At 41.1% G+C, this 142864-nt stretch overlaps 6 protein-coding genes across 25 annotated transcripts; 5 read left to right on the forward strand and 1 right to left on the reverse strand.

Annotated features, from left to right (window-relative positions):
* Positions 1 to 3468: 3468 nt before the first annotated feature.
* On the forward strand, positions 3469 to 29664 carry larp1b (La ribonucleoprotein 1B). Of its 6 annotated transcripts, none has more exons than XM_026151099.1 (20): positions 3469 to 4275; positions 6582 to 6643; positions 8048 to 8104; positions 8925 to 9150; positions 11011 to 11184; positions 11891 to 12016; positions 12172 to 12340; positions 14145 to 14289; positions 14603 to 14780; positions 15539 to 15729; positions 16019 to 16093; positions 16570 to 16929; positions 20835 to 20949; positions 21185 to 21354; positions 21774 to 21880; positions 22812 to 22972; positions 23128 to 23272; positions 24001 to 24110; positions 25861 to 25988; positions 26297 to 29664. In XM_026151099.1, the coding sequence occupies exons 1-20, from the start codon at positions 3915 to 3917 to the stop codon at positions 26567 to 26569; spliced, it is 3333 nt and encodes a 1110-aa protein (XP_026006884.1). In that variant the 5' UTR covers positions 3469 to 3914; the 3' UTR covers positions 26570 to 29664. The 6 variants fall into 6 exon arrangements, with proteins under 6 accessions (XP_026006884.1, XP_026006888.1, XP_026006885.1 ...); XM_026151103.1 differs by having other exon boundaries at positions 22815 to 22972; XM_026151100.1 differs by having other exon boundaries at positions 21188 to 21354.
* Positions 29665 to 30743: 1079 nt separating this feature from the next.
* On the forward strand, positions 30744 to 36561 carry pgrmc2 (progesterone receptor membrane component 2). The gene is made up of 3 exons (XM_026151106.1): positions 30744 to 31250; positions 33704 to 33859; positions 35691 to 36561. The coding sequence occupies exons 1-3, from the start codon at positions 30908 to 30910 to the stop codon at positions 35786 to 35788; spliced, it is 597 nt and encodes a 198-aa protein (XP_026006891.1). The 5' UTR covers positions 30744 to 30907; the 3' UTR covers positions 35789 to 36561.
* A 2449-nt stretch (positions 36562 to 39010) lies between these two features.
* asmt2 (acetylserotonin O-methyltransferase 2) lies at positions 39011 to 46327 on the forward strand. The gene is made up of 9 exons (XM_026152647.1): positions 39011 to 39795; positions 39890 to 39980; positions 40179 to 40353; positions 40743 to 40872; positions 41039 to 41107; positions 41188 to 41306; positions 42031 to 42168; positions 42618 to 42740; positions 43653 to 46327. The coding sequence occupies exons 1-9, from the start codon at positions 39560 to 39562 to the stop codon at positions 43862 to 43864; spliced, it is 1293 nt and encodes a 430-aa protein (XP_026008432.1). The 5' UTR covers positions 39011 to 39559; the 3' UTR covers positions 43865 to 46327.
* Positions 46328 to 47136: 809 nt separating this feature from the next.
* Positions 47137 to 59853, forward strand: jade1 (jade family PHD finger 1). 7 transcript variants are annotated; one of them, XM_026152287.1, is made up of 12 exons: positions 47137 to 47382; positions 49012 to 49094; positions 49373 to 49510; positions 50109 to 50176; positions 50858 to 51015; positions 52308 to 52492; positions 53388 to 53599; positions 54080 to 54247; positions 54527 to 54643; positions 55683 to 56276; positions 57878 to 57995; positions 58687 to 59853. In XM_026152287.1, exons 2-12 carry the CDS (start codon positions 49019 to 49021, stop codon positions 59730 to 59732), a joined length of 2880 nt encoding a protein of 959 aa, XP_026008072.1. In that variant the 5' UTR covers positions 47137 to 47382; positions 49012 to 49018; the 3' UTR covers positions 59733 to 59853. The 7 variants fall into 7 exon arrangements, with proteins under 7 accessions (XP_026008072.1, XP_026008075.1, XP_026008076.1 ...); XM_026152290.1 differs by lacking the exon at positions 47137 to 47382 and adding an exon at positions 47415 to 47570; XM_026152291.1 differs by lacking the exon at positions 47137 to 47382 and adding an exon at positions 47589 to 47739.
* Positions 59854 to 64525: 4672 nt separating this feature from the next.
* nsd2 (nuclear receptor binding SET domain protein 2) lies at positions 64526 to 78707 on the reverse strand. Of its 4 annotated transcripts, XM_026152431.1 has the most exons (23): positions 77507 to 78131; positions 77218 to 77344; positions 76402 to 77042; positions 76020 to 76188; positions 75763 to 75926; positions 75139 to 75372; positions 74677 to 74896; positions 74177 to 74283; positions 73871 to 73985; positions 73619 to 73734; positions 73297 to 73386; positions 73074 to 73200; positions 72763 to 72963; positions 72040 to 72219; positions 70663 to 70819; positions 70357 to 70559; positions 69872 to 69975; positions 69185 to 69454; positions 68844 to 68960; positions 68375 to 68516; positions 68169 to 68275; positions 67866 to 68064; positions 64526 to 67417 (listed from the first exon to the last, which is right to left on the reverse strand). In XM_026152431.1, exons 3-23 carry the CDS (start codon positions 77011 to 77013, stop codon positions 67113 to 67115), a joined length of 3939 nt encoding a protein of 1312 aa, XP_026008216.1. In that variant the 5' UTR covers positions 77014 to 77042; positions 77218 to 77344; positions 77507 to 78131; the 3' UTR covers positions 64526 to 67112. The 4 variants fall into 4 exon arrangements, with proteins under 4 accessions (XP_026008216.1, XP_026008214.1, XP_026008217.1 ...); XM_026152429.1 differs by lacking the exons at positions 77218 to 77344; positions 77507 to 78131 and adding an exon at positions 78522 to 78707; XM_026152432.1 differs by lacking the exon at positions 77218 to 77344.
* Positions 78708 to 81032: 2325 nt separating this feature from the next.
* On the forward strand, positions 81033 to 112810 carry letm1 (leucine zipper-EF-hand containing transmembrane protein 1). Of its 6 annotated transcripts, none has more exons than XM_026151650.1 (15): positions 81034 to 81389; positions 86290 to 86347; positions 86578 to 87067; positions 91073 to 91216; positions 91973 to 92110; positions 92414 to 92617; positions 92745 to 92864; positions 93037 to 93168; positions 93287 to 93445; positions 93882 to 94010; positions 94323 to 94355; positions 95258 to 95392; positions 95582 to 95775; positions 98525 to 98681; positions 102334 to 112810. In XM_026151650.1, exons 1-15 carry the CDS (start codon positions 81305 to 81307, stop codon positions 102484 to 102486), a joined length of 2331 nt encoding a protein of 776 aa, XP_026007435.1. In that variant the 5' UTR covers positions 81034 to 81304; the 3' UTR covers positions 102487 to 112810. The 6 variants fall into 6 exon arrangements, with proteins under 6 accessions (XP_026007439.1, XP_026007440.1, XP_026007435.1 ...); XM_026151651.1 differs by having other exon boundaries at positions 98543 to 98681; XM_026151654.1 differs by lacking the exons at positions 98525 to 98681; positions 102334 to 112810 and adding an exon at positions 97913 to 98132 and having other exon boundaries at positions 81033 to 81389.
* The last annotated feature ends 30054 nt before the right edge of the window (positions 112811 to 142864 follow it).

The raw sequence follows: 142864 nt of genomic DNA on the forward strand, positions 1-142864 counted from the left end.
CCTGACATAGATTATATAAGAAAAAGTGCAATTTCAGCTGTAAATCTAAGTGCTATCGAAATGACAAAGAAATGCTGCTGAAGTAAATGAAAGAAATTACACAACTCTTTTGCAAAATTACAGAAACTTCATGGTAGCTCATTGCCCAGAAAGATTTTTTTAATGTAAACTCATTGTAAATAAGAAAAAAGAAAAGAAAAAAGAATTGTAGGTATTGAAAAAACAGGAATGTTGTTTATTTATTACTTTGGTATATTATGAATTGCCATGTGTGAGATCTTTATCAGAGAAAAGTTGTAAAAGGTATGAAAATACAGTTAAAAGTCCAAAGTTTATGCCCTCCTTTACAGTTTTTGACTCTATCCAATGGGCCAGATTCCTGAGCCAATTCTGGCCCCCGGGCCTTATGTTTCACACCCCTGGTTTAGGCCGTCTGCAGTCAAACAAATAAATCCAATTTTCTGCTGATGTGACTGCCTCGCCATTAATGAGTGAACTAAAAAAAACTTAAAATAATATTCACTGCATCTTGATGCATTCTCAATCATCCAGGTAAGTAAATCTCCAAAAGCTGATTCTGTTCATCTGGACGTAGCGTGCAGATAACGCTACGTCCAGATGAACAGAATCAACTTTTGGAGAATATTCATTGCATTCTTATAAAATAACATTGCCCCTCAGCCCATAAAATGCCCTACAACCTGGCATGTTGCAGACCTGGGATTGATTTTCTGCTGAGACGTGCAGATAAATATCTCAACCCTAATTCAGGAAGTGTGGCCTAACAACATTAAAATCAGTTACACTGCCTGATAAAGGTGCATGGCATTGAATATTTATGTGTGGTGGTTGTGGGGAGAGCAAACAAAACAGCCTCCAGTGTGTTTGAGGGGGAGTTTTGAACTTAAGAATCTTGCAGGTGGGGATCTGAGTTTTTGTTTCCCCTCAAGGAATCAACTCGAGTCTTTCCACAGAGAGGAATTTACAGCCACTGTAACTGTAACACTGACTATACAAGAGAGGGAAAAGAAGAGAAATAAACCCAGCCCTGCCAGGACCATGACAAATAGTAATATCTGGCATATTTAGCCAGCTTAGAGTGCTGAGTTCATTATACATTCATAGCACATCATAACAGAATGGAAAAAGTAGTGTTATGTAACGCCACCTGGTGGACAGCTTTTGTGTAGAATAAAGACTCGACAGAGGGATTGGAATCCCACAACTCTGAGTTTTGTTCACTTGAAAAGTTGTAGTACTCGAGACACAAACGAGAGAAATAAAAAAAAAAAGCCTTCTGTGTTGGTTTGCAGGTCCCTGACACGTGGAGCTCAGTCAGTGCATCTTGGAGCATCAGGCCAGTCTACCCGGCCCATTCAGAGGTGGCTATCTTAGTCCTTTCACATTTCTCAGATTGCACATACTGGATTCCTCTCCTTGACTCCTATCCTTAACCCCCTTTGTACTTCCCACCAGTGATGCAGGCAGAGGAGAGAGGGGTGGAGTCAGCAGGCCTTTGACAAAATAAGAGCACCTCTCTTCAACGCTTCATTTTAAAGCAATTTCAGGTAAATATGATCTTTGGCTCAACTGCATTATAACTTATTGTCGTTGTTTTTATTTTATTAGCCCAACTACATCTGCATTTTATGATGTAGCAATGTTAATAGGGTGTTATATTTTCTGGGCAACTTTCAATTCAATTCACAGCACAGTGCAATTAGAAAAGACATGACACTTTTTATTAATGCACACAGAAACAGTGAAGGGCAGACAGATTGGTCATGCTACATAATTGAAACAACATCTGTGTGCTAGACTTCGTTCATACACTGAAGGTGAAAACGCTTCTGAAGAGAGTGCATTCATACGTCCTGTGTTACAGCTCCTCCTGCATCGTCTTTTTCCTCTTTCCAGGTGATGAGTATGCAAAAATCAGGAAATGTGAACGCAAGGCCTTAACTTTTGCTCACTTTCAATCCACCAAGATCCGTGTTAGCAGTTCAGTTGGTTTCTAACTTATTAATTTAGTTTTATATCATCTAGCCACTAGAAGCAAAGCTAGAAGTGTCTTACCTGGGCTAAGGAGAAAAAGAACTGGAATTCATTTCAAGGCTGTGGAAAGTGTGGAGAGGCTGAAAATGCAACCTGTTTGAAGTCCAGTGTAAAGTTTCCACACTCTGTGATGATTTGGGGTACTGTGTCAATTGCTTGATGCTGGTGATGGTTGGTCCATTGTGTTTTATAAAGTCCAAACTCAAAACTGCCGTCAACCAGAAGATCTTAGAACACTTTGCAGCTGCCCACAGAGCCAAAACTAAATAGCCAAACGGTTTGCCGATGATGCTGTTACTGCCAATAGAGAAACTGTTGTGCACTGAGAGGAATATGAGAAATGCCCAACCAATAATACAACTGAGCTGAGGGCCACTATCAACTGTCCCCATGTCACACCACACTGATGTAGTAATGCATAGTAAAGCAGCCCCAACCAAAGATTATGTGTATGCAGAAGAGCATCTCTGAATGTACAACATGTAAAACCTTGAAGCAGATGGCCTACAGCAGCAGAAGACCACACCGGAAACCACTCCTGTCACACAAGAACAAGTTTTGACTTCTGCTGCAATATTCACATGGTAGGCTCAGAAATTAGGCATTTACAGCATTTCATCCTGCAGCAGTGGTTCTGACTGATGGTGATATGGTGGTGTGTGCATTTTTGAGCTCCTTAATACCAACTGGACATTGCTTAAGTGCCACAGCCCAAGTTTTGCTGCTGAGCATTTCCGTCCCTTTATGACCACAGTGTCTCATCTTCTGATGCCTGCTTCCAGCATGTTAATATGCCATATCACAAAGCCCAGATGATTTCAAAGGGGTTTCTTGATCATGACAATGAGTTTACTGTAATCAAATGGCCTCCACAGTCACCTGATCAATAGAAAACAATCACCCAAACTTTATTTATGAAGCACATTTCATACAAGTTGGAACATGGACAGGAAGTTTAATGCCCACCGAGCTACAGAAATGATCCAATAATTAAAAATTTATGAGTTGTTGTAAAATGATTGGCAAAAAATAAAGACACCAAATCACTCAAAATAAAGAGATTGAACAAAACCTGCTATACAGTTTATGTCAGAACAGTAAAGTACGGGAATGCCGGTGAGAGAAAGAAAGAAATTATAGTTTTCCTAAAGATATAATACCTACTTTCATTTTACCTTCATGTTCTTTTTGATAAATATTTGAACAAGGGTGTCAAGTGTAGATTGTTTTCACTGAAAAAAAACCCAACTAAATCCATCACTGCTATTTTGTGACATAGTTGCCCTTGATGGTTTGATTTAATAGATCAAACCAACAACATTTCACATTTATTCCATATTATATAGTTTTTAAAGTGACATAAATTAATGATAAAAAAACATGCTGCATTACCAGTACGTAGCCGCTGGGGGCACCAGAGTCACTGTTTACAGCGTAGCTCCACGAGCTCCTGGCTGGTAGCGTGGAGTTGGAACCAGAGAGGAGGTCGCTGTAGTAGTTTTGTTTTAAAGAAAGTTACAGAAACTCGTTGGAGACAGAATAGAGTGTGAGTGGTTTACATGGTGACAAACTACAAACTCAGAGGTAATTATTTGTTCATACGAAACAGTCAATTAGAGTGAAAAACAACAACGTTTAGTTCGGGCTCGCTGACTTCTGCATGGTCGCTAGCTAGCTAGGACTTAGCTCCAAGAGCTACTTGGCTAGCTGGCTAGCGAGGTCCAGCCCAGAAGTTGTTTACTTCAACTTGTGGATGTGGTCACCCCTTGAGCTTTTCACGACTTTTCTTGGGGATAAGAGAGCAAGGACTAACAATTCACACTGGATTTAACACTGTGCGCTGTTAGGAAACTAGCAGGATGTCCACAGAGGTTGAGTGTGCTCAGGTTGACTCGGGTTTGACAGCGGCCAGCCCGAGCGGAGTGGTGGAGAAGAACCAAAACACGTCCCAGGGTGCTCACTTGGACAAAGGACAAGATCAGGGGCAGAAAGTCTTAGAAAAACAACTAGCGGACAGCCACGACTCCGGGGCTCCCAAGAGCCCAGCGGATATAGAAAAGGAAAGCAAAGAAAACGACCAAAGTAGTAACGCTGACTCGGCTGTTGAGACGGTGAAGAAGAAAGTTGTTGAAGCGCCTCCGCCGAAAGTCAACCCGTGGACTAAAAGGACCACGGGCAGAGTGCCGGTCAGCAGCACCAACTCTAGCTCTCAAGACAAAGGTGAGACGGATTTGAAAAAAATCATGTATTAAGACAGATTCAATATTGCAATATGGTAACAGCTGGCCACACAGCTCCCTCTGCAGCCGCAGCTATTAAACACGTTTTTTGCTTTGCAGCATTTTAGCAGCTTCACTGCAGAGAAATCAACATTAATCTTTGCTGCACATCCCTGACATATCTCATTTAGGCTCGTTTAGAGTTGAATGGAGTGCATAACTTAAATGTCAGAGCGGTCGAGAGATGTTGATGGGAGCATACTGCCCCATCCCCCTCTGTGCTCGGATTGCTCCGTAGCACCACGTGTTGATTGCTGACAACTGCTACTTCTTTTAGCCACCACCAGCTAACTCTCGTGCTGCTTTCTCCCTCTTGATCGAGGGTCAGAGCTGGTGTCTGTGAAGTGAAAGCACACGAAAACCTGAATGTGGGACGTAATCATTCTTAATGTCGCGCATACATGCTTGACACTGTAAAAACAAATAAGTAAGTAAGCAAGCGCCAAGACAGCCTGGCTAACTGTTCCTGCTGCTGTACAGCACGTTTTGCATGTCCAATGGCCTGGCTGTCTGCAGTTCCTCCCACCGGCCAGCCAGCTCCTCACTGTCACTAGTAAAAGTATCAGAATAAAGTGGCTGAACAGGTGATAAGATAAAACGGGACAGGGTTGTAATCTAATGATTGTATTTATTTTTGAAAGAATCGAACAATTATGAGTGATACCAGTATCACTGGTATTGTTTTAGTAAAAAAGAAATTGACTTAATAAGTCACTTGAGCCAAGTCTGGAAAACATTGATAAGCTTCAAGTATTTTTGATATTAAAAAATAATAGATAAAAAAAGTGAGGTTTGCAAATGGAGCTACATTTAATTTCTCAATTGATTAAAAAAATCTAAACATTCCTTCATTCCTATTCATTTCAAAGTGACACAAATGGGTCATTTTTTGTGTCATGAATGCTTTTGCCTGATTGCTGATCATTTCTTAAAATCTGTTTCGTATTTATTATTTAATTTACTCATGTAATGTGGCAACCATAACAAGTACACATAACTGTACACAGTACAGGGCACACAAAAACAATGAGAAGAAAGAAAACCCATACTCAGGCAAAATACAGAATCAAATAACACCCTAAAAATGCACAGAAGAGTTTAAGCTTTATAAGAGAGTGATCTTTTTGTGCATTTAAAGCTACAGCTAAAAGGCATTTAGTTGACGAATAACAATATTGAAGTAGCAGGCCACTGATAAGGTTTAACTGATTCCTCTTAGTGTTAGTAATAAATTAACCTGAAGACATCAACTTTGATGCTGAAAGCTTGTATTAAAAATGGGTGTGGGTGGGGGTAGTAAAGCTTAAGATATTTGGAGGTTTAGAAGGTAGGAAAAGTTTAGTTGAAAGAAGCCATCAAGGCGTTGTGGGATGTGTAGGATGTAGGGTTCATGGCCGGCAATGAGGAGTAAAATTAAACACAAGTCTGTCTGTAATCTGTTTTCTAGCTCTGCTTCTGTTAATCAGATATCACAACTGAATGCATTACCTTTCTATCTATAACATACAATCAGTTGATCATTTCAGTATCAACAGTTCATTTGATTGACTCATGAGGCTGCTGATTGGTCACTGAGTGATTGCATTTATTTTATCGTACTCGTGACAGTCGACTCTGAAATACAGCTTTCTTGAGTTCAGACCGTTCAGCTAAATTTGAGTTGTGAATGTGTGTCAGAGCGCAGAGCAACCAGGAGGGAGCTATATTTTAAGCGCACGACTCTTGCAAGACCACAGGCATCGTTTTACAGCGTCACTGTACAACCAGTCTCGTGGGTGGATGTCTGAAGGCTCATTCAGGCATACACCCATTCATATGGAAGCCTCGTCCCTGTTTCTCTTATCAATCTGACCATCCACTGTCGAGCTGATAGGAGCTGTCAGGCTGCAGTGGGCCACTCCCAGGACACAGCAGCCTGCAGAGACGCAGCCACATACCGCTGGTGCTGCCTGTGCACAAAACACCCTCAACAAGTCGTGTCACTTAGTCCGTTGGGGGGAGCACATTTATTCTTTCTGTACTGACAGAAATATCCGATGGTGTTCAAACACAGCAGAGCAGCGCATGCAAGAGTAGATAACTTGACTTTTTAACTGCAGTGTTGAGCAACCTTTCTCAATCGGAAACTTCCTCAAAGCTCTTCTTAAATTCAGAGAGTTGAAAAGGACTGAACCCCTTTGGATCTAGTCCTGTCCTGTCTCTCAAACATAATGACCTCACTCTCGGTTATTGATTGTGTATCCGCAGATCAGCAAAATGCTCCGAAAGTCGTCCGCGCCACCAAGCCCAGAACGAGAAAAATCAGCAAGGTAATCCTTTTTTTTACGTTTCTATCCTTTTCTTTAATGTCCATAGTTGCTCACATCTTACTAATTATTTCCACAGCAAAGTAACCACAAAGTGTTGTTGAATGTCTCGGCTAATATAAAGAGTGATGTTTTTGCTTGTAGTCTTTTCTTCCTGGCAAATAAACCACTATAAAATGATCACATGTTCACATTGCGTTGCCTGTGGATTTTCGTAGGTACTGACATTTAGAATGGGAAATAACCATCTGCTGATAGCCTGACTGTTAGCCGGTTTAAGCTGCTGACCTGTGGTTTTTGTTTGCTTTTCCAACCAGTTTTTCCACTGCAGTTACTTGAAGTTCACATTTAGAAGGGATTTAGATTATATGAAGATAATATCATATATAAAATGGTCATGTTTATTGACCAAAAAAATACATATTATGATTGTTAAGCAGGGGAAGCGTTTAGTAGTGCATCCGCCCAGTGGATCTTTAATTCCACTGAGGATTGATACACTGTGTTTTTAATACCCAGTTTATGTGCTTAAAGTGTGACATACTATCTTATCTAGTCATGCTTTTGCCACATATTGTGGGCTTTTATGTAACCTGGGGAATTATAATGCAACCTGCAGACCTTTCCTCATCAGGGTCATAGTCACAGTTCTACAGGACCCCATATTATCATTACTACACAGTTACTGAATGTTGTCTGGTAGTCATGCACATAATAAGCAAACTGATGTTAAATACATCAAATCACCAAGCCTGGTCCCTTCATATGTGTTTAGAAAAATGTAACAAGTAGTTTCATAACTTTAAATAGTATTTCTCGCACGCTCGGTTTCTGTGTTCACCACTCTTTACATATGAATAGAGTTCTGTGTTTTGTTTTTGCTCTGCTTATGATCTGTTACCTCTAATGACTGCTACTCCTTTTGTCGTATCGTGTCTGAAAAACAATAATTTGGGATGAACTGGAACAGAAGCTTTTTCGGTCAGTACTCATGCATTAGAGCAGGGGTTGTTTAAAAGCCTGAATCCCTTTAGGATAAAGTTAGTTGACTTTCTGTTTGATGCGCTTCATATCGTAGAATGGATATGGTTAGAGAAATCAGCATTTGAGTTTGTGTTTATTTTTTCTGCCCACCATACTCATCACTTCTGGAGTGTGTACCCTTTGTCTGCCTAACCTTGATCCCATATCAGTTTCCCCAAATTTATGGAATTTTCAGCAGTGGAAATTGACTCACTGTGTTTATCACGGTTGTTTGCAGTTTTCCCCGCACACACAGAGCACTGACCTCCTTTTTCTCTATGCTGGGCACTTCAGTGCTACCTGCTCACCCAAAAAGCAAATGAAAAGATTCCTGATCATTATATCATCCTTTGAAACCTGACAGTCTTTCTTCCTCTTTCACAGTCAAGTGACTTCAGTGACATCACTAACTGGCCTACGCCTGGAGAACTGGCCAAAGAGGTATGATATGTGTGAATGCAACTTCTTTTACAAGCAATGAGAGCTTGTTTTCTGGTGCTTCTACTAGCTGCGTCAAAGATGGATTTATTTTTCTAATTTCTGCTCACTAGGTGGAGCGCTAGAAGCATTCTGAAGTGTTCAGGGTGTAGCTTTGCAGAGGGTTGGTGCAGGTTTTTAAAAAGGGGCTGTCTTATAAAATGTAAAAAGGTATTCTGGTTTTGATCTCACATGGTCAGATGTGTGATGGGGGGGATTATTCAGAACCCGATAAAGCTGAAACAGGTCTTCAGTTGACTGTGAAAATTTTTAAACTCACCTCAGGTTCTTCTAACAACTACTTCAGGTTTTGTAAGGTACAGGCGACAGCGGTGAAAATATAACTAACTAAAGGGACTCTAGATTTTTCCTTTTCCTCAATCTCTGCTGATTCTCCAGCACTTAATCTTCAGTATAGTTCAAGATCTGATGAATTCAGAAAAGTTAAAAATATCAGGAAACATTTAAAAATCTTCAAATGTAAAGTTTGATTAACTGGAGAAGCACCTGATGTGTTTTTCATCACGAAGAATATTTAAGTTATTAAAAATGTTGTCATTGTCACAGTGTTGGAAATGAGGTGCTTGTTTCTGTCAGTGTAGTTTTTTTAAGCCCCAAGATTAAACTTGATCTGCATCTAAAAGAATGCATTGTATATTTTCTTACTTGTGCAAAGAATTCAAGTCCACCGAGCAGGAAACATATTAGTAAAAGCCCGCAAAATTGAAATTGTTCTATAAAGGTGTGACTAACAGCTGGTATTTTCCCCCCTTTAAAATTTTAGCAACAACAAAATGTCCTCAACAACAATGGAAAGAAGCCTCCGTCTTTGCGCAGAGATAAGGAGAAGAAAAGAGAGCGACCGGAGAGAAAATCTGAGAGCAGCCATGATGGAGGTGAGAGCAAAGAGAACCAGGAGGCTCAGGTGGAGCCGATGGGAGAGCTGACCAAAGATGAAGAGTCAAAAGCAGGACAGGACGCCAAGAGTGCCAACCTGAGGAAGAGAGGAGGTATGGGAGAGCAAGTCGTTGATGAGATGAAGCTTTGTCTCTCTCTCTTTCTCTCTCTCTTAAATGGTTTGGATAAGGCTAATGACAGCGGCTACAATCCTGATTGATTCTGATTCACACACATTTCATCACCGTCTTGTGAAGTTATTCATCTCCAGAATGTGGTTTTTTTTCATACAGATGTTTCTTGAGTTCCAAATTTGGAGATGCATATTTTTCACTCGACTGTGATGATTTGTATTTTTTAGCATGTCTGTAACTGTATTAACTCTGTAATTGCTGGCTGGTGAAGACTGGTGCATGCTCTGCTGTGATTATCTTACGTGTTTCTCTTCCAATGATCCACTCCTACATTGTAAACATCACAGGCACCAATCTTTGTGGAAGCCATTCAGAGATAAGCACCTTCATTAACTCCTCGATGTCTAAACTAGAAGCGAAAAGTTTTGTTTCTAAATAAAAGAAAAGACATTTTTAAACTATGTTTTGACCTAATATAGCGTTTAAATCAGCTGCCAAACTTTAATAATTTAAAATTTGAAGTGTAGTGTAGGAGTGAACATTAAACAAAATGCCTGAATCACATTGTTAATAAGAACTTTACAAGACTATGTAGAAGTAATTGACACAAATGTTCTATAGAGATGCAAAAAGCTGCTAAATGAAGCAACAAAATCTCTGACCTAGAGACAAACCAGTGACTGTGTGGCAACCACCAGTTGCAAGGGAAACAGTTTTCCCCCATCCAGTTGACTAGAGCTTGCTGGAGATTGATGGCAGTTGCCATTGTTGTGAAATCGATTTGCTAAAGCACCAGTCACACAGGCCTAGAGACCAAATACCTACTCCATGAACAGCTATAGTTGAAATTTCTCTAAAATCCTAACCTTTTCTTGCATGCACATAATCTGCAAGAGTTGTTCATCATATTGGATGATTGATAACCACCGGTCACAAGGGAATAATGTGGATTCTCCGATCCAATGGTGAGTGGTCCTTGGAGTTTCCTGGCAGTCACTAGGTGAAATCGGTTAACACCCTAATAACACCCAAAACCTAACTCTGATTACTTTGATCAGTAGTCCATAGTTTGCATGCTGGTCTGTAAAAACTCGCCAACCCATCAGTAGTAAAATTTGAAAAAGTGCAACGCAAATCAGAAACAGAAAACCTCGTAGAAGCTGTGCCTTTTGAACCCTGTTGGTTGAAGCACTGAGGCGCAACTTAAACTCTGAAGGCAAACGCTCTCTGTTCCCGGTTTGTGTTGCACTTTTGTGTTCCACAGTTAGAAAGTAATTGGCAGGTGGGGATCATACTTTCTGCGTCTGCGCGTCCGCTACAGTTTCCTTGAGTCCCAGTAACCTAAATGTCATTATCAGGCAGTCAGTGTGACGGTCTGTGTGGATGGGCTATGCCTGCCTGGTTTTTTGGGGGGGGGTTTTGCAACCACACGTACTTGGAGAATTGACATTACAGCCACAACGTCACAACTGGACACCGACTAGTCTCTAGGCCTGTGTGACTGAGGCATTAGATACTGAAGCTACAGCGTCTCACATCCAAAATGGCAAACAAGTTAATGTCACATGGTTTGCAGTTATGTGGCTACAAAACCTGAATACAGAGCATTAGTACAAAAACCCTAGAAGCTATGGGTACATGAGAATAAAGACTTTTAAGTCCTTTATTTGCTAAACAAACCTGGAATATGATTAAGTAGTCATTCATTGCTATGGTGAAAGGTTTACGCTGCAGTTTTAGTCACCATGCAGCTTTATTTCTGGATTTGATCTTTTTTATTCCCCCCCCTTTTGGACCAAAACTCTACAAGCTTTGTTTTCGGTGTGCAATCATCGTTAGGTAACAAACGTAAGTGGGTTTCTCTGCCGCTGGAGGAAGTGTCCCGGGATGATGATGCCAAGACGCCCGGCAGGGGCCCAGCACGCTCAGACACAGAGCCCATCGATGACTCGTCTGACCTCACGTCGCCTAATCAAACGCTCCATAATAACAGGGCGCATGATAGCACCAGGAGTAAGTGGCCTCGAGCTCACTGTTTACTGTTCACGTCTTCAGTCTTTTTCTTTCTTCCTCACTTCGCTGGGCTGGCTTTGCTTTTTATTTCTCTGGTATCTTTTTAACATTTGCTCAGCAAGCTGCCATCTGTCTTTAGTGTCCACATGGCTTTTTTCCTACTGCATGGCTCAATGAAAGCATGACTTTTTTTTTTTTAATTTGGCGAATATCTTGCATCAGATGGATGATTTAAAGCTTCTTTGACATTTATTCTCATACAAATTGCCAACAAAACCAAATGTTTGTAATTTTTCCTGCAAATAAAAACAAATATTAAAAGGTTTCAGATCTCTGCAACGAGAACAGGCTGCTGCTGCTTGTCATAAAGCTGTTGAGCTAACTGGATGTTGGTGGACATTTTTATGTTTTTATCATCTGTGCTGACAGTAGTCCTTCTAGTTTAGATGATCTGGCTGTTATTAGGGTTTATTTACAACTTGTTTTTATATTGAAGCTTTAGACGGTTACAAAATATTGATTACAATCCTTTAAATTTACTTAAAGACGAGTACTATTTAAATAAAAAAGCAGTTTACTTACATTGAGTTTCTTGTTCAACTCAACTTCTTAGTAGTTTTAAATCTAAAAGTTTAATAATGCCCTTCAGCGGTACATGGAAGAAGTTGTAGGCTTTGATCATGAGTGTATGTTTTCCTGTTCATAGGTTGGCGAAGAGAGCCGCGGGACTATGGCGACGATGCTGCAAGCATTCGGAGCGACGGTGGGAGTGTTCGTGGAGGAATACGAGGAAGAGGGAAGGGACGTGGACGCGGAAGAGGTCGTGGGCGAGGTGCAGACTAGTGTTTTTCATTCATTGCCACACATAAATTGGAAGCAGAATCATCAGCAATGCAATTTCTGTCAAAGACAAGAAAATCCAGCTTTTTGAAGTGTTCTCTCTCCTTCATATGCCATTATTTGTTCCTTCTGTTCTTTTGTTTTTAGGACGATATGAATACCCGCTCAACTTTGGAGACTCTCAGTCATCTGATGGTTCTGCTCAGGCCCCTGCAGAGTTTGGCACCAACATGGTTTACTACTACAATGATGGCAACAAATTCCAGATGTACACGGTGGATGAAAAGCTTCTTAAGGAATACATCAAACGGCAAATGTAAGAATTTAATACCTGGAAAAAATATTGTCCTATCTTATGGAGGCTCTTATTACTTTTTACTATTAATAGCTCGATGTTCCAGCTTCATGAAGCATACTTCAAATTTAAAAAAAAAATTGGTTATTTTAAGCAATGACATATTTTTTTCTGGATTAAGTAGAAGGTTGTAAAAATCAGGTCATTTTGTAGTTTGCATTTCTCAAACAAATACCAGAGCAGGTCCAAATATGCAGCGCAATCCATTCGCCAATTTTAGCACCCCAACCTGAGACATGTTAGTTGAACTAATAGTATTGCTTCAAGATGGGAATGCAACATGGAGTGTGGCAAAAGATGTTTGCCGCCTCTAAAATTTGGAACAGCTACAAACAAAATGGGTAGGTTACATGAGGAACACGCATGGATAGATCATAGTGAAATCCAAAGCATCAGGACGGAAAACGCAGAAAATTGCACAACAACAAAAAAAATGGACAGAAATACGAGGCAGTGTTTGTGGCAGAACTGAAAGGAATGTGCTGAACGAAACGGAAAAGCCAAAAAGAAAACCAGTGCAAACACCTAAACGGAAGAAAACAATATGACAGGAGGTTTAACGAGAATGAACTGTGGACGATGGGACGAAAGTGATGATCTGCTGCTGAGATGATGCTAAACTTCTGTCTGCTGCTGTTCCAGTGAAACGCATCCAGATGATTGAAGAAAATATTCCATACAGATACATTTTCCTTTTCAGTTTGTCTCTCTTTTTATGAATAATCACATTTTCATAGTCAGTAATGACATTTAGGCACCATTAAAGCTAAATTTCCTGTTCTTCCTTCCCTTGTGTAACATAGTAAGTGAAGTGTTTTCGGATTTTTGTTGTTCTCTTATTTCCTCAAAACATTTCCTCGAGTATCCTTTTAAAAGTCACTCAGTTTAAGACCATAAATTCATTAAGGTCTGTCTTTATTTCTGTAGTGCATTTTTCATACCAGTGTGATCAAAAATAACGTCTGAAAGAGATGAGATAGAAACGTCTATAGAAGAGGGGTGAGGATGTCTCAGTACATGTATGATAGGCAGTGATCTGGGTTCAGGGTGGCCTGCAGGGGGCAGTGTCCACTGCTTGTCTGCCTGACACTTTTGGGCCTCATTGCTGTTCAGACTGGAGGGTGAGGTGAAATGCTAAATATAGTCTGAGTAATTTGAAGGGGACAGGAGATGAATTATACCCAGGAGTGACTGGGGAAAAAACTGTTAGAGGGTGAGGAGGGGAGGAAGAAGGGGTGAGGGAGGATAGAGAGGCCACTCTTGTCTTCTCCTTTCTCATCTCACTCAGCGTTATTCAGGCTGCTCACTCAGCCGACGTTACTCTGGCTGCTTGCCGCCCGCAGGGTGGGCACTAAAGTGTGTCATGGTGATTTCAAATAGTGTGACAGGCAGTCAGCAGGGAGCTCTTCCAGTCTAGATATGGTGCTAAAGTCAGACTGTCTTTTTTTTGGTAAGGATTATAAAAGAAAATATGATTTCTTAATATATATTTTTTATAATTCTTTGTATTGGTGACTTACAGGTTTCTACCTCAATACTAGACTGAAATGTTTCTGTAACACAGAGTATTGTAAATTATTTGGGAATAGTTCCTGATTCCTGAAATCAATGGAGCCTCAGGGACACAGGCACAAATTTGCCAGCTTCACTATAATACTTCAAAATGGGTAATCTGCTCCTTTACGGATCTCCTTTATGGACTGTTAAACAACTTTGTTTTGTTTGTGCTGGTGATTAAATGTATTATGTTGTCTTTCCTTTTCAGTGAGTACTACTTTAGCCTCCACAATCTGGAGCGAGACTTCTTCCTGAGGAGAAAAATGGACACGCAGGGTTTCCTCCCCATCTCCCTCATCGCCAGCTTCCACAGAGTGCAGGCCCTCACCACTGACGTCAGCCTCATCATTGAGGTAGCATCACATCACCAGTGTAAATGCTGCGTGTGCTCAGGCTGTAAAGCTTGTTTCTTGTCACATCAGTGTTTGTTTTGTCGGTTAGTTTTTAACTTCTAATCGTGCTAAGTTTGACATTTGTAGAGATGGTAGCAGTGAAAGACTTTGAGAAGTCATGGAGTGCTACTTTTCATGACAAATGAAATGTTTTAAAAATAAGTGTGTGTGTAATTATTTATTTTTTATCAATGCTAAACTAAAAGTTCTTATATTCTTAACTACATGCCTTGACTTTAATGCTTGGCTCTGGTATCTATCTCGCATTTTGAAGGCTCTGAAGAGCAGCACAGAGGTGGAGCTGGTTGATGAAAGGATCCGCTGTAAAACAGACCCTGAGCGTTGGCCGATTCCCACCCCTACCACCGTTGGTTCCCCTCGCACCGACTTCTCCCAGCTCATTAACTGTCCTGAGTTTGTTCCTCGACAGACCCTCAATGCCACAAACTCCGGTCAGTATCCTAATGATATCCTCTCAGCAAATCTCATGATGTAGATGCATAGTGTGTATCCAAAACCCCATATATATAGAATGTTAGCACTTTGGGGTGTCGTGTCCCTTTGCTATACAAAAATTAAGTTCTATTTAAAGAGCACCGCTAAGCGGCCCCTTTGACACTGGGTGAACTATGAACACAGTTTATTTTGACTCGGTTTTCACCAACCTACTGCCCCAAATATTCAGTTGAGCAGCAAATGTGGATTAAACGCAGCTGGAAGGCACCACAAACATGACATTGCTGGAACATTTTACTAAATGAGCCTACATATTTGGGAGCAATGGCTGCAGAAGCACAAAATCACAGTGGATAGAGAGACAGTAGACAGACTGGCTTTGAAATCATGAGATTTATTGACGCTGTAAAAAAGCATCATCTTTATGCTTGAATGATTAATTCAGTCTAATTATTTTTATTTTTATTTTTCCATGCTAAATTAAACATCCATATTTATGATTTCTTTTTTTAAAATTTAATAATTAAGATGACGCTGTCTGGAAGTCATAAAAACAGGTTTTGATGGACACTTTGTAAACAAGCTGACAAAGCTGCCATTAGTCATCAAAAACAGTTCAGTTTCTCTAATATCAGGTATTGTTGAGTTGTTGGTATTGAGATTAAACACACAGTTTTATGTTGCTTTGAGCTTTTTGTTTTTTTACTCTGTACAAGGTTGACTGAGTGTCTGTGTTACGTGTCGGGGTTTTCAGCTTCATCACCTGTGAAGGCAGCGACTCCTCCTGATCCCGTGCAGCCTCAGGACTCCCCTGACCCTGGCTCCTCCAGCCAGGAATCTCTACCGGCCACAGATGACTCCAAAGATGCCCTCGCCCCCAAGCCCGACCCTGACGCCTGGATCCAGGTTGAGAAACGTCATAGGCAGCCCTCTGCAAAAGCAAAGGTAGTGAGTGCAAAAAGGTGAAACGGGCCACTCCCCTCATGCCTAGGGTTGCTTTAATTTTGAGTATGTTATTATGGTAACTGGTAGAAATTATGGCCATAACAATCAGAACTAGAAGGGCACACGCATGCTTCACTCCTTCACCAGGTTTCATTAAATTAAAAGTTTTCCATCTTTCATCCCTTCCATTGTCTCTCATTTGTTACTACGTCATAATGCTTGTCTTCTCCTTTCCTCTGTGTTTACTGTCAACACCTTTCGCCCATCTCCTCCATCTTTTTCCTGGCAGTATGTCAGTGATGAAGTGTGCATTGCCGGCTCTTCTCTCTCCACATCGCTCCAGCCTCACTGCCTTTCCTCTGCAGTTGAGTATTTCCTCCAGCACTCACTCATCCAAGCTTGTCCTCTGCCATTTCTTCCATGTGCTTCTTTTTTTTACTTAAATATTGCATGTCTGTTTCTTTACTTCACAAATGAACTCGATAGGGGATTAGTTATACCGTGTTACAGCTAAGTCCTTCACAAAGTTATAATTCTGATTTTATGCTTTAGAGAGACGGTGGCGATGAACCTTGTGGTTGTTTTTGGAGTGTGCAGTGGGTGATGCTGATGAACTGAATTGGATTATTCACAGATGTATTTCTGTTATTTAATATAACATTAATAATAGAAATGCGTGTAAGAAACATTGTATTAATGATGGATCAGTATAACTCTGGACTGTTTGTTTGCCTAATATAATTGGATGGCTTAATCACATTTATTATGTGTTTACACCTCGTTTCCAGCAGGTCTTGTCTGTTCCTTTGTTAATGGCTGTGTATTCCCTGTGTTGTCTAGGGGGATAGTAAAACGCCTCCTCCCAGCCAGCAGCCTCCTCCACAGGCAGAGCCCGACCAGGAGGAGCTGGACTTCATGTTCGATGAGGAAATGGAGCAGATGGCGGCCAGGAAGAACAAGTTCACAGACTGTTTAGATGAGGACGACTCGGACTATGAGCTGGATGACCAGGATGTGAACAAGATCCTCATCGTCACCCAGACTCCACCCTACATCCGTAAGCATCCCGGTGGGGATCGGACAGGTAACCATGAGTCCCGAGCTAAAATTACCGCCGACCTGGCCAAAGCCATCAACGACGGGCTGTACTACTACGAACAGGACCTGTGGAAGGGGGAGGAGCCAATCGAGTGCATCAAGGTAAGACGAACGTGAAAATCATACTGTACGCGTTACGTTAATGGTGGATTTTAAAGTCTTAAAGGCTAGACTGTAATACACTCGTATAGCATCAGTGAACGCTGTATATTTTATCTATTTTAAAAGTTTATAGATGACTGAAATACCACACCAAATACTCAAACTCCCTTTTTTTAAAAAAAAATCAAAATAAAGTCATTATCTTCTAGAAGATGATGTATGGATCAAATATAGGGAAAATTATTTTTACCTGCTGGACATACAGACGACCTGCATTTTTAGATCAGTACGCAGCATTTTCTGCTTGGAACTGACAGCTAATAAAAAAGTCTTACAGTCATCATGTAGCGTGTTGGAGCAGGTCTGCCAGAGAGCGGTTTAAAAAAAAAAACTGCACTGACACTAGAAAAGAAACACCCAGTACAGACATGCACGTACAGCACACAGCGTAGCAAATCATGCCTGAACAAACCAGCCTTTGCATCTCGCTGCTATTCACAGAATATTGCTCAAGTTTCGTATGTGTTTGCATATGTCAGTTCTAACGTAACATCCATGGAAACATTGACTCTAACTTGATTTTAGACGTTGAAACTGCTTTGCAGTTATTAGGCAATACTCTGGATCATGCTAAGTTAGCTGTCTCATTAGCATTCCAGGATTTGTGCTAAGCTTGTTTTGGTGTTGCATGGATGAATTCTTCTGAATTTCTCTGGTGTAGTGGGCTTTATATGGTGATCACATTTAAACTTTATAGTCTGAAATTATTTAGACTTAACACTTGAGTCCAAAAGGTCTAATTGGACTTTGTAATGAGGTTGTTACCAAAACTGAGAATTAATTAAATAAGAACTTTAATTGTAATATTTACAAATTTTAAAGGGTAAGAAAACCTGGTGTGCATCAAGCCATCACCATCCCATCCAGTTATTCAGTCACCATCGCTGTCACAATGTTTGATGGCTTGGAATTCGACATATTTATGCATTATTGAAGGCTATCTAAGTGCGCCCACCCGGCTCTGTGGAATAGGAGGGTCTTTGAGAAGTTAATACAGATCAGGCTATACTACGTATGCACAGCCAGTGGGTAGAAGCGATAGACTCAGCAAACCTGGAGCCCAGACTTCTTTGATATAAACTGTTAGGTAGTTGGAGCAAAAATACCCCGAAAGGCACAAACAACTGTGTCAGCATCCTTCTGTTAACTTCCAGCCTTTATATTTTTTAAATAGGTGAGGAGTTGTCAAAGAAGAAATAAGTGTTTTTATTGGTCCAAAGTGCTGACTTAGAAAGTCACCATAAACGTTTGTATTATCAGCGAATCCTCCGTTTCCGCCAGATTTGATTTTGAAGAATTTATCCAGGAGAGTTTTCTTGTGTTTCCACAGCTCACAAGTCCTGCTTTAACTTTTGCGTTTTATGCATTGTGTTCTAATTCTAGCAGTTATAACAGTGTTACAGCCACACCTGACATTTAGCACAATATACATGTACCATATTGTTCTTTTAAATTGTGTTTTAAATTGTATTGTTATCAGATCACTGATATGGAAATCACTAACAAATTAACTAGATGACACAGCAGACTGCCACATGATGGATCAGAAATCTAATGCTGGGCTGAAAAATGAGTCTGTGTATGTTTGTATTGTAACCAAAGCACTCTGCTATGGTTGCATTAGGGCTCATATCTCATAACCATTACTGTCTGCACCACCTCTTCAGTGATGATCATTGTGAAGTTGCATTGTCTTACATTTCTTTCTTATACAGCAGGAAACACAATTGCACATACTAGAGTGGATATATAGACGGTATATGATTGAATGATGCTGCGGAGCATTGGGGTAGCCCTTGGTTGCTTTCAACTGTAGGTTTCCTTTAAAGCGTAAGCACTACTGGCACTCATGCCACTTTGACATGAAGACATTGTGACAGAGCTGTTAAACCTCACACCGTGCAGGGGAGGGACAAAAATAAATGCACCATTTACTGTCCACTATACAAGCCTCCAGACTACAGTTGCTTCCAGAGCTCAGCGACCTCCTTTTGAAAGCTGCCTCTTCTGTGGATACAGTGCATGTACAAACTCTGACTATAGGTCACACAGCATTATGCAAGCCTTACATTAGAACAGAACTATAGCACAGCACCAGTGTATATTCAGGTTTTACAACACTACAGCATCGTATAATGTTGATGGCCAAACGTCAGTAGCAGGTCACCATAAATCACATCATCAGTTTAAAACACTTTGGTCCCATTCATCAGCATAGATGATGTAACCTTCAGTTACATGGAAGTGGATCAGTAGGTGAAAAGAGACTTTTATGGATTCAGAACAGAACAGAAATGTCTGCTTGTTTTTTACCAGCATATGAAGGGTGTTCTCGTAGTGGAAGAAAAAACAGAAGCAGACTTAAATCATTTGAAGATGTTTAACGTGGAAACACATTAAAAAATCTTAATTAATAGCTTAGAAGTGCGATTGTTTTCTTAAATCCATATAAAATGCATGCTGGCCAAAGTAATTTAGTTTGTAATTTGCAAGAAGTAGGCTTGTTAATATTATTTTGGTGAACTGATACATTTCTTGATAGCATGTTTTGCCTATTAAGAGACACGGCCACTTTCCTAGAGCGTAAGGGGGGTTTGAAAGGCTTATTTTATCAGGTCAGCTGTTCCAAATAAATTTGAGATGCATGTTAGAAAGTGGGTCTATGATTTGCGTGCATGCGTATGTAAAATTTGAATTAAATGAGCATTAAATTATCATTGACTTTTCTGTAATCACTTACAAGAAAAACTGATGTCAACATGTCTATTAGTGGAGAAAAGTCTCTGTAGTATTAGTAACAGGACAAAAAGAGCACGATGAGGAGTTGATGCACGGGCTGTGGAGAAGTGTTGGGTCAGAAGGTCTACAAAGGGGAACTGAAAGGAGAAAGTAGGAGTCATTAGTTGACCTTTAATACCAAACAGTTAGAGCAGCAGGTTAAACATCAAGAACTCTCACACACTGCCACCTCATCACTGGCAGCGTCAGAGCCGTCCACAACTCACAAAGACAAAAACATATCTGTTACACTCAGCAAGAATCATTTAATCCTGCATCTGTCAACAAACTGGGGCTGTAAAATCAGAGCAGAAATGAAAGCTTGCTGGTATAACGGTGACCAAAATGACAAATGAAGCCAACCACAAAAGCAGAATCAACTATAAGAATCTTTATTCAAGCTGCTCTGTGAAGACGTTTTCAACGGGGTCAGCTCATTCATGGGCTCAAGGGTTGGTCAATAAATAAAGCATGTGGGAAATGTTTTGCCTGAGCACACATGCACCAAGGCCACCTGCATATTTTTCTTCCCCCTCTGTCTGGTGCTGACGTGTAAAGTACAAAGTCTGCGACACATGTGCTGTGTGTCACACAGGCCTGCATGGCTGCAGCTGCTGGCGTGTGAGTGTTTTTTACCACCATAGTGAAGTGTTATCAGTTTAAACAGCCTGTAACGGCCAAATGTAGTATCTGAGGGGAAGTGCAGAAATCCTTTTATTGATTAATTTGACTTAAAATTGAGATTTGTCACTAGGAAATCAACTAAATAAGAAGATTGTTTTCAGGGCTGCAGTGAATTGCTTCGTGTTGGATCAGTAATTATATTACTTTGTTTAAGAGCTTAAAAAATATCAGCCTCCAGCTCATCTCTTTTTGTTACCTTATCAACAGGATCATTTGTTTTATCTGTGTTCGGTTCAAAGTGCAGCATTTATTGTTGTTTTTCTGCTTGGATAAAAGATGATCTCAAGGCCGTGTTAAAGGAGTGCAAATGGTGATGATCAGTGGTCATCTAACTCTTCTTTTTTTCCTTTTCCCCCCCCTTTTGTCACATTTCTGCTCCCCAGCAGGAAGTGGAGAACTTCAAGAAGCTGAACGTCATCAGTAAAGATGAGTTCGACACTCTCACCCCCAAAGCGCCCGTTGACCCAAACCAGGAAGTCCCATCTCTTCCCATGCCAGGTGGGGTTTGTAGAGTTGTGGTGAAGCAGGTTTCATATGAGCGAGCATCCTGTGTGCTACCTTCTGCAGTTTAAACCACACCCCTCTCACACTGCGGTGCTAGTGTAGGATGTGATTTTGTTTGTATTATGGGCTTTTTTTGTGCATTGTAGACATAAAGATGGTAGATATTCAGATAATTACCTGACAGTAAATATAAATTAATAACTTTTTGGGGCAATGATGGGCTTCTCAGCAGACAGTGGAGCAGAGTTGGCTCGTTCTGTGCCCACAACGGTCCCACAGTCGCCCAGAGCTCACCAACCCCGGACCCCCAGAACCCCTCGCACCCCCGGACGCCAGGACCCCAGCAAGACACCACGTTTCTACCCTGTGATGAAGGAGACCGGCACCATCGATGGACAGGTAAGCTCTCGGTGTCCTTACATACAAGGAGTAGCAAAGCTCCTCTTTATCTGCCAGACTACAGATCAACAGATGGATTGATGTCTGTCAGCAGGCCTGCTGGTGAAACTTTTCCTTTCCCTTGTTTGTTTGTTTGTTTGTTTGTTTGTTTGTTTGTTTGTCCTAACTCTTTTTTTCACATGTGCATAACAGTAAGAGTGTGGCCACTCCTACAAATACAAACAGTGGCTGCCGGTTTTCTATTTGTGGTATCACATTGGTTTAAAAGATCAAATATGTAAATACTGAATAAATATATCATTCCTCACTCCTTAAACTAAAATAAAACCATGAAACATACAAAGTAAACTAAAAATGTCAGGCAGCACAGCCGCCCTGTGCCTCATTTAACCAGTGTCCTGTCCTGGTGTTTGTTCCAGACGCCCAGGAAGAAGAAGACGAGCCACAGTTCGAACCCTCCCCAGGAGGCTCACATAGGCTGGGTGATGGACTCTCGCGAACACCGACCGCGCTCTGCGTCCATCAGGTCTGACTTTTTCATTTGAGTGTAATTTGGTTTTTTGCACATTTGGCCGACGGACCAGTTAGCATCCCAATACAAGGATCGCTGCTCCTCCTACGGTCAGAGTTGAGTCAAACGTGGGGTGGCTGTGGCTCAGGTGGTAGAGCAGATCAGCTACTGATCGGAAGGTCGGTGGTTCGATCCTTGGCTTCCCCAGTCTGCATGCCAAATATCCTTGGGCAAGATACTAACCCCAGGTTGCCCTCCGATGCGTTCATCGGAGTATGAATGTAGTTTAGTTTGCACTTGTGTTTAGAAGTGCTTGTATGAGTGGGTGTGAATAGGTGAATGTGGCATGTTGTATAGAGCGCTTTGAGTACTCCGGGAGAGTAGAAAAGCGCTATATAAGAATCAGTCAATTTACCATTTACAATCGCCACCTGATGGGTCTCCAGGTCAAAGTCACGTTTGTTGTTTTGTGGGAACTAAATAGAGAAGTGTTTCATGAGCCGGATGAGCTGCCATGTCAGTGACATTTTCTTTTTTTATGGCTGCATTGATGGTGTCTCACAGGTGACGAGCAAAAAGTAGAACCCACAAGGAGCGCTTCCTCATTTCGCCCTGCCAGTCATTCTCCATTATATGTCAAGCAGTTGTTCTGCTTGACGTATAATCCTTTTTATGAAAAGAAGTTGGTGCTAATGTGATTTACACAAAGTTTTTTTTTTTAAATCAACTTTTGGTGGGGAACGTTCGAGCCTAATTCCACACTTTGTTTTGGGGGTTTTGTTGTCATTGGCTCATTATCACTTCAAACAGAAATGAGACAAAAATCCTGCTTTTTGTTTTGTTAGTCTAGATTTGTTTTTGTAAGGTTTATCTAATAAACTGGCAACTAAATGTTTCCCCGTTGCCTCTCAAACATCTTTTTTTTTTTTCCTCCATCCTTGCACAGCAGCTCCAATGCCTCTCCATCAGAAGGAGCCCCGCTATCAGGAAGTTACGGCTGTACCCCTCAGTCATTGCCCAAATTTTGGCATCCATCCCATGAGCTGCTGAGGGACAATGGCTTCACTCAACAGGGATACCACAAGTACCGCCGACGGTGCCTTAATGGTACAGAGACCTCTAAAAACCTCCACAAATGCTGCTTCTAAGTACTCCTCAGCTCTAGTACACCATCACGTACTCCAAGCTTTGAGAAAGAAGTACCGAAAACAAGATGAAATGGTCACCTTCTCTGTTTCCTGTTCTTGAATTTTTCCCTTCAGAGCGAAAACGGTTGGGGATCGGGCAATCTCAGGAGATGAACACTCTGTTCAGGTTCTGGTCCTTCTTCCTCAGGGACAACTTCAACAGGAAGATGTATGAGGAGTTCAAACAGTATGCTGTAGAAGATGCCAAAGACAACTACAGGTGAGGCGGACATTTAAATCCTGAGCTCTGCGTCTGTGCCCTAGGGATAAGAAGTAAATGTCATTCATTAATGAAGCAAACAGCAAACACAGACTGCTTTGTTTGTGTCACTTATCCACAATTACAACCACACCCTAAAAAACGCCCTGAAGTGTTTTTTGTGTTTGTGTCTCACATAGTGGTGATAGTGACTCTGGAATAACAAGCCACTTCCACAGATTGAAAGACTTATTGATGTTATTCAAGAATTGGAGCGCCTGCAGGTTTAAGCAGTGTCATTGTTCGATAGCATGAGGTTAAAGGTGAACACTGCTTCTGTTGTGACTCTAAAGGGCTTCTCAGTCAAACCTAAATTCTTGTTTAAAGACGTGGGTAGCACAGCCCTGCCTGTTGAAGTGAAAGTGCCTGTAGTGTAAGAGTGTAGCAGCCTCAATGTCTCTTCCTGCTGGAGCTCACCCTGTCTGAACCAGAAACCAGTATACTTGTCTGTCTGGTTCCTCTGACAGCTTCATTACAGCTGTAAATAATCCACGAGAGAATGGAATCCATTGTTGTGAAATGTTGGAGATGCAACTGCTTCGCTGTCAGCGCTGCATTTTCACCCAGCCATTTTCTCACAGTGCATCATTATGTGCACACACTAACGTCTATAAGCAAGGTTTGAAGCTCGGTGATATTTGTTTGCATGTAACTCAGAGTGAAAGGAAGTGTTTGTTGTGTCCCTGCAGGTATGGATTGGAGTGTCTGTTCAGATACTACAGCTACGGTTTGGAGAAGAGATTCAGATTAGATCTGTTCAAAGACTTTCAAGAAGAGACCCTCAGAGACTTTGAGAAAGGTAATAAACATGAAATGTAAACAGGCTCTCCCAAATGTCAGCTGCTGCTTTCACTAATGTAGCAGATTCTTCTGAATAAATCCCATATTCAGTGATCGAGTGTACGAGTGTGGGAAGTTATGTTTTCATTTTGGCATACTATATTAGCACAATTGATCTAAATTCAGACAAAAAATTCAAAATCCGAGTAGAAAAAAGTTATTTTTTACTGTAAAACCCACAAACATGTTTAACGAATCATTTTCATAACTTGAAATGCAAATAGAAATTGTACATTTCTAAAAAATTATGCACAAGTTTTGCAAACAACAAAGTTATATGGTACTATTTACCTAAAAATGCAGCCAAGGCCTCAGGCGTTTTTTATATAACCATTTAAAACTATTTACAGAACAATCAGGTGTTCTACAACAAATAAGAAGACACACAAATTATTTGTGCCAGTCCAAAAAATAGTTTTTGTTAAGCATAAGACAGAGGAGAACACCACAGGCCTAAACCCTGCAGGTCTGTCAGCAGGAGGTGCATCAGTCCAGTTTTCTATGTGGGAACAGCGCTTACACTAGAATTTGCCTTTAGTGGCTTTTTTGGAGCAAATGTGACATTCAGCAGTATAACTGACACACAATACAAAACAATAACTACACAACACACTAACTCTTCTCCCCTTCTCCCTAAACAACCAAGTGCCACATGTTGCTATATCATTTTTTTTGATTGGCTGACATTATAAACTTCAACACCAATAGGGAAGGGGTGTTTTTTCTTTTTCTTTTTTCACTCGCAAGTAGAGAGCGTTTGCTAGCGCTGTCCGTAGAAAACGCCGTTTTTGCCGTTCTTCCCGCGGTAAACCCCCAGCTGGTTAATAAATGCTTCATAAAAACACCAAAATTCTAAACATTCTATTAATATATTCAGTATTTACATATAATTAAATATAAAAATGCTAAAGAAGGCCAACATGTGACTTAGCTTTGGTTCACTTGACCCTCTCAGTTTAATGTGGAAGTGTGTAAAGAGAAGAGGGCGTTAATGTAGTTCTCTCAGTCCATTTCAACACTGACTCAGTGAAGCAAACAAACTGTGGTTGTTTTTGTTTAGACTCAACCAATCTTTATAAAACATTCTGCTACAGTACATGTGGCGTGTATTCCCTCTTACCTAACCACTAATAGTATTTGTTATATTAATTTTATGAAAATGCAAGTATCCGGTATTAGCAGACTAAATTAAAAGAGCTGGCTTTCAGATCAAAGTAGATCTGAGCTGTTTAAATCGGCTAGTTTGGATTAGTACCTGCTCAGCCAAGCGATCCAAGCAGGAGGACTGCATGTTAACAATTGGCTGGTCAGTGGCATCATGAGAGCGCCTCGTTCATGAAACTCAAAACCGCCATTTTTCCAGCGTGGTCCTCGATTCTGATGAAAAGCCACAGACACAGAGTATATATACAGATACATCCTTGCCTCGACGTCCACTTTTATTGTAGCACTTACATTGCATTTAATTATGTCACAGGACACTCGGACGCATTGCTATGACAATGACCATGCACATTAGGAGGTACAAAATTGGAATGGAAAAGCAGTTAATCCAGTGGTTCCCAAACTTTTTTTTTGCTAGGCCCTCCTTTGTTTTTCTTCTTTTGATAAAAGTTGACTAGAAAAATGTCCCCTACATTTAGGCATTTGAATTTTACCTAGAATTCAACACTGAATGAAACTGCTCTTCCTTGCATTTCCCTTTCCAGGTCAGCTGTATGGACTAGAGAAGTTCTGGGCCTTTTTGAAATATTCAAAGATAAAGAACCAGCCTATTGATCCGAAGCTGCAGGAACACCTCTCGCAGTTCAAGAACTTGGAGGACTTCAGGGTGGTGGTGAGTGTCTGCTGGCTACAAGTTTGAAAGGATGCTTCATGTTATCTCCACACTAGAGTGCTCTTTACCTGCAAGTTTTATTGGGCTAAATGAATTATTAACGAAAAGAGAAGCTAGCATATCCTCATATAAAATTATTCTAACATCATTATTTCATACTGAAACACTAACAGCCTCGGAGCTGCTCAGTCTGCGCCTGCAGTCATAGAACTGTATCATCTGGTCTCAGCAAAAATGAACAATTCTCGTGAGTGATCTATTGTCCCACGCGTAGTTACGCTTTGTTTTCCTGTGATGACTCTCTGCAGCCCCCGATAGGAGACGATGGCAGCAGGAGGAGGCGTACCTCGTCCTCGGCTGGGGATGAAGGGAGGCGTCGGAGACATCCTTCCAACACTACCTCAAAGCCCGCGCAGGCCTCCAAATCCTCCAGCACTTCAGCTGAGTCTGCCTCAGCCTCTGCCGCTGCACAGACCACACCCAAAGACAAAGCCCAGAAAGCAGCAGCGACAACATCTGCACAGGGCAAGAAGACAGAAGCCAGAGCCGGGAAGAAGGAAAGTGGTGCACCAAATAAATGAAGCTCCCCTCCCGTAAGCGTGGGTTTGAAAAGAAGCAAAGTGGGGCGGCTGCAGCGCTCATTCATTTCAGAGGCAAACTGCTTGGGTGTGAAGAGAGACTGAGCGTGGTTGATCCAATTTGATTGTTTTTATCAGTGCATTTCATTTAAAAGCAAGCATAGGCAGCGAGCTTGAATGTGTTCACCTGACAGCTCATAACGTTTACAAAAATAAATGCATTCCCTGCATTTTGCCTTTTCAGATGCCAAACTATTCAACAAATACTTTGATTTCAACAATATGTAAGCCGCGCTGGTCTATATAGGGCTGTTAAACTGTGATTCTAAGTTGCCAAGATAACAGACACTGCACACAGTGTGACTAATCTGATACAGCAGGATGTTGGGCGTTTTCTCATTAAGTAAAATAGTCCGCATTCTGCTTTTTTAAAAGTCTTCCTAATTGATTATTTGGGATTCAGATGTGTTTAAAATTGAAAACAGTTGCAGGTTTGTTTGTTTCTTTTCTTTTCTGAGGATATAAACTTCTGTTTTTATCATGACAATCAAAGTTGAGTCTTAAAGTGCCCATATTATCATTTTATTTTGGGGGGTCTGCTAGATTAGGTTTACATGTTTTACCCCATTCTGTCCATTATTGCAGCACCGTCTGTCTGTAAGGCTCTGCTTTTAGCTCCTTTCTGTCCAGAAAAGCACAGTCTCTGGGAATTTGGCTCCATTAATGCAGTACATGTGATCATGGAGAGTTAAAGAAACAAGCGTGATCGTAACATACACCATGCTAACACTAAACCATAGACAGTATAAGAGAATGATGCAACTTTTTAGCTCTAAAGAGTGAAGCCAGTGTGGAAGTGTTTTATCTCTTTACCCCTTTAAAGCCTACTAGAAGTAACCCTTGATGCTCTTGTCGGAGCCGAGTGGTTCCTATCATATTTCATGCCTGCTTATAGAACAAGATGACTGGGTGAGCAATAGACGGTAGTGAGGTTGGTCTCTACCTATTCAGCTACCCTCGGAGAAACCCGCAAACTATTGTAATGTTCGTCAAACCACGTCTTTATTGATATGTACTGAGGTATCAGACCTCGTCATTAAGGATACAATGAAAGTAGATAAATGTTGTCTTTATGAGGAAAAGAGCTAAAACTATTTGTTTTAAATAGCCACCAGGGGGCGATACCTGTGGCTGCAAAAACATATGGTCCTATAGAAGTCTAATGGAAAAGAGCCCTTGGATTTGACCAGTGAAAACACTTTCCTCAATCACCCAGTTAAAGAAATCCCAGAAGGTTGAATGTGTTCATCTGGAGGTAGCATTTTTTTCTGTGGGAAAAATGTCTCATCCCTCATCCAGGACTGAGAAAGTCACTTGGATGAATGAAGATAATCAACTTTCTAGGACTTTCCTGACGAGCTCACAGTGTCAGTTGTTTATTTTGGGTCATGTTGAATACAAAATTAGGTGATAAAGTTACTCACTCATTCACAAGGTGTCACCACAGCGGGTCGTTCCACATGTTTGATTTGACAGATTTTTACACCGGGTGCCGTTCCTGAAGCGACCGCAAAGAGATTTGTGTCTCTTCTCAGAATTGAAACTGAGATCTTCCACTTATTAGTTAAATGAGGTAAACCACTGTTGTACATTTTGCTCGGGCTACGTTTCAGAAAGGAGGATTATCCAGGGTTTGCTCACTTGTAGGTGACATCACAGTGCACACATTGCTTGCTTCATCAGGCTGTTAGTCATTCACACTCAGGTCCCCTTAGAATTCTTTTCTTCTGGCTTCCTTCATACTCTTCCACAACAATGACAAAAGAGCCACATTAAACCTGCTAAAAAGAACTGTTGCTTTTCTGGGGAGATGTTTAGCAAAGTGTAACCATACTTGTGAATGTTCAGCTCTGTCTTTCATTGGCATCAGTCTGTGTTTGTGCTGCATGGTGCTGCTGAGAGAGCTCGTACCGCTCCCACACAGGCTCTGATAGCAAAAATTCATCATGGAGAAATGTTTATTGTTATTGCAATTTAGAAAGGGAGTGGCTGAGATCAAATGTTGTTGTGTTCATGCTATTGCCGTTTAGGGCATTGACTGTGAGCTCAGTGACTCACAAAGATGCACTAACGCCGTGCACAGTCATAACCTGTGCGTGCCTGTCCGTTAAAAGTGACCGCTACTCATGTGTGGTCACATTACGCCTGTAAGATTTTAGTCTGAGATTTTACTGAAAAGTGAAAAGGTGCTCTTTCACACATGAAGCTAACATGTTCAGATACTGTCAGATTAATGGAAACTGGGGGGGGGGGATGGTTGACTGACTACAGCTACAAGGTGGACATTGTTACAAGTCATGGAAAAAAGCCTAGACTGTAAAAGAGGCATTTCAAGTTGTTCATCAGGAGTGAGGACTATTACAGACTAAAGGATAGAGGACAAACCAAAAAAAAACAAACCATAATAGGGGCACTTAAAATTAGTGAAGGACTCGCACCAAAGCTGCTGCTCCATAACAATGTTTTTACTCTCTGACAGACATTGCAGCTAAACTACAATGTTTTAGTTTTTGTTTAATTTACAGCCTGCAAAAATTCATTTGGGACACTTGACGTCCCATTTTACAACCAGAAGTAGTATAATTTATTTTTATTTTTCCATGTATTTGATGGATGGAATAGTCTTAGGTAAGCATTGCAGTTCTTAATTGCTTTTTGCTATTGAATAAAATAAAAATGTTTAAAAAATAAATGTAAAAAAATAAATAAGTTTCTGCTGGAATAATGGGTGTGAGCTAGCATCATAAAACTACAGTATATTTTAGCTTGAAGTTTATATTTTGTTTGAGGCTTGGTGCTCTAGAGCACTTTAATGATTAACTTTCCTTTTATTTCACCAATGAACTTAAAATGTGTTTTAGAGCTGACTTTAACGGGAAAAAAATGTAAATACTATAAAAAATCATTTTGCCATTATTCATTTGATTTTTGAGAAGTGATTTGTTTTATTGGTAGTGTGGTGTTGAGTGTGTTTTTAGGGTAAAGCAGTGCATGTTGATGAATTGTAAAATGCAAAAAAATATAAAATACTGATTGTACAAAATTGTGTTTGTGTGATCTGTCCTACTTTATCTCTCTGACTCCCCTACCTCTATTGGGTTTGTGCATTTTTTTTATTATTTTTTTTCACTGCCAAGTCGCCTATCCTGATAAGCTAGTTTTTGTTGTCAAATCACAGCTCGCACCTTTTAACAGCCTAAAGAAGCAATTCATACTGAAAAGTGTGTGCATGGGTTCGGGAAAAAGCAAAAACAGAACAGCTCCCAAGGAATCCAAAGACACCCTGTGACTTAACGTCAGAAAGTCCAATATTGAGGAATTGTCAGAAATCATTTCCCATGCAGTTTTGACTGCTAACAGTCATGGATTGGCCTCCCCACAGTCTGGATCTCTAGCTTATTGACATACAGCATTTAAATGAGCTTTGAATGTTCTTCAAGAAGCCAGGAGAACTATTCCTGAAGACTACTTAAAGAAATGACAAGAAAGCTGCCTAAGAGAGAACTGACCTCACAGCCCATTGTTCATTCAGTGGGCTGGTTTCAATCATTGTGCAAAGGTACTGTTTAAAAGGTTGGGGAGACCTGCAGTTGGCTGGGACTGAAGAAGTCACTTAGAAGAGTGATAAGACGTTTTTCCCACTGAAAACGCTACATCCAGATGAACAGAATCAACTTTTTGGGGGTGCCTAAGAGAGTTCAGGCTATACTGAAAAATAAAGGTGATTATAACAAATATTCACTTTCAAGCTCATTAAAATTGTACAAACTCTGCTGTTGCCTTATAATTTGTGTGTGTATGTATATATATATATATATATATATATATATATATATATATATATATATATATATATATATATTTGTTGTTGTCTTTTTTTTGTTATACACACATACACACATATATATATATATATATATATATATATAGTTGTTTTTGTCTTTTTTTTGTTATACACACACACATATATATATATATATATATATATATATATATATATATATATATATAGTTGTTTTTGTCTTTTTTTTGTTATACACACATACACATATATATATAGATAATTTTTGTACTATTTTCAAACATATTTTCTATCAGTGTAAGGCGAATCCGCTGACACAAGGAGACTGAAGATCTTGGGGCTCCTGTGGAGCAGTCGCTTTCATTTTTGCCTAGCCGTAGCAGCAGCAGCAACAACGCTGAACCCTCGCTCAACTAGTGGTTCCCGACAGGACGTGAACGCGGCATTGGCCAGGGGCGGGTAGGCGCTAACCGTGCAGTATGGCGGACGATGGAGACAGTTCGAGCGGACCAGTTGACACAAGCGGTGGGCAGGGGGCAGCGGAGGAGTCGGACGGGCTTGGCCTCGGAGGGATGTTGCTGAATATCAGTATTTTAGTTCTAGTAGCGGTGGTCTGTCTGGTGGTCTACCGACGGTGGGGCAAACGGCTATACTCATACGCGGCCCAGGGCGACGAGGCCTCGGCGCTTCCCAAGATGAGGAGACGGGACTTCACTCTGGAGCAGCTGCGGGAGTACGACGGTATCCAGAACCCCCGCATCCTGATGGCCGTCAACATGAAAGTTTTCGACGTGACCAGCGGGAAAAAGTTTTACGGTAAAGGTGAGTGAGCTGTGGGAAAACGACAATCTTTACGATTGCGTGAGGAAGCTGAGGTGTCCCTTCTTGGGGTGAGTTGTCCCGAACCAAAATTTGGGCGCAAACCGTCGGGGTTAGCCTAGCTCTTCGGCTTTGTCTATGTTTTTGAATGGAGTGCTAGCTGTTAGCTAGCCGCTAGCACGACTTTTCTTTTGGGGTTGTGACTACAACTAAAGTTGCAGACGTTTGTACCTTATATATATATATATATTAATGTACCGTAAACCTGCGACACTTTCTGTTTAAAGTTATGCAGCCGGGAGATGATTATTACGTTTTAGCATGCTAGTCTGCTAACGCTAGCCTGTTAGCTTGTCGACGTGCACAATGTGCGAGTGTCTGGACTGGACCCGTCGCTTGTTTACAGTGATGGGACTCACAATGCATCAATTCTGTACAGTTTGCATGAATATTTTCACCTCAAATGACCTCAGCACTACTGTACTCGTACTGTATGTTTATTTGCGATTGGGAAAAGCAAGTTTGGGTGCCACTGTGTGAAGTTAAATGGAGTTATAGGGACGAGACTGGCAAAACACGAAAAGAAGATATGACACGTCTTTCACTTAGACAAAACGAATGTGACGGGCCCACAGCCGTCTAACGTGCTACTCTGCATTTTCTCTGGCTAGGCTGAGTCAGCCGTCAACTCTGCAATAAACTATAATTATTCAAACAGCAGTCTCATGTGTCAGTCTGCTACTTCACACTGAGAGGACCGAGCCAAGCAGGCCCTGAATCTGTCCACCTCACCAACTTATGACACACTACCAGAGGCTCAGTGGAGCTGGCAGGACCGTGACATAAACTGTAGTGTATATTAGTCACACTGGATTTAATGCTGGAGAAACAGTTGATAGAAAAGTAAAACAAGGCATAAACTAAATAAATTAAAATGAATAAAGATGTGCAACTTGGTAATGGTGGTGTTTTCTGCTGTTCCATCACCACCTTCCTTGTCAGATCTGATGCATTTGTCATTCATTGTGGCATTAAATAGATCCACCCTTTAATCAGAAATTATATTAAGTCACTTGTATCCCTGCAGTTGTAGCTGTCACTCACAGCTGTTGCTCTGTCTTTCAGGCCTTATTCTGGCACTAATGTGGTCCAGTGAGCGTTTCTTTTTTGTTACACATCAAGTCAACATGAAAAAAAACCAGCATGATTCAAATTTAGTAAATGTCTATGTTGCACACTGAAGTTTCGTGTGAAGTGCACGCTGGAGTTTTATCTCTAATTCTCGTGGTTGGTTGTGAAAGGTAAAGAGTACTCCTTATCTTTGAGTTGATTAGCTCTGCTTCATAAACTCTTAAGCAGTGCCAGAGTGAGCATTGATCTGTGTTGGGTTGCACCGTTATATGAGCCTGCAGAGTTTTCACATGCAAGTCAGATGATTGTCCTCTTGGAAGATGATGAAGGATTCAAAACGTGGAGAAAAACTTCAGGAGTTTTATGAGACTGTATATCACTGGTCCCTTTCGAGTGATAATAAAGTCAGATATCAGAAGCAGAAGTCCCTTAGTGTAACACATGTCCTTATAAAAATTAATCTTGCTGGCAGATGTTACAAGACTGGGCTGTAACAAAGGCAGGAAAATACTGGATGTGATCTGATTAGATTACAATGTTTGTTTGACTAAAGCCCTCAGTGCTAATAATGTGGTGAGTTTTGTTGCAGGTCTGGTTTAGAGTAACAAATTGTCATAGGTGACAACAGAGACCTGTCATTTCTGTGACATTTCTACAGGACAAAAAAATTTGTTCTTTTTCTAACAACTGCCTATTCATTGCATCTCTGAAGATTTGCATGATTGATTTTTCTTTCTAATCAGAAGAGTTTGAAGGACTCATTCCTTTTGAGTGGTGTGAACGAGTGAATGTTTGGCATTTCTGCTTGAAAAGTGCCTGTTGACATGATTAAATTTCTGCTTGAGTAACTGTTTAATTGACAGAGTGTTGCAGCCCCAGTTAAACTCTTGTGCAACTCAGGAAATGTACTCCTTAGGTTGCTGATATTGAGTTTCAGATTACAATATGATCATACTAATCTATCTCCAGACTCTAATAAAAACATCAGTAGTGCTCATTCAGCATCTACAAAAACAAACTATTTTTAATGTATTTATTTAGCAGCTTAATGAACACGTTCATGCGTATTTACTGTTCTTGAAAACGTTTAATGTGAAGCAGCTGCTATCGTCACAAGATGCAAGTCTGAGTTAATCATAAAAGGTTAACTTGTTGCTTTACTCCAACTTCATCTGTATACTTTCCCTTATTCTCAGTAAAACCATGTGATGCTTTTGCGCTGCACACACAGTGGAGTGCAAACACTTTGTTGGTTATTTGATTAGTTAAAGGAGATATGAAAGTACTTTAACTCTTACTCATTCTTGCTGTTGTTTGTTTCTCAGATGGTCCTTATGGCATTTTCGCTGGCCGGGATGCTTCGAGAGGCCTGGCCACCTTCTGCCTGGAGAAAGACATCCTGAGGGACGAGTACGACGACTTGTCAGATCTCAGTGCTGTACAGATGGAGAGTGTTAGAGAGTGGGAGATGCAATTTATGGGTACGCTTATGAAGAGAAAATACACTCGTATTGATTTTGCTCAGATTTCACAACAGCACCCATCATATTAAGTGAGGATCCAAATAGCTAGACAGCACTGACTGAGTTTTAATCTTCTGTTTGTATTGATTTCAAGTTTACTTCACTGTCCAAAAAAGCAAGTTTTTTTTTTTTTTTTGCTTTGTTTGTTTTTCCTCGACTGGACCCTCAGGCCTGTCATTTTGGGGGGGGAAAACACTACTTGCAGTCATTATGTAAGTAGACCCTCACTAAATACTCGTTAGTGACTTATTAGGCTTTTAAAGGTGAGTCAGTGGTGGAAAAACCATCAGTGGACCAAATGGGTCAGCAGCTTCAGTTTGCCCCTTCTTGTAGAAAATATGAAGAAGCAGCTGTAGCTAAGAGCTCTTTTCATAACTCATTAATCTGCTAATGAAGTGACCTGCTGTTTATGCCATATGGGCATTTTTTTGCTTTTTGCCGTACACCTACGGTGATGCCATAAAGTGTCTCATTTACTCTGGAAACAGACAAATTACTGTGTGTGATATAAAGATCAGAAGTAGCACACTGTCAAATTATATCAGCAGTTATTTTCACTATGGACTATTTGCAGTCTGTAGTTAAAAACCTGCAGTTAATTAAAATCTTTTTTAAGAAAGGGAGGTGTTGAAGGATTTGAAGCTACAAAATTATTTATACTATTGTTATTCATTGATTATCCATAGACTTGAAGTCATTTCAGCTCTGAATGTTTGTTGGTTGTCTGGAGTTGAAAGAAACTTTGGAGTGAACTTGAAAGAGACATGCAAAAAAACAAAAACATAAAAAACCCTGAAAATATCTCCCGCCACCACATCTTCAGCAGAGCAGTTAACAACAGGAAGCACTAAAACTGGAAGGAAACAAAGGCCTTCATTTTCTGACATGTCATAATCCAAGGATTATTCTGTGCTCGCTGTACATGCAGCACAGTGTTGGATCCTGTTACAGTCTGTCATTTTAAAACTTTCCTCGTGTGATTTACCTCAGATCTACTGTATTAGTGTCTAATTTTGGACTGGAACTCGTCTGAAGTACTGCCGGGCTTCTGCTTGCTTAAATAACACTTTAAAGCAGGACTGAGCAGCTTTGGCTGAGTTGGTGAATCCCAAACTGCAGTTGATTGACGCTTATAAGAGGATGACAGCATGTCATTTACGCTCAGCGCTGTTCCAGCCCAAAGTTGTATCTTGACATCGAGGGCAAATGTATTCGCTTAAGTATTGAGAGAGGTTTGGGAGCTTAAATCACGAGTTGATTAATTTACTGACATAAAACAAATTATAATGTAATAATTTTGGTTCCAGCCTCAAACACTTAAGCCTTCCCAAACTAAGCCTAAAAACTAAGCATCTTTGATTTTTGGACTGTTGCTGATTGTGTCACACATGGGTCAGATGTCTTGTTTTTACCAGCCAAAACCAGTCTGCTGATTCAGCCTCGGGGGTTCAACGGTCACTTTTTGTGTGTGTGGCTTTTAGGGCAGCCAGCAGACATGCAGGTCCAGATTTCTGTTTCTGCCCTACAGTCATTTATAAATCCAGAGAAAATTAGCGAAGCAAATCAAAGCCAAATCTTTATCAGACATGCAATCCCTTATCTCCAAAATGTATTGACCATGTAAGGCAATTGAATGTACCCTGACCAGCTGTCTGACATTTTACTTGGAAACCCAGCCAAACAATTTTTCCATTGTCCGGTTACTTGTAGGTTAGCCGTCTGTCAGGTGATTTTATTGATCACTCAGCCCTTTGTTTGAGCTTTAAATCTGTTCTGCACTTTCTTCCAGAAAAGTATGACTACGTCGGAAGGTTACTGAAGCCGGGCGACGAGCCGTCAGAGTACACAGACGAGGAGGACATCAAGGACCACCTGAAACACGACTGAGAGGTTCCATCACTCCGACCAAAGCCAGGAGCCCCAAACAGCTGTGACAGGGCCCCCCCAGGCCCCCCTAGACCACTTCCTCCATTTCCTCCTGCCCTATTGGCCTATCTGCCACTCCCTTCTCCTGCCCCACTGGCCAAAATCTTCACTCCTGATTCTGCCCGGTGACATGGCTGCTCTGGAAGGGCAGAATTCAAGTGTAAACACCCAGACCTCCCTCTTCTCTCCATCCCACAGAGATCACCACCAACAGAAAGCGATTGACCGCAAAAACCTTCGAGGAGCTTTTTTTTATCGACAGCAAACACATCTGGGGGCGGCGAGAGGCCTCGTGACATTAGATGTATCTGAAACAAAAACCCTAAAATATTTTAATCATTTGTCTGGGGGAGGGGGAAAGTGTGGTCGTCATGGTCGCCGCAGGGCACGGGTGGAGGCTGGTCCGAGGTAGTCAGAGAAACACATTGGTCTGAGATGATCAGTGGACTGGGATGGGGAAGCGGATTTCTCTCTCTTTTTATCTTTGGTTTAGTCACATTGCAACTGAAACTGCTTCAGCTTCGGACAGCTTATCAATCAATCATTTGATTTATTTTTTTTCTTTTGTTTTTTGTGTTTAAGTCATTGTCTCCCCTTGTTCAGAGGGCAGTGCTGTGGCCTAACCAAAGGCAATTGGCAGGGCGTCGCATTTTCCTGTTGTTTGTAGTGTATGCACTACTAGTTTTCTTTGTTTGTCACCATGTGATTGTATTTGTTGAGTAGCATAGAGGGAGGGCAGGGCGGGAGGGCAAATTTTTGTTTTGTTTTCTCTTTTTTTTTTGTTTCCTTTTTATTTTGGATGGGAGGGGGTGGAGGGGTCAGAGGTCCTCGCCATATGAAACTTGTTTTGAATCACATCAGATGGACTGAATCAGTGATCGGGAATACAAAGGGAAGATGACAGGGCAGTCCTAATCAATCGACTCAATTGTTTACATGCCTCACAAGCCAGCTGCAAGTCTGTAGATTCCCCTGAAAATGGTCCAAGTATTAATTGTGCCTTATTTTGTTTGTTGTGTCAGTCCTGACCGGTCTAACAGAGGAGGCAAGCAGAAGGATGGAGGTGTAGGCTTTTCCTAGACTCGGTCCCCCAGACTTTTAAGAAGGCATATGTTCTATCAGTCGTCCATGCACAGACTGTAATATTTCCCCACTTCACAAACTTTGTAAATAGTCCGTATGAATTACTCAGTGTTACTGCCATATTTATGTAGTTGATGAACTCCATATACGTATAATGCTATGTCGTATTGGCCAAACCCCCCCTCCATTGTTTGTTTTTTTTTTTGTTTGTTTTTTTGTATTTCCTTCTTTGCGTTCTAAACTTCTTTTTAAATGTGGATGAATTTCCAAAGGGGGGGAAAACAAAATACAAGGAGCGTTGCAGTGTGCTGCAGGGTGGGACCGGGAGCTGTTATTGCAGAAAATTTTTTTCAGAGCCGTTGCTTATCCTGTAAATATATCTATCATTTTATTAAAGCATGTGCAACAACAAAGTGAGCTATGCTGAATTCCCACCACATGTATTTAAATGTTGGGCGTGTGTGTGTGCGTGTCTGCGTGACAGAAGCAGGAAGGGATTTGTTCATGCATAATAAATCAATTTGGTTAATAATTGAAGATGTCTGGAATTTATTTGAGATGCGTGATTGGATCGCTAGCAGGAACACAGTTTTCCCGTGTTTTATCACCGTCTTTCCATCAGTCCTGTTTGCTTTCTTCTGACAGCGATGGTGGGGGAACAGTCATGCTGGGTGGCACATGCATGCAGTAATTAGAAGTTCTGTAATATAACTAAGAAGAAAAAAAAAAAGTGCTAAGAGTTTCACAAAATGTGAAGCTGCCTCTAGTAAAGTAAAAACCTTTGTGTTTAACTAGGAACTAAACTTACTGTTTGATACTGCAATAATTTTAAAAAATCTATATGTTGAAGGAAATACTTAGGGTGATGTTAATAATGAGCAAATAACAGAATATTTTTTTACTTCATAGGATTTGAATGAATCACTCAGCCTCATCAGGACAGGTTTGATTTGCTTGCGTAAGACAACCCATACATAAGATATCCTAAGTAGTTAAAACGTGTTTGCATAAAACTGAAACATGACTTGGGTCAACAACACTAATATTTGGATACCGTAGCTCGCTGGTACATTAGCATCAACATTTATAACATGCAAATCTTTGCAAAAGCTGAAATTCGGCCTCCCATTGCTGCACCCTCTGCACATACTGGAAATCTACGCATATATAAACATACTGGATTAATAGTCTTGTGTATGCAAACATTTGCAGTACTGAGCAAAAGTTTTGAAACATCCTTTGGATCCTGTATGGAAGGAAAAACAGTTTGTACAGTTCTAATGAGCTTTGAAAGTCTGTTTTGCATGAGGACCTTTTTTCTTCAACAGAGGCTGAAATCTCTTAGACAAGCTTTCTTGTGATTTCATTAAGCACGAATAGGAATAGTCAGGAATAATTCTCCAGGCTTTTTGAAGGACTTTCAAAGCTCTTCTTTGGATGTTGGATGCATATCGTTCTGATCTCTATCAAGCTGATCCCACACTGCTTCAATAATGTTGAGGTCCAGGCTCTGGGGAGGCCAGTCCATGAATGAGTGTTTTTAGTGATTTTTACTCCACTTCTTGTATAATTTCCCTATTTCAGCCTTTTCTTCCTATTTCCCTTCTCTAAAAACGCCTTCCTGACATTAACCCCTCCATAGAGAATATTTCTGATTGTCTTTAGCAAGCAGCTGATTGATCATCTAACGGTCCAGATGCACGTATCATGATTTTTCCAGTTTCTTACAGACTTTAAGATACTGTCCGTTTGTCAAAGATCATTTTTAGGTCTGCCACGTCTTTTCTCCTCCACTTCTTTATTTTAATTTATTTCTTAAGGACACATTGCACGTCATGCTGAGACATGCCAAGGTTACAGCTGATAGCTCTTTTGGAATCACCTTGTTTTTACCAAAAACCTGTCAAACTGAATTTTTTATTCAACATTCAAGAAGTTTATTGTCATATACACCACAAAACACAAGTGGATACGCAGAGCAATTAAATTCTTACTCTGCAGGTTCCCTTCACATTAAATAAACAAATAACTAAAATAAAGAATAGACTTAACTCTGAGCACAGAAAATAATAAAGTAAACAAGTGCTTATGTAGCTTATGTGTGGGTGTAGTAAGAATTTAAGGTGCAAGTAGTTGCAACACTGTCACAGTGGTAATATATACAGAATATGTAACATTAAAATTGTTTATATTGTATGACGTTGTATTATGTTGTATATAAATGTACAAAATTGCAAATTTACAGGTCAAAGAATTCGACAGCTCGACAATTAGTGAGTTTTCATAGGTTCAAGACAAGAAATCGGAACAAGTGTTGTGTTTTTGTGACAGCCTGGTTGTAACAAGGTAACACTTTGTCCCCCCTCTTGTCCTTCATAGCCACAAAGAATGAGTAAATATTATTTGTGCTTGCTAAGTAATTTCTCCCGGGTTCGCTGTCATATCCAGAGACACTGGAACATTTTTGGTACATGTAACACCAATAATAAACATTAATCCATATTTCAGAGCTGCATTTATTCATTCACGTGGAGCGTAAATCTCTGATATCAACTACTCAACTGCGCCTCCCTCCGCCGCTGATTGATTCGGGAACTTCATCACAACGTGTGTGAGTGAGTGTGAGTTTGGTGTTGGCTGTTGTGGCTCATGCACTGTCGCCGTTGTGTAAAGCCAAAGCGGGTTTCTCCTAATGCTTTCAGCAAGATCACGGATCACGGATGTATCTTAGCTGATTCTCTGCCGAACATTTCCCAGCAGCAGCTCCATCACACACCGCCGACATTTTGGCTGTTTTATCTAAAACCCAAACTAACCGTGCTGCACTTACACCCTCTAAAACCAACCTTCACCAGACTCGGATCCTTCTGGCTGCTTTCCGGACGGTAAGTGGTGATCCCGTGGAGAGTGTTTGTCCACGTTAAGCGCGAGTTTTTCCTCCGGCTGTGAGGGCGTTGTGTCGGTATGTTTCCCCACCAGGAGCGCAGTAATGGCAGAGCATATGTCCCAGAGTGAGCTGGATTACCCGTTCAAACTTCTGGAGTATTTTAACGGCTTCAGAGTGTCCAAGGTAAACATTTCACGGTTTATCTTCGGGAAGTGTCAGTCTGATTTAATGTGTGTCGATTCAGATTTTCTCCACTATATGCAGGAACTGTTGAAATATTACAAACTGGACTGAGGTGGTGGATCTGCCTATAGTCATAGTTTTTTAACTAAAAGTCTGCCTACCAGTGCAAAGTTGTTAACTTGACAGGTCTTTCCGCAGGTGATATTTTCAGCCTGTGAGCTTGGAGTATTTGACCTGCTGCTCAGGTCCCAGGAGCCTTTGAGTGCTCAGCATGTTGCTCAGGAGCTGGGCACCAGCTTGGATGGGATGGAGAGGCTGCTGGACGCGCTGGTGGGCATTGAGATCCTGGAGGTTGAGAAGACAGATGGAACAGGTGAGGAATAGGAGGAGGCGGGTATAGTGTAGCAAGCAAAAGATCCCTGATTTGTTTCTGGGAGGAGATGCAAACCCCTCGGGGTTGTGTCAGGAAGGGCACAAGGGGTGGAAATCTGTAGAGCTACCCGCTGTGGTGACCGAAAGTAGTTTTTGATGTACAGAGAGAAGGAAACTACAAAAATATGATGGTTTCTCCCTGGGCATGAAAATGATCTCCAGTGTGATCATTCCAAAAAGCCAACATGTCAAATTTAAGCTACATCAGGTAATAATATTATAATTAAAAAATGGTATAATTAAATTGTATGTAATTGTGTAACAGTTACATTTAGCTGCTCTTTAAGGCTTTCATTTTAATTTATTGCTCTTTCTCTTCTATTAAAACAGCTTTGTACAGCAGCACCGACGTGGCAAATCTTTATCTGGCCAAAGGCAGCGCCAAATCTCTCCATGACATGATCGTCTACCAATCCCAAACCATCTACCCACTGTGGAACAACTTGGTGGATGCTGTCAGGTCTGTGTATTCACATGGGACCACATCAGGCTAAAATACCACACAAAACGAGCTGATTTAACAGGGCTTTTAGAAATGTTTGCAGATGTAAAGCAACCATTCTCTTTCGCTTTGTGTTGTTTTCATGAGCACAAAGAATTGTTCCTTATCCTCTGTCATCATGCAGGGAGGGGAAGAATCAGAATGAAAAGACATTCAGCCTTCCAGCAGAGGAGGTCTTCCAAGCCATTTACAGGTTGGTGTTGATCCCGCTGCTTCAAGTGTGGCTTTGAGCTTGTTAGGATTCAGTATATGAACCTAAACTGTACCGCACAGATCAGAAGAGGACATGCTGAAATTCATGGGTCTCATGAACTCGTCATGGGTTCTGGATGGACATGACGTTGTGACAGCGTTCAATCTCTCCGGCTTCCAGAACGTAGTAGATCTTGGAGGTAAGATGCTCTGACATCTGAGAGGGGCTATTATTCTTCCCAAGAAGGCAAATAGATATACACACACCTATCAGACATAACATTATGTCCACCTTTAAGTCGTTTAAGTTGCGAGGTGCGGCCTCCATGAATCGGGGCTGTTTGTCCAGTACATCCCATACATGCTCAATTGGATTGAGCTCTGGGGAAACCGGAGACAAGTTAACATCTCAGTCTCGTTGTTGTGCTCCTTGAACCATTTTTGCTTTGTGGCAGGGCACATTATCCAGCCTTCACTCCCCCACATGCATCAGTGTCTCTTGGTGACTCATCATCCTGTCGCTGGCTCACCACTGCTCCTTCGTTCGACCACTTTTGACAGATACCGACCTTTGCAGACTGGGAACACCCCACAAGAGCTGCAGTTTTGGAGATGCTCTGACCCAGTCGTCTAGCTATCACAATTTGGTCCTCGTCAGACTCGTTCATCTCCTTAAACTCACCCATTTTTCCTGCTTCTAACACATCAACTTTGAGGACAAATGTCCACTTGGTCCCAGATATATCTCGCCCAAATAGGTGCCATGAAGAGGAGATAATCAGTGTTATTCACTTCACCTGTCAGTGCTCGTAACGTTATACCTGATTGGTGTAGATACCTCAAATTCATGTATACCAAAAATGAACATTTTGAAGGATTGTTCCCTCTGATAAATGTTGATCGCTGTTTATGAACGATTGCTAGGTTGCACTGGTGCTTTGGCCCGCGAGATGGCAAAGGCGTATCCCTCATCCACCGTCACAGTGTTTGATCTCCAGCAGGTCGTGGAAGTGGCTCAGAAGCATTTCTCTCAGGAGAATGATGCTATTGTATTTCAGTCCGGTAAGTCTGCTATGGATGATTTAAAACACCTTAAATGTTTAAGAAAAAACATACATGGGGGTGGCTGTATGTCACCTACTAATCAGAAGGTTGGTAGGTTCATGATCCTCTGCTACTAACCCCAGGTTGCTCTCCAATGCTTGCGTCTGAGTATGAATGTGTGTGAATGTTAGATAGAAAGTACTTCCCTAGAAAGGGCATAGAAAAATGTTCAAAACCTCCTGTTTGCAAGGTGCAGCCAATCAGAAAAAAGCTGGGTTAAAAAAGAGGAGGAAAGGAGCTTAAACATCTTGTTTTGGTTATTTTGAAATCTGAATCATGCATAGAAGCATGGAAGTAGATATAATAGGTCCCCTATGAGATTAGTTAGGAAAAAAGCATTTTTTTCTTCACTGTAACCAATAAACTGGTAAATACGTCTTTATTAATGCTGCGCCCTCTACGTGCAGGAGATTTCTTCACTGGTGAAATCCCCACTGCAGACTTGTACGTTCTGGCCAGAATCATTCATGACTGGCCTGAAGAGAAGTGCCTGACGCTGCTGAAGAAGATCTATGACATGTGTGCACCAGGTCAGTACACCAGGTACATGTGGGGGTTTGTTGTTTTAGCGACAAACCACTGAATGTGAGATCTGTCAAGTCTGGGAAAGTAGAGAAGTAACAGCTTCAAAAGCGGACAAGTTATGTTCAGTTTGTGTCAAAATGAGACATTTTCTTACCAGAGTTAGTGGCCAGCTTGAAAATAGCCACTGTTATTACATTTCATATTGCTAATGAGCTTCATCAAAAGAGTAAGAATAATATGAGTATATTATTGAGCGATCAAGTTTGAAGTTGACATTTCTGAGCTCCCAGTTGGAATTTTCATCTGGAACGTCTCCTCAACTCAGAGTCAGAGCAACCCCACCAATCCTGAGGTAATCACAATCACAGCCATAGATGGTGGCTGTGATGTAAACAGTAGTAAAACTGAAAAACTTGTCATCTGTACTGCCATTGTTGTGTATTTGTAACTCAGCCCACTCATCAGGCTCTATCTTTGAATGCCCTGCAGCAGAAAACAAGTATTACATTGTTTTTCTTGTGACACGTGAATAGCTCGACCTTGGTAATAATGAAAACAAATCCCATTTTTCTTCGTTTTTGCAACTTTACTGCCGACACTCCCAAGTTCCGACTTCCGTGGTATCTGGAGCACAGCATAAATAACAGTTTTAGTAATTGTTTCCATTTGTTAATGATTTGACCTGTATTTTATCTGCTGCACTGTAAGATGTTCACAAACCTGCTGGCCAACACTAGTTTACTCCACCAAGTACTAAATCATGTGTTTCGAGGGGATCAAACACTTATTTCACTCAGTAGAGTACACATTGTTGCTATATTTTCTCAATTTTTCATTTGATTATTATACTTATAGCAGTTTTTGTTTCTATTTGAAACAAAAACTGCTTTCAGTATCTTTGTTTGTCCTCCTGCCAGGCGGCGGCGTCCTGCTGGTAGAAGCGATGCTGTTTGAGAACAGACGAGGGCCCATCATGACTCAGCTTTTCTCCCTCAACATGCTGGTGCAGACGAAGGGCAGGGAGCGCCCACCGTCCGAGTACACACACATGTTCAACAAGACCGGCTTCAAGAACATTCAGGTCTGCCGCACGGGCAAATCTTATGATGCCATATTGGCCATCAGATGAGCTCAGACAGAGAGCGGGATGCTTAGAAAGCATCTGTCAAAAGTCTGGGAAATTAGAGAAAGGTTAAGTGGAAACTTCAAGGCCTCGATAAGGAACAGATGTCAACATCAAACTGTAAACTGTGGGGAGAAAAAAAAAGTTGTCCACATGGATCTCCAGTTTATGTTATCGTCAGCACCAATTATTTAATATTTTGAAATTTTTCTTACAGTTCACCTTGTCTTTCGACCACACCTCTGGTTAGAGGTTGCTGCTGTGATAGATAATATCTTTTAGTCATACTTGCGTCTATAAGTAATGTTCTCACCTTTCACCAAGCAAAATAAGATTCAAGAATGGGTTCAGATTTTAAAAAAAATTTAACATTTGATGAAGATTTTCTCTCTTGATACCACTCTTATGGTTGTATGCTAAATATGAAGCTACTACTACCACCAGAAGCTTGTTAACTTAACATTAAGCTAAGCTAAGCTAAGCTAACAAGTAACTGTTTAGCATAGTTAGCATAAAGACAAAAGTAGGTTAACCTGCAGATATGTTTAATTTACCTTAACTAAATAAATACACTAAGCTAATAAGCAACTGGTTAGCTCAGTGTCGAGGCTCTGACATGAATTCATTGCTCAAGAGTTGTTCACCATATTGAAGATGACACAACAAGTGTTTGCATGGGAAATGTGTGTTCCCCAATGGGTTGGCTCTCGCTGGGTGAAAATGGTTGCAAAATATGTGCAGGACCAAAATCATCCTAGTGATTGCTTTGGTTGCTAGCACATTGCTTGTAGTTTTTCGTGGTTGTCTGCAAATACTCATCTAGCTGAGAACTAGTACATTTTTACAATTTGTAAAAATTTGTACAATTTGTAAAAATGTTACGCAAAGTGGAAATGGAGAAGCCGTGCCTCACCACTGGAGGCAAGCATGTTTCACAAGTTGCAACTTTTACTTTGAAGGTGACGAATCTTTATTTCTAGCTTGTGTTGGACTTTTTGCAGTTTCACTAAAGTTCGGAGAGTGGCTGGGAAGTGTTTGTAGTCAACTCTGTCACTTCCAGTCAAACTAGGACAGCAGCAACATGCTAGCAACCAAAGCAATGACAGAGAGTTTTTCACCAGTTGGTTGAACTGGTACCTATGGCATTTAGAAGCTCCTTGTCTACGTCCCAGCGACTACTATCAACTTCAAGAAACTGGTTGGGGTATACTCACTTCCCTCAGAGTCAGTGGTTGCCAAATGATCACAGGCCATTTGACTGGCTTGTGTGACTGGGGCTTTATTTACTTGATCCTACATTATCACTGTGATCATCACACATCCAAATTGGTGGACGAGTTAATGTCAACACTGACGCTCGCTTCTCTTCTCTTTTATGACTATTTTTTATGCCTATTCAACCAGAATATTAGACCAGTATATCATAGTGGGCACTGCATATGCACCCCAAAACCTTTTTAAACATTTTTGCACAAAGTTAGTTTTATAATTTTGAATTACATCCAGACTTCAGATATAATCTGATCATAAACAGTTTTTAACCAGATAAAGAAAAAAGTCATTTTCACACTGTTGGGAAAACTGACCCTATAATATTTGTTCATGCAAAAATCAGACTGTAAACCTGCTGCCATCATTGCTTTCATTGTTCTACACAATATTTTCTCAGTTGTGTCTATCTTGCAATGTGTCATTTCTCAGTCTCTGTAGAAAAGTCAGTTTTGTCTGTCTTGTAGATCTTACCAAGTCTGTGCTAGATGTGTGTGTCTTCATGTATTTAATGATTCTGTTTCACTCACAGGAAGACACATCAGACTAATAAAGTTCAAATAGGAAAAATACTGACCTTTAAACTTAAAAAAAGTGATGTGATGTGTGTGAACGTGCGCGTGTTCCCAGCTTTCCTGTTCACTGTGACGAGTGGAAGATGAGACTCAACTGTATTTAACCCTTTATGATCACCTCTGTTTACCTTCATCATTCCTCTGCTGCTATTATGAAGTTCTCACTGTGTTGGCTGGTTGAAGAAAAAAGAATCACTCGGGTGCTGTTTAAAAAACCCTCTTTGTCGATGTCTGGTGCATTTTGTCGTTTTATGTTTTATTTTTTTATGATGTCAGTTAGCGAGGCTTCAGGAACTGAAGCTCTTGTTCACACCAGAAGCCGACTCGCATCAAATCGGCTCCTCATAGCTGCTGATAAGTTCACACGTGAATTAAAACATGTGTTAATGGAGCTGTGAGATTATGTTTTATTAGCATGTGTGTCACTGATGACATGTAAATGTAGAATAACAACATGTGCAATAGAAATGGAGCATTTGAGTCACCGGACCCTCCTCCTCCTGCTCATTCCTGTAAGCATGCATCCTTCAGACACACATCTTGGATATTCTGTACAAAAAGTTCATTTGAACAAAAAATATTATGTTTATAATTTTTTGTATTAAAAGTATTGCATGTAAACACAGCCACAGGGTGTTGGGAGTTTGTCCTTGTAGCTGATACTGTGATAGTTCTTTAGTCTTAAATATTTATTAGTTAATGTTTTTACAGCCTCCCTGAATTTTTGCCTGGACTTTACACAGTTTACACATTAGTTATTGAATTACTATTATGTTAAATTGTTCTTTGTTACCAAAGCAGCAATTTTAAGAAGTCATATCCAATATGTAATGTGATCATTTGTCTCGGTTTCTCCTGGCAAAAATTACGAGGATCCAAGAATTATAGATAATGAGTCTTACAGTTTTTTTTTTATTTATAATATGGTGTATCCATGAGCAAACTATGCAAAGTATAATAAAATACTTCATTTCACTGAGATATTTTCTTTTGCCTTTTATTCAGCTATTCTGCGTTAACGGGACTATTTTATTAAAGGCTATTTTCAGTGTTTTGCTTGCTGTAACTTGCAAGTTTCCTAGCTTCTGGGATAAATATTCAGATATTATCAAACTGCTTTCATAAATGAGCTGATACAGTATGTTGTAAATAATATCGAAGAGCACAGAAAGAAACACAAAAAGGGGCGTATCAGTAAAGAAAGTGATTATATTGATCTAGGAAACCTTTACGAAGGGAAGAAAATGTGTCCTTTTCTCACTAAATGTTTGTTTTTATGTTGCTGATGGTCTGTCCCTGTAGTGTGTGGTGTCCTTGACAGAAAGCAGAGACTTTGTTGTCAGTAGAAACCCTCCGTCGTACACACTTGGGAAAGAATTATGCACACATTATTATGGTTTGTTGACACTCAAACTGGCAACCGGGTAACGTGGGTTGTTACCGAGGCTGTGGAAACTTCTTGTTTTTTCCTGCAGTGATCTGTTGTCGGATTACTGCTACCAGTTTCGGTTTTGCTGCCCTCTAGCGGCCGATGCACATAGCTGCGTGTGTGCAGAGTAATCTCCTCCCCAGCCGCCACTGTGTTTGTGTATGTGGAATGCGGGTCAAGCGGAACTCAAGGCAAAAACTGCGCTTCGCTTCAAACTCAAAACAGCGGCTCGCATCGGCCTGACGTGCTCTGTACGTACTATGCAATTTATTTAAACTCTACGCTGTTTTAATTCAGGTGCATATGTACCAGAATTATTTTATCTAGACATTTGAGCGAGTTTATATTTCTAGTATGGACGTACTAGCAGTCCGCTAGGAAAACGCGACATCGTCATTTAAAATGGCGCCAAAGATTAACCTCAACCAGTGGACCGCTGGTAAACCTACCACACTGTGCCCTGCTGGTTAGCTGCATAGTAGCGAAAAGGCAGTGTTGTATTAACGATGAGTTTAAATTCACGTGTTGTTTTTGATTTGGTGTAGTTTGTTTTGCACAAGAATTGACCCTTAACCTTTGACAGCGCGCTGTCTGTGCCGTGGGATTTAGTGAGTGGCACCGTAGAACCCTGTGTTATGTTAGCAACATCGGCTAATAATGCTAAACACAATCTACATTACGTGTAGCCTCCAGCTAACTAGTTAGCCGGTGTGCTAACCAACAACGTCAGCGAAACATAAGGTGTACAATGACTTTAGACAACAAAATTAAATATTCGTGATACGAATTAGTATCCATATGTTCTGTTTATTAAGTTAACTTATTTGTATATAGCGAATGTTGTTGCTAACTTAAAAAAATATAAACATGCCAATTTGAGGCGCCGGTTAGGGATGGGCCTTATGTTACATAACGGAAATAGGAGATTAGCAACCAGGCTAACATTAGCCATGTAGAGTTGCAATGTGACTTAAAAAAATGCAACGCTCCGTGGTCTGCTTAGAACTTGCATCCGTATCCTTATAACACAAGGCTGCCAGAATAGCACCGGGGAGCATTTGTTTTGATCAGCTGGTGGCTTGAGCTAGTTTCTCGTAATTTAGCTCGTACTTTCTGCAGCCTGCTTGCTGGAAGGAGGGGCGTCGCACAGACCCTGGCTAGCCTGCATTTAGCCTAGCCAGCTAAATTAGGGTTAGCACCTTTCTCCCTATGCGGGTTGGCGGCGGATTCTGAGAAATTTCCTCCTGTGCTCTTGGGAGTTGAGACTCCGTGCACGGGCAGCCTGATCTTATAACAGTGTTGCTTCCTGTCAGTGCAGCATGCGGTAACTTCTTCTCGAGCAGTGCCTGGTGCGTGCGTGCGTGTGTGTTTATACAGCCATGCTGGCTGATCAGGACGGAAACCGGTGGGATAGTGACAAGTTCTTGGACTGTTGTTGTGCTTCGTTCTCATATGGCAGAAGTGATAATTTAGCACTAGCATGGCAGTGATTTAAATATTGATTGATCCACTTTTGCCCCCCCCCCTACTGTTGGGAACATATTTCACCACAACATGATCGTTTTCTCAGATTTTGCATAATCAATACATCATACCACCGTGTTTAGCTGCAGTGAATTGCAGCTAATTGATAATACCCAGAAGAATATTTTTGGTCAACATGTTTGCTTTTGGTAATGGTGTAACTGAGCATGATTTGGTTACAGCATTGTGCAAAGCCACTCACCAAAAGTAGCATTTACTAACTGACTCGACTTTCTTTGTGTGAGGGGTTTTAAGGCAGCCTATTAACCTTACTACCAAATCTTTTCCACAGTTGTTTATCGTGTACCTTTTCATCCTCCCATTCTGTATCTCCACCTCATTTCTTGTTTGTGAAGTGCCCTTATGCCGGAGCTCCGCAGACAGGTGACAATGAAGAGAAGCAGACACCCCAGCAGCAGCGATGACTCGGACAATGGAAGTAAGCAAAAATATTGTCTCTGCTGACTCATTCATACCAAGTCCACATATAGATGGGAATGAGGGTTGGCACAACCCTGCCAGCACAAGTGCCAAGCACCGAGATAAGTTCAGACAAAGCGAATGACTTCATGAAGTCTGGCTATTTTTAGAAGTAAAAGTAAAGTCTTTTGACAGCTTCCTTGATAACCATGACACTTTTGCTTTGCAGTTAGACTTGAAAATGTATCTCTAATGTTATTGGTGTCAGTGTGAGTAAGTCTGTACTTCCATGTTCAGGAAAGAAGAAAAGAAAGAGAAACAAGTGCAGTAGATGGACAAACATAAAGGAAAAGCAAAAGAAGTCATGTAGTCCGAGAAACAGGAGACAGAGTAGGGACAGGAGGAATGTTTGGACCTTTAAAGACATCCTGGCAGGTCAGGCAGATGGTCTCAAATCTGGGAACAGCTTGCAGTTGTTGGTTTCCCTCAGAGGTTGGACTTTTACCACATTGTTTAAAATGCTGCCCGGAGCTGTAAATTACAGAAAGCAAAGTACATGCTTCATTATGACTGAGCATTCGTATCATTTTGCCATCTGTTATAAAAACAAACCCCAAGCGCTTACTGGAAATTGCTTTTAGCCTGGTCTGTTTTAGGGTTTTATTAGACAGACAAGTTAAAATATTTAATGCCATAAAGCACATCACAATGATCAAGCACTTTTTATTGTGGTTCTTGCAGTTGATTAAAAAATCAGAACAAAAAAACCCCATTTTGATCATCAATTTCATACCTGGCCCAAAGTCAAATTGGCGACTCTAGCTGATAAAATGAAATTGAAAACAGAAAATGTCAGTTGCCCCAGTTTGACTATCCAAATGAGCCAGGCGTTTCTCTCAAGTTTCCCCTCATTGGGGGAAATCCAGACGTATTTAATGGTGTGAAGTTGTTTATTAGAAAATCAGCAGACTTAGGCTGATGCTCAAAGAAGAAATGTGGGTCTGTACAACAGTTTGTGGTGTTTCTGTTTCAGGTAATTCCACCTGCTGGTCCCAGCATTCATCGCAGCACAGGAGGTGGACTGGGCAGAAACCCTCTGAGGTACGCATTTGGTCTCAAACTATTTATTGTGGTTTTTAAAAGGTTGCTGTAAAACTTGAAATGTGTAGATTATAATTAATGGCCCTTCTTTTTTGTCAGTCTTGTACTCTGGGATCGTACTTTAGATTTTAACTAAAGACGTGTATATGTGGCTGACAAATGAATGTGAAAATGAAAGGACCAGCTGGCAGCACATCTGTAAAATAAATGTTTATGTGGTTGTTTATACGTGTAAGAAAAGACGTGCTATCTTGGACCCACACTCCAAGTGTGTCCTTGAGATGAAAGCACGTTTGCTGTTATCTACTGTACAGTCTGTGGACTTGGTCCCTGCAGTCCACTGTGTCCTCCCTTTCACTAGAGAGCCAATCAAATTAAAGCAAAACAATGACTTGAGCCAATGCAGGATCCTAATTTGCTGTCTTTAGCTGTGAGGGTCAATGTGGTCGATTATTTTTCCCTTTCTTTTTTTTTTAACCTGTTCAAACAGTGATATACGTTTTCATACATTCTATATTTATTTATCAGTTGCTTTGCAAAAATGTAATTTAGCGAACCTTCAGCTTTCTTCTTTAAGCTGATTGAAGTTCTTGACGCTGTTGCAGAGACAAGCTTTGTTTTGCAGCAGTTTTCTCTGAAATCTCATTATACACTTAGCAATGTTCATGTTATGTGCTGCAGGTTTTCAGGACGGACCTGATCACGGCCATGAAAGTGCACGACTCGTATCAGCTGAACACCGAGGACTACTACGTCCTAGCTGACCCATGGAGGCAGGAGTGGGAGAAGGGCGTCCAGGTCCCCGTCAGCCCCCACTCCATCCCACAGCCTGTTGTGAGGTAGGAAATAAAAGTAACACATTCAATCTCACTCATAGTTCACTTCAGTGAATAAGAGGCAGCGTAGCTGATGGAGACTTTGACACTTCTAGCCCTTTCCCACTTGTACCCACTTGGGTTGGCTCGACTGGCCTTGGTTTTTATGGTTTTCGATTAGGTGGTAGAACCTGAAACTGTGTACTTAAAAAAAAAAAAAAATGTTTTAAATACCTACTCGACTGGGCTTCTGAGCAGTGCAAAAACGTGATGTCAATTGGCTAGTCAGTGGTGTAACTCGATGAGTCATGAGAGCACGCCTTTACGAAAATCAAAACTGCCATTTTTGAAACCGAGCAACAAATGAAATGGCTACACAAAAAACCCACAGTGGTCCCAGAGTGACAAAAAGCTATACACCGAGCAGCAGGTATGCCATCGCCTTGACGTTCTCCATTGCTTTGGTGTTTGTGTGATGTACAATGAAGTCACGAGACCACGTTGCTATAACAACCCAGCATTAGGTGATACTCGGCTGTAACGGAAAACGTCTGAAACAGAGTCGAGTCAAGCTGAGGCTCCAAGTGATTTAGCACAGCCTGTGTAGAGGTAGATCAAAATATCAAGCTGATGGTGCTAAAATATCACCTTGGAAACCTGTATTGTTTTATCTGTCGACCACTGAGTGCTGAAGGGTTTTCGTGGTTCAGAATTTGCCTTTAGGGGATGTCAGTGAGCAAACACAGTCCGTGTATGATAAAGGCAGCGAGTCTGTATCATCCTGCCTAACAGACATTGATGCATTTCAAGAAAATATGAGTAAACGAAACCCTTATTAACAAAACATTTTTAGAATGCTGGTGAGTTTCTGGTTAAAGCCTCTTTGAGGGGACACCAGAAATCCCGCCGTGCAGGAAATACCCTTCTAATAAAATTACAGCAGAGAAATGTTACAGTGTTACTAATTTAGTAACAGTGTTTCCATTCATTTGTATGACCATGAAAGATAATCTTTTACCATCCTGTCTACTGTTCATCAGTATCAGAATTGTAAATATTACATGTTTTATAAATTTGAGGGCTGTTTAATTGCAAACCAGGAAATCGCATCCTTTTTGAAAGTGTCATTGAAAAGAAAAGTCCTTGAATGCCTTAAAAAGTCCAGAGGTGCTTTTGGGTCGGCTAGGAGCTACTGTAAAGCCTGCCGTACATGTTAGACCACCAGTTGTTGGTTAATAATGTATAGTTCGATTAAACATGCTACCATAGTGTACTGCATGTGCACGATAGTGAATGTGAAGGTCTCGGTTGTGCAGGGTGCTGTCCGAGAAAGGAAAGGAGACGATGTTTGGTAGGCCAAAGAAGTTGATCCGGACATCAGGCACAGAAGTGCTCGGCTACGTGGACATCCGCACGCTGGCGGAGGGGATGTGTCGCTACGACCTGAACGAGGAAGATGTGGCCTGGCTGCAGGTCATAAATGAAGAGTTTACAGAGATGGGTGAGTCACTGAGTACATATTTGTTCTGTAGCTGCTTGTTTGATGGTTAAATCTGTAAGTTATTTTTAGGCTCAGGAACTGAATATAGTTGTTTCTTTTGTTTTTTGTTGTATCAAATGTATCAAATGAAATGAAACAGAGCAGATGAAAGCGTTTTAAAGCTGTGTCCACAGCTGCAAGGTCTGAGATGTTGACATCAAGCTTTACACTCTGTCAGCCTGCTTGTTTGCCATCAGTATTCAGTGAAGTTCATTGAAAGATTAGTATTATTATCTATGTATTTATTATAGATCCTTGTTGTATAAACAGACGTGCAGTACAGGTTTGCAGTCACAAAGCTATTTTCTTCAGAAGGAGCGTGAGCTGAGAGACGCAGAGAGCCAGCGAAATCTGTCCTGTTCATCTTTCTTGTCCTTGACACCCTCATAACCTCTCCTGTGCTCCTTCAGCTGCAAGCTGTGTTTATATACAGACTTGGTTTTTGGGTCCAGTTTCTATTTTGAGTAAAGAGTCCGGCTTTTTTTTAGGCTTCTTGTGTTACTGCACTGCTGTTTCCAGTTTCTTTTTGATAACTCTCAGTGTTGTATGTGTTACTGAGCATTTTGTGTCTTCTGTCTGCTTTTAGATGGATGGAAAATGTAGGTGTAATTACAAATTAAAAGCCAAACAAAAAGGGCATTTACTCAGCCTACAGAGAAATATTGATGCTTAAATTGTAGTGAAATTGAAGATGATAAAACCCAGACTCTCCTGCAGGAGGCAGATTTATTTTTTTTTCATCACTGCAGTCTGATCATATTGTCTAACCAAAAGTGTAAGAGAGCATCAACAAATAAGGTAACTTTATAATACCGGTAGATCAGGACATCTTTATTCATGTATATTTTTTCCCCAGCTATTCCGCCACTGGATGAAATCACCATGGAGCGTGTGATGGAAGAGTTTGAGCGCTGCTGCCACGAAAACATGACGCACGCCATGGAGACCGAGGAGGGGTTAGGCATCGAGTATGACGAGGATGTGGTGTGCGATGTTTGCCAGTCACCTGACGGGGAGGACAACAACGAGATGGTGTTCTGTGACAAGTGCAACATCTGCGTTCACCAGGTCAGCCGTCATCTCCCTTTAAAATGAGAAAAAAACACAGCAGACAGAGGACAAATCTGTCATAATTCCCACAGAATATTGTTCTAAATCTGTTAATGTGCGATATGAAGTCAAATCTGTTTTCTTTTGTCAGTTTTAAACTTTTCCCTGTCTAGTAAAAATATATGAAGTCACTCCCATTGAATAAACTGGCTGCGTATTGCTAACGTCAACAGTTATTTAACTTTTTGTACATGAAAGGACTCAAAATAAAATTCTTCCCGTTTTAATGTTTCCTGTAGGGGAAAAAGATGGATTTTGTTAACTTGTTCAAAGAAAAAAGAAAGTTGCAAGATTTTAGAGATTCGTCTCACTGAGGCAAAAAAAGCGACTTGTCTTACATTTTCGGTTTGCTTTTCATGTGACACACCTACTTCCTGTCTGCGCCGTCATTTCTGCTTGCTTTCTGGAAACTGAGCCACTGTTTGGGTTTCTTTTCAGGCGTGTTACGGCATCCAGAAAGTCCCTAAGGGCAGCTGGTTGTGTCGGATCTGTGCCCTCGGCATCCTGCCAAAGTGCCAGTTGTGTCCCAAAAAGGGCGGAGCCATGAAGCCCACCCGAAGTGGAACTAAGTGGGTCCACGTCAGCTGTGCCTTGTGGATTCCAGAGGTGAAGATCAGTCATAATTTCTGTTTTTTAATCAAATGGTCATTGTGGGACTCTAGTAGCCTCTACTCTTCTTCTGATTGGCTGCTCCTGACAGCTGCTTGTCTTGATAAGAGTCGTAGGTTTTGATCCCACTTGTTTAAAATGTTGGTAACCATTTTGACACACATGGCAGTGACACTGTGTCTAAGACCACTCTGCATGTACTTGCATTTGTCAACACCATGTGCGCTGACATTTGAGCAACTCGTGTCCTCTTTGTGTGTTAAACCCTCTGTGCAGGTGAGCATTGGGAATCCAGAGAAGATGGAGCCGATCACCAATGTGTCCCATATTCCCAGCAACAGATGGGCTCTGATCTGCTGCCTCTGCAAAGAGAAGACTGGCGCATGCATTCAGGTTATTAACAATCCACGGTTCATTTAATGTGAAAAGCTCATCCAGCACGTGTCAGTAACTCAGACTACGGGAGGAGATTTCCACAGTGTGGGCATTATTGATCCACACCAGGTGAAAGGATGCATCAGTGTTCTTCAGTTTACATGTACTGGAAATCAAGGCAGTGACTTCACACCTCAGCAGGGTGGAGGCTTAAAGGCACAGCAGATCACCCAGCAGTGAAATGTTTTAGTGTGTGGTTTTAGATTTTGTGTTAAACATGTTAAATTCACAATAGTAACAACATAAAAGTAAGGCAGGAAGACAATTTGACACACAGCAGATCTGGACTGAGTGATATGGAGAAAGAAATGATCTCTGTGTATATTTAGGCTGAATGTTGGTGCATGATATATGTGTTGGTAGTGTGAGATATCAGCGCTGTGTGGATGGGCATCCGCCCTAAAAACTGTGCCAAATCAAATATGCGGATCCACCCGCTGCGGCAACCCTGTAGGAAATACGAGGGCAGCTGAAAGTACATCACACTGAGATGGCACAATCATCAAAATTCTTTCTGATACAATTTTCAGAAACCTTAGTGATGTCATTCATAACATTTTGATATATTTGACTGTTTTCACTTCTTATTAAGCTGAAGGTACTTCTGTTTGTTTGAAGTGGGTTTGTATGAGAGCCTGAGTCACAGCAAGTAGAGGGCTGGAGTGTTACTTTGGTATTTGATTGGTTTATTTTGATCAATTAAATACCTGTATGTTGTTTTTGCTGCCCCCAAATGGCAAAACACAGAATTGCAGGTTTAAAGAATAACTAGAGAAGAAATTTGATGTTTCTGATGCTAGAGATTCTTTTTGGTTTGTGTCTCAGGCTGTGCTTTGGTGAATTTGACATCTTTGACAGCATTTCAGTTTTGGCATTTTTAAGTAATAAGTTTTTTTTGTTGTTGTTGTTGTTTTATTTAATTATATATTATATTTCCTGTAGGAATGGGGGACAAAAAAACTAATTTTAGTAAACATTTTTCTGTTTGTTTCTTTAGTGTTCAGCAAAAAATTGCCGGACTTCCTTCCACGTGACGTGCGGCCTCCACGCCAACCTTGAAATGAACACTATCCTCACAGATGACGATGAGGTCAAGTTCAAGTCTTACTGCCCCAAACATTCTGGGCTTGAGGGTGACGAGTCCAGGGACCGCGACTCGGGTGACGAGGAGAAGGAGAGTGCCAGAGACAAGAAGGGCAGGAGGAGAGTGAAGGTGTTAGAGGAGGAAGATGCTGCCTCCCCCTCTTCATCTTCCTGTGTGGCCCCTCAGCTCATCGATAGAGCACTGACCAACCCAGAGGCACTCAGCAAGGAAGAGAAGAGAGTCAACCTCCGCAAACTGAAGCTGCAAGAGATGGAGGAAGAGTTCTACCAGTTTGTAGACGTGGAGGAGGTAACTAGTAACTTGAAGCTGGTGCCTGAGGTGGTGGACTTTCTCTATCAGTACTGGAAACTGAAACGCAAAGCCAACTTCAACCAGCCGCTTCTCACGCCCAAAAAAGACGAAGAGGAGAGCCTGGCACGGCGCGAGCAAGAGGTGCTGCTGCGCCGCCTGCAGCTCTTCACACACCTCCGACAAGATCTGGAGCGGGTAGGTTTTGACTCCACCTGCAGCAGGACTCACAGGCGCAAAGACAACAGCGGAGGCAAGAAGAGAAATGTTATGAAGAGCAGGGGATGACGAGAGAAACGCTTAAATGCAGTTCAATAAATTCTCAGTGCAACATAAAAGTCTGCTGCTTATAGAGGAGAGGAGGGCTGCTGGTCATTTATTTATTTAAAAACCAAAACAAACAGGCTTGATAAAGTCCACAGAGGGCCTTTCATTAGTACAGCAGACATAACTGCTTGTATAGGTACATTTATTCTACCATAACCATCTTTTAAAAGCTGGACAAAACTCTTCTAAGATGACTGATGTTATATAGAATGGACCTTTGGCACTGTGAGCCAGCTCTGTGGTAAAAAACATGGAACAACAATCTTTACCATGCGCTGCATGAAACTACACGATCACTAGCGGTTTATAATGCTTCTTCAATATCTAATCAGCAGGTTTGCCTACTGACTGTGATCCACAGTATTGCTGTATGAGGCTTTAAATGAAAAAATGTGCTCTCGGTGCTGAGTTTGGTTGTGAGAGCTGCCATCTTTACCACATTTGGTGGTGAAATATTCCAGCCCTAAATCGACCTTCTGCAGGTCTCCAAACATTGAAGCATTAATTTTTAGAAAACCAAATACAATCACTAAGCTGATGGATGTAATTATCCTGCTGTATTTCAAATCCAGCCTGACAGAGTAAGTCACACTAAAGAGTAAAAACAAACAGTTCAAGTGTCATGACTTAAAATAGTTTATCTTCAGTTGCTCTGCTGATATCTGTCCTCTTATATTTTCTGAACACAGCAGGCTAAATCCTTCTCACCCTCTTGCCCTCTGCTGTTGAGACGTTTGGACTGGCTAGTGTTACATTAGCCCAGCCAGTAGTGCTGAGCCTAAAAACTGTCCTGGTAGACACACACAAGCTAGTTGCTGTTTGACCTTGAAACAAAGACAAGTTTAAGTGAGACATTCAAGAAGTTTATGCTCTCTGTGGGCCAGGTGAGGCCCAGGTGAGACATTAGTACTTTTCTGCAGGGGTACTCAGTTGTGTCAGGGAAAGGAAAGCTGGTTATGGCTCCAGTGTTTATATTGACAGTCTGTCTGGTTAGTTAGCTGTGTGCTGTGAGGTTGATCCCAGATTACATTATCACAAACACAAAACATCTGGTTCAACACATCTTAGGTTACGTTACAAATACCAGAGTCTCTGTTACAGAGTGCTGTGGATGAGTCACTCTGTCGGGAAACCTGTTTACACAAACGACCAGGTTGACGTCTCCATAAAGTATATTTAACTGGTTAATCCCATCATTCTAAAACGGATTAAAAATATATTTTGTGTTACTATCACATAACTTGACTGAACTTGGTCAAGTTTCCTGTTTTTGTTTTCCTCTTCTTCTGTAATTGTGAAATCTTATCCAGGTTTCTGAAATTGGGATATCAGGTTTGTTTGTAGAAATGCAGAAATGAGGCACTTGCTCACGACAATTAAGTCAGCAGAAGTGAAAAGACAGCACGAGCCGTAGTTGTTGTAGGATGCAATCTGATAAAAGCGTGACTAAAGAAGCTGCTAATGCTCCACAGGTTCGTAACCTGACCTACATGGTGACTCGGAGAGAGAAGATGAAGCGGTCGTTGTGGAAAGTCCAGGAGCAGATCTTCCAGCACCAGGTCCGATTGCTTGACCACGAGCTGCTCAGCGGTGAGTCCATGAGATGAACAAACTGTTAACAGGTTTGCATGTGGTAGCTTCCACATGAACTTTGCATTCATGTTAGTAAACCTAGCTAGTAGACTGTGTGTCCCATCAGCTTTCTCAGGTCTGCAGGTGAGAAAGCTGCACGTTACAAACTGCAACCGCCTGCAGTTTGTAACGTGTTGAGATATTTTGTATTGAATTATAAAAGTGTGTTTCTGCACACACGACTTCTGATGTGGGGTTTGGTCATTTCTGTATATTTGCACCCAGCAACTATTTGCTGAGCTGATTGAAAGGCCATCAGTAGGCGACGTGTTACAGGCTACGTCAAGTAGATCTTTCTGGATTTCCTTGATGGCGTCGCTGATCGCACGTGGAAACTTTGGCGAGAGAAGAGCAGAAATTAGGATGTGACTTGCACACAGGTCATGTTCCTCATCCTATTCCCAGGTCTGATTCGTGCTCAGTAATAAGTCAGCACAATGTTAAAGCTACTTCCTGTATCAAAAGACTACAAATGTTTGCTACATACTAAAAAAATTGAACTGGTGCTCACAGCAAAGCCCTGCGTTCTGCTGTTGGCCTTTACCTGAGGATAGAAATATTAGAAAAAGCAACTAATTTGGCTGGTTGATAATTACAGATAGTTACCTCTCATGTTTTAATAAACCTGTATGTTTTTTGTGTGTTTCAGGCGATCCTTCAGCAAAGGATCTGGAAAAGCTGTTCTCTCTGGGCTGGTTATCGTCTCAGGGCTCCCAGTCTAGCTCCTCCTGGAGCCCCTCTGGACTGAAGACCAAACGAAAGGAAAAAAGGAAAAGCAGCGAGAGAAAAAGCCTGCCCAACTCACCGCACACTCAAAAGAAAGACAATCTGAGCAAGGCATCGGAGACGAGAGATAGCAAAAGTTCCCAGATCAAAGAGGCCGCAGCCATGGAGGCCAGAATCCAACACATCAGCCAGGAGACACCGTTTAAAAAACTCCCAAAGCCAGAGGTCATTCAGGAACCAGCCGTCAGCAAACTGCCCAAGCATGAGAGCCGGAAAGGCCCGAGAAGGGAGGCTGCGGAGCCCGAACTGGAAGCGAGACGAAAACGGGATATTGAGCATGAGCAGGAGGAGAGGAGGAGGAAAAAGGGGAATGATTCCACAGAAAGCTTCACCAGTCAGGGGAAGAACAGGTTTGGGTTAAAGCATCTGGAGAAAACGGTGTCCATCAGACTGGTAGACATCAGAAACTCTGACTCAGACAACTACTTCATAGATGAAGGGATCAAAAGAAGCCCGGTCTCTCCGGATGTGACGAGCAACACTAAATGTAACAAAGCCAGCACGGTGTCAGACACCGCTCCCAGCGCCAAGACCAACGGCTGGCTGAGGAGAGCCTCGGCCGACAGCTCCCACGCATCTAACGGTCCCGAGGCTGCACAGCTGAGAAGCTGGGGGAAGTTCAGGATCCCAAAGAGGAGCGAGAAACCCGCAAGTATAACGGAGCAAAAGCAGGCGGAGCTACACAAGCCCCTGCTCAGGCCACTGACCAACACGCCCAAGCCGTCGTACCCCAGGACCCGACTGCGCACGGGGACGGAAAACGAGGACTACACGTCTGACTCCAAGGCGGGCGACGGCGAGCTGGAGCCCTGCCTGAAACGATGCCACTCACACCAGCTGAGAGGCGACTCGTCACTCAGCCGCCGCTACGTCTCTGACATCATTCGCCGGGGCGTCCTGGCGTCCTGATGACGGAACAACTCTTAGAAATTAAGCTGCACTGTGTTGTTCGGAGAAGAACGACAGCCGCTCTTTGTACCTTTATTTTTCTCTAAATCCTAAACAAAACAAATAAGGCTAGAGTAAAAACAGAGCTGATATTTATTTTTTATTTGTAACATATGTAAAACTGGGAAATATTTTATTTTATTTTGTGCTAGTTCTTTTTTTTTTCCTTTCCTCAGAATAGAAAGATGTCAAGTTGCCACTTAATCGCTCGCTCAGATATAAACAAGCAATAGCATCAAAGTTGGGATTGTTGCTTGGGACCATAAGCTTGCTATGTCTTTTCTTTTCGTCTCTAGTATTAAACTCGGCCATGAGTCAGTTGCACTTAGTGGAAGAATCAGAAGCAGGTAATCCTCAGTCATACTGTCAGTGATCAGGACTGCATAGGCCTTCTTTTTAATTAATCAGGCTTCATCGGACCTCGACCGCTTCAAAGAGGAGGTCAAACTGCCCTTTTAACGCTGTTTAAACGGAGTACTTCTTCAGTCTGTGGTTGTCCTACGCGATGACGCCGGGTGGGGGTGGGTGGGTTGGCAAACTGAAACAGGAATTCAGAATGTTTTACTCGTCATCAGCACTTAAGTGTAATTTGAACTGCGATCGTATCCATCATGTGCCTAACTTTTATTTGAAGCGTTTGCACTACGAGAGGACGGCACAGGTGTGAGTAGAGTTATTTTTACACTGAATAATTAAAACAAACAAAAAAAGAAAGCGTTTTGTACCCTTGGCCGCTGCTGTACTACTGTTATGCAAAATATTATTTTTTTGTTGTTGTCTTAAAGAGGAATAAAAACTCTGCTGGACTGAAAAATGGTTTCTGTGTCTCATTGATGAGTTGTAGAGATACAGTAACTCAGTCATTCAAGGTATATGTTAAAATGCTCTCATCTTGAAGATCTCCTTATAAAAAAAATACATAAACTTTTTTCCTGGTGTGAGTAGTTGGTTCATGTGTGAGGACCTGCGTGCATGTCTGACTCCATGAGGGCCTGTTGCCCTGCAGAGGGACTTCTACTCGCTTTGCAGCTTGACTGAGAACATCAGGAGTGCCAGGTCCACCTATGGGTGCCCTGAATGCAGGTTACAGGTGTGGAAGAGTCTGTAGACACTGGCAAATGTTAGGCCGCCTTCAAACGTCCTCCAGTGTGACTGGTCAGAGCTGGTTTTAGGAGGATGTCCTTGTAGGAGGATGTCCTTGTAGGGTCACACAGAACCCTGTGTGGTACAGCTCAGACTCTACAGGTCTCAGCATGTTAAATGTTAAAGCTTATGACAATACCATTAAAAACTGAGGGCTGCTGAGCTTTATGTTTGCAAAGCTGCATCTAACACACCACGAGACTTCTGGAACAACGTCCCCTGAACAGGTGACCAAAGAGATGTTCGGTAATGAGTCAGCGCCACGTTTGGTGAAAACCAATCACATCCACATCAGCACAAACACGTCATGATGGCTGTTGAGGGAGAGGTGACGATTAGGATCTTAGAGCTGTGCGTAACCTCAGTGAACTGAAGCAAGAAGAGTGGGACAAAAATTCCCCCACAATGATGTAAGAAACTGACAAAGTCACTGAAAAACATTATGTCAAGTTATCGCTGCTAAAGGTGCTTCATAAGTTTCAAAGTGACAAACAGCTGATTTCAAAGAGAGGCATCAAAGGCATCTCATCTTCATTTTGGTGGAGGGAGAAAACTAAGCCAGTAATCAGATTACTTCTCATCTCTTGGTCCACAGACTACAGTGGAGTTCAGTGTGGTTCTGTGAATGAAGGTCAACATGGTCCATGTAAGGCAAGGCAAATTTATTTGTATAGCACAATTCAACAACAAGGTGATTCAAAGTGCTTTACAGAGACATTAGAAACAAAAACAAATAAAAAGCATGATTTAAAATTGATTAAAACAAGCAAACAAACAAACTAACTAAACACGCACATTTCACACCTGTTCGCGTGATCTGAACCCTTATCGTAAGGGGAGCTACCAGTCCTTCTGTGGACGAGCTACTTTCTATTTTAAATTCCCTGAATTTAAAATACTCTCTAGACCCAGTCTAGACCCAGCTGGGGAGCTACCCAGAGCTCTAAACCCACTTAACAAACAAACAAACAAACAAACAAAACAGTATATAAAATCAAAACAGATAAAATCAGAAATAGATAAGATCAGTAGTTAGTGTAAGTTTTGAAATTTAAGCTTAAAAGTGTGGATTTGGTGCTTTATTCAAATGCAGCTGAGAACAGGTGAGTCTTCAACCTGGATTTAAATAAACTGAGTGTTTCAGCTGATCTGAGGCTTTCTGGGAGTTTGTTCCAGATATAAGGAGCATAAAAGCTGAATGCAGCTTCTCCGTGTCTGGTTCTGACTCTGGGAACTGATAAAAGACCGGATCCAGATGACCTGAGGGATCTGGAAGGTTCATACTGGGTCAGGAGGTCATTGATGTATTTTGGTCCTAAACCATTCAGAGCTTTATAGACCAGCATCAGAACTTTAAAGTCTATCCTCTGACGGACAGGCAGCCAGTGTAAGGACCTCAGAGCTGGACTGATGTGGTCCACTTTTTTGGTCTTAGTGAGGACTCGAGCAGCAGAGCTCTGAATGAGCTGTAGTTGTCTGACTGATTTTTTAGGTAGACCTGTAAAGATGCTGTTACAGTAATCAAGCCTACTAAAAATGAATGCATGGACTAGTTTTTCCAGGTCCTGTTGAGACATCAGATCTTTTATCCTTGAAATATTCTTGAGGTGATAGTAAGCTGATTTTGTTATTGTCTTAATGTGTTTTTCTAAGTTTAGGTCTGCATCCATCACTACACCCAAATTTCTCGCCTGGTTTGTGGTTTTTAGATGTATAGATTGAAGTTCTCTGGTGACCTGTAATCGTTTTTCTTTGGCGCCAAAGACTATTACTTCAGTTTTGTTTTTGTTTAGCTGGAGAAAATTGTGGCACAACCAGTCATTAATTTCCTCGATGCATTTACCAAGAGCCTGTACAGGGCCTCGGTCTCCTGGTGACATTGTGATATATATTTGTGTGTCATCTGCATAGCTGTGATAGTTTATTTTGTTGTTGTTTATAATCTGTGCCAGTGGGAGCATGTAGATGTTAAACAGAGGGGGTCCCAAGATGGAACCTTGGGGAACTCCACATGTGATACTTGTCTGCTCAGATGTGAAGTTACCTATTGATACAAAGTATTTCCTGTTTTCTACGTATGTTTTGAACCAGTTTAGTACAGTTCCTGAAAGACCTGCCCAGTTCTCCAGTCGTTTGAGTAATATGTTGTGGTCAACTGTATCAAATGCTGCACTGAGATCCAGTAAAACTAGGACTGACATTTTTCCACTGTCTGTATTCAGACATATGTCATTAAACACTTTGGTCAGAGCAGTTTCAGTGCTGTGGTTCTGTCTAAAACCTGACTGGAAGGCATCGTAGCAGTTATTCTGTTTTAAGAAGTAACTGAGCTGTTGAGAAACTGCTTTTTCAATGATCTTACTTAAAAACGGGAGATTTGAGATCGGCCTGTAGTTTTTCATTTGTGTCTTGTCAAGATTGTCCTTTTTCAGTATAGGTTTGATTACAGCAGTTTTTAGTGATTCTGGAAACACACCTGATAATAAAGAAAAGTTGACGATCTGTAACAGGTCTGACTCTAAAGTCTTTGAGACCTTTTTGAAAAAACGTGTTGGCAGGACATCTAAACAGCAAGAGGAGGAGTTCAGTTGACCTAAGATGTCCTCCAGGTCATTGCTGTTAATCGGGTGAAACTGTTTGATGGTGTTTAAACAGTTTTTCGGTGGACACAGTACATATCCTGGATCTGCTGTTGATGTACCAACTGCTTGTCTAATCTTTTGGATTTTGTCTGTGAAGAATTTGGCAAAGTCATTGCAGGCCATGGTCGAATGAAGTTCAGCTGCCACTGACACAGGAGGGTTTGTTAGCCTGTCAACTGTAGAAAATAAGACCCGAGCATTATGGCTGTTTTTAGTGATGATGTCAGAGAAGTAGGACCTCCTTGCACTCCTCAGTTGTAAATTATAATTGTGAAGTTTCTCTTTATAGATGTCATAATGAACCTGGAGGTTTGTTTTTCTCCATCTGCGCTCAGCTTTCCTACACTCTCTTTTTTCATTAGAGTCATCAGAGGCTTGTTAATGCAAATCATCTTGCAGCACTGGGATGTAGCATTGTAGTACCTGGATGTTGTAAAGATTCTTTTCTCCTCCTTGATTCACCTCGTTTCCTTTTCTCACCTTTGATTGGCTTTGGAGTTTGCCCTTAATCGCATTCACCTGTCACATGTTACATAAGGACTGCACTTACTCTTTTTACTCCCACATAGGGCGGCAGCTGAGAGTTAGCAGCCCACATGTGTCCTTTACAGCAACAGATAGATGACTGTTCATTCACATTCTGACTGGATGAGCCCATGATGACCTCAAGATTCCTTTGAACCTCCTCGTTAACACTGGACACTGAGGAAATTTGACTCATCGTCTCGTTGGCAGCTTAAAAAAAAAAAAAAAAATTCCATCACAACTAGAAAATTCCAAAGATGATTTGTGATTTGAACGTCTTTATTAAAAACAAAACCACAACTGACTTTATGCTGTATAAAGCAAATCTTCTGGCTCCTGACTGAATTATGCAGAGGCGTGCCATCTCACACTGGTGTCTCGGTGAAAACAGACGTACATTTATTTCTCTCAGTTACACAGAAAAAAAAAAAAGCAGACGGTGGATACATGTTCAACCACTTTTTATTGCACGATTCAGCTGACGTGAGATCCTGCACAAAAGTGTTTCAGCACTGCATCAAGGGGAGGATGAAAAAAAACAAACCCAAAAAGGACAAAACTTGTATATTTACAATAAATGCATCACTATTACCACTTATACATTATGTACATATTAGTCTGGTTTACTATGACAGTAGTTACAGAATGAAACCCCTACACGCATTACACTTCAGCTCTACAGGGAATTACAGTGCTTTCAAAAGAAAAAAGGGACTGGTTGGACTACATTCACTCAACAGAACAATAAATCAAGGTTAGGATGAAGATAATTAACATAGGAAGTCAAAAATACTCGCTGAACATTTGGACACGTCCCAGTCACATGCCCTGGGGAAAAACTTTACAAAAAAAAAAGTGCAGTTATTAAAAAACAAAAAACAAGAGAACAGCCTCCTGATGGATGTATACAAGTAAAATCTGCTTCTGAGTCTTTTTTAACAGATTAAAAAAAATAATAAAAAGTTGCTGAAACAAGCGACCTGTTTGGAAGAGAGAATTTAAACAGTCAGACAAATGTGAAGTTAAAGGCACAAGCAAATGTCTGCAGCCTCGTGACCGACTCAAAGAGAGCAGCAGCAGCGAGACCTAAAAATGTCAAATCCGCTCAGGAAGCATAATCAGCACTTTTCAGGCAAAAACTGGCAAAAGTGTGGAGGTGTCACATGATTACAGCAACCTGATTGTGCTCTTCCCTCGACAGGTGTGTGTGCTTTTCAGAAGCAGTGGTTTCAGAGCTCTATATTGTCAGACTTGGCTCAGCTCAGCACTTTAAATAAAAGAAAATCATTACATACATGAAGATACACCTGTGGGAACGCTGTTTTAACACCTTCAGGGGAAAAAAAAATTAAAATTGGGTGGGGTGAGGGTGTTGGTGGCTTGGCTGATGCTTTCTGGTGCAGAAGGTAAATGCAGAGACTCCCCCCTGCACAAATATCAGGACTTGCTTTTAGGCATTCTAGTGAAATGCTGCACGATCGAACAGAAGCACTGAGCTCCCTCACTCAATGTTGATGTTCTTGTATCGGAACCCCTCAGCTTCAGGCCTCGTTTTGGGACTAGGGGGACATGGTGGCTGTGCCCATTCTTACACCGTCTGCAGGGTGAGGTTATGAAACTTGCATCAGCCAAACACGGGCCAAGTATTTTAGCAGTTTTATGCTCAGCCAAGCGTCTGACACGTAGCCCTCGGGGCTCATCGTTAAATGCGACAAAAGTACACGTCAAATATTAAGATGCATTACGTTAGCCAGTGTGCTGTCGTCTGCCAGCGCGTGAGTGTTAAATAATAACCGGACTGCAGTTCTGAGACAAAAACCTCCAGAGGATTTAAAAAAAGAAAGATTTTTTTTAAATCTCAGATTACGTCGATAAAAAGCCCGGCTTTCAGACAGTATTATTATATCTCGAGCCTAAAATCTGCGGAGATCAGATATCAGACACTACAGTGGATATTTTAAAAAAAAGACAGAGAGAGAGAGCACCTTAAGGACTCTGAACTGACCCGAAAAGTCACCGTCATTCCTTCGAGAATGTGGCTCATCATCGAACAGAGTATTTAAGACCTGGAAATCCTCCAAGTAGTGTTTTTTTGTTGTTGTTTTTTTTTTCAAGTCACAGGGCAGTTTTCAGACTGCTCTCGTTTTTAATACCTTCTGTAATCCCTCGTTTACTGGACATGCTTCACACTGTTCAACATCTTTGTTTCACAAATAAACTCAAATTAAAAAAAGAAATCATAAAATTATTCAAAAAAAAAAAAAAAAGAAGTTCAAACTGAGCTACAACAAAAACAACAGCACACGTCTACAGTTACAGGTCATCTATGGCTACAAAAACAAAAGAGGTCATCTGACGCCTATCCATAGTGTCTTGGTGTTCCATATTACATCTGGCATATATATATACTATATATAAAAATAAAAACAATCCATTTGGCAACCTGTGTGATGTCTTACACTACTCCAGTAATTATACTTTTGGTCTTCGATATACACATATAGATATAAGCTATAAAACTCTGCTGTTCAAGATAATCCGTGTTGAGTGAGAGGAGGCGGCCCGACTGAGGTTCAAGTTAGACGGTGACACTGGCACTTGGTTTCAGTCCTGGCTGGATCAGCGTTAATGCAGACGCCAGCTCATTTCTTCTGTTATATACACGAGGAAAAACGAACCAACAAGCTGACAGTAAGATGAGAGGCTGTTTGGTTTCTGGAGGAATGAGTGTCCGGACCTGTGCTTGCTCTGCTGATTTGTGCTTCACCACAGATGGTTCGCCTCAATGCAGACGAGACGGGGGGAGAGGGGAACAAAAAACAAACAAAACAAAAAAAGCCTGAAAATTTCAAAGGTAAAAAAACAAAAAGACTCTTGAGCGATGAGCCATTGCTGAGCATGTGAGAGATCAGCAGCTTTCCCTGATAACAACGATGTACAGTGCCTTGGTTCCTGTGAAAACACTATATGTGGATGGGGAAGAAGGGGGCCCGAGTCTGGTTTGGTGTTTTTGGCTCTGTGAAAGGTCACTTCAGGTGTCTGCGGCTTTTCTCTTGGAGCCCTTTGTTTTGCCCTCTGCTCCCTCCGCCTTCTTGGAGCTTTTAGAGGAACGACTGACGGCGGCGGCCGTTTTCGTCTCCGAGTCGATATCCTGGGTGTGGCTGTCGCCTCCCTCCAGCTCTTCGTGCTCCATACAACACAGCTGTCCTGTGGGGGGCCAGGGACGCAGCGCCCCCTCCTGGTGAGCCTTGCAGAAAGAGTTGGGGCAGAGTTGGCAGAAGGCTTCAGAGTTTTTCCCACAGACGTCACAGTGATGCCAGGGGCAGTCCCAGCGGCCTGTGGAGAGCCACGACACTTTCACTAGAGCTCAGTCAGTTACATCTCATCAAAGAACAGCCTCATGGTGCCCATGTGGGGCCTTAACATTGCGAGAGGCATCAATTTTGATTTAAAAAAAAAAAACACATTATTGTAAAAACAGCTAAAAACAAATGAAAAAGAAGGATTAAAGAAATAGGCAGCCGAAGCCCATTTCTCCTTTTATGCTGGAAGCAGTGAAGCTCTCCATTTCCATCTCCACTGCAAACTTAGTGATTAGTCACCAGGTGCAGCAACTTTCCTGGGGGTAAACAGACTCCCTCCTCTCTGAAAGCCTGGTTTTGACTCATTTAGTTCAGACTCGTTTGATGTGAAGTTTGCTTGCTGCCATGTAATTTGTGAGTAATAATAACAGGGAGTTAACATAGCATAAACAGATGCATTCAGACTGTCTGTGGAGTCTTACCGAACGGTCTCTTGGTGAGGTTCAGGCAGGACAGGTGATAAGCTTTGGTGCAGGTCTTCTTGTCGCAGAGCACCAGCTGCCCTCCGTCTCCACAGCGGAAACACTCGTCCTCAGATTTTTTCTTTCCCTCCGATTTCCTCTTTTTATACTTTCTCTTCAACCTCTTTCCTTTTGGCTCAGCTGTTTGGCCATTTGAGTTCTACAGAGGAAATGCAGAGGTGAGCAAACTTATGGAACTTCACCAAAGCAGTTTAGTTCTCCTCAATCGATTTGTACTGAATTTGTTTGGATTTGGAAGCTCACCTTCGGTCGGTCACCAAGAAATCCGCTGCAGTTGGGCGCGCCGCAGCGGCACACGGTCTTCTCGTTGCCGAGACAATCAAGGTTGTAGTTAAAAGTCAACTCGGTGCCTGTGATAGAGAAAAAACAAAAACAGATTAAAGAATATACTATAAGAGCATATTTATTGCTTAAATTTAAGACTAAACTTGCAGTCAAATGTCTCTCACCTGCTGGGATGTCGCAGACGGCGAACAGGCCGACACGCGTGTCACCATTCACCGTCCACTTCTGTGTCTCACAGTTGGGCTGACAGCTGTGGTTCATGAAGCGAGAGTAGTTTCCTTTCGGGCCAGCGTCGATGATTCGGTCCTTACCGTCACAAACAGATGGCCACAGTCAGTCATTTGCAGCACCTGAACAGTTTATATCTGATGCACATCCACAACCCAGCTACACTTGCATTTCCCATTTAACAAATTTTGCAGTCGAATTGCATTTGTAGTATTTGTAGTATTGACTACTGTAATGTTACAGCTGTCTGTCATGCAACATTCCCAATGCAATACCAATCTGTTGATCTAGCTCCCCGTGGAAATGGCACCGCTACCGAGAAGTCGGCACCCTAACACTGTGAGGAGCGCAAACAGCCCACCCGCAGGGCGTGCTGGGCTTTCTCGATAAGCGGTCGGTACCAACCTTGTCGATGGTGAGCATGTAGAAGTCGGTTATGTTGTTTTCATGGGCGTATTTGATTCTCGCCCTGCACTCCTCCTCGTCGATCAGCTCTCCAATGTACTCGTTCACAAACTCACCCTGTTCGAGAAACGATCAGAAACCAATCAGACCAGAAACCAGAGATATCGTGTTACTTGTGTAATCTGGGCGGGTCTGCAGAGCTACGGCGTGAGTATTTTTGGGCAACGTCATGATGAATACAGGCCCTTAGCTTTCACGGGCAGCATCTTTAAGCAGTTTTAATGAAATGAACAAATAAGATACTTCAAGCAAGAACACGTCAATGCAAGAAAGCTTCTCACCTTCTTGATGTCGCGCAGGCAGATCAGGCCCCAACCTTTGCCGGGGGTCTTGATAATCTTGGTCTCTGGATACAGACGTTTGGTGAAGTCCTGGTTACAGCAGCGCTCCCCACTGGGACACACCTGAGGGTGGCACTCGTATTGCAGCATGCGGTTCAAGCACTCCGACTCAAACCCACACGGCCGCTCGCCAGATGGCTTGCAGTTACATTTGGGGATCTCAGAAATGTCTGCGGTGTACACCTGAACCTTGCCGACAGGTTTGTTGACCTAAAGGGGGGGGGGGAGAATAACATTTTTTTTATAACAAAATAAAATGTGAAAGAACATGCTTCATACCCCATTATGGAAAGGAAAAGCAAAGTTCATCATTCACTCATTTTTAAGATGCAGCACACCTTACACGCACAGGTGCATTTAAGCTACATCAACTCATAAACAGCCATTCTTTTGGTTTTTAAATGGAGAAATTTTCTGCTTTTATTTTGAAAGATCTCAAACAACATGAAAATGTAAAACTGACACCAATCAGCAGTCTACAAACAAAATCAAACGCGGCAAGACGAACGTTTGAATTTTCCTTGTCCACATAAAAACACACAAACTGCTTATGAAAATCCTAAAATTCCATTCATGTAACTCTGTACTTGTGGACCGGTGCTTAGACATAACAAAGACATTTCACACCTTGATAAATTTATATGGGGGAGGTTTACGGCTGTTCTCCTGCGCTTCCTTAGCCTCTCGCTTTATCTTTATCTCCTTAAATCGAGTTTCGGCCTCCAGCAGAGCTGAGGAAGACAAAACAGAACAGAGTATGAGCACATCGAGCTAAAAATACACATTGTGTTTGTTGTAATTATGACAGCATCTGTTACATTACAAAAATCCAGAAAATGGCTTTCATGTCCAGTTGAGCTTGTCTGTGTTTTTATAAAGCATTAAAACCTGAAGACGTTAATGTGGAAGCTGCAGCTTTTGGCAAAAACCACCTTTTAATTACTTCTGTTAACACAAAGCTTGAAAAGAGAAGCTTTTTATAATGATGAGTGGCTTGAAACCAAATCTGATTGTTATGATGGCCTTTAAGTTGTTTTTTTTTTTTAAAAACTGAGTAATTACTTAATTAGGGAAAACGTTTAAAGCATGCAGACAGTAGAGGAGATCTTCACCATTCTTGAAGACTTTGCCAATTCCATTCCTCTGATGTTTGCTTCCCCTGTCGCCTTCCATGTATGGAAATACTCTGCCCTGGTGAGTCCAGAAATAATCCTTGGAGCCAAAGAAGAAGACTGGGAACTCTCCGATCTCGTGTCGAAGATGCTGGATGTTGGTGGGAATGTTTCTTGGGTGGTGGATCTCTGCTGGCCACCATCTCAGGAGGACAAGAGAAAGATAGAAGCAACAAATGTATAACTTACCGATTTAGCTCAAAGATATGAAAGGTAAAAAGATACCCTTGCATCCAGTTCCCTTACCGGTATGTTCCCAGTTTGACCCAGATGATGTCCCTGTACTTGGGTTTCTTTCCGGCTCGGCAGTCGTTGCAGAACCAGCTCCCATCCGGCATAGCGATATTCAGGCAGTCAGGGTGAAAAGCTGCCGGGCAGGACTCACAGCACAACAGCTGTCCCCCTGCAACACAAGGACACCTTTAGATGGGCGACCAGTCCTTTAGATGCTTACTTACAAATTCAATTACATTTTATTTATGTACTGCCAGTTCACAGCAGTGGCCTCAAGGTGCAATAAATTGTAGGATGACAAGCCCAACCTTACTGCAGCATATTTAAAGGATGGTTTAGAGTCACCTGATCAAGAAGGAAAGTTTGAATCCATAAAGTTGAGAAGGTTTCTGTCCCCTGAATCCAAACTGGGAGCTGGTTCCACAGAAGAGGGAACCAAAGCTGAAGCCGGCGCCCCCCATTCTAGTTTTAAATTATTCAAGACCTTTTACGTGAGGTGAAGGAGCCAATGAAGAGCAGCCAGCTCTCGCTTTCTAGTCAGTACTCTCGCTGCAGCATTTTGAACTGAAGTCGTTTTTCACCATCGCTTTGAGAAAGCATGTTTCCAACTGCACAAATACTTTTCCCACATATCTGTTTAATGAGCATGGGGAAGGACACATCCTGACCAACAATTATTTCAATTATGCAGGCTTAAGTGATTAAGTATCTGGTTAGACAGTAATTCTAAGGATTTTTAAGGCTGGGTACAAATAACCTGTTTTATCTGAATTTAGAAGCAGGAAAGTAGAAATCATCCAGGTCTTTAACACTGTAAAAAAAGTCTCAAAGTATAATCTGTACTGTGCTGATTTATAAAAAACGCACATTAAAACCAATGTTTAGCTTGACTCTCAGCTAAAGAAAGCTCCTACGTACACACTTGTTAATATAGCCTAAACAAGGGCATATAGCTTCATTTCTGTTTGGGTTGTGAAACTGAGATATGTGAAAATAGCTAGTGAGACTTTTCTGCAGGATATAATATTGTAGCTAATAAAGACAAACTTTCTTTCTGTTTCAGTCCGCTCATCTCACACACTCCCACACAACAACACGTCAAAACTGGCTGAGGGAAAGGGAAGGGAAAAAACACTTGAGCTGCTGCAGTTCAACATTTTCTGATTTTCAGTAATAGCAGCCTGGGAGATTAATGGCGCCACATTTGACATTTGAAGTTTAAGAGAGGTTTAGTGAGCTATAAATATGTCATTCAGTACTGAAAAGTAGCTTTATATAAAACTGACTAGTACGATGTTTAATTTTAAGTGCATACAAGTCTCTTAAAACCAATCAGTCTGGAGCTTTTAGTAACAGCCGTGTGTGAAGAGGTGAGCAGCTGCTTCGAACCTTTGGAGCAGACGAAGCACCAGCTGACATTGACATGGCTGTGGTGGCTGTAGCCCTTCTTGGCGTTGAAGTGGTTGGTGCAGATGATGGCAGTGTTGGTGATCATCTCACTTCCTGCAGCCACACACTGATCGCCGATGTGGTACGCTACTGGGCATCGAAGGCATCGCATCAACCTGCCTGCAGCGCAGAGAGCGGGACCAGGTTACACAAACATACGGCGAAGTCAGTGAACTCGGTGACCCAAAGCGCCAGAAGGGCACAAACGAAACCCTGAATGGATACCTTTGTAAACACGGACAAGGGCTCTACTGATAACCGATGACCTCAAACAGAAGTGGCAGGTATTCACTTACTTGTTTATTCCTGTGAAAGGTTAGTCATAAACCATTTGACATGAAACTGCAATTTTAAATAAAGTGATAACTGTTACATACTGGAGATAACTGGGCTTCTACAAATAAGCAAGGCAAAGTCTTACATTTAAGACTTTCTTAATGACACTGTTATAACACTTTAATTCAAATAAGACCAAACCTGCAACAGAAATCAATCAATTGTACTAATATCAACTTTCCAAGTAACACAGTAATACTAGTTAATTAACTGGTACAAGGTTCAGAATCAAGGAAACCAACATTTTATAACTGCCTTCCTGTACAAATTTTACAAAATACACCAAGCTCCGCCTCCGTGAGCTAAAATGTCCTGATGAGAGCATACCTTTGTTGGACTTGTGCTTTGTGCGGCAGCCGTAGTGGCAGCTCAGGCAGGTGTGTAGCGGGCACCGGAAGCCCTTGTTGTCAAACACCGTGAGGGTGTTGAGGCGGACACACGCTTCGTGGTAAAATTTGCCGCAGTGTGGGACGTGGCAGCGCCGGACCTCACCCTCCAACTTCTTACAAATGAAACACGAGTGAATTCCTAAAGAGAAGAAACAGAGAAGAAAGAATCGGCAACGGGAACAGAATTATTGTGTTACCATAAACGGTCTCCTTCTGCTCCACTATTAACGCCGCCTCTGTTCTGCTCACCTGTGCTACACTCCTGACACAACAGCTTGTCGTCAGGTTTGAGAGTCTGATCGAGACAGTGGAGGTGGAACATCCCGCAGCACTGACCCTCACAGGGCACCAGGTCCTCACCAGCCTGCTCACACATCTAGAGGAAAAACACACGCACACAGATTTAAACTACAGCTGAGTGAATTGAGTGAGCTTTAATACCGACTCGTTTCGAAACAAACAGCAGATGTACCTGACAGACAAACTCTTTTTTGCGTTCACCCTTCTTTGTCCCGTCTAAGCTGTCACTCGGAGATTCAGGGCGTCCTTCACTCCCAGAACCCTGCAGCAAACAACGTGTGATGAACTCTGAATAAGACAATGCCAGTTAGCTACAGTTGTACCATTCACACTGAAGCCTCTAAATTTGCTTCTCATCTGACTAACGAGCTAAACTAATTGCCAACATGGCTGACCTCTCTATAAAGACAAAAAGAAACGTCAATCATGAAAACAACTTGAATTGCTGGAGAAACCTTTTCACATTAGTACCACCAGCTGTTACATCCCCTCACCTCGGGATCAGGACACGGGGAGGAACGCCTCTTCTTTGCCTTGGAGGGTGTGGCCTGATTCATTCCATCCTGTTTCCTTTTTCTCTTGCGCTTTGGTTTCTCTGCCTCTTGGTCATCTGTGTACCATCAAATGATCTGGACTTTAACTTTAAGACTCAAAGCAGCTAAGACGCCACAAATCCACAAAGATGTGAATTTAAAAGAGCAGTCAAACAAATATAGAGTACCGGTAATATAATTTTTTTTTTTTACCAGTCAGGGGACTTTTTGACTTCTTCAGATGTTTCCTGGGTTCTTTTGCATCCTTTACGTCGGTTTTCTTTGTCCACCTTCTCCGCTTTTTCACCGGTCCTTCTGAAGTTGAAGCCTGAAAAAAGGCAAACGTTTGCTCAGTATGTTGTTTATCACAAATCGCTTGATGTCCATGTTAGATACAAAACATGTTGCGTTTTCAGCATTCAAACATGCCAAGAGAATAATTCAGTTTCTCCAGGGAAAAGTTTCTTCTGAACAAAGAGTTAAAAAATTCTTAGACTTGGGACTGACAAAGAAACCCACCTGTTTTTGAGCATCTTTGCTTGGTTTGGATCTCTTGTTAGACTGCTGATCCTCTTCTGCCACAGCATCTGTTAACAGCCTTTTCTTCTTCTTTCGCTCCTTTTTCACTAAAAAGAAAATGAATGTCAGCTTGGTTGGCTTCCTTCCAATGACTCGTTTTACATTTTATTAATTTAAAATGAATTTAGGAATAATACAGAAGCTGCCTTGACCTTTGCTACATGCACGACTGTTGTGGTCATTTTAGCGCTAGCATACTTTCAGTCCCTGTAACATCAGTGGCTCCTGCTAAAAACTTTGCAGCGTTTTTAAGCTTCAGCCTCCTGATGATAAACGGGTTGCCATAAACCAGCCACTCTGCTTTTCTATTAGTCACAAGAAGCAGTTTAAAGCATGACACTCCACAGCTTTGGTAATTATACGCCAGCTAAGGTCAAATTCGGCCAAAACTCAATTAGTGGTCAGTTAATCTGCTGCGAGGTCTTCAACTTTCAACCAACCTGGAACTGAAACTGGAAGTGAGGCCACTTCTGAAACATCATTTGTTGAAGAGACCTCCTTTGTTTTCCCCTTCTTCACGGGCTCAGAAGTGTTGTCCGCTGCAGACGTTTTCTTTCTCCTCGCTGTCTTGGTGGGAGAGTGACCCTGTTTGGATATTCTCTTTTTCTTCTGAGGTACAACTGGTTTACCTTGTTTACCTGATACAGATTTTGAGGAATTCTGCAGAAAACAAATGTTGTTTAATGCATGATTACAGTATTACACATCTTAAGAACATGCGCTTAAAACAGCATTTCTAAGAACTTACAGTTAAAATACTGACTAATCACAGATCAGCACAGCTCTCTGTTTTAGGTTTCAACAATCTGATGATTCAGGTTTATCATTTCTTTTACACCAGCATAAAAATCGAGCTTTTGTATTGTTTGTGGAACAAATTGTGACAGAGTGGCAGTACCCACCGGTTGGAGGGGGAGATCTGGGCTAAGCCTATTCTCTGCTTTCTGGTTCAGCTTGTTGCTTTGTTCTGGCTTTAACTTCTCCAAGATGTGGAGGTTCAGATGAGGCCCGTCGTCATCATACAGAAATCCAAAGTTGGCCATGCGAGCATCCAGGGACATGTCGAGTGCCTCCTTGGCCTGAATGATGCCCATGTTCCACTGAGCCTGGAGTTTACGCGGCACAGAGGGAGTTGTCTGTGGGACAAGTAGAGGAATGAGCCAAGTTACAGGTGACACATTACAGCAGTGATATTCAACCTTACAACTCTGAGGAGAAAAAAAAAAGCCTCTTCCCACAAACTTATGAGATGCAGACATAATTTCTTTGTTAGCATTTTGTTTGTGAGTAAAAGAGCTCTAAGTGGAATTAAGACTGGTTTTGTAATGAAGTGATAAAAGATTTTATAAACCCCAAACCTGAATAAAGTGAAACTAACAAAACAGTTTGAGGAAATTCAGGGTTTCAAAATTGCGTCAAAGTAACATGTTTCTCATAACGGCACACCACATTTGCTACACAGCCAACACACAGAGACGGCACATAGAGGGGAAAAGACCAAAAGACGGCGGCAGCAGCAGACATACCTTTTTATGGTTGATACGCGAGGCCGGCTGTTTGTTGCTCCGACTAAGCTCTTGGTATTGATCCTCACCAGTGAAGGACACCATGTTCTTCTCAAAGATGTAGCCTCTCTCTGGGGCATCTCCAAAATACTGCACGTGGTAAAGGAGACCTGACCTCCCATTGGCTGTTGAAAAACAATAAATGGACAAATCAATAAAACCATAAATCAATTTTCCAGGACATGTTAAAATCGTGCAGGTGGCCGTGAGTTTCTCACTTTTCTGTTTCTGTTTAAAGTGATGGTTCAGTTCTGGGTCTGTGGTCACCATGCAGGGCCACCAGGGGTATCCTGACACCTTTGTCCAAACCAGATCCCCAACGGAGAAGCGGCTCAGCAAAGGAGCCTGTTCCTTTACTTCCTCTTTCAACTCTGACCTGTTCTCAGGCTGCACAAGAGAAAGAAAGACAGTTACTCAATAAATACAAACTTTTGTAAGAAATGATCATTTTCCCAACACATCGTTAATAGCTGAAAATGTTCTACTTTTAATGTAATACAGTCTGTTAAATTAACTGTACCATCTCTCAGCATATTGCAGTATACTACACTGCACAAAGGGGTTAAGTAGCACTTAAAAAGGTAAGAATAAAAGTAAAACCTCATCTGTCTCTTCAGTTCCCTCCACAATGTTTGTGTGGCCAGGAGGCTCCACTTGGATGTCAGAGGGATTTAAGTTTGTTTGAGGATTTGGTTTGACAGTTCGCCCCCTCCTTTTCTTTATATCCTGCCTCTCATCGGTTCCAGATATAGTACCTTCAGCGGCTGTGGCCAAACTGGTCCCATTGGCACAACATGGCTCAAATAACGGCTGCGTGACTACTTGGGGTATCGTTACTGTTAGTTCAGCTTCAGTGTGAGGAGTACAGTTGTGCTGATGGGTGCCATTTGTGGCAGGCGCTTCGGCACCCCTGAACATAGGTGGCTCAGGGGTACAAAGCTCGGGCAGTGAGTCTTGGTCACCGTTGAGCATGCGGGAGGTGAGGTCTTTGAGCCTGTCGTGACTGTGGTTGTTATGGCCAGCCATCTTCTGAAGAACGCTGTCTTGTAGTGTGGCAGCCAGATGTGCAGCAGCTTTGTCCATTAGCATAGCAGGGTCACTACTCATATCCCCTCGACCTTTCCGTACACTGAGGGACTCCGGTGGTTGCTTCATGCTGATCGGATTGGCTGGTTCGGGCATTGAAGGCAGGGAGCTACCTTTGCTATCCATCACTTCTAACCCCCTCCAGGGTCACTGAGCTACAAGGGAACAAGTGACACATAAAAACGTTTTATTCTACAGGTTGAATCAGAAAACAATATTATCCAGTATTTGTGTGTGGGTATGCTTCTGATTCTTTCAATTTGCTAAACTGCATTCTGAGACATGACTCCAATAAGCATAACGTTACACATTTTACAAAATGGCACTCACTTGCTCCAGCGAGCTTGAATAGAAAGCTGGGAGGGGACACAGAATACTGCACCTGTCACGGAATGTTCTAGCCTTGTAGTTTCGGATGCTTTTACAAGAAAGTAGAGCGACTCGATTGACCAGAAGCCTGAAGCAGCAATAACTGTGTTTAATGAAACAATATCTATACATTTATCTATTCATCCTCCACCCAATAACAACTAATGAGAGTGAGGTCAGGTCAAGCCTATCCTTGATTATAGCCATGCATGCGAACGAAACCCACTTGGCGGCATGAAAACCCTCTTACCGCGATAATTTTAAGTTGGCTTTCTCCTGGAAAATGACTCGCTAGCTGCTAGCTGCTAGCTGCAGACTGTGGCAAAGTAGTATGGAGAATCAGCCTGCAGGCTCCACCGCATGCAGCGAATGTCCAATGAGCGGACGGCTGGCTGTGCCGCGTAACGACCGCATTACCGGCTAGAAAAGCCGCGGAAATGGAAGCAGCTGACATACAGAGCAATGCAACTGGGAGTGCGAATAATTGCTGGAATTTAATCCATACCACCCTTTGTACAAAGCTAAACCATATTGTCTATTGCCCTACACTGTGACAGTAATGTTCGTTGCAGTGTAACTGCAGGACGACTGAAGCTGTCTTAACGTTAACGCAAGCGGTTTTAACGAGCGCTCCGTCTGTACGTTAAACATTAGCGTTACGTTAAAGTGTTCCGCCGGCGAGCGTAGGCTACCTATTTTGCCAAGCGGACTTCTCTATAATGTCATGCAAGAAAAAGGCCCTGGCTATTTCCTGAAGCGGAAGCCACGATGAGGGAATCTCATGGATCACATCCATGGACAGGCGGTCAAGCATTTTCATACAGCGTACAACCGCATCTCTGTCATCACTACAGTCAGCCATTACACCGGATTCCAGCAAATAGACAAAGCCGCCATCAAGACGCTTAAGACATCAGCTTACTTGCTATCCGATTAAACCAAATAGGCAAATACCTACGTGGCGGCATAGTTGCACATTGGCGGTAAATCGTTTAAAATGTTCTGCTTTTGTTTCACTTCTAAATTTATTTTGCAGGCGCCATGACAGCTTGTTTCAAAAAGCTAACAGTGCTAGCCAAAGCTAGCCCTAGTGAACCATTGAAGCCAAGTCAAACTGCACATTTAACGTTAGCATAGATGGCTAACTAGCAAGTCATCTCTTGCTAAAATGGATGGTCGACCCGGATAACTGCACTAGCAAAAACGCAACCAGCTTGATTTTCCCGGATTGACAATAACATGAAAGACAGCATCTTTCTAGTTACCTGCTGAATCTCCTCTCGGTGGTTAAAGGGAAAGAATACCCGTATTCATCATGTAAAGCGAAGGATTTCATTCAAGTCGAATCAAAAGCTTGCGGGAAACTCAAACTCTCAGGCCAACCAGCGCGAAAAATACTAACTTCCGATTGGTCGGCTGCAGAGCGAGGATCCAACCGGTCCTTTCAAAAAAACAACCGTAGGAAGTAGCTGACCCCGGAGTCTCCCGTCTGTTTTTTTTAATGACATTTCACATTTCCCCGTCCCTTTTTATCTTTACAGCATATATTCAGGATAAGTCTTTGTTTGCTTTATGAACAGTGGTGTAGTGTTCAACATTATACCTAGTGTTTGATACTTAAATACAAATTTCAAAGATTTCCCTCGAAAATGTGTCAAATATGGACAATAACAGTGACAGAGTGGCTGAAGTGCTCAAGCTAATATGAGATGACTATACAGGCAAAACCTAGAATAGCAGGTATGAGGTGGCTATGATGGCTGTGAAATAACTGCACATTGTCTCGCTGGACTCTAATCATAGGGGTGGCTTAAAATCGTCAAACGCTTCACGCTAATCGAGAAAAAGTTTATTCTAAATATCAAAATTAGTTTGGTTCCTAAAAAAGAGAAAGAATCAAAATCACAGACTTGCAAGAAAAGTTGTGTGATTCCTTTGTAAGAAGGGTTGTTACAGCCACATCACTGTGATTCTGCTTAATGGGAAACTCTCCGCTCACATTCAATTTTTGTCCAAATTCCTTATCAGTGCTTTATGATAACCAATACCAACACGGTAGAGCATAGGCCCGACGCTTACTTGCGCCTCATGCTGTAAATTCAAGCATAAAAAAAATGCAGTACCAGCAGCGCGTGCTAAGGGGCGCGAAACTTACAGTAATCTATTTAACAACAAGAACGGCCCTTCAAAATAAAACTATATATATATATATATATATATATATATATATATATATATATATATATATATATATATATATATATATATATATATATGTATGTGTGTGTGTGTGTGTGTGTGTGTGTGTGTGTGTGTGTGTGTGTGTGTGTGTGTGTATTATAGTGCTGATTACACATAACGAGAAATTCAGAATAACCATTTTGTTGGTTTGATGGTTTCTTTAGGTAATTCTCTGGGTTAAATCTAGTATGTAGATAGGAAAGATGTCACAGGTCGTCTCTGAGCTGAAGTCCTGGTCAGGATTAAGCTTTGTAACATTTTACGACAAGGCGAACACAGATCAAGTGAGAGAAAGGCATCATAACACTGGCATACAGGGAACTTTAATTACTTAAAACAGAAGACAAATTCTCCCCTTCTGTCACTCAGCAGCAGCTGCAAAACCGTTAATCAACATTTAACGATACTCCACAAATGGAGGAATTCTAAAATATTTTTACTCAAATATTTAGCAACTAAATATATAAAAAATATGTATATATGTATCAGTTAGATTCCGTTTGTCATACCAGTAAGCCACCTCTTCTTTTAATGTGCTACATGGCAATTGACTACTGTTTTTATCAAACACGCTATAGGTCCCATCGATCTATATAGAATAAGGCGCTGAGAAAAACATCATATTTGTCATTAACTTTTAAGTACGGGCTGTTCTGGAGGATTTAAATGTCATCATCAGTGAAATTCTGTCCTGTCTCTCTTTGTTCAGCTTTTCTTTTTAGATGTCCTCCATATACATATATAAAATGAACTGAGCAAGCGGTGTGATGCAGACTTTTGTTCTGTCTAAATCTAAAATTAACAAACTGGAATAAAAAACACTAAATTAAACTACCTCACGAAGGTCACTGGGTTATTTTGAACTGAACCAACTAGGGTAATCCCAAAATTTGGACAGCATGCAGGTCACCGGGTTACTGACTCTCTGGCTGTCACAGACAACAGTGTAATTAAGTGTCCACTGACTGCTGAACGAACAAGCTTGCTTGACTAAAAAATGAATTGATTCTTAGCCGTGGTAATCTTTGAAATGTGGGAGAGTCTCCTACTATTTCATGTATGCCAACATAGTTACTGATTGTCTTCTCACCACCCCTTCCACCCCACCCTTTCTTTACCAGTACTGGCATCTCCTTACTTTACTTAAATATTTATGCAACTAAATACATATAAATATGTCTATGTATTTATTTAATTTATTTACACATCACACTCATTTACATCCTAATATGCCCCTGTATATTCGTTTAATACTAGTTTGCCTTATTTCTGAATGATGTACAGTCATGGCCTGTACATTTTCCTGTCAAAAAAAGAGAATAAAAAAAACTTGTGAAAAAAGACAAATCTGTCATATCTGTGGTTCCTTATATATTTAGATTATATCTATACGCAAATTCATGCTACACGTCTTATAAAATTATATATATACTTATTCGCATTTGTGGTATCATAAAGCGGTCGGATACTACTTCGTCTCTCACTTCTACTCTGAAATGGAGGCTTTTATTTGATAAAGTCACCGGAAGCTGCTTTTTTTAATCGCTGCCGCACGGTTTGACGTCATTATGTTACCCTGGCCCGGCTAGCTGTCATATGCGTAACAGGGAAGGCATGACATGGAGCTAAATTTTCCCATCTGCAGTTATATATGCGGCCTGGCTTGTTAAATCGATCTAAGGAATTGTCAGTTATATGTACCAAGTTAGAGGCCTTTCCGTTTTGACTTCTCGAAAAAGCAGTAGCTCGCTAACCCGATAGCTACCTTCTAACTTAAGGTGAAGATAACCACTTGCATACTGAAAGCATGGCGTTAATCCTGTTTACAAGATCTCGGGCACCTTTAATGAAAACGTCTCGATCCCTAAAGAATGAATTCAGGAAAGGCAAAGGTAAGGTTTCTGTGTTGGTTTGTTACTGCCTAGCTTGCTGTTTACTCTGCCAGTGTTGACCAAATAACGCTAACAATTAGCTTGTTGATATTAGCATCTAGAAGGGTCCTTTACATAGGGTAGGTGGTCCTGGCCCCGGTTTCAGGAATAAACACCTGACTACTCATCACACTCCGGGCGCTCATTCATTCTTTTAAGCTACCGATTTGAAACGAGTCTGTAAGAATAAATTGTACCGAGAGTGTATCACAGCGATGGAAGTATCGGAGTGATACACTCTAAGCGAAGCGTAACCAAGGGTTTAGGTTATCTGAGGACAACCTGGCAATATAATTTTTTTAACTTGGTTATCTGAAGGCAACCTGGTTACACACACACACACACACACACACACACACACACACACACACACACACACACACACACACACACACACACACACGTTTGAGCAGATGCTCGTTGCTATGGTACCCTAGTTCGCTAGTGATTAGTCAGCACCTAGGAAGAACAAAAGAAGTAGGATCTGTGGATACATGAGACTATATTTCTGTTGTGTGTTATGATGATTTCACTTAGTTGATTCAAGTGTCTTGCTTTACTTTCACGATTGAGGCCAGTTTGTTTTAGCCTTGCTCAATATTTCACAACTTTGAAGCCGCAGAGTGATTTGGCAGATGAAAATAGCAAATAGTCAGTTTTATACAGCTGATTATGAGTAAAATCAGCATTGACTAGTTTTCTGTGGTTGATTAATTTGAGGTGGGTAATATGACGATTGCATTTTCTGTTTGGGATAGATTTTGCTATAATCGATTATGTCATTCTAGCTCTCCTTTTTTAATCTTTTTGAATATAAAATCCAAGGCATCGTGACTGTTTAGCTATAATGGATTTTTTTTTACAGTATAGAGGACACTAATGCCCCAATACTGCAATATGCAAAATGCAATGTCCCCTTAAAGTTGCAAGAAAAAAAACTGTGACCCCTTCAGAATTACCAGGACTTTTGTCATGATCAATTATGAAATGTGGTCTGATGTTTCTCCAAGTGAAATGATACACAAACACAGTCTGGCAAACTAATAACACACACACAGTTTAGCTTTCCCGTGTATTTCCATGAATAAACACTCAAGAGGCAGACTGGTGGACACAAGTGAACTTTTGACCTTTTAGTAGTAGCAACAACCTTCCTGTAGTTGGTGTTTCAGTTCATCAGCGTTTCTGGGATTTCTTGATTCAACTGCGAAATGTTGGCATTTGTCAATGTTTTGTCTGGTATTTCCAGGGAGCGTGGTCTCTGGTTTGTTGTAGAATAATAATCAGGTTCTAAAGCATTTTTTAAAGAAAGTTTGCAAAGAGATGTCTGCAGAGAGCACAGTGGACCGTCTGCTGCTGCAGTTTTAATCTCACATCCTCAAATCGCAGATGTTTCTAGCATACTGGTTTACTTCCTTTTCCCAGCCTGTGCTCTGTGATTCTAAACGTATTCAACAAAGACATGAAAAGTGCACCAATTAGTGTACTGAGACTTAGTCACATAGATGCTTCTAAAATAAGATATTTCATCTCACAAGTTTATAAATTAAAGAAATTCAATGTAATGAAATCGCTCTTAGGACTAATATAATATTAAAGGAATCATAGCAGCTGATATGTCTGTGTGCTTGTGGCTTTAAAGTTAATAGGTGTACCACAGCAGGCATTAGAGATGTTAAGGTGATGTTTTTTCTCATTGCACTGAGCCTGGGGGTATAAATAGATGAGAGGGTCATAATGGGGATTTGCCTGTCTGCGGTGGACTGACTGAGACTGTGCTCTTGGCTTTAGGCCCAGATTATCAGATAAATTGCTTTCCATGAAGAAAGGTCAGTGCCTTTTATAACCTCACCTGAGACAACTGATATTCCTGTCTAATCATGTGTGAAAATGAGTACAGGAGTATTCATGTAGTATGGTTGAATCTACGTATTAATAAGTAGAGTTCTGAAAATCTTTCAAGTTTAAGATCTGTAATAATAGTGACCTGGAGCTGCAGATTGAGCTTTCTGTCGTGCTGTGATGGCTGAGCATTAGGGGTGGGGGAAAAAATCGATACTGTGTAGTATCGTGATATTTTGTTTGCTAATAATGTATCGATACAGGGACAGCAGAAATCGATATTTTGTTACAAAAAAAGTTTTTGTGGATTGGAACTCTCTGACTTCAGAGCATGTTGATCAGCTCCTTTTTCTGAGCAAGAATCCTGACATTCCTTCACTGTCCAAATGTGTTTAACTTGTTTTTTGGCAGCAATAAACACGACAGTTTACTTATTTTAATTTAAGACATGTTTTATTTTAATTAAGTTTAAAACTTTTTTTATTTAATGTAAAATTATATTTTGTTTTAATTTACTTTCAAATTCTTCAGTTGCTGAAGGGGCTGCATAGTTTTCATAAATTGCATAGTTCAGAATAGCTATAATTGTACCAGATGGTTGCATTCAGTTAAGTTGGACTAGACTGTAATACAAACCGTTCAGTTTGTCAACAATAAAACTGACTGAAATGAGAGAAAGACTGAGTGCGAGGCTTTGATATTAGATAAAATGAATATTGATAAAGTTTACCTTTATGTACAGAATCTGAATATCGCAAAATATTTAAAAAAAAAATTGCAATAATATCGTATCGTGCGTTAAGTATTGTGATAATATCGTATCGTGGGATGTATGGTGATCCCCACCTCTACTGAGCATTGACCAGCCTGCAGTCCTTTGTGACCGTCATAGACAAACATAGTGAGGTACACGTACACTGTTATTGATTTACACATTTACACAATGCCAGTGTTCATTATCTCTGCACTAGCATTCACTGTGATTGAATATTTACATTTTTGTGGGTACTGTATAATCAGAGGGTCGAGCATTTCAACTCTATGTTTCAAACTTCGGTTTTGTTTGCACACAGTCTGCTGTCGCTCTAAAGAACGACAGCAGACTCCTGTTTTCTAAATGTGCATTAAGAATTAGTTTAAGATTTGTTGGAGCATGGATCTTGCAGTTCTTCACAGCAGTTGTTGGATTGGTTGTCTCAGCAACATGTGCATAAAGTCTAACCTACTTGGGGGGGCCGGTGTATTCAGTGTAAACAAAATTAGATGGATGGACTTAAACAGTGTTGACTAACCATGGCTGTGGCCTTTTGGTGGGGGGAACCGGTTGGGATTGGTGCAATTTGTTTCTCTCTTGCTGCGCTTGTGTTGCTTCTATAGGATCTCTGTAAAGTTCTTATATGTGTGAAAAGCTTTGTGGCCTCCCATTTGTCATCACTCCAATCAGAGTTTCTGGTCATGGTTTCCGGTATCGATATATTTGTTAATTCGCTAATTATCCTTTGGCTTTGAAGCTGAATGAGCCGGATCAATGTGGCCAGGATTAGTCTCTAAGCATTGTCCTTGAGGCGGTGATGTAAATCTTCTTATAGTTTCCCTGATTTTTCTTTTCGGACGATCCAGTTGGTAAACCAGTCAACCAATCAGTTGGCCTCACACCTTTTGATTGAACAAATCAATATTCAATATATTGTTATTCCCAGGTTATGGTTTCATGATTGGTTACTTTAGTGTAACATGTCCTAACTTCACCATATTCTATTCATTTTAACTAACAGCCCAGGCTTAATGAAGGTTTATTCCTACAGTTAATGCAGGAAAGCTTCTATCAGCAGTTTTCTTACTTCTGCTTTAATAAGGATTTTACAGTATGCAGCTATGCAACTGTCTGCGATCACATCACCACAAAAACAAAAATGAAAGGAAAAAGTAAATTATCTGAGAGTACACAATTTCATATCGTCATCATAAGTAAGAGAAACCTGGAATAGAAAGCTCTGTTTGTCTTTTTATTTCTTTCAACTAATTTTTGGAGAATGAATTTCATTGTATTTGCAGTGTTTGAATGCGAAACCAAAACCATAAAACCCCCAGGGGGATTCGAACACGGAAAAGACAGCAGTGCTGTGTAGCCTGGGGACATGCTGGAGAGTTGAGTTGTCCACTGTATTTCCAGGGTTTTCTCTCTGTGCTACTGTAGATGACCGCTAAGCCACAAAGGTGAAACTGTTCCAGTAAACTCTCTGTCCTCCTGGCTGCAGGCCACAGCCTCATGTTCAGCTGGGCCATGCTGGGCTCACTCCAGCCGGCCATGTGAGAGCTAGAAAAGGGGCGTGACCGAGCCCTCGGCTCTGGTGTGATTGGTTAGAAGTGTCTCACCACTCCACCTTCTAGCTGCATGCATATCACTGTAGTGGTCTGTGAACCCTGCTGTGGGCCTCGCTGAGGGTGTGAATAATTAGCCACCCAAGAAAGATCAGTGGAAAGATATTTACAGAAGACTGAGCGACTTCAAGGCGGTTCTGTACAGACAAATACATAAGAGCAGAATATTTAAAAACAAAACAAAACATGTGGCCATAGCAAAAACTAACTTTTTATGTCTATACTAAAGCGTCCCCCCAAAATAATAAAAGGGCAACCTCAAGGTGAATTGACTTTTATGGGTATTCCTGAACAGGCGATTGCAAAGGACACAAAGTTTGATGATTGATGTTATTGCATGACTAGTTTTAAGCACAGTGTGTTTTTGCTAGTATGATTATCAGTTTATTAAGAAAATCTGCATAAATGCGTTGGAGCTGCAGATAACTGCCGATGAGCAGGTGCTGATTTGCTTCTGGGACGTTCATAAAACCAATATACACTGTGTGTGTGTGTGTGTGTGTGTGTGTGTGTGTGTGTGTGTGTGTGTGTGTGTGTGTGTGTGTGTGTGTGTGTGTGTGTGTGTGTGTCCGTCCGAAGGCTTTTTTTTCCCCCCAAGGACACACCTGCTTTAATCGTATTTTCTTCTTTCTTACAGGGAAATTACAAGAGGGTTCCTATTTCAGCTGCACAGCCTTCACACTTTCCAGTCAAAAGTAAGGCAATTAAACCAAATGATCCAAAATGTGTTGTATGATATGCAAATTAAGATCTATCAGCATGTTCAGGTGAAATTCTATTTTAATTTTGTTTTTTTTGTGCCTCCCTGTAAATTACACTCTATTCCTTTTTTATAGGAAGTCATCCATTTCAAATGCTGCTTTATATTTTGTCCAAGACTTGATATAAACTTTGGGTCCTGAAACTCTTTGCTCTGTGTCCTCAGACCTGATGGGCTCCGACTCGGCAGCTTGGCTCAGGTCTCTTCGTTCGGTCCTTCCTTGCCCGTGTCAGATGAATTTGTGGGTCCCTGTCAGAGCTCAGACGCACAGCGGCTCTACTGCGCTTTTGCGTCGGGCGCTTCCTCTTCAATGTACCCTGCGGTCGGAGTGGGGCCCCAATGGACGATAGTACGACCGCGAGATATCTCTGGTGTCAGGTGGATACATACCACGAGGAGGAGATGGGATGACTCCAAGGTGGAGAAGTCGCTGCGTTCGTTAAAGGATAAGAAGAAGCTGGAGGAAGGAGGGCCGGTGTACAGCCCGACACTGGACGCAGAGCCTGTCCGAAGGACGCTCCGACAGTGGGTTGTAGATGAAATCAAGCACTACTACCATGGCTTCAGGCTGCTTTGGATCGATACCACCATTGCTGGGCGGATGTTCTGGAAGGTGCTGAACGGACATCCTCTGTCTCGCCGTGAGAGGAGACAGGTGAGTGTTGCACAGTGTGGCTGCAAGACATTGTCATTTCTGTAGAAGCTACATTGTGGAGAGATTGTTACTGCTTTGGGTGCTGCCAGGCTTTGTCTGCTGCAGGGTCTGGTGCCGGTTGGGGTTTACATTTTTAAATTAGACATTTTTTTTATGTATCTGTCCCGAATTACAGATCCTGATTTAGTTTAATGGTAAGAAAGGGCAGCAAACATTTAATCTTTAATAGTTTTTCAGGAATGAATGTTCTTTTAAAACCTTGCAAAAGATTTCAGTGTGATCATTGGAAATAGTTTGAAAGTGGGCTCACTGACCTTTTTTTTTTTTTTTTTTTTTTTTTTTCTTTTCTCAAACATTCACATAAAGCATGTAATTCTTTCGCGGTCATGCAGAAATGTAAAAACCTGCTGATTTCTGCTGGAATGAGCAGATTTAATGCCTGGAATGTATGCCATATGTCACAGATATGAGAAGACATTACCAAATCTATAAAAGTGAAGTGAAGATTACATTTGTACTACACAGTCATACCAGAATCCCAGTGCAGGCTATACTTTGATTCAGTTAGTGAACAAAAATGTAGGTGAAAGGAAGGGTTTTCCCTGGTGATTGCTCTCTCTGTCTCTGCACTGGTAACACACACACACCTCTGTGTGTGTGTGGGCTGCTGCAGTTTAGTTTCCAGCCCCTGAGGGTAAATATTTAAGCCCAAGATCTTTTTAATTTATACCAAACTCAGAGTAGCACAAAAGTGTGTTTATTAAATGAAAAATTGTTTGTAGAAGCTACAAGATCCAGCATTTCCACATTGAAATATGCCTTCTTTCTGTAGCCCAGAGCAAGAATTAATGCCAACCTCCAGTCAGCAAACAGTTTCCTTTTTTCACCTGGAACAAGCTTTAGCTTGTCTTTAACACAGTAATGTCAGTTTCAAGAATGTGAATTGAGCCCACTAACACAGCTAATGTAAGCTTATTTAGATAATGCTAAAAAGAGGCTCGTGTTTTAAAGGTTTCTCCTGCCTCATGATCAGGTGTATCAGTAGTAACAGAGCTACAGAGCTCAGGATCATTAACAGCAGAATATGAAGAAGCGTTCAAACGTTGCTCAGTAACAAGTAAATGAAAGTTTTTAGTGCTTCCAGTGAAAGGAAACGATTCTTTTTCTAGTCCGGCTCAGAGTTTCCACTGAGGATAACCGACGTGAGTTTAAGAGATCAGCGATGACTGAGCACCGATTCAAGCCTGACAGCTCAGACATCTTGTTCTATACCGTTTTATCCATAGCCTCTCAATCCTAATGGGATCAATTATGGAAACGGGCCGCACGCTGTGTTTACTCATCAGGCGCCGGGCAGATTGTGCCTTTTCATTAAAGCTCTTCAGGAAGAAGCTTTACCTCGCGTACCAGATTCATCCCATCTCTGCACTCAGCCTACATCTCTCATTTTGTTGTGACTTTCACAACAAATCCCTAACGCAGCTGTTGTTGATAAATTCTGTGCAACAGGACATGGTATTAAAAATATGATAAATTCGATTATTTACACAGTTTTGTTTTAATACAGAATATATTCCAGTTATTAAAATGACTTCACGAGTATACTGCATGAGAAATGTAGGATTTGTGTGAAGTAATGCAAATATTTCTGATGAGACAAGCTGCTCGGAATCCACGGCAGCGCGATTCGCTGTCTGGACTGAGGCCCGGTTCGGTAATCTGCCAAAGGTTCTGGCACACACAGGTGTCATTTCAAGGAAGGTGGGCAGGTCAGCTCAGTTCACACTTATGTACTGTTACCTCCAATCCAGCAGCACAGGATGGTGCAGATTTAGGTGACATAATTGGCGAGTTGCAAATGCTTCTTAGTGACTAATTTAGACTTCTGCAGGGAATCTTTGTAGAGCAACGTAGCCTACGCAAGTGGCCGACGGCGACCCAGCTCTTTGTTGCGGTCAGGCAAACGTATTTTCTTCAGGTTTTTCCACTCTGTGTATTCCCTCACGTTCAGTTTGATAGCTTTGGCTATGTTCCCCCAGGAATTTGCTGACATCCATGAAATGTGGTGATTGTTATTCTCTCACTGATTAATTCAAAAACGGGAATCAAACGTAGGCCAATCACAAAAGTTGCGGCCTGTGTTATGAGATGTGTTGATACATTTCCAGGGAGGTGCACATCGGGTAACAGCGGAGGCTATGTGGCAGGGTATTAGAGGGGTTTGTGGTTACAACACACCTAGACATAGATTTGATACAAAGGTATTAACTGTGTGATGTAATGAGATCTTGTCTGGGAATCCTTCCATGTTCTTATTTTAATATGTGGCCAAATTCACATTTCACTCACTGCTTTATGTCCAACTTAAAAGAAACCCTTAAACTGATACTTGGGAATCTGCCATTATACATTTATTTTAATTTTGTTGAAAATTTTGTTGAAATTTTGTTGAAAATTCCCATTTAAAAAAACGAAATGACCCATTTGCCTTGTTACACTTGATTGTAAATTCAGATGAAACTGTGATTCAGATTCATTGTTATTTGATTATTCGTGTTAAAGCGTGCTGGAGAAAGTTATGGACATGCAGAGATTTTACAGCCGTCGCTGCAGAGTCATTTTACGACATGTTTCTCAATATCCACTTACACAGAAGTTCAGTAGGGTGTGTCATTCTGTGAAATGATGTGATGTAACCTGTTTTACAAAACTCTTAAGTGAAGACCAATCTTTTTTTTTTAAAGTCGCTTCTTTAATATTCAAATTCAGAGATATGTATGCGTCATACACCATAACACTGAGCCCTACAGTATACACATTCATTAACTGACTTCATTGTGATTATGTTAAAGCAGCTGGGATATAAATCCTCAGTGGAATGCTAATGGTCGCAGGTCAGTGCAGAGGATGACCGCAGCTTCCCCCCATTAAGCCCACACTATGACCCCATCTGCACCTTTTCAAATGGAGCAGGCTCCCTCAGAGTTCACGTCCCAAACCCGTCTACATGCCATTCATCTAACCTGGACTGGCTTTGCCTCCTTAATCTCCTCCTTTCATATTCCCTTACAATACCCAGGCCTCCCATTTAAGGCTCCCTCCATTTGAACGTGTCTCACCCCCTTCCTCCCTTCTTTGATGTGGAACTCTGGGAGATGATATACATGTCAATGGGCCTGCAGACAAAGGCCTTTTCACTCGGGCTGGCCTAAATCCTTCACCCTACTGGCCCACTGACATGCAGGTGGGAAGAGCGGAGAAAGGAGGACTCGTGTTTTTGGCCTTTTCCCCTCTGTGCTGTTTCTGTAGACGGTTCGCTGGAATTGTGTCCTGGATGGTCAGCGAGCCACGTTTGGACAGCCGTACAATGAAGTCAGCCAGTGTTGGCCAAGTGCTTCTGTGCTCTCGGGATTGTTCGGGTCTGCGCTGAACAAATGTGCTTCCTGTTGGATCAAATGGACAGTTTTAGAGCCTTGTGAGGCCAAATGTTCCCTTTGCTCTATGGCTCCATGCAAATACTGTGTGAGTGGACGGGGGATGTATAGAGGTGGGCTTGGAAGTGCTGACTTTTGAAACTTATTAGAGGGGCGATTGTAAGGAGAGAATAAAAGATGAAATCAACATTTTCACACAGTTTGTGCATTGCTGCTGCCCTCTGCTGGTGGCAGATATGAACTACAATGGTGGGAATGAATGGCACTTTTTTTTCCTGTACCCTCCATGTTTTAAAAAAAAAAAAGAAAAGAAAGAAAAATCTTTAAAAAATATGAGAACACTTTAAAAACACATCAAATCTCAATGGTAAAAAAATCATGCATGCATCATTGCAGCAACACAAAATGATACTATGGGCTCCCACGTGGATCCTAATGAGACAACGGCTCTTTTGAAAATCCAAACGGGAGTGCTAACATAGATGCTCATAGTCTCACTTAAAGATTCCATCAGTTTACACAGATCTGTCCCATTTGCTGATATTATTTCCTTTTTTAAATTTCCTTTCAGTTTCTCAGAACATGTGCTGATGTCTTCAGACTTCTTCCTTTCCTGGTGTTTATCATCGTTCCCTTCATGGAGTTCCTGCTTCCTGTAGCTCTGAAACTCTTCCCCAACATGCTGCCGTCCACCTTTGAGACACAGACAAAGAAGGTAAGTAGAAATGGGTGGTTGATTATTTATTTATTGTATTTATTTTTAGCTCCACGATGCTGGGTTTGCTAAATATTGTGATTGGAACTGTATGTCATATGTAGTTGTATTATTCAGGAATATTATACATGTACTTAAGTTGTTATTTAGATGGTTATCTAATCTAGACTATGACAGTAACAGTCTTAAATAGCCCTATATGACATTTTTATCACTTTGACCAATCTGTTGAGCTTGACCAGGTCTTGACTTGATATTTTAAGTCTTTATAAAGTAGTTTCTATATGTTGGCAATAGAAACCACTGGTAAGGATCACAGTGTCTAAGTTATGAGACAATTTTCCCCTAATAAATCATTAGTTGACAGTGAACACCTGGGTGGATGTGAGCTACCTCTACAAAGTTTTATCACAATCCATTCAAAACTTTTCAAGCTTGTTCACAGACGGTAAAACCCACACTTACAAAAACATGACCTCCTTGGTGGAGGTAACCTGCGTTCTGTCCTGTGTGATAAAGAAAACTTTTCTTTTAGAAGCTGGTTCCAGTCATCAAAATTGTATTTGACAAAAAAACGTTTGAAACAGTTTGTCTGCTGTGGATTCAACTATCCGTTCCAGCCTTGAACGCAAGCGGACTGTAGAGATTCAGACTGTGTTGGTCCTCATATGTCTCACCATCAGTGCTAACATCATTTGAGTGGGATTTACTGTAGTGCTTTTAAGCAAACTGAATTTGTAACCTCTTGCTTTTTAGGAGGAGAGGTTGAAAAAGGAGCTGAGGGTCAAACTGGAGATGGCCAAGTTCTTGCAGGACACCATTGAGGAGATCGCTCTGAGGAATAAGGCAGCAAAAGGCGACGTGACGGAGGAATTCTCCACCTTCTTCCAAAAGGTCTGCTTTCTAACACCGAGCAGTGTGAAATGAGGAGAATAAAAAGCTCATTGCTGCTCTCTGGTGGTGAAAATATTAATTTATTTTTATTTAAAACAGAGTTGTGACCAGTTGATTACCATTAAGAGCGTTTATAGTGGAAATTTAAGTATTTCTTCCGTATTTTCTTGTTACTACATGCTTTCACTGACTATATTCATTTCATGGATTATTCTTTGCACGGGAGAACAGCAGTACATCTTTTGCATGTAAACCTGGTCTCATTTAAACTTTTTACAAGCCCTGATCTTCTCATTACTATAGATCCGGGACTCTGGGGAGCGTCCCAGTAATGAGCAGATCATAAAGTTCTCCAAACTGTTTGAGGACGAGCTGACGCTGGACAACCTGACTCGACCTCAGCTCGTGGCGCTCTGTCGTCTCCTGGAGCTCCAGTCAATTGGGACCAACAACTTCCTCCGCTTCCAGCTCATCATGAAGCTGAGGGCCATCCGCGCAGACGACAAGGTACGAATCTCTGTGGTTAAAAGGAAAAATAAACCTGTTGTTTTATGTCTGAGCACACGGCAGCACCCGGGTGAATGCAGCGACACTGGCCGCTGACTCTGTGTGACCTCTTCTCTGTGTTTATCAGCTGATAGCAGAGGAGGGGGTGGAAAGCCTGAATGTGAACGAAGTGCAGGCAGCGTGTCGTGTCAGAGGGATGAGATCTCTGGGAGTCACAGAAGAACGACTAAGAGAACAACTCGGCCAGGTAACGACAACAGCAGACAGATGGGGGCATTTTTCATTATTCACTGTAAAAATAAAGTAGAGGTTTGACCGTCTGGAGACTTCAGGAATGGCATCAGGGGTGAAACTCTTAAGATGTATGTTTGAGTGCATATTTGTAATAACCTCTGTAATGTTGTGTTTGACTCTGGTAGTGGTTGGAGCTGCATCTCAACCAGCAGATCCCCACCTCTCTGCTGCTTTTGTCTCGAGCCATGTACCTCCCAGATACCCTGTCTCCTGCAGACCAGCTGAAAACCACGCTGCAAACACTTCCTGAAATGGTGGTATGTAAACAGTACAGAGCTGGGATATAAAGTTGCAGGCAGTACTTTAAGCTCAACACGCAGCCTCGGTCAATACTGGAATACAGGCGAATATCCTGCCCTCTGCTTGCTTTTCCAGACCAAAGAGGCCCAGTTAATGGCGGCGGAGTTGGAGCTCTCCAAAGTGGATAACAAGACCAAACTGGAGACCATGCTTCAGGAGGAGGCAGCCATACGGCAGGACAACAAGGACCGAGAGATGGAGAGGCTGGCTGATGCTGCAGAGAAGGCTGCCAGGGTACTGACTCTGTATGATGTCTGTTCAGTGTTTAGGCCAGGTGCTATTTAAGTCTTTGATACCAGTGCCAACAAACTGACAGACTTTATGAGCCAGTTTAAGATAAAGTTATTATTACCAAAAGACCTTAAAAGAGTCTGACCAAGCCTTAGAGGCCATGCTTTTGCTACACAGTCGTGAGTTTTCAGGTAGAATGATGTGCTCTTTGTTTTTCATTGAAGCTTCAGCTTAGAGAAATCAAAAGGTTTCTGTAATATTCCACATGATTGGATTAACTCTAAATCTGCAACTTTCTCACAAGAAAAACTAACTGCCTAACCCTAACTACTGCAACAAGGACACATCTCCCTTAAAGCTGAAGGCTTCCTGCAGTCGTTTGCAGTGTTGTTTCTGTAGGTGTTGCTATAGGGTTTGAACCATGCTCTGTTTTCTGCAGGAGGGTGAACCAGAGCTTCAAGCAGAGAGGATGAAGCGCAGTGAGGCCGAGCCAGCTTCATCTAAAGCCGAAAAGGCAGCCGATTCAGAGACACTGAAGGACACCGCACCCATTATAGAGGGACTCAAGGTAAAGTTAGTAATAGATGATAACATTTATTTTATTTATTCTGTTACATGTTTAATATTTTTATGCATTTATATAATATTTGACTTAAAGTCAGAATTCTAATAAAGCTTTTCAGTTTAACCCTCTAAACCTGCCTCATGTGCTGCACACATCCAGTTTTCTACTACACGTAATATCATGTTGTATAGTTTCCTTTACCTGGAGCTTTAATTTCAGACAACAGAAGAGATTTGCATTGATTGTATCATATCCTGATGTTGTTGTTTTTTTTTTCACTCACTTGTTGCTGCCTTTTCATTCTGTACCATGCAGTTTGAGCAGTGGCAGAGGTTTCTGCGTTTCCAGGTTGGCTTTATTAACACCTCCTCCCAAATGGTCCCTGATACTTGTTCTATCCCTGAACCTATGGTGTCTGGTCTTCCTCTGAGCAGATCCAGATGTGGGTTAAACAGCACTAGCATGTTTTTTCCCCAAGACTGAGAACATAATCAGAGTTAGAGGAAGTACTGTCCATATTCACGACAACATTGATGCTGACATAAACCAGCAACTGCTTAGTGCTTGCAGATGAGAGCAACAACAGTGTAGCGAGGGCAGGTTCAGCTTTGGGATGAAAATCGTACAGATTCCAGTTTCAGACCTGTTATAAAGACTCGGAGGAAGTTGTATTTTCTGAATGTGAAATTTATTTTTTCTTTTCTTTTAAAAAAAAATTTAAAACAGCAAATACAAACGTCCATATATTTAGGCCAAATTGCGCTAATAACCTGTGGTGAGTATTTGTCTGCACTTTCTAACTTATAAAAATTCCCACTCATTACTTTTATTTTTGAAATTTCTTAAAGAGATGCTGTTTGGCCCACGTCTACACGGACCTCCCCTCGTCAGTCCTTCAAGCCGTGTAACATTTCCATCCTTAACTAAAAACCTTTGTAGTGCCACAGTTGTTTTTTTATGTGGAGTATCCCACTATGCCTGCCAGTTTCCCTCTTTTACCACTTATATTTAGTTGTTTTAGGGTTTGTTTTGTATCAAATCCACATGTTATACGTGCTAAGTGAAGACAGTGTTTGACCTGGTTCATGTAGTGGTATACACCCATCTTGCTCCCATCTACCACGTGGCTGTGGTAATAATTCACAATCTAAAAAAGTAACTTTTTTGTGAACTTCAGATTAGGTTGTCTTGATTTAAAAGAACATATGTTTATATTTTCTTCTTTTCTTTTTTTTTTTAATAACTTCCAGGCAGAGGAGATCACCAAGGAAGAGATTGACCTGCTGAGTGATGCCTGCTCAAAGCTGAAGGAGCAGAAGAAACTGCTGACTCTGGAGAAAGAGGAGCTGGAAGAGCTGAAGGATGATGTCCAGGAGTACAATGAGGTGCCTTCTTTTGGCTTCAATGGACAAATTTAATGATTTATTGCCAATCAGGCCTAATTTTTTTTAAGCAGTTTTACCTCAAAATGGAGTATTAATTTGTAATGCTCAAACTTCTTTGGCTTGTTTTATGTGGTTGTTTCGGCGTTTTTTTTGTGTGTGCAAAATTTGCATCTGTGCCCTGTTTTCCAGGATCTGGAGGAGATAAAAAAGGAGCTCTCCAAGACTGGTCAGGAGAAGGCCATAGAGGAGTCAAAGGCCAGCCAGCGGCTTTCTAAGAGGGTGAACCGTATGATCGGTCGCATTGACAAGATCATCCTGGAGCTGGAGAAGGACAAGGTCATCCTGGATGGACAGATGGACAGTGGATCCACCCCACCTGTTGGGTAAGAAAACAACAGCCATAACAGCTTCAGTGAGAGAAGCTGCCGTATAGCATTAGACAGAATTGGATCTGTCACGTGTAACTGCTTTCACTGGGGGACTCTTTGATTTCAGGGAACTTGGCGTCATGATAGTTTTGCCCTGCAGATGAATAATTCAACATCTAAGAAATTTATTTACCTGCTTTGTTACTAAGCACCCATTTTAAATTCCGGCTTAATGCCGAAGTTCAAAATAACAATTTTACTAATGACTAATACTTATGTTTTTTCAGTTTATTTATTTTGTTTCTATAATTGTTTTTCATTTTGGTGTCTTATTGTGCAGAACGCTCCCTCAGTCTTGTCCTCAGACGCCTCTACATGCTTTTACATGGTGGGCCACATACAGCCCACTTTGATCTTGATCCACGGTGTCTATTTTTTATTTTTTGTTACAGTAAACTCACTGTAAAAATCCAAAATTTCTATAGTACATAGTGAAAATGGTAACTTTGTGTCATTTCATGTTCATCTATCTCTGATTTACTGTAGTGTAGTATGAATGGCAGGGGGCGTGGTCTATATTAGTAGAAAATGCCGCAAAACTTGTGAAAATACAGTTAAACGTCCAAAATTTACCCCTCCCTTCACATTTTCCAGAGACCAGGGCCAGATTGGCGTCTTTGGTGGGCCGATTACATTTGACACCCTTGCTCTACATCATTAGTTCAGCCAGTATAGACTGGCAGCTGTGACACTTGCGTCAAATAACAACCATCCTGTTCCCTTTGACACATTTTGTCTTTCATTCAAATTCTTCTTGCTAACCTGAGTGCTAGCTTAATGCGCTACCTGAGTAAGCTAACACCTTGGTCACTGGCTCACATCTTCCTAACAGACTAGACTTTGCCATAGAGTTAGGCTTTGGAGCGTGTTAGCTGCCACCTCGTACCTAGCACAATAGCTAGCTGGCCAAGCTAATTGCATTATTGCCACATGGCTCAGTAGCATAAGCGCTAACCACTACACTAGCCAGATCACTCTAGCTCTCACCACAGCTGCCTGACCCAGTTTATCTATTTTAGGTTGCTCAGGTAGGCTGAATGAATGAGAAATGATTTAATTTGTTTTTAAAAAAGAGGGCTGCCCCTGCTGGAGTGTTGATAGAAGCTTCTAAGGACAATGCTGACCGAGCGTTCCCCACAGTGAGACGCCTCAATCGTATTAACAGCCAACCGGGCTTATGAAATGAATAACTTTAAGTTATTTATTCCCACTTGTGGTTTGGTTAAACAGATAAATCATAGTAAAATGTTATTTTACCATTCTATAGAAAGACTATAAGTCTTTCAGCTCTTCATCACTCTTTGAATATTTTATATTCAGAGCAAACAAAAGCTCTTGATACAACACAAAGATTGGCTACTGACATCTGTATCTATCCTTTTATATGCAAAATATCAGTTAGCGAGGCTAAAGTGATCAATGTGCTCCAACTGCTGTTGAACTAGACCGCTCTGATGGTTTTGCAGCTGCGTGTGTGTGCTAGTCTGTAAAAGCCATGAAGCTTTTAAAAGTGAGGGATCCACAAGCAACCTTTTAATGAAGAGCGCCGTTCGCGTTGGCTTGTGACTGCATAGACAGACTCACTGTTAGCATATATCTGATGGGATAGAGTACATCTTTCCTGTTTGTAAAAGTTAAACAAGTTGATTTTAGTAGAGTCCGCATCAGTTAAATCAAGCTAAACAAATTAAGCTGCACAGTCTGGCCTTTAGTACTTTGATCTTCTTCAGATTACATTTCCTTGATTTTTAAAGCAACACTTGTAACATGTTTATACTTTATATCAGCAGGTAAACACAATGACAACAGGATGAAAACATCAAAATGTTGATTATGGATCATTGACCCAAACGCTTCATGACATGTATCAGTGTATCTAACATAGCTTGTCTTTGTAATTGATAACTTTATCATCTTCATTGTCATCATCACCATCTTCATCATCATCATCATTAGTGTTACTGTAAAATGGTGGTGGAGATAACAAAGGGAACAAAAGGTTTCCCCCCCTCAAAAGTGAATAATACCTTTTTAATGTCGTTTTCAGTCGTTTTGACTAAATTGAGTCCCTAATTCATTTGAAATTTTACAGATTATTCTTTGCTAAATATAGCGGTGCCAAGAGGTAAGCAAAACTGGGGTAAACCGCCATTTGCTTGCTTGTAACATGCTAGCATGGTTTTTCAGATGCTGAAACGGTGCAATAAAGGATCAAACACTGCTCTCATCTTATTCTCAGCTTCCATTTCTGCTCGCTACATGTGGTTGCTGTGCTTCAGACGTGCTAAATGTTGTTTTTTTGTTTTCTTTTTTAACCTATTTAATGAATTAAATCACATTTAATTAAAATAAAATGATTGGAAATGTTTGATGTTTGTTCAGACTGTACGAAAGTCTCCGAAATCTTAAAAAAAAGGATGTATTGGACATTATTTGGCATGTAAGCTTCTGTTTCTATCATAGGGCAGCTTAAAGAAATTAGTTTAAAACAAATATGCTGCATTCAGCATGAATAAATGCGTTTAACTAAATCAAATTCAATTAATCCTGCCGTTATGACAAATTGCACCAAATTTTTTTGATTGGTGTGTTTTTTTTTTTTTTGCTGATTTTTTTTGGGAACCTTGAATGCAGCATGTTGACCCTAGACTTCTCCACCACATTTTACGTCCCGTCAAACCTGGTAACCGTTTCCTGTATACAGTCTGTTCTATACCTTTAGGGAGAACCTGGTCAGCATCGACGAGCTCATCAACATCATGCGACAGATCCAGAACATTCCCGAGCACAAGCTGCAGAGCATCGCCGAGGCTCTCGACGACAACAAGGACGGGAAGATTGACATCGACGACGTCATCAAAGTGAGTTGATCTGCTATGAGGAACATTGTTAGGGATGGGAAATGATAAGAATTTAGCAATTTCGATTTCATTATCAATATCATATCAATAATATTACATACATGCAAAATGCTGAGTGCTCAAATGTTTGCATGTTGGAGGTATGTCCCGTCTTTGTTGTGATCAGTGTTCATTACTCAAAAAGTAATTATTGCACAGAACACTTTTCTTTAAAGTAATGCAGTACGATACTGAACCACACCCAGGTTAAAGACACTCGTTACGTTCATGTCATGTTACTCTGTAAAATGATCTGAAACTGTCTCATAATTACTATTTAACAATATAAGCCTGCAGGCTAGAGTTCCAGATCCTAGTATAAACACAAAGCCAACAACACAAATACAAGATTAAAACCAACACAAAGAGACTTTAAAGCGATCGTCACGGTGATTCTACTGTAGACACATGAACAGGTAGAAACGGAGACTGCAGCCTGAATGCTCATCACTTTGTTACCTGTTGAAGTTCAGCTGATTTCACTTATTCATATAGCACATTTAAAAACAGAAAGTTTGCCCAAAGTGCTGTACAGAAACAAAGGGGTAAGAAAACAAGATAAAAAAAACACTGACACTCACATAAACGCATAATAAACATATCAACTCACACCAGTCTAAACGCTATAGAAAAAAGGTGAGTTTTCAAAATTTAAAAACAGGAAGCAAAGATGCCGGTCTAATATTTAAAGGCAGCGTATTCTAAAGTTTTGGAGCCATAATTGAAAAGGCTCGTTCTCCTCCATGTTTTAGCCTAGATTTTGGGACAACCAACAGCAGCTGGTCGGCTGACCTAAGGGTCCGGGAATATAAGGCTGAAGTAACTGGGAAAGGTATGGGGGGAGCAAGACCATTTATAAACCAGCGTTAGGAATTAATTCTGTCATGAAGCATGTGTTGGTAAAGTTGGTCCAACACTTTCTAATCATACAGGAGCAGTTTGTTGACAAACTGCATTTTTCAGCATTATCTAACACAGTGTAAGAACAACTGTACAGTACTCTGTTTTGGTAACTATTGTCCAGGATGTAAATATGTAAAAATTTTGTGTGTTTCTGTTCTGTGTCCTGTTTTTTGTTTTGTTTTTTTTCCTGCTGTTACAACCAAATTTCCCCATGTGGGACAATTAAAGGATTCTATTCTATTCCAAGCTAAATTGCTAAGAGATTATTGAATTAGCATTTTGGATCCATGGCCAGGTACAGTGGGGCAAAAAAGTATTTAGTCAGCCACCGATTGTGCAAGTTCCCCCACCTAAAATGATGACAGAGGTCAGTAATTTGCACCAGAGGTACACTTCAACTGTGAGAGACAGAATGTGAAAAAAAAAAATCCATGAATCCACATGGTAGGATTTGTAAAGAATTTATTCGTAAATCAGGGTGGAAAATAAGTATTTGGTCAATAACAAAAATACAACTCAATACTTTGTAACATAACCTTTGTTGGCAATAACAGAGGTCAAACGTTTACTATAGGTCTTTACCAGGTTTGCACACACAGTAGCTGGTATTTTGGCCCATTCCTCCATGCAGATCTTCTCGAGAGCAGTGATGTTTTGGGGCTGTCGCCGAGCAACACGGACTTTCAACTCCCGCCACAGATTTTCTATGGGGTTGAGGTCTGGAGACTGGCTAGGCCACTCCAGGACTTTCAAATGCTTCTTACGGAGCCACTCCTTTGTTGCCCGGGCGGTGTGTTTTGGATCATTGTCATGTTGGAAGACCCAGCCTCGTTTCATCTTCAAAGTTCTCACTGATGGAAGGAGGTTTTGGCTCAAAATCTCACGATACATGGCCCCATTCATTCTGTCCTTAACACGGATCAGTCGTCCTGTCCCCTTGGCAGAAAAACAGCCCCATAGCATGATGTTTCCACCCCCATGCTTCACAGTAGGTATGGTGTTCTTGGGATGCAACTCAGTATTCTTCTTCCTCCAAACACGACGAGTTGAGTTTATACCAAAAAGTTCTACTTTGGTTTCATCTGACCACATGACATTCTCCCAATCCTCTGCTGTATCATCCATGTGCTCTCTGGCAAACTTCAGACGGGCCTGGACATGCACTGGCTTCAGCAGCGGAACACGTCTGGCACTGCGGGATTTGATTCCCTGCCGTTGTAGTGTGTTACTGATGGTGACCTTTGTTACTTTGGTCCCAGCTCTCTGCAGGTCATTCACCAGGTCCCCCCGTGTGGTTCTGGGATCTTTGCTCAACGTTCTCATGATCATTTTGACCCCACGGGATGAGATCTTGCGTGGAGCCCCAGATTGTGAGAGATCATCAGTGGTCCTGTATGTCTTCCATTTTCTGATGATTGCTCCCACAGTTGATTTTTTTCACACCAAGCTGCTTGCCTATTGTAGATTCACTCTTCCCAGTCTGGTGCAGGTCTACAATACTTTTCCTGGTGTCCTTCGAAAGCTCTTTGGTCTTGGCCATGGCGGAGTTTGGAGTCTGACTGTTTGAGGCTGTGGACAGGTGTCTTTTATACAGATGATGAGTTCAAACAGGTGCCATTCATACAGGTAACGAGTGGGGGACAGAAAAGCTTCTTACAGAAGACGTTACAGGTCTGTGAGAGCCAGAGATTTTCCATGTTTGAGGTGACCAAATACTTATTTTCCACCCTAATTTACGAATAAATTCTTTAAAAATCCTACCATGTGAATTCATGGATTTTTTTTTTTCACATTCTGTCTCTCACAGTTGAAGTGTACCTCTGGTGCAAATTACTGACCTCTGTCATCATTTTAAGTGGGGGAACTTGCACAATCGGTGGCTGACTAAATACTTTTTTGCCCCACTGTAGCTCCCTGATCAGTCCTTAAGCGCAGGTGTGATCGACTTTGATCACTGGCAGGAGGAAAATGGGTCATCATCGATCCGAATTTGGCCTTGGAGCTGCTATCCAGCATGCCACAAGGAACTGCAGTTTTTATAAAAAATAAACAAACAAACAAAAAAGATTAATCTGATTCATAAATTATACCAACCTCTAGTGGCCATTTGAAGAACTGCACTCTTTGGTATCTACTGTTGGCTTGATTTTTCAGCGCCTGCAGTTTCTGTTTGGAGGGATTTTATTTATTTTTTAACATCACTGTGGTCATGTTGCCAACTTGACTGCCAAATACATGTGTTTTATACACCGTTTTTACTTTTGCTTTTAAAAAACATACCACAGTCTTAATGTGTTTCTAGAGGTTTGATATGCTTTAAAATGAACAAACTCAAAGAGTCTCGCTTGTTAAAAACATTTTAAATGTATGGCATGTTTATGTTTAACCTAAAATATCTCCAGCCCATTTCATCATACAAGCCTTTAAAAGATGTAATGGAAACTAATGGGAGGCTATAAACCAGGACAGAATGGAGGCGTCCAAAATAGTGTCAACACACAAAAACATAGTATCCTGTAATTTCTACATCCAAAATACTTCGCTTTGTTTGAGTCTCACCAAAACATTCTGGTCTTTCCCATAAGTACAATAGCGCTTTATAAGCATCATCAAAAGTTGAGGGTATTGTTATGTGCATGTATATCCTCCACGTGTCTTCAATTGTCTTCTATTCTGTGGTTTTAAACAAAAAATGTTTGTTTTTTTTCAGGTAGTGGAACTGATCGACAAGGAGGACATCGACATCTCCACCTCACAGGTGGCCGACATCATGGTGATGCTTCAGAAAGAGGAGAAGCTGATGGGGAAGGAAAAGGCCAAAGAGAAGGCAGAGAAGGAACAGGCAGCCACACTCAAAAGTTAACTCATTTTGCTTCAGAGACACGAGTGTTTGTAAAAAATGAGCACTCTCCATTGTGACTGGTATCTGGTCATAGAGGACTCTGGACACCAGGTTGATCTGGAGAGGTCGAGAACCGCAAGGTAACAGCTGCCTTCTTCTGAAAATGTCATTCTGCTACAAATTGAGCTCCTAAAAATAAAAAATAAGAAATCTTCAGAGAAGGCTTGTTGCCTTTTTAAAATGTACAAATTCAACAAGAAACTAAATTTCTGTCATGTTAAAAAATTAAGTAAGATGTGTGGTAGTTTTACTTCAGTATTTATCAGTGCAGGGAGCACAGTGACATGGAATTGAAAGCTAATCGGAAAAATGGTTTGGGAAATGTGTTATCAGACGTGTTATTTAAAGTTGTAGGTGAACCGTCTTGCCTTTCAGTTCGTTCATGTCATCATCTCGGAGAAATGAGCGATCATTTCCGAACTTTGCACAGTCAACATTGTCATTTCTGTCATTCCGCTCACTTTATTTCCTCTTATATTTTATTTATCCACCTCATACCTGTTTGTAAAGTTTTTTTTAAGTTGTACTTGGGCAGGTAGCTTATCGCTGGCTATAACGGTGGCTGCAACCAAAGATGTTATTGGTATTGGAAACAACACAAAAATACTCAAAACATGTTGAAATTACAGGTTAAAAACAATCCATTTTAAAAAGGGGCTTCTAGCGATTATATGCTAAAAACTATTTAGGTTTTTCTTAGATAGGACATCAAACTTTTTCCATGAAAACCAAAACTATAGTACTGCAATTTCTTTACATTTTGCACTCACAAATGGGGAAAAAGTACATTTAGTGCAGCTCTTCATAGATCTTCACTCGTAGCTCTTTATTTAATGCCAAAGTTGCACTGAGATGCATTAATAGCACATTCGAGGTACTCCTAAAGTCATCAGACAAAACAGCAAAGATGGATTTAAACTGTGTAGGATCAGTGTAGGGACAGAAGCCACCAATTAAATGCGTCTGATGCTGCCGTGACAAGTCAGTTGGGCTGTCCCCGAATGGTCCTTCGTTGGGTTCGTGTTCGCCCTTCAGTTTGGATATTGAGATGTTGTTGTTGTTGTAGCGTTTTAGCAGCTATAATGTTTTGCTTGTTCGCTCTCTCAGAGCAGCCTTCGTTATCCGTCGCTAAGGCTTTAAATGTTCCTTGTTGATTTCTACCGAAGCACGCAAACCCAACAAACGATACTGGGGACGGCAAAGTTTAGGAAAGTAAGAGATTCATTTTGCAGTAATTAGTCTGGAAATCGTCCGCTCAGGCGATAGATGAGTTCATGAGTTGTGTCGTAGTTGTCATCGTTTAAATGCAAAGTGGCCTTCTTATCACACAAATTTTATGGTTCTTATAACACTGCATATTTATTTCTGAGGATTTTTAAGAATTTAACGGAGTTGTGACGTTTTCGATTTGCATAATAATTTAATTCTGAACAAATTTGGATGAATTTAAAATTTTAGTCCTGTCTTTTTTTCCTTTTTTGTTCTTTGCACTGTAGCCATGAATGTACGTAGTATGTAAACAAGATTCCTCAGGGCTGTGTGATGATTTTAGATGATTAAATATGTCCTGCTACCTATCCACATATCCCATTCTGTGTTCACACTGCATCAGCTTTTCAATGAAATTTGAAACGATGCTAACTGCACATTTCGATCAGGGGTGCAGTTAATTATTATTTTGCTTATTGGTGCTTCCTAAAAACTTAAAATAGAGTGAGGAAAATGCCCCCTAGAAGACTCCAACCTCATGTTTCCAGTTCGCTAATCCCTCTAATAAATGAATGGAAAACAAATATGTATAATAATGACATTTGATTCCCTAACCATTAATGGTGCTGACAGTATTTGATAAATATTTTTTTTCTGTCTAATTATCATTATTATGCAGCATTTTGAAGACACGTTGACATTTCTGACATCTAAATGATGTGAAATGTAATCTTAATGAACTGATTCATGGGGGAAAAGGGATCAAATAGAAGAATTTCAGACAGATGTATCTAATAACCTCAGATAAAAACTCTTGGTAGTGATGAAATCCAAAAATCTGATTGCTTCTTTGACCGCTGGTGAATTTCTCACATAACTGGCTTCCTGTCCAGCCACACGCGGGTGCCGCGTGAACCCACCGTAACGCCTCCAGCCGCCTCTGTCTGATGAGCTGACCTAGTTTACGGTCTTTGCCGCCGCTCTGGTGTTCCTCCTGCATAATCAGAGAAGAACTCGGGTGTAAACGAGGGTGACGGAGTGGTACTTAAGATAATGCTGAGTGGACAACGCTTCATTTAATCCATTCCCAGAATCCGCCGTCCTACACGTGGAAGTTTAAGAGCTTGTTCATCTTCCATCGGGCATCGTCCCAGCTCGCATCCAGTGCTGCCTGGCGGAGCAAAGGCTCTGCTTCGCCTGGGACCAGTCAGACTGATGGGTGCGGGGTAAACACTCGTCCCATACATGGGCCAAAGCCAGCTCCACTAGAGGGTTGTGTTTAGGTTAGAGACGCTCCGGCGGGACATGGCACGCCGTGTGCTGCATAAATCCGCAGCCAGTGTAAACACTTTAAAAGAACGTTGTGACAACGTCTCGTTTACACTCGGCAGGAGAGCGTGGTGTTTGTGTCACCCCTCCCGCCTGACAAGGGTGAACTCTGAGGAGCACTTTGTATATCAGCACGACTGGCCCTGTTTGGGACAGAGGGTCAAAGGTCAGAGAAGGGGAAAGAGACTAATACCAGAGTGTAAGCCTGATGGAGATCAATACACAGGGTTCCTGTGCAGGTCCAGAAAGGGTTGAAATCGACAGGGACCTTTAATGCGTTGCAGTCATTGCTGAAATGCAAATTGATGTCAGTAATGTGCAGTTGCACAGAGCGCTCCTGAGAGCTTATTTTTTACCTTTAACATGATTTTTGCCATGTTTTACTAAATGCACGGAGCTTCAGTTTAGCCAAAGACACCCGACTAGTCAACAAGCAGATAATCAGCCACTTTTCCCTTTCTTTTGATGTGCAAACAGCTAAAAACAAACTGGTTCCACCTTCACCAGTTTGAAGATTTGATCATATTCTTTATACTCAATTGGAGCAAACTGGATATCTACCAGTCTAGCCAACTCTAAAATTCCAAGATGATGGAAAAGGGTGAAAAAATACATCTCAAAACCTACATATTACCACAAAATGATTGCAATATATGAAAACTGGTCAAAACTTCAAATAAATTCAAGAAAACTCAAACTTCCCTCAAACTAACACTTCCCCAAATGATTGTATGTCCTTGTCTGTGGCTGCTGTGCTGTTTAAACTGCAGTCTTTGAGAAAGAAGGAGGTGTAGAGATACAGTTGGCAGCGAAAGCAGTTTGACTCGAGGCTTGTGTCAGCAAATTTTCATTGCCAACCAAGCCGAGGCTCATTTCTTACCTTTTATTCCTTCATTTAGTTCCCTCATGATATTTTAGAAGAAAGTGACTCAGGAGAAATAAAAAGGTGAGCCGATTTTTAGCACACTGTCACTAACGTTGACTGTTCTCTGCACAGTATTGCCACAGTGTAAATGCACTATTCGTTTTTTTTTTTAAAGCAGTTGGTATGTGTTGACTGGCCGTCTCTGTGTGAATGTCTACAATACAAACCGTCCTCTCAGACTCCTGCTCAGTTGTGGGTGTTGGGTTTAGAAGAACAAACAAAGGACAATTTTTTTCTTTTCTCCCATTTTGAGGTGGAACAAGTGGCTTCAGCTTGTTAGCAGTATGCTGTAAATCTTTAATTTAAAGTCATCCGAGCTGATGAACTGGGAAGCCGACCTTAAACCTTAATGACTGAACGCTTGCTCTTTAGCCTAAGCTGATTCCACCAGTTTAGTTTTTCTTGTCAATTTCTGACAAAAATCTACATATTTTGTGCTATCAGGTAGAGTAGCTAAAAAGCATTGTGGACTTGGCTTCTTTTGATGATATAATCGTATTACTCTTCCTGTTTGGGGTTTGATGAGCTTGTAGTAACACCTCCCCCCACTTCTTTTTTTGCACCAGTCTTTTTTTTAATTATTAGCGATATGCTGCTTTTTGTAAATTATAATCGAGTTTTCTCTTGTGCTGGATGTAAGAGTACAGTCTGTGTAAAGAGGGAAAGGGCAGCTGAAATGGGTAAAGCAGTGGGGATGTGCTCTGTCTGTATTTTCGGTTAAAAAGTAGAAAACGTGTTTCACTATATTTTAAATCATAGTGCAGCCAGACCCATTAACCCGGTAAAGACTGAACCTTGAAGTAGTTGCCAGAAACTTCTGGTATAAGGGTTAGGGTTGTAATAAAGCTAAACTCGCATATGAGTTTTAATTTGTATCAATCATGAATTTATTTAAGTTTTTTGGGTGGAAAAAAATCGCACTGATGATGTCGAGGGTTAAAAATTGTTCTAAAGCTGTGTTCAAGAAGAAGCCGGAGTGCCTCCCCTTTTAAGATCAAACTTTATTGATAATTTATTGATATTGATATTGCTTTGGGATCGTTTGTGTCCGAAACGGCAATCTTTCAGCACAGACTCTAACTGAGGATGCCAAGGCAAATTCACAGCTTTGTCGCCTCCAAAATGCACTTTGGCTTCTTTCTGAACACACAGACACACAAAAAAACCAAGTCCAAAATTCATCTTCGATGTGTTTTAAAGCATCAGAAAGGCCACAATCTGCTTACACGATATTAAACCTCAGAGAGGGGAAAAAAACAAAACCCAAAGAACTTTATGAAATCTAGTTGTAAAAAAGAAAACCAAATAAAAAAGACAGAAATCAGAGACGTTGCAGTAAAATTGCAGTGTAAAATCTTACCCGGTGACACGGTGTTTTTGATATGTTAAAGATAATCCACGTATAGCCTGCTGCAGTTTGCTTGAAAACATTTCTGTTATTTATTTATTGAATCAAAGTTTCCTTTTTTTCACGACTGGGTATTTGATTTTAGTTGAATTTCAAATGTATGACAACACTTTGTAACTGAGATCTTGTGTTTATGTAAAGAATGAATCACAAGTTTTGAATAAATTATGATTTCTCATTTTTGTTTGATTTCTTTATTGTTTCGTTTTACATCTCATTATCTTTTCTAAGTCATCCACACCAACATGTTAGCCATTGTGTGTCATCTGTAAAGCTCGGTGAAGCCTTTTTTTGTTATTTCTCACCCCAAACCATCATGTTATATACATTTATTTTAAAGGGATTTTAGACTGAGCCACATGTTCTCATGTGAAATCTTATTTTTACTTGCAAGATCTGAAATATAACCTTGAGTTCTGTATCATTTAATGCTAAGCTATGCACTTATACTGTTAGCTTTTATCTTTGCAGTCAGCCCCATTTTATTCAGAGCGTGATGGTGAAATCCCAACACTGCAACCCGAGCTACATTATCATAACGAGCCAGTTAAAGAAAATATGTCCAGTGAGTTACGTCAGAGGTCGCACATGTCCGTCCTGTGACCGTGGCTTATGCAGTATGGCCTACAGAGAAACACAAATCTGGACATTGTGTGTATTTTTGTACAGACTTTCTGGGAGTGGGTTGCTCTCTATCTTGTGGATGCTTTCAGCATTGGTTTCATTCCCCAGGCTGTGATCTCTGATATTATAAATGACTAAAGCCCAGGGCAAATGTGTGGTAATTTGCTGTGAATTTCCCATTACAATCTGCATGTCGAAGTGTTAGGGAAACACCCTGGATTTGGTGTCACCTCTGTGGTGACAGGCTGTTTAGTGCTGAGACACTTCCTGACCTCGCTGTGAGCTCGTCCAGGCGCTGTGACAGATTTCAGATTGGCTTTATTTAACTGTGCACTTCAGAGAAAGGTTTGAAAAGCGGGATGAGCGGTATCCAATGAGAGGGCAACAGGATAATTGTGGCAGGGAAGAAGGGAGGCACTTGACACACATAGAGTCAGTACAGTTCACCATGTTCCACAGGAGCAATAAGGCCGTTCTAATCCCCTACCTTATTAAAGCTTTCTTGTTTGCATTCAATTTAGAAAAGAAGAAAACCTACTTTAAGTACTTGAGTGCAGCTTAATTCACGGTGAGACTTTATAGATAGCAGCTGATGTAACAGCGCTACAACTGTTACTTTACAGACTGGCAGCTCTATCGACGGTTTATAAGCATAAATTGTATTAAAATACTATAAATCTCTAAGTATAAAAACTCTAATGCTGCTGTATTTAACATTTTAACAAACTTTTAACAAAATCAGGTCTACGGCAAAAATGCTTTTAAAAATAAATCTAGTCAGACTTTATAATAATACCGGAGAATGAAACACATTTCGACTTTTACATTTAGGTATCGTGATCAGATGGCCACTTTAAATAGTCACCCTATTTTGGTGAAAGGCTTAAATGAAATAAGAAAAGTAACATTTCAAATCTTATATCAACTCTCTTTGACCTTGGATTTGACCTTCCTAATAGCAGGGACATGTTGAAATACTGCGACTCATGCAGCCTGCACCGGTGAAATGCATAGAGTATAACCTTTGCCTTTCCTCTCCGCTGTTAAACAATTAAAGACGTTTGGTTGTGGAGACGTGTGTAGACAGACGTGTAGCTGAGTGATGAAACCGGCACGTCTACATGTCATTTAATGTTTCCTATTAAGTCTTACCTATACAGAGCTTTTTCTGATTATTTTTAACTGTTACATAACAAAGAATGGAGACATTTAAGACATAAGGTTATGAGTATGTATGAATAAAACTCATCTAAACAATGCAGTGAAGCGTAAAATGTTTTAAAACGAACGGAAATATCATGCAAACAGTAACCAATCAGCGACTTTAACTGTCATATGTGGATTCGGACCTTTTATCTCTGAAACAGGCAACTTGTGAACAGCTGATTAATGGCTGTAGTGGTTTCTGTGGCCCGTTGCGAGCCACGTGAACAATGAGATGCCGACTCTAGTAACAAAACACATAGAACAGCTTGCTGTTTATCTTTTTTTCTCAACCTTTTTAGCTGTTTTCAAAAATAACGGTACATTACAGTAGAAAATGTGTTTCTGATGGCGCGGTGTGACAAAAGTCCGTCCATCTCATCTAACACCACACTGTGTAGTCTAGGCTCCTTGTTTGACAGAAACATTTTCTATTTCATGCAGGAGGAGAGGATTTCTAGGCCGAACATGACTCCTCTAATTTGCTGCCCGGTTGCGATCCGAGTTGTGTCACAGACAAAATACGAGACAGTGCTCCACTTTAAATTAGTCGCAGAAAAATCCTCCAGCTGTGATGAAGAAGCTTTCAGGCACAGTCCAACAGTGACACGTATTTTTTCGTGTCACTGTTTTGTTCAAAAGAATTTTGCAATAGCATGTGTCTGAATATTTGATGTAAAACTGGGAATACTCGGGGCCCTATGCATCCAGTCCGGCTGCTTTATTCACATTCACATTGTTCCTCGGTGTATGACATGCTTTCGTGCAAGCTTTAAAATGCTGAAAATGAAACCCAGTCATGTGAAATGTGTGTGGCCCAATGTAAACACCTGCTAACGGAGCACTAAAACCAGAAGAGCTGAACTTGCTGAAAGCAACAGACACCCTGTAACAGTCAAGTTAAATGTTTTCCCTCTTTGTTCCTGTGCTCCGCTTCCATCCTTCATCACATCCCCGCGGAGAACAAAAGATATTTACACCTCAGTCGGTTCAGCAGGTAGGTGTCAGGAGTTTGTCTGGGCTGCCTGTCACGAAAAGGGGAAGCGCATCTCTAAACCAGCTCACGGCGACGGCGTTTCGGGCCTGCAGCCAGTAGCTGAAGAAATCGCATTGATCTCGGGAAGCGCGAGGTGTCTGCTTCAGGGCGTTTTTGTTTATGGAGGAACAATATTCTAATGAGGAGGTGTTGATTACAGAGGCGCCTGGGAGGTTTTGAGAGGCTTCAGCAACGCAAAGATGATGATGCTGACAGTTCTGTGCATGCAGTTTGTAATCGGGTTCATGGAGACAAAGACAAGACTGAATGCTACCGTGCAATGCTGAAACCGCCTGTTGCCCTCGGGATTGTTGAGCGTTGGCTGTAACACAGTACGGCCTTTTTTAATTTCAGTGGGAATGAGATCCAATGTGAGGGTTGTAAAATGAACAAGTTTGGAAAATGCATCTTTGGAATTCAGGGTGAAAGGCTAATGAGTATAAGCTACCTATTTCTGGGTCACTCTAGATTGCTGGGAGTGAATATCAGAGCTGTACAATGTTTGTATATGCTTTGCAAATAGACTATTTAGTTTTTATTTCATGTATAGAGTTAAATAATGTATATATAGATATATATAAGTTATTAATCCCAGAACGCTTGATTTTATCCCCCTCACAAACATTACTTCCAGGATGTTATTTAAGATGATCCACCTTTCCATCTGTTAGAGGGATTTGGGTGGTTGCCAGTTTGGTACCTGCTGCCGAAGGCTGCAAAATTAAACGCAGAAGCAGATCTCAAATGCTACGATCAGCTGTATGAAAATAACAGACTTGAGAGTTTCCATGAAGTGTGCACTTAAAACAGTTGATGGCTCATTTTGAGGTCTTAACTGCAGTATGAGCTGTGTTCTTTAACACGTGGTTTAAATGTAAATATGTCACGTGGCAGTAGCTGATCCCTGACTGTCGTACCTGAGCGCGGTTTGTAAACGCAGCTTTGTGAGGAATCCTCCTGTTGTGTTGGATCTGCTGCTGAAAAACTGTCATCCTGTATATTTCACGCTCTCCTCACAGCTCCCGCAGCGAGCTGTGAGATTTTCTCAAATATGTGATCTGACTGGGCCAGTCTGACTCTGGGGAGGGAAAAAAACATTCAGCCGGGAATGTGTGGCACGCTTCGGCCCTTCATGTACTCTTAAAACAAGAGAAAGAGGAAGTGACTTGTTTATGACACGCAGATGATGTCTTTTCGTCTCTTCACAGGTGCTTCATGCTGCTGTACTGTAACATTTTTATTTATTTCTTTTTAAGCTTTGGGTCTCCCACAGCAAAGGCTTAGTTCATTAATGACCGTGTCTAAAAATCAGTGCCTGTTTACATATGTATCTCCTGGAAAACTGCAGTTATTAAAACAATCAAACAATCTCCTTACAGTATAATGACTCTGACATTTTGGATTGAAGTACATTGCCTGTTTATGCAACTTACTTCAACTGTAGGATTTACGCCCACCTGGTGAAATAAAGTAAGATGTATCTCTATTTTTAGCTCAGTGTTTGGTCTCCACCACCTCCTTAGGGGGGAAAAAGTGTCTTTACCAGCTGTTTCTATACATTTCCAGTTAGTCTCAAAGCAGTTATAAATCACTGTTTTATAAAGCGACAGCTTTAAACTTTGATTTTTTTAGTTTGGGCACAGAAAGAACTGGAGAGACTGCAGTTTGTGCTAAGTGTAGATGATAGCAAAGGTTTTGAAAGCTCATCTTTGGAGTTCGCCTTCAGTCAGCTATTATTTGACCGACTGTAGTTTTTTTTTCTTTTCTTTTAACCTCATGTTGCTTTGAAAACACTCAAAGTTAACATGTCAAGAAACTGCAGACAAAAAAACAACACCTCACAAACCACAGTGGTGCTAAATGTTAATGTAACACCTGGCAGGTGAGGTCTATGAAAACTTCCTGTTATGTCACACACTAAGAAAATCTGCTGTTACATGGTTACCTTTTAGTTCACAAATATGAACATAAAGATGCAAAGAAAAAAAAGTACAAACCCTGATATACTCAGTTACTCTGATGACCTCTGAATTGCTTTTGTATCATTTTCAGAGTTCTGCATTATGCTTCAGCAAATTATTTGCTTTGGGTTTCATCATTTTCCTGTGGTTGTAGTTCAAAGCCATTCATTTAAAGATTCATGGTCACTGCTGTTATTCCATCAGTCACGACAGCTGAATGTTCAGTCTCTGTACAGAGGCTCCTGAACCGCTTTCGAAAGCTGGGAGAGGACATAAAGAGAAACAAGAACTCCCGCAGCTGCAAACAACCTGAAAGAAACGCTCACGTCACATTTTACACTGAGATGCTCATTTGTTGTGGAAGAAGTCGAAATACGCCGCAGTCAAAACATGAATGTTTATGGAATGAGAAACTGATCCCTGTTTAGGCTGAAAACTGTTTACTGCTGATAGCGAAACCGCACCGCTGCTTTGTAGTCTGACGTACTGCAAACTGCTCCTAAACGAAGCAGAGCTGACACATCTGCATTGTTCTGAAGGTGCTGTGATCACTTTGCTTGAAACTCACTGCAATAAATCTCTCATCACGTCTTCTGTCTGTGGTTCTGTCTTCTGTCTTACTGGATACAAACCATACTGATCAGAGCTCGTGACGTACAACTATTTCATGTTTAAAATATTTATTTAGTCTTTTAATTGTATGCAAATCAAATCACCATTTTAAAGTTTTATTCATTTTTTTTTTATTAATTAAAATCATGGACTTGATACCAGAAGAAAAAAACGCTTTTGTGCTAAATAGGTTTGGGGTGTCTTGCTCATTTCACAGGTTTTGCCACTCAGGTCTTTTGCAGTCTGGCCACCAGATGGCAGGGCGTGACAGTGTTTTGGTGGCCTGGATGAATAAATACCCCCACTGGAAACCCGTGACTGCTTGTGTTTTTGTGAGTCCTAAATGAGCAGAGTTGTGACTGAGAGCAAATAATTAAATAACGTAGGGTTAGGTGGGAGGGAAATCATTGTTGCCATGTAAGCTGCTGATCCCTTAAAAGAGCCAATGAGTCGACTTTTAAAGACTGTGATTGTGCAGCCTTTGTGGTTTCATTGCATTTTATTACAGGAAAAAAAAACTATAAAAGTGTTTGTTACTAATGTCCTTAGTAGCACAGCGATTAGGCAAAATAGAAAATGGGGGTTGAAAGTGTTGAAACTGAAATGTTGTTTTCTGAAGATGGTTTTAGATCACCTGAGAGACTGCTTGCCCTTCGTTGTTGTTGTTTTTAAGATGATTGTTATCCAGCAAAATTTTAAAGCCTTTTGTTCAACTAACATTTGTTTTTGTCATCGTTTTCTTATGAATTGCTCAAAGAAAAAGTAGTTGCATACATTCATGTCTATCAGAATTCATATTTAGTAGATTTAGATACAGATTTCTTTAATGACCAAACTACACTCAGTAGACACTTTTATAGTTACATCTACAGACACGGTCAAGATGACCTGCTAAAGTTAAAAGAGCATCAGATTTGCAAAGAAAGGTGATTTTAGTGTGGTTTTTGGTGCCAGATGGCCTGGGCTCAGTAAGTCAGACACTGGTGAAACTTACTGGGATTTCCCCACACCATCCGTGGAGTTCTGGAAATCAGGCAGATAGGCAGTTCTCTGGGTGAATGGGAGCAGCGAGTCAAATAACCACTTGTCATACAGACAGGGATAGCTTAGTAGGTAGCGTGGTCGCCCCATGATCGGTTCGAATCCACTGAACGGCTACCCTGAGGTACCCCTGAGCAAGGTACCGTCCCTACACACTGCTCCCGGGCGCCTTATTAGTGGCTGCCCACTGCTTTACTGAGTGAATGGATGAAATGCAGACAGAGTAATTTCCCCACAGGAATCAATAAAGTATGCATTGATGATTATTATTAAACCAGGGTATGCAGAAGAGTGTCTGTGATGATACAGTGTATCAGACATTTAAGCAGATTTGCTATAGCAGCACAAAATTGCACAATAGAAGACTGGAAAGATGTTCACTGGCCCGATGAGTCTCGATTTCTGCAGCAACATTCAGACGGTAGGATCAGAATTTGGCATAAACAACATGTAAGCATAGATCCATCGTGGTAAAAATACTCAGGCTGCTGCTGCTGGCAGTGCGATGGTGTGTGGGGCATTTACTTTGAGCATTTTGGGTTCCTTGCAACTAGCTGAACATTGTTCGAAAAGCACATCCTCATGTTATGTCACAAAGCTGAAATAATCTCAAGCTGGTTTCTGGGTTCACTGGACTCAAATGGCCTCCACAGCCACCAACGTCGGCTAAGTTTGAAATGGCGACTCAAGTGAGGACAGTACCGTGGTTCGTATACCTTAGTCCCACCCAGCACTTTATGACCCAACATCAGTCCTGGACCTCACAGCTTTTTTGTGCCTGAAAGGGACAAAATCTCTGCAGCTATAATCTGGAAAAAAGTTCGAACCGACTGGAGTAAAGACTGATATGGCAGCAAATTAATGCCATGGTTTTCAGATGAAATGTTGAAACAGTTGCATGTGGGTGTAATTTAATGGTGTCCACCTACTTTTTAAAAATATACTGTACATGATTAGGTAGTCCTGTAAAAGCAGAAGGTTTTGTTGTTGCCAGCTCTCTAGAAATAATTACAGTACCCAAGTAAATTTGAGGTATATGTTAATTTTACAGCTCTGGGCTGCTCTGTTGAATGGCTCAGTTAAGTTTTATGTGTGTGTTTGAGGGCACGCTGCACTGAGCTCAGAAGGAGAGCTAGAGAGTCTCCAGGCCTGTCTCCCCTCCAGACCAAACACACATCCATCTCCAGTGACCTCTGCGATCTGGCATCGAGTTAACCTTCACTCTGGCGTCCATAAACCGCCTGGCTCATCACAGAAGGCCACCCAGCGTCTGTGGTCACTCACAGGAATCAGTATTAGTGGGAGATGATGAACACGTCTAAGCAACAAACCTCGCAGTCAGAGAACGTACATACAGACTTTTCTTTTTAATATGCAACAAAAAGTCTCACAGCAGTGCTGCTCCTGTTCTCTGCCTGAGCTACATGGACAGAAGGGAGTTTTATTAAAGTTTTGTGCTGCATTCAGACTGGGAAACCACCATGACTGTTTCAAGTTGCAAATCAGTTCTGTTATGTTTTTAAGACTTGCATCAATTTCCTATTTTCTAATGTTAGTTAATGCTTAAATTACATCATCAAATTAGAGAAGATGTGACAGCTAACTTAACAGTTGAACTTTTCCTGTTGATTAAGTGTTGTATCCTTTACTTAAAAAAATAGTAAGAAGCGGAGGCAGCTGTAACCAAGGTGATAACAGCCATCCATCAATGCTTTGTCCTTAGACTGCCAGGGGGGCTAGACCCAAACTCAGTTTACATCCTGGACTGTTTGATGGTTCACATCAGGACTACCTCAAAGAAATTCATAAACACGCATTCTGACACTCATAAGATATTTTACATGACATTGAAACGTAATAGCCTATCAAAATATCATTAATATTGCACATTTTAGACAATCTATGACATGTATGTTCAGAAATATAAACTGTGTAATGTTCAACTCTTTTGCCATATTAACCAACTTTAGATGAGTTCAGCGGTTTCTCTGAGGTTAAGGTATGTGGGATTGCCATGTGTTTCCCTGCAACTGCTCCAGTTGTCTGAAATTCTCACAAAATGCTAATATTTCCTTCCAAAGTTAGTTGGGACCATAAAAAGAAAACAACTGTTAATTGTGTATGCTTAATGCTTTGTCTGCTCAGTGTGTAAATAGGAAACTGTTTGCCAACTTAATACATTTTTAAATTTAAATTTAAATTTCGTCGTGTGTAGCATACCATGTCGCGTCACTGGCTAATGCTACTATGATGCACCGTTTACGAAAAAAAAAAAGAAACATTCATCCACTTCTCCTTTTCAAGGTGGCAGGGGGCACTGGAGCCTATCCGAGCGCCCCCTGGGCGAGAAGCAGGGTCCACCCTGGACAGGTCGCCAGTCCGTCGCAGGGCTAACACATATACAGAGACAACCAATCCAGTCACATTTACTCCCGCATTCACATGGGTGTTTAGTGTTTCCAATAAACCTGTCCCCACTAACTACATGGACAGAAGTGAGTTTTATTAAAGTTTTGTGCTGCATTCAGACTGGGAAACCACCACGACTGTTTCAAGTTGCAAATCAGTTCTGTTATGTTTTTAAGACTTGCATCAATTTCCAATTTGCTAATGTTAGTTAATGTTTAAATTACATCATCAAATTAGAGAAGATGTGACAGCTAACTTAACAGTTGAACTTTTCCTGTTGATTAAGAATCCATGCAAACATGCATGTTATAATACATGCAAACTCCACAAGCTTCCACCTGATGGTGGAATTGAACTCAGGACCTTCTTGCTGTGCCGACCACCGTGCCAACCAAGGACATGAAGCGAATACACAGAAATACAGGTCCAGTTCAATCAGTCAAGATAGCAGAGGTGAGACAAACAGACAGCTATTAGTACACCTAAATCAATTACAGAATGACATTTGGCAACTGCAAGTTATGAGTGAAATAACTGTTGGCAACACAAAGCAGGCGGGACACAAGATTCCCAGGTGAGCGACTGAAGCAACAACCAATGACAATGCAGGATACTGCTGCTTGATATATTACCTGGTAGTAAATATGTTACCTAGACAACCATAACTTTGAATATCCAGCCTGCAGCATCAAAGTGATGCGCAACAACCAAAGCTTCAGCAAAATTCAAACATGAATCCAAATATTTATTATGAAGGGGGAAACTAGCTTTAAAGACCAAAACAATCTGTAAGCATGTTCATATTGGAGTCATCTATGGGAATGTTGGGGGTAGGCTCAAGTGGCCGCTGGAGGAGCAATCTATGTATTTTAATCCCAGTCAACAATAGATTTCATCACAATCTTCACCACATTTACTGCCGTGAACGCAAATCCTCTCAACGAAACACTCTGAACCTCCGGAGTAAAAAGGGGCCACAGACTGATTTAAATGCAGATGACGTTTTCAGGTGACTGGAGGCCAAGTTCACAGTTTATTGCAGAGAGATGGAGGGAGGGGGGGACCAGCATTGTCTGGCAGGTGGTAAGGCTGCTGCAGGTTTGCAGCGTTAGCTTGTCTGGAAGGGAACCGTGCAAGGAGCAGCAATGAAACGATTTTCAAACAGGGGTTTCCTGGCTGCTGTGCAGCCGGCCGTTCCTCAGAGACTCATTAAGACTTCCAGTGGGTCTCGGTGTCTGGTGGCATCATTGGGTGGAATAGACGAACCACCAGAGAAACAAAGCAAACCCTCCACTACTGCTCCACCCGGCTGCTGCTCCTTTATTGTTTTTCTACTTTTGTGATCAGCTGCTTTGGGACTAAGAATAAAAATGTGTTATTCAAAGTGAGGTATATATGAGTGTGTGCTACTGATGGCAAACACCAGTGAGATGTGAGGTTTATTACTTAAAAAAGTTTGAAAGGTAGATAAGTTTGGAAAAACTTTTAGAAGATTGTAAAGACGTTCAATTAAAAGATTATTATTATTTTATCATGACCTCTTATGTTAGTAATGTAAGTATATTTAACAAGGCTCAATTTCCAGCCAGACTGAGTGATATTTGAGCTCTACTACAAAGACCCGATTATGTGCAATGACAATATTTGTGCGAAGAATTCAGGATTTTTGCTTTTTCAAATATCTGTTCTTGTTGGCTAAAGAAGGGATCACGTTCTGCAACTGAAAGAAAATTAGGGACTGAAATAAATGATTTTTTTTGCCACTTTGAACATTTCTGGCAGCAGAACAAGCTGAAAACACAGCACTCATATGAGAACATTTTAAGCCGGTAAGCTTGCCAGCCAGCAGCGATGCTGTTTGCACACATACAGCAAGTCTGGTACAAATGAGCAAAACCATTTATTTAAAGTAACGTTTCTGACTCGAGCTCGATCCAGTGTTAGGTCAGGTTTTGTTCTCCACCATCATCTCACAAAAATGTGTCTTTCTGCTTACTGATGCTGAGCATGCAGCGCTTTTCAGATGTTTCTGCTGATTCACCTTCTTCTGCCTGATTTGTCACGAAACTAGTCTAAGAGTCAGACAGTGAACCTGATGCGGCTTCTGAAACTGTGTGACATCAGTCACAACAGTCCTGAACTGGAGACAAAAGCCAAATGAATAAGTTAACCTTTTCAAGAAATGACTTCTTCGCCCTTACTGTTGTTGCATGATGGGGTCAAATCTTCTCCATGGTGTCAAAAATGGTATCGAGTGTTGATTAGATTCCTGGGTATCGGTGTTGAGTTTGAAATTCTAGCATTGTGATGACCCTAGAATGGACTGAAACTGCTGTCCTGCTGTAGAAAATAAAATGCAGCAACTTTTCACTGTTTTTTCTTGTCAAGGTTTGTTTTTTGGTAAATTAAAAAAAAATGGAGAAAGTGTAAAAGTCCAAATTTTAGCTGGGGACCCCGTCATTGTCAGGTACTGTGGTACCTGTGGTTGTTGGTTGGTGGAGGAGATGCTGTGTGTATACATATGTCCACATATGCACGTCTGCCTTGTTTAAGGTGTCTCTGCGATAGAGCTGTATTGTTCCCATTTAATCACCATCCTACCTCAAATTGGCAGCTCTCTCAGCAAAAGCTTTTTTGGGGCCGTCATCAGCATTTCATCACCATTACGGCTAATTCACAGCGGCACCCAGAATGAGGCATTTCTCTCACATCCCGAGCAAATCAAAAAGAGAACGTCTGAGTCATCCGGCAGACGATGGTCAGGTGAGAGGTTTCGTATCCTCTCCTGAAACTCTCATAGTTGTTCACATAAGATACACATTCAAAAACTCTTTTATGGACATTTGAAATGAATAAAGTCTAATACGCACAAAGATTATGGAGTATTTTAAACACATTTTCACAAAAGTCTTTTTTTTTTTTAGAGAGTTTTTACTTGTTCCTGCTTGCTTACAACTTTCACCCAAGCATAGTGTATATATAGCATGTTTAGTCTCATATTATCTAACATCAAACTTTGCAAAACTTTACTGCACCTTTGAATAGGAGAACATGGCAAACACCTAATTTTGTATGTGTATGTGTTACTGACAAAATTTGGAATAACAGCTAAAAAGTATTTTACACAAGCAAATAATAGTGTTCTGGAGTCCTCTAATTTCATGACCTCAAAGTGTGTTATCATAATTCATCATCTAAAAATGATAACAGTAATCATATAATAAAATATGCTAGAATGAAAAATTGGCACTACCGGGGGTCAGTTAAACTTTTCTTAACCCATAAATGCTCTAATTTCTCTAAATCTCTTAAATGTATTATTAGAATTCCAACTTCTGTAATGACGTTTTAACTCACGCACTCTGGCGAACAGCAGAATTTGATTTATTGACCAAAAATGTGATCATTTGCTGAAAACACTTGCATGTGCAATTCACAAGTCTGAAAGTGGAGAAAGTTCAAGCCTTGGTCTCCGTACATGTGACTCAGTGATCCTCAACAAGAAGAGTGCGTCATTGTCACCCTGCTGAGTTTTGCACATAACTTGGGAGGAATTTGCCAGGACCCAGCCAGGAACAAACTGGAGACACTCTGTGACTTTATGGCGGGAAGCTTTATGATTCAAACTCACTGTTTGAATCAGAGTCTGGTGGTTTTGTGCTCGATTGCAGTATTTTTTTTAACTTTAGTGGTGAAAGTGTTCTTTTTGGAGATAATGTTCCATCCATCCATCCATTTGCTTCCGCTTGTCCTTTTCAGGGTCGCGGGGGGCGCTGGAGCCTATCCCAGCTGTCATAGGGCGAGAGGCGGGTACACCCTGGACAGGTCGCCAGTCTGTCGCAGGGCCAACACACAGGGACAGACAACCATTCGCACTCACATTCATTCGCACATTCACACCTAGTGACAATTTGGATTATCCAATTAACCTATCCCCACAAGCTGCATGTCTTTGGACGGTGGGAGGAAGCCGGAGTACCCGGAGAGAACCCACGCAAACACGGGGAGAACATGCAAACTCCACACAGAAAGACCCCGGCCTGATGTTGGAATTGAACTCAGGACCTTCTTGCTGTGCGGCAACAGTGCTAACCACTGTGCTAACCACTGTGCCTAATGACATATTTCTTTAAAAGGAAATGACTCAGTGAATAACCACAGAGAACTCAAGCCTGGCAATGCACCTTTCAGTCAGTATTCCTTTCTTACATTGATTTCAGCACTGAATTATAATGATGTCAAACAATTTTCCCTAGTGTAACCTGGTTTGCATGCTCCATGAATGCATGCTGAAATGTAAAGAACTGTTATTTGAAGTCCTTTTTGGAGTTTCAAATGTCTTCACCAAGCAGCAATCTCCAGGTTTAGAGAAACGTACCAGTTCCTTCAATGGCCACTTGATATTGACACCTAAAACAAGACTCCTATGTCAAAAGATCTGACTCCACATCAGCAATGAGAAGGTCTCACGTTTGGTCCAGAAAGTGTTTTGGCCTTTCTTTTTTTCCAACAATATCTTTATTGCATTTCAAAATTACATACAGAAATTGGAGTACTTCCACAGCAAAGGAAACATCCAGGGCAGCTAAATTATTGCATAACAGTCAATCGCCCTCCCTTGCAAATCAGACACTTATAAGATGTTAGAGAGCAACAGTTAAGTGGAAGTACAAACTATATGACCTGTAAATAATAACTTAGTCAAACAAAGGAAAAGGAAAACACAACCCCCCCCCCCCCCCCAAAAAAAAAAAAAAAAAAAAATTATGTATATATATATATATATATATATATATATATATATATAATAAGCTTCTCTATTTCCAAGGGTTGCTCAACATCAACTCGGTTACACTATTGTGCATGGTTCAAAGTTACAAACTCAAATGTACAATTCACACAGCATTAAAGATCAAGTATAAAAGAGATTAATTTAGGAAACTGCAGAGGACCACCAACATTTACACCTGAAACACAAGTCTGGGATATCACCATTATACTTATTAAGCTTTTCTGGAGTCACATACGTCCTCATTAGCCAATTATATTGCAATACTTTGAGACGAGTATTGGTAGTTTGTGTTTGTGCTTCAGCACATGCCTCCTCCCAGTCTTCGGAGGATAAGTCCTCCTGTAAATCTTCCCTCCAGGCATTAAGTTTTCCTAAAGAAGATTCAGGGGAACCCTCTACTAACATATTATATAATTTGGAGATTATTCCCTTTCCAAAGCAATCTCTTTTCATTTCTGTTTCCAAAGTGGAAAACGGAGGGATTGACAAACACTGATTTTGAGATGATCTAATAAAGTTTCTCATTTGTAGATATTTAAATCGATGTTTGCATGGGATATCATACTTGGAAATCAACTCCTCAAATGACATCAAAATCTCACCCTCTGATCCCACGAGATCCCCTATTGTCTTTAAGCCTTTGTCAGCCCACTTCCTAAAACCAGGGTCTGCTCTGCCTGGAGGGAAAAACTGATTACCCCATATTGGGCTAAAGCGTGCGAAAGAGGTGGGTTCACCCAGGTATTTTTTAACCTGATACCAGATCATAATCATATTTCTGACTATAGGATTTTTTGTCTTTTTTTTTTCAACATTTTGACTTTTGCTGAGTATAGGTACTGGGGAAGGGGAAGAGGTACTGAACTGTTTTCCATATTTGTCCAAGGCGGGGGGGATTTATCTGTAAAATAATACATCATAGTCCTCAATTGGGCTGCCCAATAGTACCAAAGTGGATTGGGACATTTGAGGCCTCCTCTTTCATACGGTAAGTACAAGAGTGATAAACGGAGCCTTGGTCGTCTATCATTCCACAAAAAACGTACAAAAATTGTCTTCAGGTGTGAAAATAAGTTAGCAGGGGGTGACAATGGGATGTTCTGGAACAGGTACAAAAGTTTGGGCATTATGTTTAATTTAAGAACATTAATTCTCGCTATAAGTGACAAGGGCAAGGGCTTCCATCTATCTAGGGATGAGGTGATTGAGTCTACCATAGGGGTGTAGTTAGCTCCAACAATGTCTCTCAAACATGGCACTATCTTAATCCCCAGATAGGTAAAACAGTCTACCATTTTGAATTGGAAAGAATTTCCAGCACCCTCTCTCTCTTCTGAGTTAAGTATCATTAATGAAGATTTTTCTTTGTTCACTTTATATCCTGATATCTGTCCAAATATGTGTAGTAGATCCAACAAGGCTGGGATAGACTCCTTCAGCTTTTCCAAGAAAATAATAACATCATCTGCAAATAAAGCAATTCTGTATTCCTGTTGGTTTACTGATAGACCAGTTATGCTCTTATGGGACCGCACCGCAATGGGAAACGGTTCGATTGCTAAAATAAACAATAAAAGTGACAAAGGGCACCCTTGCCTACAGCCCTGTTTAATTTCAAACGGTTTAGATATAATTCCATTTGTCAGTATTTCAGCATATGGCTCATTATATAAAAGTCTAATCCACCGACAGAAATTATCCCCACAGCCAAATCTTTTTAATATTTCAAATAAATAGGGCCACTCAACTCTATCAAAGGCCTTTTCGGCATCTAATGATAGTAGAGCAGTGTCTGGTTTTCCCTCCTGACTATGAAGAATATCCAACACTCTTCTCACATTATGAAATCCCTGTCTACCCGCAATAAACCCATTCTGATCACAGGTAATTAGATCAGGTAAAAATCTCTCCAGTCTTCGAGCCAAAATTTTGCAAAGTATCTTTAGATCCACATTAAGAAGACTTATTGGTCTTAGGCTACCACATTTATTGCACGGTTTACCAGGTTTGGGCAATAAAGTTATCAGGGCTCCTCTTAATGAGACCGGAAGGATTCCCTTTTCAAATGAATCCGAAAACATGTCAAAAAGAGGGGACAGCAGTTTAGTTTTAAATTCCCTATAAATTTCTGTCGACAGCCCATCTGGGCCTGGGGCTTTACCTGTTTTCAAATGGTCTATTGCTATAGATATCTCCTCCTTTGTTATAGGTGTATCAAGATCTGCGCTCATTAGTCCTGAAATGCTGGGCAACTGAAGGGTATCTAAGAAGAGATCTTGCTCTTGTCCCATGTGTGATATGTCTGAGTTATATAATTTTTCAAAAAAACCCTTAAAAGTTTCATTAATTCCTAGAGGGTCAACAATAACCTGTCCATCACTGTTTTCAACTGAGGCAATGTTTTTCTCATTCTGTAATTGACGGAGGTGCCAGGCTAATAATTTCCCGGGCTTTTGATCATAGAATGTCTGTTTAAGACGCAAAAGATGTGAGGCTGCCTTAGAAGCAGAAAGTTCATTATACTGTGTTCTTAGTAACAGAAGCTTTTGATGGACTCTTGGACAAAAACTTTGAAAATATTCTCCCTCAAGCATCTCAATCTCTGCCTCCAACTTTTTTGTTTTCTGATAAGTTTGCTTTGCTCTATAACTTGTGAAGCTAATAATCTGACCCCTTATGTAGGCCTTAAAAGCTTCCCATCTTGATGTAGGCCTTAAAAGCTTCCCATCTTGAGCAGGGTGATGTTTCATCCCTATTAGTATAAAAAAAAATGTTTATTTGGTTATCTATGAAAGATATAAATTCTGAGTCTAGGAGCCACTTTTGTTTAAATCTCCACCTAGGGGGATCTCTCTTCAGTCTCAAATCTTCATATATTAACGAGTTTGGCGAATGGTCAGATATTAAAATATTATCATAGTGACAGTCCTTTATTTTATGACTCAAATTGGCAGAAACTAAAAAGTAATCAATACGCGAGTATGATTTATGTGTATGTGAATAGCAGGAGTATTTTAAGACCTTAGGGTTCATATCCCTCCAAATATCCCTCAGATCAAGTTCTTTCATAAAATGTTGAATAGTTTGCCTACTTTTAGGATGAGAGAGATCAATACCTGAGCTCCTATCCAATTCTGGGTTCAACGTACAATTAAAATCCCCTGCTATAATAAGGCTACCAGACAGACACGATACTGTAAGAAAAAGATTATGAAAAAACTTTGGGTCGTCAATGTTTGGAGCATAGATATTTATCAGGATTATTTTTTCCGTAATAAGTGTGCCCTGTAAAATAACATATCTCCCAGCCTTGTCTTTAATAACCCTTGTCACCTGAAATGGTATAGATTTGTGGATCAAGATCATAACACCTCTTGCCTGAGAAGTGAAGGGCGCAGAATATATACTGCCTTGCCACCTCCTCCTAATCTTCGCCTCTTGACTAGACAACAGGTGCGTTTCCTGTAGCAGCATGATATCAGAGTGCATAGAGTTCAGCCTAGACATTACTTGTTTTACCTTCTCCAGTTTTTGTAGCCCTCTGCAGTTCCAAGAAGAAATTTTAATTCTTATCCCACCAGACATAACATATAACACTGAATGAGCTTCCCAACACATTTGAAATATTAAAGGACAGAGAAACAAATAATACCTGAATGTCAAAAACTACATCCATAACAATGAATACTGAATATGCCCCTTTAACTTGAACTTGGGCACCCATTTCCCTCCCCCTATACATATTGGCACCTGTCTAACAGCTAAAGGTTGTTCCACCCAAAAGTGAGGATCAACCGACTGTGCCTGAACACTTTTCCCTTACCCCACCCCGCTATGCAAACAAAAAACTCGTTATTGAATACGATAAGAAAATCAGGGTACTAATAGTGGCTGTGAGCCTCTGGACCAATAAACAAATAAATATAACAAACTGGCCTTTCTCTTTCTCCCTCTCACTTCTTTTTAAACTTAAAGCTCAGTAATTATCCCTCCATGCCAACACACTGTAGTATGACCATGATTACATCATCTCACCCTGGTCCACTTTCTGACCTCAGAGCCTTCACAAAGTTCTCCGCTTCACCTGGCAGGTTAAAGATGCGGAACTGTCCGTTGTGTGTCACTATCAGTCGCGCAGGAGGAATCATGCCGTACCGGATACCCATGGAGCGAAGCTGTTGTCTCACGGCGTCAAACTCTTTCTGTTTTTTGTGCACTCCGGTCGCTAGGTCCTCATAAAATCTCACCGGGCGATTCTTGAAAAGAATCTGTCCCTTTGCCCTGGCAGCTCTTATCACGGTCATTTTATCCTTGTAATTTAGAAACTTCATGATCATAGTCCTTGGTGCAGCGCAGTGCTTTAAGTGGCCCAAAAGAGGTGCCGGTACTCTATTTTTTTTCCGCCTCCCCTGAGGTAACAACAACTATTGAATGGGTTTTATATACAACAGTCAGCAGACAACCTTATACAAAATAATAAATCATTTTATTAGTTTGCGGATTTGCTTGAGCTAGAAAGAGCTACTGAACATAAATAAAATGTGCAAAAAGGTATTGAAATTTATTTTTAACAAAATGTATATAAAATAAATTATAAAATAATTTGTATTTTGCTCTCTCTCTTGAGTCACTGCTGGTATCAGCAGCAGCACTTGTAAAGTGTACCTGCAGAGCTTGGTAGTTCTCCCATACTGCTTTCACTGTTCTCTCACTTGAAGCAACCCAATGCACTGATAAAACACGGCCTATCACAAGGAGACGTTGTCCAACATTGTGAGCACTCTCGGTTAACTCCCTTTGGTTTTTTGGTGATGCATGGCAGAGGGAGTAAAGCTGATCTAAGAATATTTTAAAGTGGTTGATTCCTCCTACCTCCTTCAAAACATCACAAACTGCCAGTTCCAGTCTGTGATTGGAACAATGCCAGACAAACAGGTAAGGGAATTTGGAACAAAGCTGCGCAGCAACTCCTGCTTTCCTCCCAAGCATCACTGAGGCTCCATCACAAGCAAATGCCAACAAATGTTCCTGTAGGTAGTGAGGGTCAAAGCCATTATTATGAAGACATCCTAACAGTGCTTCAGTGATGTCCTTTGCTGTGGTCCCCTGCAGCTCAATCAGTTCAAAAAATATTGTGTCTGGATTTTCACTGGAAATAGCTGACCGCAGGCACACGACAAGCACAGACTTTCCACTTATTGTAGTGGATTCATCAATGAGCACACACAATTTTCTTTCATTCATCACTATGTCATTGACTACCTTCTTTTTCATTTCAGCTGCAATGTGATCCAGTATATTTGCACATGAGTTATTAGAGTGCAAAACTCTGCCCATCTTGACACCATTTAAGACTTGCAACTGGACATCTATTGGCATGTCTGTAAAGGGACGCCCATGCTTGCCAATCTTATAAGCTGTTCTAAACACATTGAAGTTGAAGCGTAGTCAGCCTTTCTCATATCTTCATTGTGTTTTTGCATTGTATTTTGTGTTGCCTTCTCTTTTATTTCAACTGCTTTCTTGTGATAAATTGAGTCTCTGTGCTCTTTTATTTTCTTTCGTAGTGAGTTTTGTTGTGCAGCCTTGTCCCTTCCAAAAGACGAGATTAAGCACCCACTCCACTCCTGCGACACTCTCTGCCCTTGCTGCATGTCCACGCGAGCACAAACTTGACTACACACACTACGACCCAACTTTTGATTTCTGCTGACCAGCCACTTGTAATTTGTGGAGAAATACCGGACTTGTGCTTGGGACCAACATTCTGGCCACTCATGCTCGCTAACGCGGCTGTTGTCATCGGTAGAAATGGTGTCATTCTCGTCCTCGTCGTCGCAAAAAGTGCCGTCGTCCGCGGCTGCGGCACTAGTGCAGCTTTCATTAGCTTGCGTCTGACCTGCAGCGATATCATTCTGGCTTGGTGGGGTGTCAGCCAGCGAGTCCTCTGATTCTGACCTTGTTCTTTTACTACTCAGAGTCTGAAGCCAGGAGAGCATATTAAGTGTTCATTGTTTTTGTATTTTAACCGAGCAGCTGTTTGCGCGTTTTACACACCCTCTCCGGACCACGTTGAGTTGACATGACAACGGCAAAAGCGACGCATGCGCTTTTCACTTGTAAAACACATTGGTGTATGGGTAATGTAGTCTCTGCTCTCGGTGGGACGAATTAGGAAGCGTGCTTGTGAAGGGCGCTCTGAAAAGCGGCAGCGCAGCCAAACGATTATAACAGATGTGCAAATGAGAGTACCGGTACGCTAAAAGCACGTTCTGGGCGCATGGAGAGGTGGCGGTACTCTCAAGAGCTATATTTAGAAGTGGCGGTACTGAGTACCGGCGCGTACCGGCCCACTTAAAGCACTGGTGCAGCGGTATTTGACATATTCTTCTGGCCGACCCGATGCGCTCTCTCCAGCGTCAGAGCGGTTCGTAGCGGCGCCAAGTTCAGAGCCTCCGGTAGCCAGCTTTCCAAAAAAGCGCACGCGTCTTCTCCTTCTGCGTCCTCGGGCAGGTTAACAAGTCTCAAGTTAGATCGTCGCGATCTGGTCTCCAGATCCAGCACTTTGTCCTCGAGGTTTTTGTTGTTATTTTCAAGAGTCCGTACCTTTGCTTCCAAGGTGGTAATGCTATCTTCCGCTGCAGATATCCGGGCCTCCGCCTCGCTGACCCGCTTGGCACACTCATTAACATCCTTCCTCACGGTCTCTATTGCTGACAAAATACCATCAAGTTTGGAGGAAAAATCGGATTTCAAGCTTGCAATAGCCGCCAGTATTACGTCTGAGCCTTCGGCCGTCTCTTCCCTCTCAGTCGGCTCATCATTTCCCTCCTCCACCGCCTGGCTAGCGTTGATACTAGTCTCGCTATCTTCACGGCTAACGCTAGCTTCACAGCTAGCCTCAGAGTTCAACTTAGAAGTGAAGTCAGATAATTTCGATTGAGTCGGTCTACCAATGTTTTTCCCGGGTTTCCTTTGCGAGAGAGGCATCACAGCTGTCCTAGGTGTCGTTCAATGTCTAACAAACGAGTATTATTCAGGATTTTACAGAAAGATAGCGGAGCAGAAGTGGGCACGTCCTTTCAGCCAGCCGCCATTACCGGACCAAATTTTGACATATTCGTTTTGGCCTTTCTTGATCATTTTTCCAGAAGATTCATTTTTGCACAACTCACCCTTTTATTATAAATAAGGGCTTAAATATAGCTGCGTTATAGGGGTCATTTTCCATTTTGCCAGTGTGCTCTTGGGTCTTGTTTAGAGTTTGGTTCATTTGGACACGTTCTCTGTACTCGACACAGGCCTCAGGACTTCAGTGCCAGACGTAGCATCACTAGTGATTATTGTATTTTTTAATATAATCTTTTGTCTTTTTGTAGGTATAATAAAATCCATATTTTGAAGGTTACACCTGTATCTTCCTGGCTGCTTGGTCCCTAGACTACAGTCTTTTTGGTCTTTTTCACAAGTTGTTCTTAAACTCTGAATATCTTCCTCAGTGTGTCTTTTCTCTCTCTGCCCTTTTATTCATGGAGTTCCACAGGGTGCCATGCTAGGACCATTTCTGTTTACACTATACACGATGGGATTTAAATAGGAAGATTTTTCCTGTTAAAAGGGAATTTTTCTTTGCCAGTGTCACCAAGTGTCCTCTGATTTCTGTGGTTTTCCCTGTATTATTAGGGTATTCACCCTACAACATAGTTGACTGCCTTGAGTTGACTGTTGTGATGCAGCTCTATATAAATAAAACTGAACTGGATTGAAAAATATACCACCCATGTGGTGCTTCAAAATGTTGTCAAGTAGGCCAAAAAGCATGTCATGACTCTGGCTCTAGTTTCTTCTGTCCTTCTTTGTCCGTCTGCAGTACATCTAACCACATTCAAATCTGGGTCCCCCTTTTCCCAGTGTGATAAAATGAAAATAAAGTTTCATCATATCTGAGTAAACTTGCTTACCACGGGACTAGTCACACTGGTGAACATCTGAAGACCTCTTTTCATGTCGTCTGGGGAGATGTGATGGAGTTTCACACAGAGCTGAAGCGCTCTTTGTAAGCAGCAAAGAAAATTGAACTCCCTCTTGTACCACACACGCATACACACACCTCTCCCTCCATCTCTTTCTCTCCTTTCCAGACCAAACCACACCACAGATGTGGTGGGAGCTCCGCTGTGGGAGGAGGGAAAGTAAAACAGGCTAAATAAGACGGCTTGAAAGAGGAAGAGCTGGCAGACGCACCACCAAGAGGATATTTCCATCTTTCTTAAAAGCATCTCTGTTAAATGAAAAACAAATGTGTGATTGATGTGTTTGACTTTGGCGATGACGACAGATGTAAGAGAGGGGAGGCTGTCCCCGTCTCTAAATGATCACTTTGAAATTAGAGACCGGCAAGAGGGAAGTGAGAGCAAAAAAACAGTCATTCAGAGTATCAGTGGGATGCAAAAGAATGCGAGGCTGCTTTGATGGTGAAATAGACTATTTCTTTTCTAAAGCTTGTGATCAAAAATGCATTAGACACAAATAAAGGTTTAGAAAAGAAACAGAAGATTTAATTAGTGTATTCAGGCTTGACAGAAGAACGATTAAAGAGCTCTAAAGAAATAAACAAACTCACCTTGATGGGATAACTACTATCCATCCTCCCAGGCGTTTACGCAACCGCTAATCCAATTAAAGGTCGTGTGGGGGCTGGAGCCTATCCCAGCTGTCACGAAACGAGAGGCGGGGTACGCTCTGGACAGGTCGCCAAGTTACTAATACTCAACAAATCCTCAGTAAACTTTAAAGTTGGGCATGAAATACGAGAAGCGGTGAGCCAGCACAGAACATCGTGGAACGGGTCAAAGGATGATGGGATACAAACAAACTGAATGTGATGAGTAGTCTGAAAGTTCTCCGTGTCTAACTTATTAGAGTATTATATATGAATGCAACCTACCCATATATGTGCAATATCATTATTTTACTGAATGAAATTGAGGAAAACTAAGGTCAGAGATTTATGAAAAAAAACCTAAAAGCTAAATAAATAAAGCTGATACCCCCGAAGCTTCGGCCAATCTAACTAGATTTTCTGTCTTTATTTTAGCTGCAAACCCTTTTTTTCTAAGTGCAAGTTTCCATAACATTCACATAAAATTTGCCTGCTTAGCGTGTAGCTTCATGGTTAATCACAGTTTTCCCTGTTGGGAGCAGCAGCAGAAGACGATGACATGCTAACCCACACGTGACCCATGATGACACACGTTGCTTTCTTCACAGCCACTGGATAAAAGCTGGTGCTGGCTCTTGAGTGCCAGGACCAATCAAAATGTGGGGATGAGGAATAAGATTGCTGTGCTGTCCCACATCAAGAGGGGAACCTGTTCATCAGCCAGGAAACAGTACACATCTGGACAAAGGAGGACTATGAACGTTAGAGGTCATTTTCAAGCATATATGACAACCTGTTATTATTGGACCTATACTCGCTACACTAAACCATCTCAGCTCTGTCCATTTTCTTTCCATGAGTGAACTAAAGCATTTGTCTTTAAATTATTTTACCTTTTCATGCCTTTCAGACAGATTACAGACAGGAAACCCTCATGAAGAGAGTTATAGTAAATAGTTCTTCCTGAGTTCTCTGCTCCCTCACACGCATGCTTCATTTATTCACAAAGACAAATGAAAGAAACAGAACGAGAAACTGTGCTGAATTTAAAAGGCTTTTATGTGTCTTCACTTTTAACTGCACAACAATGACGACTGGGAGTCCTTTCAAAAATCTATAAATTATAAATATGTGTAAATGTGTCACCAGAGAAATCTTAATGATGCTGACGCATACTCATGTTCTCATGTGCGTGCATTTGTGTGCGTGTATGTATCTCACCAAGCTACCAAAGGACACACACACACACACACACACAAATCATGTGTCACGCTCACTTAAAAATTTTACAGTGTTTTGGATGGCAGTAGGCTTGCCAAGCTTTGGCTGGGTAACCTGCCGCCACCTTGGCAGCCAAACAGACGGGACCTTCAAATATTTGCATTTGGGATAGGAGAAAATAAGCTGAGGTGGAAGTCCCATCACCTTCCTGTTTCTTGCCTTCCTCGCCACACTTTCCGTCAAGGTGAGAAGAAAGCTGGCAGAAGGAGGACAAAGGTGGAACTCCAACCATCCAACCAAACTACCCTTATTATGTTTAAACAGCAAGAGGTGTGGGCGACATCCACTGAATCACACCTGGGAGTCATTCCCACCTGAAAGCCAGTAACTGCACATTTGGCTGTCGATTTAGCACCCACACAATAACAACAGGATTCAAAAGGAGGGAAAAAGGAAGGGGGAAGGGAACATAAGAAGGAGACTGGGAGAGGTGGAGGGGTGGGGTGTCTGTGGGCACACCCACAGACATTTTCTGGCAGCATTGCAGGACAGGTGGCGCTTCCTCCTTCTTCTCCTTTTCTGTGTAACTGCATTTTCATTTAGACGGCCAAGTCCAGTGTGCTTGAAGGGCATTCACACGCACGCACGCACACACACACACACACACACACACACACACACACACACACACACACACACACACACACACACGGCTGTGGAAAGCTGCCAGGTCGTTGCTGATGTTTATGTGAGGGACAGAGAAGCCTTTACAGTGAGCGATGCAGCCATCCTCTCATTGCCGCCCACCCACCAACACCAGCAGCTCCGCTCTTTGTTTACCGCCTCTAACTTGCAGGAGGACAAAAGAAGTCAGTTTTCAGTTATTTTTAATGCAATTTAAAGACAGATAAAGGAAAGGAAAACTTCTTAAAACATACATTTGCTTTGAATACTTCTACTTTTTGCATCCTTGTTTATATTTTTTGTTTACACGTACAAAACCACCACCTACTGACCAATCAATTCATTGGAGACAAGCGTAGCAATTCTTTTGGACCTCGGTATGCAAATAGTAAAAGGTTTATAGTTTTTAGAGACTGCTTATAGTTTCTGTTGTTCCCTGAAGACCACCATGAAGAAATATATTTTTAAAAGCAGCTCCATTCCTTGCTGTTTTCCCTCCTCACTGAAATCAATTTTAAAGCCTTACTGTAGTGATATAACCATCAAATCAAATCAATCAAAATATGCTGGTAGTACTGTTTGTATTTGGGATTGGTCAGATGCTTTCAACAGTTCCTCCGTCATGTAAACACACTAATGTTTAGATGAGGAAACCCTGGCTTGACTTATCGAACTGATAACCACGTTTGTCTGAGCCACATACCCGATGTTAGGATAAGTGGAGCCAGATAAGGAAATGATATATACAGGCTCCATTGTTCAAACAGAAAAAGGAAAACAAATCAGATGTAAAACCGACCATGATTATTACAGTGACGTAAATATAGACAGTCATATATTCTTAAAGGTGCTACTTTGTCTCCAAGTGCACTTGATACAGTTTCTTTTTCATGCAGTGCTATATTGTGTTGAAAATTTCTTATTAGTTCCCTTTTCTGCTGTCAATCTGCTGTTTTCTTCTCAGTGTTTTGCATCGGTGACCAACTGTTAGTCAGTTGATTGGTAATTTTGCAGCCACAGCAGGTAAAAGCACTGAGTATAAGCAGCAAATGAACTGATTTATACTTCTCCTCAGGCTCTAATGATGTCAGATGAACACTTCATGTGTGTAGGGAACTTCTCTCTGATAATATCACGTCCAGGATGGACCAGTGCAGCACTGTACACCTTTCAGGTGATGTGTTGAAGTCATAGCTCTGCCTTTTATATGAAGCATATTTCAGATAAGAATAAGAATAATAATAAAAAAACACACATCATGTATTTATTTAATTTTTTTAAAAGAAAGTAATAAATCCATGTGAATGCTGATTTGCAATATGAAGTCATTTCCTCTCACAAGGTCAGGAGCCTTTTCAAAAACAAACACCTCTCCTGATCCACATGCACATACCCCAGTGTGAAACATAGCACTGGTACCAGTGCTACTTGCATATGCAGTTTTAAAATTGCTGCCCAGCCTCACATTTATTTAGTGAGTCACTTTCATTTCAGTAGAAGGACGTGAACTCTGAACCATTTGCGTTTATTTTCCCCCCAAACAGCTAATACAGTGACAGCCATTAGATGTGAGACAGCTGAAGTAAATGTGTCTTATTCACCACATAGTCTGCCAATTTAAGCCCACTCTCTTCTTTTATTTGTCTCTTTATATCTCCTTTTAAAAGTCTAATGTAAACTAGAAGCTAGGGAAATCACCTCTAGTGCATCAGTTTGCACTAATTTCACAGCGGAAACTTTATCAGCTCTAAAAAAAAAAGCGAGTCTCTGTTAGTGTCTTCCAGAATTTAGCTGTCAGTACATAAAAGTGATATTTCTGACTGTAGCAACACCCAGACTCTTATTTTTAAAATCAAACAGACCATTAGAATAACTAGTTCATGGATCAGTTTAATTTACTTATATAATACTTTGCAATTTCTAAGAGATGTGATGTAAATTGTGACTTTATATGTCCAGCTTCTTTTTAAAGAACTTAATGTAGTATGTGATAATATCACTGAGATGCTTTAAAATGCAGGCTGTTAGAATAAGTGTCCAGTCTGAACATTTCTGGGTGACAAGTCTTTTAAAACATTGTCATGAGTGGAAGAAGATCACACACCCTTCCCCTTCCTCTTACATGCAGTCCTGCAAGGCTGGGGTTTAGCACAGCCTCTTCAGATTTACCGAACAGGAACATGAGCCCGATGTGGAGGTATAACTGCAGTGACAAGTCAGGGAACCTCTGCGTCCTATGGCCAATAGATCTCATTCAGATGGGGATGGATGAGGCTGCATACAGAGCTGCTGCAGCATGGCCACATCCCCATTTGTTTTCATTACGCAGCCACAACAACCTCGGCGGATGAAGAGAGAGTGGCTGACCATTGTATAGATTTTGTGAAGTGCGTCGTTGCTTCTTCCTTCACTTCCTACATTTCTGACCAGCTGATCCATGCAAACAAAAGTTTGGAAGGTTCAGTCACAAATCACTGGCTTGTGCAGGTTAAAGGCAGACAGCAGCAGGTGAATGAGTGGCGTGTCTCCCTGCACGCCTCACTTGCAGACAGCCGAGAGTCCATTTTAACCACCTCTCTGTGATTTCCCTGCCATCTAACTGTCTGTGGAGCTTTCCAAGTGTTAAAGTTAGAAGCCCATTCTCCTCACACTTATATTTTTTGTTGTTGTGTTTAGACAGGCTTTGTGATTGAATTATATTCTCAGGGGATGGAATTTCTTTTTTATCCTGAGGGAGACATACACATAAGTGAAAAAATAACATGTGTCACAAATTGTTTTGTTTTGAGTAGGACAACATGTTATTCTCTGAAGCGCTTCAGTGACTGAAATACTTGGAATGAGGTTCACGGGACAAAACATTCGCCTGAATTAGATAAAGCCCTGGATTGAAGTCGGGAGCATTTATATATTATGAGCTGCAAGTGCAAGTGCAAATACTAAAGGACTTCAGGGGTGTGCGTGCAATTCCAGAGAAAATGTTATGGCAAAAACGGACGGAGTTTTAAAAAATGTATTGTAATGTGAAGAGTGTTATATTGTAATATCTACAGCAAGATAAGTGTATTCATTACCGTAAACTACAAAGGACTGTGGGAAAAAACTGACCAATGGCAGAAAAGATATCTTTCAAAAGCACCGTTTTTAAAAAAAAAATAAAGAGTTCAGTAACAACAACGGTCGCCTCAAGGCAATTTGTATTGTAAGGTAAAGACACAACAATAATACACAGAAAATCCCAACAATCAGAAAACCCCCTATGAGCAAGCACTTTGGTGACAGTGGGAAGGAAAAACTCCCTTTTAACAGGAAGAACCCTCGGGTAGAACCAGGCTCAGGGAGGGGCGGGGCCATCTGCTGCGACCAGTTCGGGGTAAAGAGACAGAACAAAAGACCTGACAGTCCATAAATAAGATTGCTTTACTGGGAATATAAAGAAACTTGACACTGAGCATATTTGTAACTTGTACTTTCAATAAATAAAAAACATATTTTAAGGACAGAAGTTCATCACTAATTGTGATTTATTTTGTAGCGTGTTTAGGGGGAGGGGTGGTATGGTATTGTTAACATGCTGAAGCTCAGAAACTCATTTTTTCCATGTAACTGAGTCACAAAAGCACAAAAGATTTTACTTATTTTTTTAATAGATTTTTTTCCACATAAACCTAATTTTGGTTTTGCTTATTGGTTACTGTGATCAAACAGTCAAACAGAATCTATCTATCTATCTATCTATCTATCTATCTATCTATCTATCTATCTATCTATCTATCTATCTATCTATCTATCTATCTATCTATCTATCTATCTATCTATCTATCTATCTATCTATCTATCTATACATACAGTTTTTATTAATGACTTATACATTTAAATTGGCTATTTGCTAAAAATGTGCAATTCACTGCAATATCTATTTCACACTTATATATAGTCAGGGGATTTTAACTCACAGTTTAACAAATCAATGATTATTGAGCAGCAGTGACTGTGTGACATGAATGTGTAGCAGAGGTTTCAAACATCAGGTTATTTCTGGTGAGAGAAGAGTAAAAACATGATTGTTCAACTTGATTGGCAGTCACTAATCAGCTAACCTGATTGGAATTGAGCAAACCTGCTAAGTGGAGAATTTCCAGAACGATGTGTGAATCTAAATGCAGCATCGATGGAGGGGCCTCCCATCCAAGCATTTGTGCTCTTAAACTGGGTCTAAATTTGAGTCTACATGTAGTTCCTTTTCCTCACAGTATTTGAATTTAACGGGGTAAAAAATATAGCCCCCCCAAAAAGTCTGCTAAGCGCTACTAGTTTTTAAGTAAGTTATTAACGAAAGGTAATTTGTAAATGAGAACTCTTGCTTCATTTTACTGCCAATGCTCGTAAAAAATAGATGAATGAAAAATAATAAACACCAAAATAACCCATTAAAAGCTGCAGTTTTCAAGCATTTATGAAGAAGTGAAGTAAAGATTAGTTGCTAAAGCGTTGTGAGCATGTGAAATGCTCAGCAGTACGGTGATATATTACACTAGATGTAGTCTCTTGGTACACTTAACTTCACCTCACACAGGGGGTGCACGCGAGTCTCAAACGATTTCAGCTGAAATAAGATTTAAAGCCCGAGGCTTAGCTTATTTTCCATGACATTATGCAGAACTACTGGAATAGATGTGATTGACTGACTCAGGCTTATCCTTTCAAGCATGTGGGTACTTACGAATCTGAAATATTGGTTGATTTCATGAATAACCCCGACACTCTGGCTTCCCTCTCGGCTTTATCTCACTCTGGTGACTTATTATACTACTACAGGTCAAAACCCTCGAGGAGAAATTGACGAAATTTCATGAAAGAACGAGGAGTTAGTCACACTGCTATACTGGGACACGTGGGAAAGTTGATGTGTTCCCCCCTTGGCGCTCCCCAACACTCCCCTTCAGTTAGCTCATATTATTTCGGTGTGAGAGACCGACCCCCCAGATGTCTCATTAGCTATATCATTAGGGAGACAGCTGGAAGGGGGTGCAGACAGCTGACGTGGGGCTGAAGGGGCAGGATTAGCTGTGACTTTTGAGTGGGTGGGGGGGTTTGTGGGCTGGGATATATTCAGATCTCATGTCCAATGCTTCAGGGTCTCATATGATATATGCAGAGCCAGTATAAGATTTGCTCAGAGCTCTTTCTTAAAAGAAAGACCACTGTATCTGTAAGGTTTAGCTCTTTGACACCATCGTTTACTGAGATATTAAGTAACTCGCCTACTGCAAGAGTTTGTAACATATCACATCGTTTATAGGAATATTTTCGCACTTTAAAACACTTTTGTTGGTGGTGAACCTTAAGATTAATAAATAAAGACACTGCACATGTGACAAAAACAGCAGTTTCTTGAAAGGCCACTCAAAGCTGGCCCCAAAAGCAAGTCATTTTAGACTCCATGCTGAAATGACAAACTTTAACATGGTTTACAGTGGCTCAGTGGTCTTACAGTGACAGGTTCAAACCGTGGTAGGTCCCGTTTGCATGGAATTTACTCTCCTTGCTTCTGTGTACTATTTGCGGGATCTCTGGTTTCTCTCACTATTGAAAAACAACCAGGTTAATGTTGCCTGTGTTATCAAATGAGATCGTTAGCCTCAAGAATTTTACTTCCTGGATATATATTTATATTTTATTGATTTAAATTTTATTACTGTTAAAGTTATATGTTATTAAGGGCGTCAAATGACAAGTGGACACTGACATAGGCCGGTTGTAGGTCTAAAGCTATCTGCTAGTTTGTTATTGGTTTTTGTCTTGTCACTAGCAGGTGGACCTTTCTCTAGTGTACACGTCTATGGATGTCTACTATTTACATTTTTTGGTTGGTGTGGAGCACCCACAATTTCGTTCTACATGTACAATAACAATAAAGGGAAATTCTATTCTGTTCTGTTCTATTCTAGTCTATGTTAGGTTGCTAACCAAGCTTGCTAGCATTAGCTGATATTTTACTACGCCACCCTTCTGTTCAAACCGAAAAGGCAACAACTGTAATGCCAAACTTGAGCTTTCAAAACAAAGCAAACATTGACTTTATTTTATTTTATATGCACACTATAGTTAAGACATGGGTAACATATAGCATGCCCCCCCCCCCCAAATATAGCCAAAGCAGCTTGAACAGACAGAACTAAAAACTATCGGATTATGTCATTTTCATGCTTGGCATTTTATATTAGAATCACTGGTTGGCTTTACATTAGCGAAATGATTAGCCTCCATGTAAACTGTGCACTGCTCATTAAACTATCATAAAACCACACTGTTTTATTAAATTATACAAGAATAACATATAAAAGAATCACATAAAAGTAAATGCATGAAGAAAATGTTTAAAAGTATAAACAAAAATATGAAAGCTTCATAAGTTCTCTGAGCCTTTCAAGAGTGTTATACCATGAGTAGTCCATCTAATGATACATACTTTTCACTGTCTATGTATAACATAATACATAAAAGAATAAATTAGAATAACTACAGGATATATTGTGTTATTCTCACCATAGAGTATACATATAAGATTTTGATGTACAGACTCCTTACTGCCTCCACAGTAATTACGAATTATGGGTAAATAGATAACTGATCAGCAGTTAATGTGAGCACCTCTATAAAAGAAGAAGTTTTGGGAGTTTGCTGGTCTTAGGCATTCGGATATATGTTAACACAATGTGCCAAAATGTTCCTAAGAGTGCACGTTTACCCTAGGTTAGATCTTTTGGAGAAAAATCGAGAGCTATATCCAACAGAAATGCTGAAAAAGAAAAGAATCGAGATGTAAGTCCAGACCTTAACCTGATTGAAATTCTGTCGTGGGACCACAAGAGAGCTGAGTGTAAATAGCAAATCTTTGCTTTTTCACATGCAGACATAAGATTTTTAAAATTGTATTTAAATACAGCTGCATTAGTAAATAATTACTGGAGAGATTAAATATAGCCCGTATCTTTCCCCCTTGCATTCAGGATCCCAAATGTAATTTTTATAGTACGTTGTAATTTCAGGAAGGCCTGGAGGACAGAGTAGCCTTCTATTCACTGGAGACTGGATAAACAAAATTGTGAAAACCCAGTTTCAAGAAGTCACACTGAACAAATTAGGCAGTTAAGAGTACAGCGTGATAAATGAGCGAGCAGGGTAAACATTTGCAGTGGGTCGTGTTGAGCAGGCCATCCGCTCACAGAAGCCTCAGTTCTTCAGTCATTAATGCGCTCTGCACTGACTCACAGATCACTCACAGCTAAATTATAGGCTTGCCTTTGCTTATACAGTTGATGGGGAAATTAATGACGTAGTAGGCCACAGCTAAGGCTTTTTTTTTTTTCTTAAACTGTTCATTCATTTAGAGGGTTATATGGTTTTCACATTAGAACATGAAACGCTGCTTCTCTGCAACACTGGCTGCAAACCACAGGGATAAAAGCCTGTCAGTGTATATGTTAGGTAGAGTGGTATGTACAAAACTGTTTTCCTTGAGATCTAGGTTTCATGTAAACATGCCAGAGTTTCTCTGCATAAATCACACCTCTAACGTGCACTTGAATCATTAAAACAAAAAAGCTTCGATCTACACTTGCATGTTAAGAAAACAATAATACTGGATGGAAAGGCTAGTCATGTAGTAAACAGAAGGGCTTGTTCGAAGTGCCCTAAAATTTCTATATAGGAACAATACTTGCTGCAAGAAGCACAAATCTGGTCACAGAATTTTTCACCTTTGAAAAACAAAAAGATTTTACATTTGATGAATTACATCCTGAGAATCGTGACTATATAGCATATAGTGGAGTACAGATATGTCTTAAAGCACCCCTGTGTCTTCATACATGCGAAGAGCATGGGTGTGATCATTGTAAGAACAGCACCGACGGGGGGATGGGAGTTAGCGTTTACATTCTTGCATTTTGCTGCACTTCTGCTCCTTCAACAATGTCGTTCTTATCCGTTCCACAATTCTCAGCGACCACAGCGGCCGAGCAGGCGACAGCTGCCAAGACAGAAAAACAACGGACACCATTTTACTCCGTGTGAACCCATAAGAAATTCCTGGAATGGCCATGATTCTAATGTGCTCCTATAAGGTTACATAATGAGGGTGCTTCATAAACATAATCTTCGTTTCCTTTTTCCTTCCTCTTCCCTTGATTTCACCTTCTCACCTCCTGCCCGTGCACAGGCTCCCATTCTAACATCGCTGGATCTGTTTCCCACCCCCCACTGTCTGTTCCATATTTCACATTATGAATTTGGACTCCCACAGCTGCACTTACACAGCTGTTATTTAATTGCTGCTGTAATTTTCTTATGCACACTGTTGGATATATATTTTTTTAAATTCTAGACCCCCTTCACAGCAGATCATGCTGGGTCACGAAACAGCATGAAGTACAGTACAAGACACCCATTTATCAAATGTGATACGAACTGTAGTCTCCTGGCAACTTCTAACTCTTTAAAAGATGTTATGGTTATTACTTAGTGTCCAATTATGCAGCTGTACCCTTGTGCATGTGACACATAAAAATGAAAAATGCATTTAGACTGCATAGAGTATATACTTGGTGAATGCTTGCGTTCTCTTTGAAGCATTTTGAGCTATTTTATTTAGAAAAACGTCAGTCCTGCATTTATACATGAATCCAGTCCAAGTCGATCCAGCCAAGATGTCCCAGTTTTCCATCTGCATTTAAATGCAGCATGCATTTATAACTCTGTTGTGCTGAGATCGTGAAGAGAGTCTCAAAACTTCAGTCGGAGAAATGTGTCAGGTCACCTGTGCACATTCATTCAGCAATCTGTGAATAAGGATTTTACAGATGTTTTTAAACATTCAAGGTTGAGAAATATATGGTGGAGAAGTGTTTGTATTTACGCTGTGCACCTGACAGCCTCGTGGTGTTCACGTGGCTTGTCTTTGGATTAGAACACACATTTATGAGTACCTATTACTACGCACACATCTTAAAGAGTACTATTTAACATGCATTTGGGACAACTTGAGACAAATCTTTCTTCATAGTCTGGATACATTGCATATGTTTAGTTTTTCATAAAGGCACCCACCCACACTGCAATGTTTGAAACACACTAGCGTTGTCTATTTTGTCTGACCTTGTCTAAAAGGCATCTCAAGCATTTTAGCTGTGCGGACCCTGCAGATACACACTCCAGCCTCTAGAGAGCATTAGTGAGGCTTTAAACCTTCAGTGTAAAGTGTGGTTAACGGAACTGTGTGATCATCTAAAAAAAAAAGATGAAGTCACTGCATTTCAGTCTTTGATTGGACGTACATGAAACCAAAGACGTCCTCATTCGCTGTAACATTTTGTCTTCTCATTCGCTGTAACATTTTGTCTTCTCGTTCAATGTCATATTTTGCTCATATATACCAGAAAACCACTTGTCCAAGAGCACTGACAGCATGAAATAACAATCATGTAACTGAAGAAACCAACTGTGCATTTTTCTTGCAACAGAGTTTATATGTATGGATCATAAACAAGCAGATCGGCCTCAGTACGCTACGTTTTGTTTATGGTACACTCGTCCTCCTCTTTGGCTGCCTCCCCTCCCTCCTCCTTTGTTTCTTGAGTACTTGGAGTGGGTGTTGTATGAAAAGGCCTATTTAAAAAAGGACCTGAGGGACCCTTAGTTCTCCCCAACAGCTGCCCAGCTGTGCCCCTTGTCAACTGCCCCCAATCCCCTGCCTCTCCCCCCAACTACCTCTGACCACCCCAGCCACTCACCAAAGCCTTGACATCACAGCAACAGCGCCAGCAGCTACTGTACAGCTGTAATGAAAAGAGCTTTATTCTTCTCAGGGTGATGCAAGGGTCAATTTTGAATCTGGGCGAGGGTGCCCACTTGGTCTTGTAAAAATACACTTTGAGCCTGCTTTAAAAAAAATGCCCAATTTCTTTTGAATATGATGCAATCTGTAATGAAAGTTAATCCGCAGATCAAAAAACTGCATCTCGCGTCACAAAGATTAACAGTGATTTCATGCCACCCGCTTTTCTCTCCTTGCGTGCACCGTGTCGTTCCCCATGCCTCACCCTCAAGATCCATCCTCCCCATCCTCTCTCTCCTCAGGCAGCAGCGGCAGATGAAAGCAAGCCCGAGCAAGCATGAAAGGCAGTGTCTTGGCAGTCAAGTTGACCTCCAGGCTTTTCTACTTTCTTGCGTTTTTTTAATCCCTCCCCTCCCACCTATTCACCTGTAAAGCCCTCCATCTCTCCTTCTTAATGCCCGTCTGCTGCTCTGACAATCCCCCAAACCTCAGCTCCATGTCCGTGGGTGGGATTGAGAAGTTGGGAGGGTGATTAAGTCCATCACGCCATTTCTCCCCCCCCCCCCCCCCCCCCTTTTTAAATTCTGTTGTTAGTCGCTCTTGTTTTTTTCTCTTTCCAAATACAATTATGAAACTCACAGGAGTGATATCAAGTGTTATGGCTGCTGCTGCTGGTCTTACTTTAGCCTTTATCCTTTTGGTGTTAAGGAAAGCAGATGAGATCAGAGGAAAGTTGAGGAGTGGTGTTTACAAAAGACTGAATAAGACTTGCTGATCTTGGGCAGTCACCTTTAGACACACCTCAAAAGGCACTATGCAGTGTAAGCGCTTAATCACTGTATGCAGATGGGCATGTCCTACGATGGAAAACTGAGTTACAAATGTGAGATGGGCATGCTAGTGCCCAACAATTAGATTTCTTAATATCACCACTCCTACAGCAAAGTGCTTTTAGTAAATACGGCACTGTGGGCAAATATCACAAAGGTCTGGTAAACAACTCTGACCTCCATCCTCTCAAATTATTATTCATACACTCCTACTTTACCAACACAAAACATTTTTGTCTCAAAACTCCAAAGAGACTTTCTGATGAATCATGTCTATAAAGAAACCATGATTTAAACACACATCAAAAAACCCTGAAAACAGGAAATGGTTTGTAGCATATACTGCACTTAAAAAAATGAACAACTCTTATTGAAAACATACATAGATGTACACACAACAAATGCACTTGGAGTAGTAAGAAGTTTGATTTAAAATTAAATCAAAATGCAAATAATAATTTTCCTGTTTGTACGTGTAAGAAAGTGTAGCGGTCATTTGTTTGAATCCTTTTATTTATGGAGTTCCTCAGGGTTCCGTGCTGGGACCAGTTCTAT

This window comes from Astatotilapia calliptera, chromosome 19, assembly GCF_900246225.1.
Source record: "Astatotilapia calliptera chromosome 19, fAstCal1.2, whole genome shotgun sequence".
In the NCBI taxonomy this organism is placed as follows: Eukaryota; Metazoa; Chordata; class Actinopteri; order Cichliformes; family Cichlidae; genus Astatotilapia; species Astatotilapia calliptera.

Excerpts from the sequence above, each read along its gene's own strand:
- asmt2 (XM_026152647.1), top strand. The coding sequence starts at position 39,560 with ATGCACTGTCGCCGTTGTGTAAAGCCAAAGCGGGTTTCTCCTAATGCT. Across the intron at positions 39,981-40,178 it reads ACGGCTTCAGAGTGTCCAAG|GTGATATTTTCAGCCTGTGA; the intron begins GTAAACATTTCA and ends GTCTTTCCGCAG. Across the intron at positions 41,307-42,030 it reads GAACGTAGTAGATCTTGGAG|GTTGCACTGGTGCTTTGGCC; the intron begins GTAAGATGCTCT and ends AACGATTGCTAG.
- letm1 (XM_026151650.1), top strand. The coding sequence starts at position 81,305 with ATGGCGTTAATCCTGTTTACAAGATCTCGGGCACCTTTAATGAAAACG. Across the intron at positions 81,390-86,289 it reads TGAATTCAGGAAAGGCAAAG|GGAAATTACAAGAGGGTTCC; the intron begins GTAAGGTTTCTG and ends TCTTTCTTACAG. Across the intron at positions 94,356-95,257 it reads AGAGGTTTCTGCGTTTCCAG|GCAGAGGAGATCACCAAGGA; the intron begins GTTGGCTTTATT and ends AATAACTTCCAG.
- nsd2 (XM_026152429.1), bottom strand. The coding sequence starts at position 77,013 with ATGGATAGCAAAGGTAGCTCCCTGCCTTCAATGCCCGAACCAGCCAAT. Across the intron at positions 73,387-73,618 it reads CCCCGTGTCCTGATCCCGAG|GGTTCTGGGAGTGAAGGACG; the intron begins GTGAGGGGATGT and ends TGTTTGCTGCAG. Across the intron at positions 73,201-73,296 it reads AAAAAGAGTTTGTCTGTCAG|ATGTGTGAGCAGGCTGGTGA; the intron begins GTACATCTGCTG and ends TTTTTCCTCTAG.
- jade1 (XM_026152287.1), top strand. The coding sequence starts at position 49,019 with ATGCCGGAGCTCCGCAGACAGGTGACAATGAAGAGAAGCAGACACCCC. Across the intron at positions 51,016-52,307 it reads ATCCCACAGCCTGTTGTGAG|GGTGCTGTCCGAGAAAGGAA; the intron begins GTAGGAAATAAA and ends TCGGTTGTGCAG. Across the intron at positions 56,277-57,877 it reads TCCGACAAGATCTGGAGCGG|GTTCGTAACCTGACCTACAT; the intron begins GTAGGTTTTGAC and ends AATGCTCCACAG.
- pgrmc2 (XM_026151106.1), top strand. The coding sequence starts at position 30,908 with ATGGCGGACGATGGAGACAGTTCGAGCGGACCAGTTGACACAAGCGGT. Across the intron at positions 31,251-33,703 it reads GAAAAAGTTTTACGGTAAAG|ATGGTCCTTATGGCATTTTC; the intron begins GTGAGTGAGCTG and ends TTTGTTTCTCAG. Across the intron at positions 33,860-35,690 it reads GTGGGAGATGCAATTTATGG|AAAAGTATGACTACGTCGGA; the intron begins GTACGCTTATGA and ends ACTTTCTTCCAG.
- larp1b (XM_026151099.1), top strand. The coding sequence starts at position 3,915 with ATGTCCACAGAGGTTGAGTGTGCTCAGGTTGACTCGGGTTTGACAGCG. Across the intron at positions 21,881-22,811 it reads CCGCGCTCTGCGTCCATCAG|CAGCTCCAATGCCTCTCCAT; the intron begins GTCTGACTTTTT and ends ATCCTTGCACAG. Across the intron at positions 25,989-26,296 it reads TGGAGGACTTCAGGGTGGTG|CCCCCGATAGGAGACGATGG; the intron begins GTGAGTGTCTGC and ends GACTCTCTGCAG.